This window comes from Coregonus clupeaformis, chromosome 24 (genome assembly GCF_020615455.1).
Source record: "Coregonus clupeaformis isolate EN_2021a chromosome 24, ASM2061545v1, whole genome shotgun sequence".
NCBI lineage: Eukaryota > Metazoa > Chordata > Actinopteri > Salmoniformes > Salmonidae > Coregonus > Coregonus clupeaformis.
The window spans coordinates 10,932,815-11,076,993 of record NC_059215.1 but is presented as its reverse complement, the minus strand read 5'-3'; the positions used below and the strand labels follow the sequence as shown (position 1 = coordinate 11,076,993).

General features: G+C 42.3%; 7 protein-coding genes and 1 long non-coding RNA gene across 12 annotated transcripts; 7 read left to right on the top strand and 1 right to left on the bottom strand.

Moving 5' to 3' along the window:
- Positions 1-18,158: 18,158 nt before the first annotated feature.
- LOC121537434 (CCAAT/enhancer-binding protein beta) lies at positions 18,159-19,773 on the top strand. Its single transcript, XM_041845068.2, has one exon. It carries the CDS (start codon positions 18,394-18,396, stop codon positions 19,279-19,281), a length of 888 nt encoding a protein of 295 aa, XP_041701002.1. The 5' UTR covers positions 18,159-18,393; the 3' UTR covers positions 19,282-19,773.
- Positions 19,774-49,457: 29,684 nt separating this feature from the next.
- Positions 49,458-63,294, bottom strand: LOC121538053 (tyrosine-protein phosphatase non-receptor type 1). Of its 2 annotated transcripts, XR_005995172.2 has the most exons (10): positions 62,863-63,294; positions 61,812-61,902; positions 58,652-58,752; positions 56,831-56,929; positions 56,449-56,586; positions 52,698-52,907; positions 52,345-52,506; positions 51,828-51,988; positions 50,097-51,720; positions 49,458-49,955 (listed from the first exon to the last, which is right to left on the bottom strand). XR_005995172.2 is itself a non-coding variant. In XM_041845799.2 (9 exons), exons 1-9 carry the CDS (start codon positions 62,917-62,919, stop codon positions 51,399-51,401), a joined length of 1,341 nt encoding a protein of 446 aa, XP_041701733.1. In that variant the 5' UTR covers positions 62,920-63,294; the 3' UTR covers positions 49,458-51,398. The 2 variants fall into 2 exon arrangements, 1 of the variants encoding a protein (XP_041701733.1); XM_041845799.2 differs by having other exon boundaries at positions 49,458-51,720.
- An 894-nt stretch (positions 63,295-64,188) lies between these two features.
- LOC121538054 (kelch-like protein 12) lies at positions 64,189-73,390 on the top strand. Of its 3 annotated transcripts, none has more exons than XM_041845803.2 (13): positions 64,189-64,534; positions 65,147-65,387; positions 65,875-65,892; positions 66,088-66,241; positions 66,776-66,993; positions 68,684-68,833; positions 69,097-69,211; positions 69,338-69,444; positions 69,520-69,715; positions 69,897-70,055; positions 71,391-71,489; positions 71,611-71,797; positions 71,898-72,265. In XM_041845803.2, the coding sequence occupies exons 2-13, from the start codon at positions 65,205-65,207 to the stop codon at positions 71,926-71,928; spliced, it is 1,617 nt and encodes a 538-aa protein (XP_041701737.1). In that variant the 5' UTR covers positions 64,189-64,534; positions 65,147-65,204; the 3' UTR covers positions 71,929-72,265. The 3 variants fall into 3 exon arrangements, with proteins under 3 accessions (XP_041701737.1, XP_041701734.1, XP_041701736.1); XM_041845800.2 differs by lacking the exon at positions 71,898-72,265 and adding an exon at positions 72,273-73,390 and having other exon boundaries at positions 64,193-64,534; XM_041845802.2 differs by lacking the exons at positions 65,875-65,892; positions 71,898-72,265 and adding an exon at positions 72,273-73,390 and having other exon boundaries at positions 64,195-64,534.
- A 553-nt stretch (positions 73,391-73,943) lies between these two features.
- Positions 73,944-79,485, top strand: LOC121538055 (tubulin alpha-8 chain-like). The gene is made up of 5 exons (XM_041845804.2): positions 73,944-74,117; positions 75,761-75,986; positions 77,563-77,711; positions 77,858-78,538; positions 78,933-79,485. The coding sequence occupies exons 1-5, from the start codon at positions 74,115-74,117 to the stop codon at positions 79,230-79,232; spliced, it is 1,359 nt and encodes a 452-aa protein (XP_041701738.1). The 5' UTR covers positions 73,944-74,114; the 3' UTR covers positions 79,233-79,485.
- A 4,080-nt stretch (positions 79,486-83,565) lies between these two features.
- On the top strand, positions 83,566-108,726 carry LOC121538056 (lysine-specific demethylase 5B-B-like). Its single transcript, XM_041845805.1, is given in 29 exon segments — positions 83,566-83,889; positions 85,977-86,054; positions 86,460-86,582; positions 86,688-86,858; positions 87,148-87,204; positions 87,506-87,646; positions 87,920-88,016; positions 88,276-88,388; positions 88,710-88,868; positions 89,063-89,182; positions 89,543-89,701; positions 89,885-90,066; positions 90,279-90,441; positions 90,550-90,669; positions 90,837-91,031; positions 91,216-91,397; positions 98,139-98,263; positions 98,448-98,598; positions 98,795-98,909; positions 99,093-99,448; positions 104,734-104,872; positions 105,029-105,208; positions 105,330-105,488; positions 105,687-105,945; positions 105,948-106,135; positions 106,262-106,346; positions 106,559-106,767; positions 106,924-107,199; positions 107,483-108,726. Coding segments are annotated over 29 exon segments (4,584 nt in total). The 5' UTR covers positions 83,566-83,736; the 3' UTR covers positions 107,612-108,726.
- A 372-nt stretch (positions 108,727-109,098) lies between these two features.
- Positions 109,099-116,291, top strand: LOC121538057 (leiomodin-1-like). Its single transcript, XM_041845806.2, has 3 exons — positions 109,099-109,559; positions 112,218-114,149; positions 114,390-116,291. The coding sequence occupies exons 1-3, from the start codon at positions 109,290-109,292 to the stop codon at positions 114,414-114,416; spliced, it is 2,229 nt and encodes a 742-aa protein (XP_041701740.2). The 5' UTR covers positions 109,099-109,289; the 3' UTR covers positions 114,417-116,291.
- Positions 116,292-118,704: 2,413 nt separating this feature from the next.
- LOC121537435 lies at positions 118,705-119,487 on the top strand. Its single transcript, XR_005995068.1, has 3 exons — positions 118,705-118,793; positions 118,900-118,943; positions 119,109-119,487. It is a non-coding gene; the product is annotated as an uncharacterized LOC121537435 (long non-coding RNA).
- A 1,542-nt stretch (positions 119,488-121,029) lies between these two features.
- LOC121538058 (ras-related protein Rap-1A) lies at positions 121,030-136,737 on the top strand. 2 transcript variants are annotated; one of them, XM_041845807.2, is made up of 9 exons: positions 121,033-121,161; positions 129,846-129,970; positions 131,632-131,720; positions 131,849-131,917; positions 132,004-132,060; positions 132,456-132,596; positions 134,548-134,691; positions 134,873-134,991; positions 135,983-136,737. In XM_041845807.2, the coding sequence occupies exons 3-8, from the start codon at positions 131,664-131,666 to the stop codon at positions 134,960-134,962; spliced, it is 558 nt and encodes a 185-aa protein (XP_041701741.1). In that variant the 5' UTR covers positions 121,033-121,161; positions 129,846-129,970; positions 131,632-131,663; the 3' UTR covers positions 134,963-134,991; positions 135,983-136,737. The 2 variants fall into 2 exon arrangements, with proteins under 2 accessions (XP_041701742.1, XP_041701741.1); XM_041845808.2 differs by lacking the exon at positions 129,846-129,970 and having other exon boundaries at positions 121,030-121,161.
- Positions 136,738-144,179: the final 7,442 nt, after the last annotated feature.

The window sequence follows — 144,179 nt, the reverse complement described above, 5'->3', positions numbered from 1 at the left end:
CATTACAATGTAGAAAAACGCATCAGCTATCTTTCAATAGTTCTCCGTATTACTGGAGCTTCATCTTATTATTTGTAACTACTTATATGGCCGATTTGTTTGCCGCAATTTATGGAAGATGCCAAGACTTTGGAGATAGCAATAGATGGCGAAGTCAAAGATAGGCCAGTGGTTTCCATCTGTAGCTAGATAAGGTTAGCAAGACAGCTAGATAAGGTTAGCATGCTCGCTAGTTACACTGACAGCCGTCAGTGCCCTGTTTGTTGATGTTTATCAACTCCACTTGGAAATTCCCACAGCCAATTTGTGAATATGTATAAGTAGCCTTCGTCATTCTTCGGAGGTGGAACCTAAACGTGCATTTCCTATCTTGGACAGGAAATTACGTCGTTTAAGAGGTTACAATTTCACCAATATTAAAAGCTATTTCAGTTGATCCTTTCAAACTTCTTCCCCTCAACTGAATTATTTAATAAACTAATGAAGCCGTAGTCATAATTACAGATTGATCCACTTACTATTATCCTGCTCCTACTACTATACAATAATTATTAAATATCCTCGTAATAAGCTCTGATGCTTACAAGCTACACAGGAGTCGTTAGAATGTAAGGGGTTCTTCTACATAGAAAATCATAGGAAATCCAAGGGCATAGTGTCTATAATACTGTAATAAGCTCACACCGTTGCGGTCACAAACTCCACAGTTGTCACTGACTAGTTGGATATTAATTTCCCACTGAGCAAACAATCTGTACTTACAGCATTCATATAAATTAATCATCAGGTTTTTGCTTTGGCTGGCCTTTTTCCTTTTTTTTGACATTTGTCAATACAACTCATGAATGCAACCATTTGTCAAATTGTTTAGAAAATAAAATGGTAACACTTAATTGTGAGGCCAAATATAACATGCAGGTATTACATGAAGATAAATGAAAGTCAGATAAACAAAAATACGATTTTTGCTGGGGTCTGATGGGGTTAATTGGCAGCTAAGCGCCAATCATGTCACTAGCATACAAATAAAGACCCTCGATATTTATTGAAAAGGCGCATCACCATGTCTTTTCACCACCCTGTGAAGTTCATGATAACTTATTTAATCTGTAGCCTAATAAACTATGCATGCTTTTTCAAGTTGTAGTGGGAGGAACACACAACATAGCGTCGCATGACTGCAAATGTCTGTCGACATTTCTGAAATTACAGACTTCCTGTTTCCATCAAAGCGGTCGTGATTTTTAGATGACTTTACTCCCATAAAAACTGTGGATGGAAACATGCTTACAGGACCAGAGGTTTCACTTTCCCAGCTTTTACAATATCCTACTTATTGTAATGACCTGACTAGATCATAAAAGAACAACTGTCCAGACAGAGGATTGAGTTTACGAATGGACGGTTTATTAAACCAACTTTACACAGGCTACTGTTTGGCCGTAGCCCACGCCAAATAAATGAAAGATAACCCACAAGCCAATCGTGACCTTCTCTTGTGAAGCCCAGACGTAAAAAGAGAGAGAACAAAGGCTAAACCTGGTCTTAACTTCCAATGCTCCATCCCCCTGCCCAACCCCCCTCCACGCCACTCCGCCAACCGCCAGGATGCCCGGCATCAGAACATTCCAGGCATTCCCGTGATTGGCAGATAGCAGGTTGATTGACATGTCGGACCCCGCGAACACTGGGTACTGGTAGGTACAACACAACCATCTACTAGCCTAACACATAACACACAGCTGTCTGTGCGGGTCGCTACACAGCCCCCCACCACAAAGTCCCTCGTCCCCGAGGGAACAAACAAAGTCTCTGAAGCGACCCGGAGGTCTCCTTTGCCTGCGTGGCTGTGATGGCCGCAGAGTGCCCCTCTGGGAACCAGGGGATGAAGGCAAGGACATGGGGGACAAGGAAGCGGGACAGGGTAGTACAGTCCGTGGCTCTGGGGAACCACGCGGTGACACAGGGGGAGTGGGCTGTCTGGAGCCTTGTCTGCGGCACCTGGGGGGTGGGTGCCTGGAGAATGTCATTGCCAGAGAGGGGAATTGTGGGGGTTCCTGGGGTTTGGGGGAGAAGAGGCCCCTCTATATGGGGCTAACCTGTCCCGGTGCAGTGTCACCTTTCTCCCCCTGGGAGGAAGCCGCACCCGGTAAACAACCTCCCCTACCCTCTCCAGGACACTGCAGGGTCCCACCCAGTGACTGTCCAACTTGGGGCATCTGCCTTTTTTCCTTAGCGGGCTGTAGACCCAGACCAGCTCCCCAGCCACAAAGTGCCTTCCCCGGGTGTGCACGTCATAGTTCCTCTTCTGCCTCACACCTGCATTCAGCAGCTGCTCTCTGGCGAAGGTGTGGGCTGTCTCCAGGCAGTCCTGGAGTCTCCGGGCATACTCCGGCCCCGGGAAACATGAGGGCTATCCAGGGGCCGACCAAACGCCATCTCCGCAGGGGGTACGGATCTCTCTCCCCAGCATGAGGAGGGCAGGCGTGCAGGAGGTGGAGTCTTGGACAGCGGAGCGGCATGCCATGAGGACCATAGGCAGGTGCTTGTCCCAGTCACGCTGGTGTTTGGAAGAGACGATGGCCAGCTGCTGTCCAAGCGTTTTGTTGAAGCGCTCCACAAGGCCATCACTTTGAGGATGGAGAGGAGTAGTGCGGGTCTTGTGCATACCCAGCCTCTCACACATGGTGGCGAACACACGGGACTCAAAGTGTCTGCCTTGGTCGCTGTGGATGGACTCTGCAGCTCCAAACCTGCTGAACATCCCCGCTGTCAGGGCGTCGACGATGGTCTCTGCCTCCTGGTCAGGCAGAGCATAGGCCTCGGGCCATTTTGTGAAATAGTCCATGGCCGTGAGCACCCAGCGGTTTCCACTGTCTGTGGTGGGGAACGGCCCAACTACATCCACTCCCACCCTCTCCATGGGAGCCCCCACTGGGAACTGTTGGAGCTGAGCATGAGAGTGGCCTGGGGGGCCCTTTCTCGCTGTGCAGTTGTCACAGCGGCGGCAAAAGTCTTCCACATCCCTCTTGTGCTGCCCCCAGTAAAAGCCCTGACGGAGGCGGCGCAGTGTTTTTGTGACCCCAAAGTGTCCAGTCCCCACCCCCCCATGAGTACTCTGGAGCACAGCCTCCCGCAATGCTTTTGGGACCACCACCTGCCACCTCTCCTCCCCCGTAGCTGACTCCTTCCATGCCCGCTGTAACACGCCATCAGCCAGCCGCAGTCGCTCAAACTTTGACCACAACCCTTTGGTCGTGAGTGAGAGCGCTGTCACCTCTTCCCATGGTGGCCTCACCTGCGCCTCTACCCACTGTAGCACTGGCTGTAGGTCTGTGTACCGTCCCTGCTGCTGCCCCCATTCAGCCACGTCAACAGTCTGCAGCTCACAGCAGACAGGCCCGCTCGCCCGACACACTGTGGCACAGACCCCCTCCTCTGCACACAGCTCTCTCTCCCGTCCCTCTCTCCGTTCACAGTGGCGGCAGCCGTCTGCAGTACAGGGCCGACGGGACATGGCGTCGGCGTTGGAGTGGCGTGCCCCTGCCCTGTGCACCACCGTGAAGTCATACGGCTGAAGCTCCTCCAACCAGCGTGCCACCTGCCCCTCTGGCTCTCTGAAAGACATTAGCCACTGGAGAGCAGAGTGGTCAGTCCTTACAGTAAAGGGCAGACCACCCAGGTAGTACTTGAAGTGTTTGACGGAAGCCACAACAGCCAAGAGCTCCCGCCGGGTGACACAGTAGCGGCGCTCATGTTTGTCAAATGTTTTGCTGAAGTACGCCACCGCTCTCTCCCCCTCTGGCCCCACCTGGGCCAGCACCCCACCCATGCCCACATTGCTCGCGTCTGTGTCCAGGATAAAGGGCAATGTGAGGTCAGGGGGCGAGCACGGGGGCCTCGATCAGTGCACGTTTGAGGGTGTTGAACGCCTCCTCACACTCCACTGTCCAAGTGAAAGCCTTGTCCTTCGGCAGCAGGCGGTTCAGTGGAGCAGCAACGCTTGAGAAGCCCCGTACAAACCTCCTGTAGTACGAGGCCAGGCCCAGGAAGCTCTTCAGCTGACGCTGGTCGGTGGGGGTGGGCCAGTCTCTGACAGCCGCTACCTTGTCCTCCATGGTGCTGATCCCCTCCTTCCCCACTCGGTGGCCCAAGAAGGACACCTCTCTCCTCATGAAGTGGCACTTCTCGGGGTGGAGCTTCAGACCTGCGGCAGCCACCCTCTCCAGCACACACCGTAGCGCCCCCAGGGCTGACTGGAAGGAGCTGCCATGGGCCAGGATGTCATCGAGGTATACCAGACACTGCTGTCGGGGGATGCCATCCAGCACCCTGTCCATCAAACGCTCAAAAGTAGCTGGAGCGTTGCACAGGCCAAAGCACAGGACCTTGAACTGCCAGTGTCCTCTGTTAGTGGAGAACGCAGTTTTGGCTCTGGCCTCTGGGGAGAGGGGGCACCTGCCAGTAGCCACTGCGGAGGTCTAGTGAGGAGAACCAGGAGGACCCCCCTAACCAGGTCCAGCGACTCATCGATACGTGGTATGGGGTATGAGTCCTTCCTGGTTACCTCATTCAGCCGCCTGTAGTCCGCACAGAACCTCAGCTTGCCCCCTTCTTCGGAACCATGACGACTGGCGCCGCCCAGGGGCTGTCTAAGGGCTCAATGAAGTCTGCCCGCTGCATCTCCAACACAGCCTTGTCTGCCGCCTCCTGGCGTGCCAGCGGGATACGGCGGGGACGCATCTTGATAGGTCGAGCATCACCTGTGTCGATCTCATGCTGCACCAGATGAGTCTGACCCACCTCTTCCTCACTCAGCGCAAAGCTGTCTCTGAATTCAAACAGCAACTGCCTCAACCGTTCCTGCTGCTCGGGGTCAAGACCAACACAGTTCCTCCCCCATATCTCCCTCACTGCAGACAGTGTCCTCTCCCCTCCCATCTGGGGTAGCTGGGCTGGGGGGGGCGCGGCCCGGGCTCACAGAGGACTGTGTCGTGGAGGTAGCTCGGGGAATGTAATGCAACGCCGTAGGTGACAGGGGGGCTGGGGAAAAGTCACACCCAGATGTGGGGGAGGGGGGGGCAGCCATGAGTCTCTGCTGCTTTAACTGTTGGAGTAAAGGGTTTGTTGGGTTGAGTGAATGTGACATTAGGGGCCATGGTGACCTCCGGCCCTCCCTGGAAGCTCAGTGTGCCCCTATTTAGGTCTAACTGGCAGCCTGTGCTCCTAAGAAAGTCCAACCCCAGGATACAAGGGTCCTGCACAGCCGCCACCCACACAGGATGACGCACAGTCCTGCCCCCTACTGTCAGAGTCATTATTCCCTTACCTTTCATGGGTGCCAGCTCACCTGTGACTGTGCGGAGCTGCACAGTTGTAGGCTCACACTGAGTCCAACCTGGCACAATATCTGGCCTCACCAGGGTTACTGTGGACCCAGTGTCCACCAGGGCGGAGCAGGGCACCCCCTCCACAGTGACAGGGACATGACAAAAGTCCCCAACACAGGTCCGGCCCACCACAACAACAGGCTCCATCCGCTTGCCCTCGTCTGCTTCTGGGGGAAGTGGAGCCTTGCTTCCCCGTCTGTGCCGGTGGGCTCCTCCTGAAGAAGATGGTGGTTGGGATAGAAAGCCAGGGGTCCGCACTACCCGGTCTATGCGGACCCCGAGCCGTTTCCCTGAGCTCTGGGGGACATGGGGCAATCTCGGCGCAGATGGCCTGGCTGGCCACAACCCCAGCAGACCCTGGGACCAGGGCGTGCGTTTCGTGCCGCCTGTAGCGACACAGCACGAATGAGTTCTGTCATTTCAGCCACCCATGCAGGCTTTTCCGGCTCCGGGCTGCTCTGCCCCCCAGCTCGTACAGAGGGTCTGTCTCCCTGCACCCCCACCAAAGCCCCAGCTGAAGCCCCAGCCCACACCAGCTCCCTCTCCAAAGCCATCTCCAAGGCTACCTGCAATGACTCAGGATGAGCCAGCTGGGTCTGTATGCGCAGCTCCGTAGGAGAGAGCGCCTGTATGAACTGGTCCCGTGCTAGCTCGCTCTGCACGGAGGGGGGCATGTGAGCATATGCCCGCCGAGAGAGGCTCTCAATGTCATTAGCTAGCACCCGTAGAGGCTCTCCAGGCTGCCTGCGTCTATTACTCAGTTCGGAGCGCAGTAGCCCGGGCTGTACACACTGTCTATAGCGCCTCCTCAGTGCTCCCACTAAAGCACCATAATCACGTCTGTCCTCGGGGCTAATCAATATCAAACAGGCCAGAGCTTCATCCGTGAGGCATAAAGCCAACTGCAGTGCCCTATCTTCATCCGACCACCCCCTAAAATGAGCTAACAGTTCAAACTGAGCATGAAAAGCTTCCCAATCCGCCTTACCGGAATACTTCGGGGTCTTAACGGATACGGTCGCAGCCGGGAACTGGGCGCCGCCATGTTTGTTTACATCCTGAGCCCCAGATTCCTCGTCCCGCCGCGTCGACGTCACCCCTTCGGTCCGCCCACCAGAATCCACGCGAAACACAGTCGACGAAGCACTCATGCCCGCTTCAGCCGCCATCACTCTAACGTCCTCCCTCAAGCGGCTTCTGGGCTCCGATGCCCTGGCGATCTCCTCAGCCAGAACCCCCGACGTCCATGCACACGCACCTCCTTGGCCATAATCGTCCCCTACCTCCACCTTCACTTTCGGATTCCCTCGAAGCATCTTCAACCCCCGTTCTCACCTACGGTAGCTAGCCACAGAAGTCAGCTAGCTAGCTGGCTGGCTAACTTTTATCAACGTTTTTACTTCTGACACCAATGTAATGACCTGACTAGATCATAAAAGAACAACTGTCCAGACAGAGGATTGAGTTTACGAATGGACGGTTTATTAAACCAACTTTACACAGGCTACTGTTTGGCCGTAGCCCACGCCAAATAAATGAAAGATAACCCACAAGCCAATCGTGACCTTCTCTTGTGAAGCCCAGACGTAAAAAGAGAGAGAACAAAGGCTAAACCTGGTCTTAACTTCCAATGCTCCATCCCCCTGCCCAACCCCCCTCCACGCCACTCCGCCAGGATGCCCGGCATCAGAACATTCCAGGCATTCCCGTGATTGGCAGATAGCAGGTTGATTGACATGTCGGACCCCGCGAACACTGGGTACTGGTAGGTACAACACAACCATCTACTAGCCTAACACAACACACAGCTGTCTGTGCGGGTTGCTACATTATATTCATAAACGTTTAACTCTGCAGTCATTTCTGCTGACCTACAACTGAAAAATGTATGAACAGTCAGAAGAATAAGTACATTTGTTAATTTTCAGGTATAAAAGTGCTTTTGGCTTCCGAATAAAACAATATAAATCTCAGCTAGTTTAAGTTTGATACACATTTTCAAACTTCATAACTCTGAACCTTGACAATCCCACATTACAGTAAGGCCATCCAATGCTGGCCAACCTAATATTACAGCACTTAAAGTAATTATTGCGAGAACTTTAGTTGTTCAAATCAAGGACCAACTGAAAAACTACATTGAACAATAGCACAACTGCCCCAAAAGTCAAGTGTTCAATTACAGCAGGTTGATTTCATTCCACTATCAAGTAATTAATTAGTTAAATGAAAATAGTACGGAAAGCTGGTTATCCATCATATTGCTTGCATAAGCCAACCTATTGTGTGCATGCATGGATTCTTACAGTATATAAGTCAGTTTAAGTGACATTTAAAAAGGGAAATTTGAGCGCAGTGGGTAATTAGCATGTTTTAGCATGCATTTTTAACTATGTTCTTGTGCACAGCCTTTATTCTTCCCAAGTGGAACTATTTGCAAATACAGTATATGGGGAAATAATTTCTATATGGTGAATAACATGCACACCACCACTCTCTTGTTTGTGATGAATAAAAGCCCCAGAGTTCAATTCATTATGAAAAACAACTCCCACACACATTACGTTTCTGTTGGTGACCTTTTTGAAGACAATGATACATGCAGAGGGGGATAAACGTGTGTTTATAATGAAATAAATGTCTAAGTTAGGGGAATTTTCAGAACAGACATAGCATTTCTAGCCAATCAGGCAATCTTTCAAGGTTGTTATAACATAAGCCTCAGGTTAACTATCAGTCAGACAGCATAGGTATCTGCTGTACAGTTAATTTACAACCATGGTTACTAGAGAATACACAAAGCACTTTTTCATTTTTCAGGTATTTTGCTAATTATGATGATTCATCTCTTCTGATAACTCTTCTACTGCACTCAAATAATTATTAGGCCATCATCACAGTAGCCTTAGTAACCCTTCAAATCTTGCTTGGCATGGTGGTTACACTGCAGATATCGGCAATACCACTGAAGGGTAATATTGTGTTTGACCACGTCTATGTAAACTTGGTATACAACTTCTGGGTAAAAAAAAAAAAAAAGGAATGCTTTGTGTAGAAAAGATTGGCAAATTATTTGAGAATGAGTTTGTGGATATTAGCAAATTTAAGACAGAAAAAAAGTTCACAGAAGCATTACAAAAATAGGTTCTGCAAATTGAGAAGTGAAATGAAAGGCAAGACAGTACTGCATCTGTGATTGTTAAGGCTGTTTGAAAAAAACTGCACGTGACTGCTATGTCCATCCAAACAAGACAACTTGATGTAGACAAAATACAAGCCAGCACTAAGGTAAAGCAAAATTAAGAAAATATTTCAGGTAGGCGAGTGAGTTTTAACAGGCATCAACTATATGAATGGCAAATTAAGGTAATAGGCAGTCTTTGACAGGTGAAGGACACAACATACTGGGTCCAAGCCCAGTGAGATAAGTCTTTTTGTCACATTGTTTTTGAGAGGGGGGGGGACTAAGTGCTGCAAAAAAGCAAACTGTTTCCTTCAAGTATTTTTGCTTGGGATATTTAGAGTTTTCTATGAAAAGGTAGTTTCTCATTTTCAGTCTTTGTAAAGTGGATGACAATTAAATGTTTGACTGTCCCTTTTGGGTACAATGGCTTCAGTGTTACACCTCAAGAAAGGTTTTGTCAAGTTAAACGTACGAGATCAGAAATATAGAGCTAGATGAGGAGTTGAGAAAGTATTGCAATGTAGTAGTGCTTTCAAATAGCAATTCCCGCTCAGATTTCCACAGTGAGTTAAGAAAACACCCCTTGACAAAACACTCCACTAATAGAACCAGACAAAATGTGCAAGGTTTAAAGCTACACTGTGTGCACAATTATTAGGCAAGTTGTATGTTTGAGGATTCATTTTATTATTGAACTACTACAGTGCTCTCGGTCAATCCAAAATGTTAATAAACTTCAAACCTGAATATTTAAGAAAGTAAAAGTGAGGTTTTGGCTTTCTTTGGAGAATATCTATGTTGCACAATTGGGCAACTATTAGTGTGCAGAATTATTATGCAACTAAATGAAAAACGAAAAGTTCCCCATCTCACTTGTTTATTTTCATCTGTTAAAGTGAGAATAATAAACAAACAAATTTACAAATAAACATTTCAACAAAAAAAAAAAATCTGTGACCAATATAGCCACCCTTCTTTTCAATAACAGTCATAAGCCTTCCATCCATGGAGTGTCAGTTTATTGATCTGTTGACAATCAACTTTTTGTGCAGCAGCAACCACAGCCTCCCAGACACTGGTCAGAGAGGGGTACTGTTTTCCTTCACCGTAAATCGACAGTTTAATAAGGGACCACAAGTTCTCAATAGGGTTTAGGTCAGGTGAGGAAGGGGGCCATGTCATTATTCTTTCATCTTTAAGGCCTTTACTGGCTAGCCACGCAGTGGAGTACTTCGATGCATGCGATGGATCATTGTCCTGCATAAAAATCATGGTCTTCTTGAAAGATGCAGACTTTTTCCTGTACCACTGCTTGAAGAAAGTCTTTAAAAATTGGCAGTAGGTTTGGGAGTTGAGTTCGAGTCCATCGTCAACCCGAAAAGGTCCAACTAGCTCATCTTTAATAATACCAGCCCATACCAATACCCCACCTCCACCTTGCTGGCGTCTGAGTCGAAGTGGAGCTCCGTGCCCGTTACTGATCCAGCCATGGGCCCATCCATCTGGTCCGTCAAGAGTCACTCTCATCTCATCAGTCCGTAAAACCTTTGAAAAATCTGCCTTCAGATATTTCTTGGCCCAGTCTTGACGTTTCAACTTATGTGTCTTGTTCAGTGGTGGTTGGGTTTCAGCCTTCCTTACCTTGGCCATGTCTGAGCACTGAACACCTTGTTCTTCTGGGCACTCCAGGTAGGTTGCAGTTCTGGAATATGACAGCACTGGAGGATAATGGGTTCCTGGTAGCTTCACATTTGATTCTTCTCAAATCTTTGGCAGTTAACTTGCATATTTTTTTCTCAACACGGTTCTTGCGACCCTGTTGACTATTTGCAACAAAAAACTTTTGATGGTTCTGCGATCACGCCCCAATATCTTCACAATTTCGAGAGTGATGCATCCCTCTGAAATACTTTTTAAAATTTTTGACTTTTCAGAGTCAGTGAAATCTATTTTTTGGCCCATTTTGCCTGAGGAAAATAAGTTGTCTAATAATTATACACAACTTGATATAGGGTGTTGATCTCCTTAGGCCACACCCTCCCTCATTACACAAATCGAACCCACAACCCTGGCGCTTGCAGGGGACCAGTATGAAAAAAAATAAAATAATGTATGCACTCACTAACTGTAAGTCACTCTGGATAAGAGCGTCTGATAAATGACTATAATGTAAATACACATCACCTGATATGCTTAAATCCAATAAGCATTCCAGTTTATACAGCTTGGAGTTGGGAAATATGCATAATAATGATATGGTCAAAATACTGACTTGCCTAATAATTGTGCACACAGTGTATATGGCATCTCTTAAACCAAACCCTTGGTAAGGTTTGTGTCTCCTATCGATTACAGCTGGAGTTAGGCGAGGAGACTGATTACTCCTTTTGAGGTAGGGGTGCAACCAGTCTGCATGGTTACTTGGTTTTGTGGGCCCATTTCTGGTCATCAGACCTGGGCTTCTCCCCAGTCACACTCTGGATCAGATCCTCAAGCTTAGACCAGAACCCCACGTTCTCCAGGGGATAGTTCAGCCAGCCTGGGGAGAAAAAAACCATAATGTCAACTCAACATAGTCTTATGAACTCGTTATCTCACATTTGATCTGTATAGATTTTACAGCAAATACCATTTTCTCTTGTGACGGATATCAGTAAAGCCTCGGACACATAGGGAAAAAGATGGTTGGCCGCTGATACACATACTGTAATACACACAAAGCCCATACCCAGAAGCACTGACCTGTGGTGATGCAGAAATATGTCTCGTGGGGGGAAACGTGATGGATGCAATGGTGTTTGCGGGGCAGGATGATGTGGCAGTTCTGTAGAAAGACCACCCAGCCTGGCAGCCCAAAGTATGTGTGTAAGCAAGAATCTTGTCAATCAATGCACATGAGATGTAAGCCTATTCTAAATGACACTTCACAGAGAACAGATAGGCCACTGGGACGGCCAGGGACAAGTGGGGACAGAGGAAGAGTCAGAATAGATAGGCCAATGCATCAGCGGTGCTTACCAATGCCCAAAAGGATGTACCACATATGACCCAGGTGGAAGTTAGCAAGGAGGTAACATAAGTTGACATCTTTCCTGACATCTTTTTCCTGTGGAGACCAACAAAGACAAATTCCATGGTTAAAGAACTTTCAAGCTAATAGGATAGGGCTGCATCTTCAACTTAGTTAGACAATATTATGTCCAGTGATATAACCTTCCTCAATCAAAGAAAAGATTGGATACCTGCACCCTTGAATGTTGCTGCCATTTTACTGCGCAACGTTTCGACCCAAAGGTCTTCAACAGTATGCGTGGATCTCCTTTCATTACATGTTGTACCCTGTAAGTTACTGGATATGCAGTCACTACTTCTAAACTGATAGATAACCTTAGATGGCTTTCATACACTACATGCTTTGTGGTTGTGGCTATTGATCTGAATGAAAAGTAGCTGGGGCCAGAAATAAAATGTCAGATTCTTACAGCTACAGACAGTTAAAGGCCAAGCAGCTTTATGGCTCAACATCCCAGGCAGGCGAACGCTGCAAAGTTGGTTAGTTAGTCTCTTTACTCCAGGGCGGAGGAGGCTCAGCCCCACATAAACACGCTGGACCAGAGCTAATGAGGAGCTTGCCTGATAAATCAGACTTTTATACCAATACTTAATATACAGTCTGAAACATAGCAATGCAAAATCGTTACGTTTTTCCTACAAGCCAGAATGTTTAATAAAATTACATTTGAACTTACTCTAATGGTTGTCTGTGCGGTTGGTCCTTCAGCCGCTCAAAATTTGAGACAGAATATCCACAGGAAAGTTCTGTTTACCTAACTTTTTAGAGCGACGGTACTGCCATTGAAATTAATGTCACCTGGCATATGCGCAAAACCATGTAAACACCTGCAGACTTCGATTACGTACTTCCGTCTTATGCACGTGCCTTTGGTCACGAGCAAACAAATCTTGATTACCACACACAGAGACCAGCGTTTTTGAAGTCGGGTTAATAATACCGGATATTGTCTCATATTTCGACCAAATGAAGGACCAACACCATTGACAACCAGCAGAGTACATTCAAATTAAGTTTATTCAACATTCTGACTTGTAAAGGGACTGCTTGAAATTTTCTAAATGTAAATGTGTGTGGTGTTGCCTACATAATTTGAAGGCATCACCACGTTTCGTGCCTAGTGACCACCTCCCCTCCAGGTGAAGTTCAAATCAATCCGACATAGCAGCAGCATTCTGGTCATACAGTGAGGGAAAAAAGTATTTGATCCCCTGCTGATTTTGTACGTTTGCCCACTGACAAAGACATGATCAGTCTATAATTTTAATGGTAGGTTTATTTGAACAGTGAGAGACAGAATAACAAACAAATCCAGAAAAACGCATGTCAAAAATGTTCTAAATTTAATTGCATTTTAATGAGGGAAATAAGTATTTGACCCCCTCTCAAATCAGAAAGATTTCTGGCTCCCAGGTGTCTTTTATACAGGTAACGAGCTGAGATCAGGAGCACACTCTTAAAGGGAGTGCTCCTTATCTCAGTTTGTTACCTGTATAAAAGTCACCTGTCCACAGAAGCAATCAATCAGATTCCAAACTCTCCACCATGGCCAAGACCAAAGAGCTCTCCAAGGATGTCAGGGACAAGATTGTAGACCTACACAACGCTGGAATGGGCTATAAGACCATCGCCAAGCACCTTGGTGAGAAGGTGACAACAGTTGGTGCAATTATTCGCAAATGGAAGAAACACAAAAGAACTGTCAATCTCCCTCAGCCTGGGGGTCCATGCAAGATCTCACCTCGTGGAGTTGCAATGATCATGAGAACGGTGAGGAGTCAGCCCAGAACTACACGGGAGGATCTTGTCAGTGATCTCAAGGCAGCTGGGACCATAGTCACCAAGAAAACAATTGGTAACACACTACGCCGTGAAGGACTGAAATCCTGCAGCGCCCGCAAGGTCCCCCTGCTCAAGAAAGCACATATACAGGGCCGTCTGAAGTTTGCCAATGAACATCTGAATGATTCAGAGGAGAACTGGGTGAAAGTGTTGTGGTCAGATGAAACCAAAATCGAGCTCTTTGGCATCAACTCAACTCGCCGTGTTTGGAGGAGGAGGAATGCTGCCTATGACCCCAAGAACACCATCCCCACCGTCAAACATGGAGGTGGAAACATTATGCTTTGGGGGTGTTTTTCTGCTAAGGGGACAGGACAACTTCACCGCATCAAAGGGACGATGGACAGGGCCATGTACCGTCAAATCTTGGGTGAGAACCTCCTTCCCTCAGCCAGGGCATTGAAAATGGGTCGTGGATGGGTATTCCAGTATGACAATGACCCAAAACACACAGCAAGGCAACAAAGGAGTGGCTCAAGAAGAAGCACATTAAGGTCCTGGAGTGGCCTAGCCAGTCTCCAGACCTTAATCCCATAGAAAATCTGTGGAGGGAGCTGAAGGTTCGAGTTGCCAAACGTCAGCCTCGAAACCTTAATGACTTGGAGAAGATCTGCAAAGAGGAGTGGAACAAAATCCCTCCTGAGATGTGTGCAAACCTGGTGGCCAACTACAAGAAACGTCTGACCTCTGTGATTGCCAACAAGGGTTTTGCCACCAAGTACTAAGTCATGTTTTGCAGAGGGGTCAAATACTTACTTCACTCATTAAAATGCAAATCAATTTATAACATTTTTGACATGCATTTTTCTGGATTTTTTTGTTGTTATTCTGTCTCTCACTGTTCAAATAAACCTACCATTAAAATTATAGACTGATCATGTATTTGTCAGTGGGCAAACGTACAAAATCAGCAGGGGATCAAATACTTCTTTCCCTCACTGTATGTGGAATGTTAGAGCCAGGACACAGCAGCATTCTGGTCATATGTTGAATGTTAGAGACAGGACACAGCAGCACCTTTGCATTCAGTGTCTTTCAATAAGAGTCAAGCAAAAAAAGAAAAACCTGTCAAAAGCATCAAGTACAAAAGGCAACATGCAAATTAGCCTGCAACAGATTTAAAGGATGACATGCTCAAATGGTACAGTAATTTGTCATAGGCTAGTTGTCGTGAATCCTTTTGAAATACTTTGTGTAGCCAGATCAACTCTAGTCACTGTTAACGCACCACTAACTTATGATGACTGAGCTTTGGTCCACTTGAGTCCATTCCTGACACCATGGCCTTTTCTCAATTGCATAGTCCTCTCTCCTCGTCTCCTTCTCAAAACCAATTGGGTGAGAAAGCCAGAGGTCCCTCCCCTCTGACCTTTCCCTAATGGGTTTTGAGAATGAGGCGAGGAGAGAGGACTATGCAATTGAGAAAAGGCCCATGCACTTAGTAATTAGGGCATATTGCTTTGAAAGGTCAACAAGCCCCTCCCAGTGTGCGTTTGGCGCTTTGTGTGTAGGCCTATGGCTTTTACAGCATAGTTTGTTGAAATGTAATTTCTGTATTCCGAAATTATCCCTGTACAGAAAATACTAGTAGGCCTATTCATATGCCTAACTTATTTCTCGTGATCCTAAAGCTTAAATTGGCTAATCGATATGTAAGAGGAAGCATAGTAAATGTAGTAGGCTACGACATTCCCGAGTGGCGTTGACAATAGAGAACTGTTACCTCACCTGTTGGGACCCCACCGCGCCGTACCCCGAGCCGGTCCATTTGGCTCTGTAAATCTTGTCCACACGCGTTTTCGTTTACCATTCTCGCCATGTTCCACTCTTGGTTCAACCGCTTTCCACAGTCAGGAAACCAACAAATGCACAAACTACTCAGCACAAGAAACTCGTCTTTACGAAAGATAGGGCGCGCTCTTTTTGCAAGCCTCGTGCTTCTGGCAAAGGTGTACGCCGCGGTGCTCATGAATTTGAGATCTAGCTCGGCCTGCTCTGGTAAGAATCGGGCTATTCCGTGGTGCAAATCATGCGCGCTTTTTATTCTGCCATAAAACGACATTGCTTTTCTAACCCTATCACATTGCGCTTGCAATCTAAAGCAGCCAATTGTTGAGTCGTACATAGTTCCATAACCACACGAATAACCAATTAGGTAGTGAGGAGAACGAATGCATTTCCTGACCCCACCTATGAGTGGCCAATCAGAGCATTTGGGTTTGACCGTTTAGGAACGTCGGACAGTTTTTGTTCCATGTTCTATCTACCTGGTAATGGTAGGCAAACATTACGCTCAATTAGAAGAGATAGGCCTTTAATTTAAAGGCATGTCACAGATGTTGAAATTACGATTATGGTTAGGGAAAAACACTATGGTTGTATACTTTTTACAATTTCATTATTTCATGTAATTCTCACTGAACTGTGTTAGGCCTATTTGAGATCATAAATGAAACCATTATCACAATAGATAATTTTGGGGGAAACTACTGGGGTGAGTGACCAAAAAAATTAATAAATCACAAGCAACGTAAGCTTTACAAACCCTAGTAGGCGGAGATCAAGTGAAGTTTAGTCATGAGTGAATTGTTGTTTACAATACCCATAGATGGCAGTGTAGACTAATTATCATTTTACACTCTGCCCTAAATGTGTGATTTCATAAAATCATAAAATCGTTTCTACAAATTGTTTCAAATCTACAGTTGCAAAAACTTTATCTGTGAGTAAGGCCATATGTGGCCTATTCCTAAATGCAGACAGCCATATACATTTTTAGATGCACATGGTCAATTACAAGAGCTTGTCACTTTAAATAAGTTTAAAGCTAAGTTAAACACTATGACCTGGGGGGCTGTCAAGGTTTTGACCCCTAGTTTCAACACACATTCACAATGTGTAAATTTATGTTTTTTAAACTGTAGTGCTATGTTGTAAATGTGTCTGCAACTTTGTGTGCTGCTATTTTGGCCAGGTCTCAATGAGACTAACCTGGTAACATAAAGGTAAAATAAAAATAGGTACTACATCTTCCTTGTCATGGAGAGCATTGTGGAATTAAATGTAATTAAAACTTTCTATGACAGATCCTCACATCCCTCCTCTGATCCTGTTACCCATGTAGGCCACAATGTAGTGTCTTTAGAATATAATAGAATGCCCTCAATGCCTTTACAGTTTATATAATAGAATGCACTCAATGCCATTACATATTATAATTAGGCTATTACTACAGCAGACCTGGGTTCAAATACTATTCAGGGTATTTCAATTACTTTCAAAGACATTTCGAAGTATACTGAACAAAAATATAAACTCAACATGCAACAATTTCAATGATTTTACTGAGTTGCAGTTCATATAAGGAAATCAGTCAATTGAAATAAATTCATTAGGCCCTAATCTATGGATTTCACATGACTGGGCAGGGGTGCAGTCATGGGTGGGCCTGGGAGGTCATAGGCCCACCCACTTGGGAGCCAGGCTCACCACTGGAGAGCCAGGCCCAGCCAATCAGACCGAGTTTTTCCCCACAAAAGGGCTTTATTACAGATAGAAATACTCCTCATTTTCATCAGCTGTCAGGGTTGCTGGTCTCAGACGATCCCGCAGGTGAAGAAGCCGGATGTGGAGGTCCTGGGCTGGCGTGGTTACACGTGGTCTGCGGTTGTGAGGCCAGTTGGACGTACTGCCAAATTCTCTAAAATGATGTTGGAGGAGGCTTATGGTAGAGAAATGAACATTAAATTCTCTGGCAACCGCTCTGGTGGACATTTTAGGAAAATAGTTTCAAAAAGTAGGCTTTTTATAGGAAATTATTTGATTCGGCCACATTTTTTGAAAAATACTAAAATACACAGCAAATAAATATTTCAAATACAAATACTCAAATATACATATATTTGAACCGAGCTCTGTAGGCTATTACTTTAGGCCTATTCTACTAGTATAGGCTAGTTGTGAACTTCTGCCTTTCAAAGGTCCACCTCTTAAAATTAAAATTCAGAGCATAGAGGGCTTGGCCAAAAGTGGCCAAAGGTGTGCTTCCTTATGATACTGAATGGTCAGGTAGCGCAGCCTGGTCACATAGACTAAACGTAACATAGTAAACGTAAATCCGGAACACTCAAATTAGTACGGTATGTTACATTTGTTATGGTTACATAAAACAGAAGGTTACTTAAGGGGGGGTGCTGGAAAAAAAGGTTTTGCCCGTGATGGAAATGGCTAGATCAGTCTGCTAATATGTGAAAAACATTTTGGTATTAATATTTGTTTTCTTCCGATTCTTCAGTGGGTGCTGCAGCACGCTCAGCACCTCTACTTCCCGCTGCCATGATCATGTCTATGCTAATATGGAAATAATTTGTTAGCTAGCCTAGCAAACCAACATCTGTAACTATGTATTTGAGAGACAAGTGCTCATTGTGCAAATGTACTTATGTTTTCAATAAACATTTGGAGACAAAATATAGTTTACATGTTGTCAACAGTCTACTCCAACCTCCTCTGTTTTGCCCCATAGTTGTGGAGACATCAGTTTTGTTGCTAAACAACCAACCAGTCTACGAAATCAAGTGGGAACAGGTTATGGGTAGATAGAGCAGGACTTATCACACTAGCTCCACCCATTCGGGTTTCACAGTATCCTATATATAAACCGTTCCTAGACTCTCACTGCTGCAATACACATCAACTTTACTCGTCACGGAGGTGACATTTACAACGACTTGCTGCTGAGTTCAAGTTTCTTGTTTTCTTCAATAACTGAATATTGTCACATTGACATTTAGTCGTGTGCCAAGATACTTGAGTGTTTTCAGCCAGCATTACGCGCGTAGCCAATACCTCGGGCGTCTGCCCCAGATTTCAATGTTCCCGCAATTCGGCGGGTGTTAAGATCCATGGAAGTGGCCGGCTTCTACGACGGGGATTGCTTTGCTTTCCAGAGTAGAAACAGCATTATCAGTCCCATTTGCGACAACAGCACTTGCAAGCAGCGCATTGACGGCTCAATGACGGAGCTTGGCATAGCCGAGCACGAGAAAGCGATTGATTTCAGCGACTACTTGGATCCAGCTGCTGCGCACTGTCAACAACTGGCAACACATAACGAAACTCAGCAGAGAGGGGGAGGCGTATTCGCTAGTTTCCTTGCCGAGGAAAGCAGGATAAAGAGACTTTCATCATTACAGCAAAACTACAGAAACTACATCTCTCTCAACGAGCGTGAGACGAGTGCGCACGCCAACCCAAGGGAGCCATACGTCCTGGGTTATCCTGAACTGCAGGAGACCCGTGTGGACACCGTGTTCAGCCCCGAGTTTCTTGGGAACCACTTTAAAACCGGTGAAAGAGACGAGCTTCAAGAGGACCGAAAAATGGACAACAACGGTTCATCTGGCTATGACATGAGGTATCTTCATTACCAGTCGACTCCAAGTGGCAGCCTTGGTAACATTTCCACTGCGTCCTCTTCTTCCTCAAGTCCACCGGCCACACCTGCCACGCCAGGTAAAGGCAGGTCGCCTTTGCAGGGCGAGAAAATGTCATCTGGTGGCAAGGGGAAGAAGCGACTGGAAAAGGACAGTGAGGAATATAGGCAGCGGCGGGAGAGAAACAACCTTGCGGTTAGAAAGAGCAGGGATAAAGCCAAAATGCGCAATACGGAGACGCAACACAAAGTGCTGGAACTGGCCGCAGAGAATGACCGTTTACAAAAACGCGTGGAGCAGCTGTCAAGAGAGCTTGCCACCCTGCGTAACTTGCTCTCTGCCACCGGTCAGTGTTAGCCACAGAGTGCCCACACACCTCTCACTGGAAAACGGTACTTGATCAGGCACGGACTTAAAAACCCATTTATCGCGGTGGCATACATGTGAAAAAGTTATTCCAAGATGTTACGTTTGTGTACAGTATCTATAGATGGAAAATCCACCAACAGTTTACAAGTTGTGATTGAGTACAGAAGGTGCAATGAATGTGCAACTAATCATGATTCTTGACATGTCGCCTTCATTCTGTCTTTACAATTTTGTGTATGCAGTATTTCTGTAGGGTTTTGCATTTTATATTGAATATGGGTAAATATTCTGTTATTTAAAAATGTCCTTTCCTTATCTGGAGCAATGGTTGTCAAGAGAAGAGTTGTAGCCCACTGCAGAGGTATGATGCAACTCTTTGCAACAGTATTGGCAATGAATGAAGTAATCTCTTAATATGATGAAAATGTACAAATGGTACTTGATATTTTATTGAATTAAACAATTTATACTTTGATATTATTCATTTGTATGTTGTTTATTTGTGAGATGGTAAAAAGGGGGTAGATCACCTGACTGGTTTATTCCTCTCTCTCTTTCACACACAGAATGAAATAGAACATGTATGTATCTCTTCACTCACGTATATGTGTAAGAATTCAAGGTATAAATAACTAAAGAAATACAATTATCATAGGTGTACATAAGCTCAAACTTAAAGGTCCAATGGAGTTTATGTCAATATCAAATCATTTCTGGGTAACAGTTAAGTACCATACTGTGATCGTTTTCAATTAAAATGGTCAAAAAGAAACAAAAATAGCTTCTTAGCAAATGGCAATTTCTCAAGCAAGAATTTTACTACAACTGTCTGGGAGTGGTCAGAGTGGGGAGGGGAAAACGAAAAACTAGCTGTTATTTGCAGAGTGGTTTGGAACTCTCTTATTGGTCTATTAACTAATTTATAGCCTGGTGATGTCACCAGGCAGGCCAAAACTCCATCCCACCACTATTTCCCAGTATTATTTTAACCTCATAGTGTGGAAATATATATAAAACACAGGAAAATCAGGTTACATTTAGGCCTATCTCTTATTTTAGACCCATGGGCAACTGATTTGGAATATGATGACTAATTTGCATTTAATGATAGTTATTAAAAATGATAAGTTATGATATTGTGTGATTTGGAATATGATTTGAAATATGATTATGATTTGGAATATGATGACACATTTTCATCTAATGATAGTTATTCAAAATGATAAGTTATAATATTGAGAACCTAAAATACCAGTATTACTACATTTTTTACATTTTAGTCATTTAGCAGACGCTCTTATCCAGAGCGACTTACAGGAGCAATTAGGGTTAAGTGCCTTGCTTAAGGGCACATCGACAGATTTTTCACCTAGTCGGCTCGGGGATTAGAACCAGCGACCTTTCAGTTACTGGCACAACGCTCTTACCCACTAAGCTACCTGCCGCCCTGAATCACACTACAGTGTGATTCAGTAAAACAAATAATATTTCAACAGCAGTGTATTGGTGAAAGAAGACATACTAACTGAGCCTTTTTTACCCAACTAGCAAATGTCACCATTATCTTAAGCACACACCTCAGTCAATAGTCTGGTGGGTCCACTGACCCACAGAGGGGTTCAAGGCCTCACAGGCCAAGATTAATCAGCAACTAACCTTTTGCCCAAACACACCACCACAGTCCTGCAAACAGTTTTTGTTTTTTAAACGTGTATAACCTGCCAGCCTCAAATATGAAGTGGCATACTTTAGTATTTAGCCTATGAGATGTGCTGAAGAGAAGAGTGATTTTGGATGTGGAACAGATTCTCTTTGATTACCTATCATCCAATGAAGGTCCAGTTTGTTCAGTAAGTTTGACAAAATAGCTTCCAACACTCAACTCAGCAAATTGGATCTAGTCTATCACAGTGCCATCGGTTTTGTCACCAAAGCCCCATATACTACCCACCATTGTGACCTGTACGCTCTCGTTGGCTGGCCCTCACTACATATTCGTCGCCAAACCCACTGGCTCCAGGTCATCTATAAATCACTTCTAGGCAAATCCCTGCCTTATCTTAGCTCATTGGTCACTATAGCAACACCCACCCGTAGTATGCGCTCCAGCAGGTATATCTCACTGGTCATCCCCAAAGCCAACACCTCCTTTGGCCGCCATTCCTTCCAGTTCTCTGCTGCAAATTACTGGAACGAACTACAAAAATCTCTGAAGCTGGAGACACTTAACTCCCTCATTAACTTTAAGCATCAGTTGTCAGAGCAGCTTACCGATCACTGTACCTGTACACAGCCCATCTGTAATTAGCCCACCCAGCTACCTCATCCCCATATTGTTATTTACATTGTTATTTATTTTGCTAATTTGCACCCTAGTATCTCTATTTGCACATCATCTTCTGCACATCTATCACTCCAGTGTTAATACTAAATTGTAATTATTTTGCACTATGGCCTATTTATTGCCTTACCTCCATAAAATTACTACATTTGCACACACTGTATATAGATTCTATTTTCTATTGTGTTATTGACTGTACGTTTTGTTTATTCCATATGTAACTCTGTGGGTTTTTTTTTATCGCACTGCTTTGCTTTATCTTGGCCAGGTCGCAGTTGTAAATGAGAACTTGTTCTCAACTGGCTTACCTGGTTAAATAAAGGTAACTGGTCAAGTATACCAAGTTGCTACCATTTCTACACATGAATGCAAGGCAGTGGAAATGACTGAATATACTATTAAACTTGCCCATCAAGAGTTACCCTGATAATAGGACAGGAGAGAACCAGCACCCAATAGCTCCAAGTACATTTTGACAATGTTATCCTTTCTTGTAACACATAAAAGATACAAGAAAGGATGAAAAATACAATGTTTTGAACATAGTGAATTTCACAACACAACTTCCCATAATGGAAACAGAGTATATTGCTCAACGACATCTTCCTGTTCCATCCGTGAATTCAAATGTCACACCCAATAAAAACAATGCTCTACGCACTTACAAGACAAATCTAGCAATAGGTTGAAATAGGGATAGTTCACCCAAATTATATTGTACAAATCAAATCTTCTTTGCCACATGCGCCGAATACAACAGGTGAATACCTTACAGTGAAATGCTTACTTACAAGCCCTTAACCAACAATGCAGTTTCTAAGAAAAAAAAAAAAAGTGTTAAGTAAAAAATAGATAAGTAAAAAATAAAAATAGCAAATAATTAAAGTGCAAATAGTCCGTGTAGCCATGATTAGCTGTTCAGGAGTCTTATGGCTTGGGGGTAAAGGCTGTTAAGAAGCCTTTTGGACCTAGACTTGGCGCTCCGGTACCGTTTGCTGAGCGGTAGCAGAGAGAACAGTCTATGACTAGGGTGGCTGGAGTCTTTGACAATTTTTAGGGCCTTCCTCTGACACCGCCTGGTATAGAGGTCCTAGATGGCAGGAAGCTTGGCCCCAGTGATGTACTGGGCCGTACGCACTACCCTCTGTAGTGCCTTGCGGTCGGAGGCTGAGCAGTTGCCATACCAGGCGGTGATGCAACCAGTCAGGATGCTCTCTATTTGATTGTTTCCTAAAAAGTAGTGTATACTGTATTATCTTGGTTGTGTTTGTTAATAATGAGAGTAGTGCTGGACCTCTGTTGGCATGCTCTGTATAACAGACCAAAATCACAAACAAGCTGTTTCAAATCAAGCTGTGTAGCAGCATGATACACTTCCCAGTATACACTGTGATGTTGTTTTTGTTTTTGTTGTTATTGATGTTTTGTTGTTTTTTATGTTGTTGTTGGAAATGGTGAGAGTTTTACCGTCAGTGTAAATGAACCTCTGTTCTTTATGCTCCACATTCAACAGTAAAAACCTTAAATGTAAGCTGAACTTTCTCTTTAGGAACAATACTTTTTTTTCATTTCAGGCTAGAAAATACCTTGTTGAAGCCAAATACTATCAAACTTGCCCATCAAGAGTTACCCTGATAATAGGACAGGAGAGAACCCATTTTTTTGCCTTTATTGGACTATGGTGATATTCTGTACATGAATGCCCCGGGGTCTTACCTGCACACACTAGACCAGTTGTTCCCAAACTGTGGCATAAGGGGTCGGCAGGTAGGGTGCAGAGAGGTAGGAGGAGAACTCAGTTGGGGTTTCAACTTATTCTTGAAAGTTGTAATAGTAGAATGCACAAGGTGCAATTTCGAAGTTGGTAGTGCATTAGCAGTTTTCCTCTTGTCATGTCAGTCAATGCAGACCTTGGAGAGCTATTTATGTCCAGTTGATCAACTAGCCCATGTCAGCCAACCTTTTTGTTAGCCAATTGATTTTGTTTTAATGTTTGAGTCACTCAGATATCACATGAACACACATAAGACATGGCAAAATGTGTAGAATTGCTGGAAATTAGCTTTAAAATGGCAAAGTGTTCTCTCCACCCCGTGGCAAAATGTGTAGAATCGTAGGAAATAAGCTTTAAAACCGGAAAGAAAATATCCACCCCATGGCAAAATGTGTAGAATCGCAGGAAATAAGGTTTAAAACAGCAAAAAAAAATCTCCCTTATTTTATTATTATTATCATGTTTTGCACTGACTCTCTTGCACAGGATCGACGTACACTCACTGGACTCTAACCACACACTCACACATACTACACTGACACTCCAACACACACACACACACATACACACACACAAACACTCACACACACACATACAGTTGAAGTCGGAAGTTTACATACACCTTAGCCAAATACATTTAAACTCAGTTTTTCACAATTCCTGACATTTAATCCTAGTAAAAATTCCCTGTCTTAGGTCAGTTAGGATCACCACTTTATTTTAAGAATGTGAAATGTCAGAATAGTAGTAGAGAGAATGATTTATTTCAGCTTTTATTTCTTTCATCACATTCCCAGTGGGTCAGAAGTTTACATACACTCAATTAGTATTTGGTAGCATTGCCTTTAAATTGTTTAACTTGGGTCAAACGTTTCAGGTAGCCTTCCACAAGCTTCCCACAATAAGTTGGGAGAATTTTGGCCCATTCCTCCTGACAGAGCTGGTGTAACTGAGTCAGGTTTGTAGGCCTCCTTGCTCACACACGCTGTTTCAGTTCTGCCCACACATCTTCTATTGGATTGAGGTCAGGGCTTTGTTATGGCCACTCCAATACCTTGACTTTGTTGTCCTTAAGCCATTTTGCCACAACTTTGGAAGTATGCTTGGGGTCATTGTCCATTTGGAAGACCCATTTACGACCAAGCTTTAACTTCCTGACTGATGCCTTGAGATGTTGCTTCAATATATTCACATAATTTTCCTTCCTCATAATGCCATCTATTTTGTGAAGTGCACCAGTCCCTCCTGCAGCAAAGCACCTCCACAGCATGATGCTGCCACCCCCGTGCTTCATGGTTGGGATGGTGTTCTTCGGCTTGCAAGCCTTCCCCTTTTTCCTCCAAACATAACGATGGTCATTATGGATAAACAGCAGTGGCTTCTTCCTTGCTGAGCGGCTTTTCAGGTTATGTCGATATAGGACTCGTTTTACTGTGGATATAGATACTTTTGTACCTGTTTCCTCCAGCATCTTCACAAGGTCCTTTGCTGTTGTTCTGGGATTGATTTGCACTTTTCACACCAAAGTACGTTCATCTCTAGGAGACAGAACGCGTCTCCTTCCTGAGCGGTATGATGGCTGCGTGGTCCCATGGTGTTTATACTTGTGTACTATTTTTTGTACAGATGAACATGGTACCTTCAGGCGTTTGGAAATTGCTCCCAAGGATGAACGAGACTTGTGGAGGTCTACAAAAACATTTCGGAGGTCTTGGCTGATTTATTTAGATTTTCCCATTATGTCAAGCAAAGAGGCACTGAGTTTGAAGGTAGGCCTTGAAATACATCCACAGGTACACCTCCAATTGACTCAAATTATGTCAATTAGCCTATCAGAAGCTTCTAAAGCATTTTCTGGAATTTTCCAAGCTGTTTTAAGGCACAGTCAACTTAGTGTATGTAAACTTCTGACCCACTGGAATTGTGATACAGTGAATTATAAAAGAAATAATCTGTCTGTAAACAATTGTTGGAAAAATTACTTGTGTCATGCACAAAGTAGATGTCCTAACCAACTTGCCAAAACTATAGTTTGTTAATTTGTGGAGTGGTTGAAAAACAAGTTTGAATGACTCCAACCTAAGTGTATGTAAACTTCTGACTTCAACTGTACATTCATTTTCATTCACACTCTTCACATACGCTGCTGCTGCTCTGTGTTTATTATCTATGCATAGTCACTTTACCCCTACCTACATGTACATATTACCTCAATTACCTTGACTAATCCGTACCCCTGCACATTGACTCGGTACCGGTACCCCTTGTATATAGCCTCATTATTTAGCTTATTTAGCAAATTTTTCTTACTTACTTTTTTAAAACTCTGCATTGTTTGTTAAGGGCTCGTAAGTAAGCATTTCACCGTAAGGTTGTATTCGGCGCATGTGAGAAATAGGATTTGATTTGATGTTTGTCTACACTGAGTGTACAACACATTAAGAACACCTGCTCTTTCCATGACATAGACTGACCAGGTGAATCAAGGTGAAAGCTATGATCCCTTATTGATGTCACTTAAATCCACGTCAATCAGTGTAGATGAAGGGGAGTAGATAAAGAAGGATTTTTAAGCCTTGAGACAATTGAGACGTGGCTTTGAACGGGGTATGGTAGTAGGTGCCAGGAGCACCGGTTTGTGTCAAGAACTGCAATGCTGCTGGGTTTTTCACGCTCAACAGTTTCCCATGTGTGTCAAGAATGGTCCACCACCCAAAGGATATCCAGCCAACTTGACACAACTGTAGGAAGCATTGGAGTCAACATGGGTCAGCATCCCTGTGGAACGCTTTTGACACTTGTAGAGAGTCAATGCCGCGACGAATTGAGGCTGTTCTGAGGGCAAAAGGAGGGGGGGGGGTGCTGCTCAATATTAGAAAGGTGTTCCTAATGTTTGATATATTCGGTGTATATTTGGTACACAGTCTTGTACAACTAACCTTGTGGGTCCCATTCAAAATCCTATTTTCCCTAACCCTTAACCCTAAGATCTTACCCTAACCCTAACCTTAAGCCTAACCCTAACCTTAACCCCAAAACCCCAAAACCTAACCTTAACACTAACCCTAAACCTAACCCTAGCTCCTAACCCTAAAACAAACCCTAGCTCCTAACCCTAACCCTAAACCTAATTCTAACCCTGACACTAATTCTAACCTTAACCCTAAACCCTCTAGAAATAGCATTTGACCTTGTGTCCCCAGTTGGTCAAATTTTTGTTAGTTTACTATTCTTGTGGGGATTTCTGGTCCCCACAAGTATAGTTAAACACGTCCACACACACACTCGCGCAGACGCGTGCGCACACATGCACGCACACACGCACACACACACACACAAACGCAGTGGTCAAACTTTATACTTGGGGTGACCTTGTAGTCCCAACCCTTGCAGCTCCTGGAGCCTCCCCTGATCCTGCCTAGCGCCTGACTCAGACAGAGGAGAGGGAATTTCCCACAGAGGATCACATTCTGTTCTCGAAAGCAGAGCCCAGCCCCCTTTATCACATTTTACCGTCAATGAGCAGTAGCTGTCCGTAAACTCCACATTGCATCATAACTCCTGCAGACCAATAGTCCTCCTAAAAACTCCTCTGGTAGAGCAATACAAATATAGCACAACCCCGTTTTGCTTGACTTTAAACAGGACATTATGTCCACTGTGTTCGAAATGGTAGGTAAGATATCTCCTCAGATCTATGAATCACTTGTGTTGTTTACTTTGAGGGAGATCTACATATGTAGGATCTTAATTTGATCACTCTTTTGTAGCTGAGAATTTTCCTGTGCCGTAGGAAATGCAGATGAGCTTCCTAATTTACATAAATTCAGTAAAAACCCGCACTAACACACGGTTATATTAACATTACTGTACTTTTCATGTAGCCTACTTTTGTCCAGCTAATAGTCTAACCACCGATCAAGCAACATTATGGACTAATCATTCAAATCCTGTTGCTACAGGATTATTTTGCTATGACAATACTGGTCAAATTAAGATCCTACAGCTGTAATTTGAGAAATTATAGCCATTCTTCTTTGTGGTCAACATGAGACTTCCCTCAAAAGACTCTTCCCTGAAGACACTTGAAACAGTGATATTTCAACATATATGAGATTTCTTGTACACCATAGCATTTCAATATATCAATATAGAACAAAGTAGTGTGGGGAGGAAATTGAACATTGACCAGGAAATTTACCAAGCTCACTTTCCTTGTGTGTACCGGTATATACTTTTTGGGAAGGGAAATTAAATTGCTCTTTCAACACAGTTGCACTATACAAATGTAATAACACATTTATATACATTTGGTGTTACTGGTCTTTATAAACATGCTTCCAGTATGTACAATAGAGTGTGTGTTAAAAGGGTCAGCTCTTATTTAGCAGTTTCATCACCCCTAATCTAGTAGTTACCGGTCCATGCAATGATGTACAGTACCAGTCAAAAGTTTGGACACACCTACTCCAGGGTCTTTCTTTATTTTTACTATTTTCTACATTGTAGAATAATGGTGAAGACATCAAAACTATGAATTAACACATATGGACTCATGTGTTAACCAAAAAGGTGTTAAACAAATAGAAATCTATTTTATATTTCAGATTCTTCAAATAGCCACCCTTTGCCTTGATGACAGCTTTGCACACTCTTGGCATTCTCTCAACCAGCTTCATGAGGTAGTCACCTGGAATGCATTTCAATTAACAGGTGTGCCTTCTTAAAAGTTAATTTGTGGAATTTCTTCCCTTCTTAATGCGTTTGAGCCAATCAGTTGTGTTGTGAAGATATACAGAAGATAGCCCTGTTTGGTAAAAGACCAAGTCCATATTATGGCAAGAACAGCTCAAATAAGCAAAGAGAAACGACAGTCCATCATTACTTTAAGACATGAAGGTCAGTCAATACGGAAAATATTAAGAACTTTGAAAGGTTCTTCAAGTGCAGTCACAAAAACCATCAAGCGCTATGATGAAACTGGCTCTCATGAGGACCGCCACAGGAATGGAAGACCCAGAGTTACCTCTGCTGCAGAGGATAAGTTCATTAGAGTTACCAGCCTCAGAAATTGCAGCCCAAATAAATGCTTCACAGAGTTCAAGTAACAGACACATCTCAACATCAACTGTTCAGAGGAGACTGCGTGAATCAGGCCTTCATAATAATATAATAATATGCCATTTAGCAGACGCTTTTATCCAAAGCGACTTAGAGTCATGTGTGCATACATTTCTACGTATGGGTGGTCCCGGGGATCGAACCCACTACCCTGGCATTACAAGCGCCATGCTCTACCAATTGCTGTAAAGAAACCACTACTAAAGGACACCAATAAGAAGAAGAGACCTGCTTGGGCCAAGAAACACGAGCAATGGATATTAGACCAGTGGAAATGTATGCTTTGGTCTGGAGTCCAAATTTGAGATTTTTGGTTCCAACCGCCGTGTCTTTGTGAGACGCGGTGTGGGTGAACGTATGATCTCTGCATGTGTATTTCCCACTGTAAAGCATGGAGGAGGAGGTGTTATGGTGTGGGGGTGCTTTGCTGGTGACACTGTCTGTGATTTATTTAGAATTCAAGGCACACTTAACCAGCATGGCTACCACAGCATTCTACAGCGATACACCATCCCATGTGGTTTGGGCTTAGTGGGACTATAATTTGTTTTTCAACAGGACAATGACCCAACCAGTGGCGGCTCCTGAAAAAATTCTCAGGGGGGGCAATTTTTCTGATGATTTAGGTGACCTACACACATTTTAAAAAAGATATGTCCAGCAACAACATGAAGACAGGGGCAGCATATAAGTCAATACCAGAAGCATTTATTGACTGATCTCAAAAGTGTTGGCTTACCAGGGTTGGTGGAGCCCTCAGTTTCATCTTTGCCTCGCAAAGCTAACTCAAACACTCCGCAAAACTTCACACACTGGATTAGCCGGCTGAGGATGTGGCGGTTCTTGCTAATGTCGTAGTAAATATATTTGTTATAGTGAATATGGAATATGATATGTTGAGTAAAATGTTGTGCTAAGATCTATTTAGGTCAGGAGCTGGTTATAAGTTCTGTTCCTATCCAATAACAATGGACAAAAGGGTCCTATCTTGTCAGCCTTGTCAGTTTCAGTTCTCCAGTAAACTTGTGATTATCAACACTAACCTCATCGTTGTGGCGGCGGACAGCTAGCCTGTATCCCTCATCCAGTTGAGTGGGAATGTTCACTCTCCCCAAAGCAGACAATCTCAAACAGCTATCCATGTGGGTCTTTGACAGCTCATGTTTCTTAATCTTTCCTGAAAGATGGTGCATGTCCGTTACACACCAGTCGCTGTCCAAGCGGTGCTGTCTGCCGTGCCGCCTTCAGGGTGAAAGAGTAAGCAGGGGGTAGCAGAAGACTGCATTAGCTACATCGCAGCCTGCTAGCCAGGTTTTTCGTTCGTACCAATTTTTGGAAAATCCTCGGGTGTAGGACTTCCCCCCTTTAGTAGAAACCTGTTGAATTATTAAATTTGGTCTGGGAGGTCCTAATTGTTTCGTTGCCAATTTATCTTCATTTGTTCGCCGACAAAAAGGAACTTCTTTCAAAGACACAATCGAGTTGCACTGAAGCCTAGCCATTTTGATAGTAGTAGTGAATTGATTGACGAGGCTACCCGCTCTTTTCTTAGTTACGTTCATGGTTATGTTACGTATGACGAAAGCGCGTAAGTGCAAGCCCTCAGAAACCCATAGAGATTGTATTGAAAGCTCTGATATTTGAAAAAAAATAGATTTTACATGGGAGTCTATGACAGACTTCTGGGCGATTTTCAACCTGACTGAAATCGCCCCAAAAGGGGGGGGGGCCATTTGAAGCACGACTTTAGCCTGATTGGACATTTAGTGGCACTGTGGCAGATCAGACGTCTAGATTACAACACTGATAACTACTGTTGCCGTGATATAATTGATTAGAAAAAAAATCCCTTCCTTTTCCCGTTTGGCAGTGCGTCGCCCATATCGCCCTATTGAACACACCGCCCCTGGACCCAACACACCTCCAGGCTGTGTAAGGGCTATTTTACCAAGAAGGAGAGTGATGGAGTGCTGCATCAGATGACCTGGCCTCCACAATCCCCCGACCTCAACCCAATTGAGATGGTTTTGGATGTCAGACCGCAGAGTGAAGGAAAAACAGCCAACAAGTGCTCAGCATATGTGGGAACTCCTTCAAGACTGTTGGAAAAGCATTCCAGGTGAAGCTGGTTGAGAGAATGCCAAGAGTGTGCAAAGCTGTCATCAAGGTGGCTATTTGAAGAGTCTCAAATATAAAATATACTTTGATTTGTTTAACACTTTTTTGTTTACTACATGATTCCATATGTGTTATTTCATAGTTTTGATGTCTTCACTATTATTCTACAATGTAAAAAATAGTAAAAAGAAAGAAAAACCCTTGAATGAGTAGGTGTGTCCAAACTTTTGACTGGTAGTGTATATAAACCCTGGATTGCTAATGCTATGTATTGGCCAATTAGAGGCATTGAGGTCAACGGTCGGCCATATTGGCACTCCCAAGAAGAAGCAGTCCTCCATAGGAATGAATGTAATTCTACAGTATTTAAATTAAATGTTTCAAGGGAAAAAATGAAATGTATTTAAGCATTTTTGTTGTTGTAGTGGGGACAGTAACATATAACTTTTAAAATATTATACTTTAAGGATTTTTTGGATTTTTTTATGTTTAGCTCACATACTATAACTTAAAGTTATGCATTAAGGTGTCTGTAATAGAATAAACATGTCAAAAACAAATGTAGACATTAATAAATGCATTTCTATAGCTTCCAAAATATTTTTTTCATTGCTGGGGGAGTGCCAAGATGGAGGCGCGGTGTCTTCAAACCAGCACCCCCTTCAGTGATCTAGTGTATATATAAATCATTGGGTACTTTCCCAGCACCCCCTTATTTTCTCATTAGTGGTACCTACAAGTCACCCCACTTGTATCAGCCAATCATTGTTCCCCATTCCCCTGAAACCCACTCCTGCCTTCAGAGAGTGATCGCGGTCAGAAGAGAATGGACTCATTGGACTGTTTATCTCTATCTGACCTGTGTTTAATGCATGCATCTAAGTGTAAGTACTGTACATGTCATTGCTTCTTTAGGTCATTGCTTCATTGGGTGTTGCTAAGGCAGTCGAGTCATTACCATGTTTGTACGGTTTATAGAGCCTTTTCTATGTGAATCGTGCCACTTCTAGCTTGCTTTCCAAGATGTTAGGCCTTTATGTTGCCTCATGCTACCGTGTACTGTATGTAGTCCTAGCTGTAGCATGTAGCCTCATTTAGGATGTCACCATAACAGTGCTGTAAAGTACTTAAGTAGTTTTTTGGGGTATCTGTACTTTATTTTACTATTGATATTTTGTATTACTTTTACTTTCCTCCACTACATTCCTAAAGAAAATATGTACTTTTTACTCCCATACATTTTCCCTGACACAAAAAAGTATATACAGTATACTTATAATGGTGTGTAAAGACAGTATGGGCAGTATATGAATAGAAAAGGTGTGTGCAATCTTTCCATATCCCAGTCTGTTGTTCCCACTTGCTTCAAGATGTCCACCATTGTTCCTGTACCCAAGAAAGCGTTCTCTAGAATGTAGAGAAAAACGGGGCAATTCAAGAGGGTGCTATGAAATTAATGTAAAAACATAGTTTTCTTTGCCCTATGTTATTATAAATCATATATAATTAATCATTAGATTTTTTTCTACAATATTATAACCTTAATATACTTGTACTTGACAGTGTTGATAAAATAAGAACGTTAATTTGCTGTGACCGTTGTATCTCTTCCATATTTGGCGTTGGGAGTTGGTATCATTTGAAGGTGTTTAGGTGGATTGGAACAATCAAAATCAAGGTAATACCCTAGTCATATTCATCTCCCGATCCTTGGCTTTCATTGGCTACAGTATATTGGCGATCAATTTACATGAGAGGGGACGTTTCTATGGTGATTTAAAGGGAAAGACTCAGAAATACACAATGAAAACATCGCGGAGGGAGGATATTCAAATTCAGTCTGTTAGCTTTGTTAATAAATATATACTTAGTCCCTATTTTGTTTAGTATTCAGCGGATTTCATTTAGAAAAAGCCCATGTTTTCACTCACAAACCTGCAGCCACTAGCTTGTCAGTTGACGTTTCAAGTTGGGAGTTAGCGCCGTTCTGCGCCACAGAGTTCTATTGAAGAGTGACCACTTTTTGATCATGCCCATAATGACATTCCATTGACTTTAAACATGCTAAATTCTCAGAGTAAATAATCTGTAACTTTTGAAGCATATATGGTAGAGACATGGGATTGAACTATTGTTTTTCTGACTCAACTCTCTATTGAATGGACATATTCAATACCTTGAATATATTAATCAGTTAATAGTGAACAATTACTCATATAAAAACTGAATGATTCTGACCACTCCAAGGTCCCAACTCCTAACTTCAGCAGACAAGTAACAAATTCTCGCTGAAGTTTCTAGCCACGAGCATAAACTAGCTAGCTGTGAAGGGTTCATCAGGACAACTGACTGAACCGAATCCGTTCATCTCAACTCGACTGGTAGAGCACGGCGCTTATAACGCCAAGGTAGTGGGTTCGATCCCCGGGACCACCCATACACAAAAAAAAAAAAAATTATGCACGCATGACTGTAAGTCGCTTTGGATAAAAAGCGTCTGCTAAATGGCATATTATATTATATTTATTTATTATATTTATATTATTATTATTATTATTTATATTCATATTATATTTACTCTCAGCTGCGCGACATACGTCATCAATTTGGGCAAGGCTTGTCCATATAGCCTCTCCCTAGTTACATCACAGAGTTTCTTAACCCAGAGGCACAACATCACAAAACTTCTGGGAACGCTTGAGAAACAGACCAAACAGATCAGGCCAGGGTTTGAGGATTGAGAAGTCCGTATCCACTGGCACCTATAGCACTAGTAGAGCCCGTTATTTATGATCCTCCTGGATCAGCCTTTAGTATTTTTCAGTGTGTGTGTGTGTGTGTGTGTGTGTGTGTGTACATGAGGGTGTATGTACAGTATGTCAATGTTTAAACTACTAATTCAGAGGTGGAAGGTTCAAACAGTTCTACACAGTGCAAGGTCATGCAGGATATTCACTTAGATTGAGGCAGATTGTCACTGTATCTGATAAGATAATTTTTGCCAACAAACTGTTGACAACTACAGACCAAATAACTAATTTCTATTTTACACATGCCAATCAGTTACAAACATGGGTAGGCCTTAAACAAAATAAAAATTACAGTAATGTGAAAGACGTGATCCCTGGATATCCGGAGCATGAGGCTTACTAGGGGAATTCAGACCTGCTAAAATACCGTAAGAGGCCGGAGGATGATCTGGCTTGGAGTGAACCCAGATTTCAACATCTTTACTTCTCCTATTTTATTGTGGACGACTGCAGAGGCACCACTGACGTGCAGTAGCAAGGATTTGTGGTCACTGCAGAGCAAATGTTAAGGGTGAAATGTGAAGGTCTTGTGAAACAGTAGGCCATCCTGCTCTTGCACAAGGAAACACTGGCCGGTAACAAAGCAACCATGTGTAGGTGTCAATTAGTTTACTTATGGTTACAGTGTCCTACTGTAATTTGTATGTAGAGGTCAGAGATGCTTGGCAAGCCATGCCCCTATACCACCCAGAATACAATTACAAGTACAATTAAATTAAATGTATCACTTATTCAAACAGTGATGTTATATATACAGTATTACAGTTCATAGGTCTGTGTGCAAACAAATAGAAACAACTGAACAATGAGATTGGTGTTGCAAGTGAACCTGACATTGGCAATATGCAGGCAAGCAGGGGCAGAAAAAACTGCCACCACCTCACGTGATGGAAATCAACCGCTCCTGTGGCGTCAGACTCACAATGAGCCCACATGCAGCAAGATATGGCATCTTTTCCTTCCTGAACAGATAGAGAACACGTTAAAAAGACTGGGCCTCTTATCAGTACTTATATTGTCATAGGTGAATGAATGTGTGCCTTAAATATACAGAAAATTATATTTGATCTGTGAATTGAGTTTCTATTTCACAAATCACATTTTATCAGTCAAAGAAAAGCTTAGGGTCTTGAACACATGTCTGTAACTCGTTAGTGAAAATATTGAGCATGTTTTTTGTTATGTTAAATCCTTAATTATGTTGTTGAACTAGAAAGTTGAAGCATCTATCAAGTCATTGCTCTGTTCCTCAATATACTCCTTGAAAACTTCCTAGATTACCAAGTACTAAAGGGAAGGTCCTGTTTCCTTTTGACATGATCTTCAAGTTCTTAATATACAGTCGAGTCTGAAATTGTTGACAACCTTGATCAAGATAAGCAATAATGACTGTATAAAATAAATAATTCAAATACTGAGCCATATTGTATGGTCAGAAAAATTGGGAAATTATATTTTTTATACTAATACAATTAATACGATTTGGTTTAATAAATAATATTTTGGAGTCACTTTTATTGTAAATAAGAATATAATTTGTTTCTAAACACTTCTACATTAATGTGGATTCTACCATGATTACAGATAATCCTGAATGAATCGTGAATAATGATGAGTGAGAAAGTTACAGAGGGTTAATGATCATACCCCCCCAAGACATGCTAACCTACCCTGTTATTGGTAATGGTGAGAGGTCAGCATGTCTTGGGGGAATGTTTTATTTTTAAATCATTTTTATTATGTTTTCATTTCATTTTTTCTTTTTCTTATTATATGTTTATTTTTATTTTTTTTAGACATTTAGCTGACGCTCTTATCCAGAGCGACTTACAGGAGCAATTAGGGTTAAGTGCCTTGCTCAAGGGCACATCGACAGATTTTTCACCTAGTCGGCTCGGGGATTAGAACCAGCGACCTTTCGGTTACTGGCACAACGCTCTTAACCACTAAGCTACCTGCCGCCCATCTTTGACCCTGATCTTTCTCACTCATCAATATTCACAATTCATTCAGGATTATCTGTAATCATGGTAGCATCCACAATAATGTAAAAGTGTTTAAAAACATATTATATTCATATTTATAATAAAAGTGACTACAAAATAACCCAATACATTATTTACCATTAACTTCTATTGGGCACAAAATAATCTGAAACACAACCAAAACGAACTGCAAATGCATCCAACAAGTTTGTAGAGTCACAAGCTTGATGTAGTCATTGCGTGCTAGGAATACGGGACAAAATACTAAACTTTGAACTACTTTATTTATTAGAATCTTTAGGGGTGTCAATAATTTTGACCCCTATCTTTTTGAGAAAAAAAGCATGACTTGCTAAACAAAATCTCTTTGTCTGAGCAATTGTATTAGTATAAAATAATATCATTTCCCCATTGTTTGAGCATACTATATAGCTTAGTATTTGAATGAATTATTTTATACAGTCATTTTTGATTATCTTTATCAAGGGTGTCAATAATTTCGGACCCCACTGTATAACAGAAGCGAAAGATCTAATAAATGCAAGTCTTATCGTCACAGTCTTCTTGACACTTTTGCTTTGCAGTCAGGAAAAAAACAAGTGTTGAAGATTAGGAGGTTTGTATTTTTAGCAATTGGCAATGATCAACAGGTTTCTAACTATTTTCCATCATTGTTGCCTACTGCGCCAGATGAGTTGTGGATAGTTACGCAATAAGATCCTATTCGTGTCACCTACACAATGTCTGACGCTCATCCACATACAGGTGAGCTGGCACACGCAGGCTACCCAACAGGAAATGGGGTGTGTTGACACATTGTTTGAATGGATGAACACTCCACCCACATCAACCGAAATGTGACAAACCTCACGTTTGTTTTAACCTTTCACCTTATTTCCATGATTAGGTGTAGCCACAACCATTTATTTACTTAAGTGATAATGCCCAAGAAGACGGTGTTTGGAGGATATACAGTACCAGTCAAAAGTTTGGACATACCTACTCATTCAAGGGTTTTTCTTCTCTCTACATTGTAGAATAATAGTGAAGACATCAAAACTATGAAATAACACATATGGAATCATGTAGTAACCAAAAAAGTGTTAAACAAATCAAAATATATTTTATATCTGAGGTTCTTCAAATAGCCACCCTTTGCCTTGATGACAGCTTTGCACACTCTTGGCATTCTCTCAACCAGCTTCACCTGGAATGCTTTTCCAACAGTCTTGAAGGAGTTCCCACATATGCTGAGCACTTGTTGGCTACTTTTCCTTCACTCTGCCGTCCGACTCATCCCAAACCATCTCAATTGGGTTGAGGTCAGGGGATTGTGGAGGTCAGGTCATCTGATGCAGCACTCCATCACTCTCCTTCTTGGTAAAATAGCCCTTACACAGCCTGGAGATGTGTTGGGTCATTGTCCTGTTGAAAAACAAATGATAGTCCCACTAAGCCCAAACCACATGGGCTGGAGTATCGCTGCAGAATGCTGTGGTAGCCATGCTGGTTAAGTGTGCCTTGAATTCTAAATACATCACAGACAGTGTCACCAGCAAAGCACACCCACACCATAACACCTCCTCCTCCATGCTTTACGGTGGGAAATACACATGCAGAGATCATCCGTTCACCCACACTGCATCTCACAAAGACACGGCGGTTGGAACCAAAAATCTCCAATTTGGACTCCAGACCAAAGGACAGATTTCCACCTGTCTAATGTCCATTGCTCGTGTTTCTTGGCCCAAGCAGGTCTCTTCTTATTATTGGTGTCCTTTAGTAGTGGTTTCTTTGCAGTAATTGATTCACACAGTCTCCTCTGAACAGTTGATGTTGAGATGTGTCTGTTACTTGAACTCTGTGAAGCATTTATTTGGGCTGCAATTTCTGAGGCTGGTAACTCTAATGAACTTATCCTCTGCAGCAGAGGTAACTCTGGGTCTTCCATTCCTGTGGCGGTCCTCATGAGAGCCAGTTTCATCATAGCGCTTGATGGTTTTTGCGACTGCACTTGAAGAACCTTTCAAAGTTCTTGATATTTTCCGTATTGACTGACCTTCATGTCTTAAAGTAATGATGGACTGTCGTTTCTCTTTGCTTATTTGAGCTGTTCTTGCCATAATATGGACTTGGTCTTTTACCAAACAGGGCTATCTTCTGTATATCTTCACAACACAACTGATTGGCTCAAACACATTAAGAAGGAAATAAATTCCACAAATTAACTTTTAAGAAGGCACACGTGTTAATTGAAATGCATTGCAGGTGACTACCTCATGAAGCTGGTTGAGAGAATGCCAAGAGTGTGCAAAGCTGTCATCAAGGCAAATTTTAACACTTTTTTGGTTACTACATGATTCCATATGTGTTATTATTGGCAAACCGTCCCAATATATCCTCCAAACACTAGCTTTGAGGGTATTATCACTTTTATACAACGGGTTACCAACATATTCAAATATTGATTGACATATTTTAATTAAAAATGTTATTTTGATGAATTTATTCATACTATTTCATCCTTTCACAATATATAATCCCAACACAAATCTAGGGTTGCTACCCAAGTCGGCTGGTCATTCGTCTATCGGTTTGGTTGCTAGAGATGTGACCCAGTCGTTCAGTCTTTTTGTTCTGTATCTGTGGACACGACCCAGTTCATTCGTTCTAAATGTTCGTTCTAAATGTTCCATTGCCATACTGACTGGCAACGTTCTTATCCCTTGCTTGCTAGCAAGCCAACTACGGCAATTTACAGCCAGAATAACAGCAAAATAGCTGCATTTGAGGTGCGATTTCGTCTGGCATAGAATATGTGCTCACTCGTCAGGACACTGTTGTTCAGAGGAGCTAGCCAACAACACAGCTAACACAATCACTTCAAATTGAAGCTGGAAAGCAGCAAACTAGCTGCACTTCGTTTAGTTTGACCTTTTCTCAATTGACATTTCTTTGTATACAGTATATCCATTAAAATGATGCCAGCTGATTCATGATTTCAACTGGCTGAGAAACGCTGCCTGCCTGTCTGTCTCGTCCCGACTCCCGACACGTTCATTCCTATGGGACAACTGGAGATCGAATTTGAATACTGAAACAATGTTGCAAATGTCAGAGACAGGTTTATACAAATCTCCCCTGTTGAAAACTAAATGTTAGTCTAAAAGAAATGTGAGATAATGTCTAGATGCTTTTTATAGTGGAGATCAAGTTTATAAAGTGCCTGGCTGGGCTGATGAGACAGTGGATTGCGCAGTCAGATGGAACAGAGTAAATAGGCATTTTAACGTCATATATTTAAGATTTAGCCTGTGGTAACTTGTGGAATAGACACTGGCTGGAATGCGGTTCAGCATTCAGGATTAGACCCACCCGTTGTATAATTAAGCAATAAGGCCTGATGGGGTGTGGTATATGGCCATATACCTGAGGGGGTGTGGTATATGGCCATACAGTGAGGGAAAAAAGTATTTGATCCCCTGCTGATTTTGTACGTTTGCCCACTGACAAAGAAATGATCAGTCTATAATTTTAATGGTAGGTTTATTTGAACAGTGAGAGACAGAATAACAACAACAAAATCCAGAAAAACGCATGTTAAAAATGTTATAAATTGATTTGCATTTTAATGAGGGAAATAAGTATTTGACCCCCTCTCAATCAGAAAGATTTCTGGCTCCCAGGTGTCTTTTATACAGGTAACGAGCTGAGATTAGGAGCACACTCTTAAAGGGAGTGCTCCTAATCTCAGATTGTTACCTGTATAAAAGACACCTGTCCACAGAAGTAATCAATCAATCAGATTCCAAACTCTCCACCATGGCAAAGACCAAAGTGCTCTCCAAGGATGTCAGGGACAAGATTGTAGACCTACACAAGGCTGGAATGGGCTACAAGACCATCGCCAAGCAGCTTGGTGAGAAGGTGACAACAGTTGGTGCAATTATTCGCAAATGGAAGAAACACAAAAGAACTGTCAATCTCCCTCTGCCTGGGGGTCCATGCAAGATCTCACCTCGTGGAGTTGCAATGATCATGAGAACGGTGAGGAATCAGCCCAGAACTACACAGATAATCTTGTCAATGATCTCAAGGCAGCTGGGACCATAGTCACCAAGAAAACAATTGGTAACACACTACGCCGTGAAGGACTGAAATCCTGCAGCGCCCGCAAGGTCCCCCTGCTCAAGAAAGCACATATACAGGGCCGTCTGAAGTTTGCCAATGAACATCTGAATGATTCAGAGGAGAACTGGGTGAAAGTGTTGTGGTCAGATGAGACCAAAATCGAGCTCTTTGGCATCAACTCAACTCGCCGTGTTTGGAGGAGGAGGAATGCTGCCTATGACCCCAAGAACACCATCCCCACCGTCAAACATGGAGGTGGAAACATTATGCTTTGGGGGTGTTTTTCTGCTAAGGGGACAGGACAACTTCACCGCATCAAAGGGACAATGGACGGGGCCATGTACCGTTAAATCTTGGGTGAGAACCTCCTTCCCTCAGCCAGGGCATTGAAAATGGGTCGTGGATGGGTATTCCAGCATGACAATGACCCAAAACACACGGCCAAGGCAACAAAGGAGTGGCTCAAGAAGAAGCACATTAAGGTCCTGGAGTGGCCTAGCCAGTCTCCAGACCTTAATCCCATAGAAAATCTGTGGAGGGAGCTGAAGGTTCGAGTTGCCAAACGTCAGCCTCGAAACCTTAATGACTTGGAGAAGATCTGCAAAGAGGAGTGGAACAAAATCCCTCCTGAGATGTGTGCAAACCTGGTGGCCAACTACAAGAAACGTCTGACCTCTGTGATTGCCAACAAGGGTTTTGCCACCAAGTACTAAGTCATGTTTTGCAGAGGGGTCAAATACTTATTTCCTTCATAAAAATGCAAATCAATTTATAACATTTTTTACATGCATTTTTCTGGATTTTTTTGTTGTTATTCTGTCTCTCACTGTTCAAATAACCCTACCATTAAAATTATAGACTGATCATTTCTTTGTCAGTGGGCAAACGTACAAAATCAGCAGGGGATCAAATACTTTTTCCCTCACTGTATATATGGCTGTGCCTGGACACAGCCCTTAGCCGTGGTATATTGGCCATATATCACAAACCCCCGAGGTGCCTTATTGCTATTATAAACTGGTTACCAACGTAATTAGAGCAGTAAAAATAACTGCTTTGTCATACCCGTGGTATATGGTCTGATATACCACATCTGTCAGCCAATCAGCATTCAGGGCACGAACCACCCATTTTATACATTTCAACATTATATGGCAGCCATGTTAGCTCCCCATTAACATTACATGGGGAATATTTAAAAAATAATTTAAAACGGAATGTCTAGAATGAGCATTATGATGCACTTACATGACACTACAACATTCTATGGCAGCAATATTAGCACCCCATTAACATTACATGGGCAATATTTAAACAATGCTATGTAACTGAATGTCTAGAATTATAACAATATAAAAAATTCTCAAAGTTGACTTAACTCTCTAAATACACTGAGTTTACAAAACATTAAGAACACCTTTCTAATATTGAGTTGCACCCCCCTCTCCTTTTGCCCTCAGAACAGCCTCAATTCGTCGGGGCATGGACTCCTACAAGGTGTTAAAAGCGTTCCACAGGGATGCTGGCCTATGTTGACTCCAATTCTTCCCACAGCTGTGTCAAATTGGCTGGATGTCATTTGGATAGTGGACCATTCTTGATACACACGGGACACTTTTGAGCATGAAAAACACAGCAGCGTTGCAGTTCTTGACACCAACCGGTGCGCCTGGCACCTACTACCATACCCTGTTCAAAGGCACTTAAATATTTTGTCTTGCCCATTCACCCTCTGAATAGCACACATACACAATCCATGTCCCAATTGTCTCAAGTCTCATGGAAAGAGCAGGTTTTCTTAATGTTTTTTTTTTACACTCAGTGTATATGGCTCTGGGTGTAGCTAATGATGATATATGTAAAAATTTATCATAGCTAAAAAACTGTCCATTTGTATCAGTAAATATAGTATTTAATGTATTGGGCAAATAACTGGGGAAATCTTTAAAAAACCATTGCAGAACCACTGACAAATTGACAATTTCTTCTGCCCCTACCAAAGTATGTACAACTTTGCATATAATGATAACATGCACCAATATGAAAAACAATACAGTAGTGTCTAATGTTGTGGTGGAGGATGCCCATTGAGTTCAGCTCAGTGATGTTTGTTTACATTATCACCCTGTTGTCAACGTCATCAGTTGTTGCCATGTTCGATGAGCACTGGGCCACAGGAAGGAAGCAGGAGAGGCAGAGCGTGTTTTGGGGGGGGAACACCAGCTCCAACGACTCAGGAGGACGTGTGCTTATATGCAGAGCAAGCTGCTGTGACCTACATGCCTGAACTGAGCCTCTTTACACCAAGCCAGACCGCATGTGACATCTCAGCCTTAGCAGGCCTGAGAGTGACGGTGTGTCCACGCCATCAACATCCAGGGACAGGAACTAGTACTAATGCTCATGGGTTAGTGTCATAACAACCGTCACCAAAGAGATCAACTTCAGAAAATATGTTGTGGTGGTCGGGATAGCAATTAGCCAATAACACTATTATAGTAAAACATCCACTTTCTGAGGATCTGTCACACTTCCACGTTTAGTAATGAAAAATTCCAAGGACATAATGTTCTCAGATGGATAGATAATGAAAGTGAATTGATCATTAATTCAGTGAAAAACATCTGATGGAGGTATTATGTGACATGCAAGCTGCATGACCTGCATGCATGACCACCAGATACTACTGTGTAAGTACGTGACAAGACAAATGTGTCTGTTCTGATGACTCAAGCTCCCACAAGTCACATTTCTCAGATGGGTTTGGTTTCTGGAATTTTCAGAACCCCACTTGGCTTCGAGAAAGTAATCCACAGTATAAGAAAGATCCTCCTTTTTTATTCTCTCAGGGCCGGCTGGCTATTGGGAAGTTCCAGGTTAATGACTAAACCCAGGACACACATTGGAAGAGCCTGTAGGGCAGGGTTGACTCCCTTTCCGATAAGTACTGATAGTGGAGTCACAGGTTCAGCAGAAGAGGCTAAGTGAAGAACCAATAGCTAGGCCTATAAATGTCAATTAAATGAACAATGTAATTAATCCCTTTCATCCTATTTTGTCACAGAAAGTCTGTATTATGAAGATTATGCCTACATTGACCAATCAAATGACCTAATAAATACTAAACATTCAGCAACATTTGTTCACAGCAATCACAGACCATGAATATATGCAAAAACTAGAAAACTTTATTTATTAATTATTAGGTAGACAATCATAGGATCAGAATGATATACTATCGCATAAACTGTGCTTCTTTTATCATCATCATTCTCAACAGCATCATCAGTAGCACCATAAAACCTCACTCTCCGAGGGTGTCTCAGGGGGAGTTTTGATATGTAAAAATACATGTCCAGTTCACATGAGTGTAAACTTTTTGCAGAGTACAGTTTGTTCTGAATAGAGCAGCTATGCCTTTAAGACCACTTCCTGTCTCTGGCCTCACCTTGGCAGTACTTTTTCCAATGCAGATCGGTGCAGCCTGTTCCATCCTGTCCCTTGACGTCAGCAGAGCTGTGTGGTTTGGGAGTGCTACTATTACTCATTGTTTAGTTGTATTCCTGTGAAGCATGTATTACTCCCCTGATACAACAGAACTGAAGCATTTACAGATATTATACCTCCGCTCTCACTGTCCCTAATGATAAACCACAACAGTTGTGTATAACCATGAAGAACCCCAATCCATGGTTTGCATTTTAGATGGACTACAGAAGGCCGCACAAGCCTTTATCCATAGCCTTTATTAGCTTGAATGTTTGCTCCATTTGGAGGTTGCACAAGCTGAACAATAGTGGCAAATAACTATAAAATAAACCTGTACAATCACAGATTCAACACTTAAAGAGGCAGTCTCGCTCCTTCCAGTCTCCTATGCCTCTGTACAACATTTATATAACCAAGGACTGAACTGATGGTTAAATGGAATAACAGACAGTGAGCTGAGTACTTATCAATCTGATCATTGTTCACACTGCTTCACTTAACTAGAAGACATAAATAACACTCCTGAATATCTCCTTTCAATTTGAGAGTTGTTTTCAGACAAAAGATGACTTACAGGAAATGATATGGCATAAGGTGAATGGTTGTGGTACAGTGTGGCAATGTTACTGCTGTCATGATAATGTGTATAATGTTACTTTACATGCGTACGCAGTACCGTTTTTTTTTGTATTAGGGTACTCTGGACCTAATACAATATCGAAGCAGGGATTACCATTACATTTATTTCTGCGAATACTTTTAAAGTATTCCCCTCAGGAGGCTGAAAAGATTTGTCATGGGCCCTCAGATCCTCAAAACGTTTTACAGCTGCATCACCGCTTGGTATGGCAACTGCTTGGCATCCGACCGCAATGCATTACAGAGGGTAGTGCGTACGGCTCAGTACATCACTGCGGCTAAGCTCCATGCCATCGAGGACCTCTATACCAGGTGTCAGAGGAAGGCCCTAAAAATTTTCTAAGACTCCAGCCACTCAAGTCATAGACTGTTCTCTATGCTACCGCATGGTAAGCGGTACTGATGCACCAAGTCTGGAACCAACAGGACCCTGAACAGGACCCCAAACAGCTACCCAGAATATCTGTAGTGATTCTATTTGCACAAACCTTTTTGTGACATCACATTCACTGCTGCTACTGTTTATTATCTATCCTGTTGCCTAGTCACTTTATTCATAGTTATATGTACAGTGGGGGAAAAAAAGTATTTAGTCAGCCACCAATTGTGCAAGTTCTCCCACTTAAAAAGATGAGAGAGGCCTGTAATTTTCATCATAGGTACACGTCAACTATGACAGACAAAATGAGGAAAAAAAATCCAGAAAATCACATTGTAGGATTTTTAATGAATTTATTTGCAAATTATGGTGGAAAATAAGTATTTGGTCAATAACAAAAGTTTCTCAATACTTTGTTATATACCCTTTGTTGGCAATGACATAGGTCAAACGTTTTCTGTAAGTCTTCACAAGGTTTTCACACACTGTTGCTGGTATATTGGCCCATTCCTCCATGCAGATCTCCTCTAGAGCAGTGATGTTTTGGGGCTGTCGCTGGGCAACATGGACTTTCAATTCCCTCCAAAGATTTTCTATGGGGTTGAGATCTGGAGACTGGCTAGGCCACTCCAGGACCTTGAAATGCTTCTTACGAAGCCACTCCTTCGTTGCCCGTGCGGTGTGTTTGGGATCATTGTCATGCTGAAAGACCCAGCCACGTTTCATCTTCAATGCCCTTGCTGATGGAAGGAGGTTTTCACTCAAAATCTCACGATACATGGCCCCATTCATTCTTTCCTTTACACGGATCAGTCGTCCTGGTCCCTTTGCAGAAAAACAGCCCCAAAGCATGATGTTTCCACCCCCATGCTTCACAGTAGGTATGGTGTTCTTTGGATGAAACTCAGCATTCTTTGTCCTCCAAACACGACGAGTTGAGTTTTTACCAAAAAGTTATATTTTGGTTTCATCTGACCATATGACATTCTCCCAATCCTCTTCTGGATCATCCAAATGCACTCTATAGCAAACTTCAGACGGGCCTGGACATGTACTGGCTTAAGCAGGGGGACACGTCTGGCACTGCAGGATTTGAGTCCCTGGCGGCGTAGTGTGTTACTGATGGTAGGCTTTGTTACTTTGGTCCCAGCTCTCTGCAGGTCATTCACTAGGTCCCCCCGTGTGGTTCTGGGATTTTTGCTCACCGTTCTTGTGATCATTTTGACCCCACGGGGTGAGATCTTGCGTGGAGCCCCAGATCGAGGGAGATTATCAGTGGTCTTGTATGTCTTCCATTTCCTAATAATTGCTCCCACAGTTGATTTCTTCAAACCAAGCTGCTTACCCATTGCAGATTCAGTCTTCCCAGCCTGGTGCAGGTCTACAATTTAGTTTCTGGTGCCCTTTGAAAGCTCTTTGGTCTTGGCCATAGTAGAGTTTAAAGTGTGACTGTTTGAGGTTGTGGACAGGTGTCTTTTATACTGATAACAAGTTCAAACAGGTGCCATTAATACAGGTAACGAGTGGAGGACAGAGGAGCCTCTTAAAGAAGAAGTTACAGGTCTGTGAGAGCCAGAAATCTTGCTTGTTTGTAGGTGACCAAATACTTATTTTCCACCATAATTTGCAAATAAATTCATTAAAAATCCTACAATGTGATTTTCTGGATTTTTTTTCTAAATTTGTCTGTCATAGTTGACGTGTACCTATGATGAAAATTACAGGCCTCTCTCATCTTTTTAAGTGGGAGAACTTGCACAATTGGTGGCTGACTAAATACTTTTTTTCCCCACTGTACACACAGTTGGGAGAACAAGTATTTGATACACTGCCGATTTTGCAGGTTTTCCTAGTTACAAAGCATGTAGAGGTCTGTAATTTTTATCATAGGTACACTTCAACTGTGAGAGACGGAATCTAAAACAAAAATCCAGAAAATCACATTGTATGATTTTAAAGTAATTAATTTGCATTTTATTGCATGACATAAGTATTTGATCACCTACCAAACAGTAAGAATTCCGGCTCTCACAGCCCTGTTAGTTTTTCTTTAAGAAGCCCTCCTGTTCTCCACTCATTACCTGTATTAACTGCACCTGTTTGAACTCATTACCTGTATAAAAGACACCTGTCCACACACTCAATCAAACAGAGTCCAACCTCTCCACACTGGCCAAGACCAGAGAGCTGTGTAAGGACATCAGGGATAAAATTGTAGACCTGCACATGGCTGGGATGGGCTACAGGGCAATAGGCAAGCAGCTTGGTGAGAAGGCAACAACTGTTGGCGCAATTATTAGAAAATGGAAGAAGTTCAAGATGACGGTCAATCACCCTAGGTCTGGGGCTCCATGCAAGGTCACACTTCGTGGGGCATCAATGATCATGAGGAAGTGAAGGATCAGCCCAGAACTACACGGCAGGACCTGGTCAATGACCTGAAGAGAGCTGGGACCACAGTCTCAAAGAAAACCATTAGTAACACATTACGCCGTCATGGATTAAAATCCTGCAGCCCACGCAAGGTCCCCCTGCTCAAGCCAGCGCATGTCCAGGCCCGTCTGAAGTTTGCCAATGACCATCTGGATGATCCAGAAGAGGAATGGGAGAAGGTCATGTGGTCTGATGAGACAAAAATAGAGATTTTTGGTCTAAACTCAACTCGCCATGTTTGGAGGAAGAAGAAGGATGAGTACAACCCCAAGAACACCATCCCAACCGTGAAGCATGGAGGTGGAAAATCATTCTTTGGGGATGTTTTTCTGCAAAGGGGACAGGACGACTGCACCGTGTTGAGGGGAGGATGGATGGGCCATGTATCGCGAGATCTTGGCCAACAACCTCCTTCCCTCAGTAAGAGCATTGAAGATGGGTCGTGGCTGGGTCTTCCAGCATGACAACGACCCGAAACACACAGCCAGGGCAACTCAGGAGTGGCTCCGTAAGAAGCATCTCAAGGTCCTGGAGTGGCCTAGCCAGTCTCCAGACCTGAACCCAATAGAAAATCTTTGGAGGGAGCTGAAAGTTCGTATTTCCCAGCGACAGCCCCGAAACCTGAAGGATCTGGAGAAGGTCTGTATGGAGGAGTGGGCCAAAATCCCTGCTGCAGTGTGTGCAAACCTGGTCAAGACCTACAGGAAACGTATGATCTCTGTAATTGCAAACAAAGGTTTCTGTACCAAATATTAAGTTCTGCTTTTCTGATGTATCAAATACTTATGTCATGCAATAAAATGCAAATTAATTACTTAAAAATCATACAATGTGATTTTCTGGATTTTTGTTTTAGATTCCGTCTCTCACAGTGGAAGTGTACCTATGATAACATTTACAGACCTCTACATGCTTTGTAAGTAGGAAAACCTGCAAAATCGGCAGTGTATCAAATACTTGTTCTCCCCACTGTATCTAAATGACCTCATACCCCTGCACATCGACTCTGTACTTGTGCACCATGTATATAGCCAAGTTATCTTTACTCTCTGTGTACTTTTCTATTATTTCTCTATTTTCTTTCTCTCTGCATTGTTGGTAAGGGCCCGCAAGTAAGCATTTCACTGTTAGTCTTCGCCTGTTGTTTAAGAAGCATGTGACGAATAACATTTGATTTGAAAAGCCAATTTAATGCAATCTAATAACTGTAGATGTATCCTTGTACAAATAAAAATGCTTTGCCAATATGTATCCTAATGGAGAAAGGGGAAAATACAGAAACACTAATTGTTGACACAATAAATGTATTATCTGTTCAGAGCTCAGCCTGAGAATAAGATTCTGAACATGAGTCAGATCCATAACAGTGGTTTAAAAAAAAGGATACATATATGGAGACAGATCATTATTGATGAGTACAATTACGGAAAACAGCAAAGTGTGGGTTATACTGTACACTATGTGCCCAGGTATGTGAGTCATAAGCTTGTATGATGACACAAGGAAACCGTTGAAACCTGAGCTGTTTGTGTGTTCTAAAGAGCCCCCTTGTGGCAACTTCAAAACACTGGTCTTGCACAGTATGGTTAATAGACACATAGCCTACCAAGTTCATCACAGTGAATAATAGATATAAAATGAAAACATTTATTTGTCAATGAAAATGGAATCTATTTTGTCAGGTCAGCTTTACCGGTCAATGGTCAAGTTATCTTTATCTGTAACTCAGTATTGCTGGAAAATGACCTATAAGTAAGCGTTTCACTGTTAAAGCCAACTTATGCTTGATCCGAAATGTAATCAGAGGCTTTGTATCTCGGGTGTGACGCAATCGCGGAGCCTCCAAAGGCATGCAGAGGCCAACTCAAGCTCCATTCCGCATTGCTGTGCGCCGCTCAAATTTTGTAACAATGCCGAGGGCGCCATATAGCTCCGCATTGACATGATTGGTTGACAGTATGTGAGGGCGGGGTCCTGTATAAAAAACAAACTCACTTCCTTGACAACAGCTCTGCTCCACGAAGCGCAAAAAGTATGTTTGCTCTAATTTCTATAGAGGCCACACCGCAGTAAATGCTCTATGGCCACTGCAAACATCATATTGACCATGTAGCGCCTTTTAGTCTACAGCTGTTCCTTACGAAGCATGTTACAAATACATTTGAGGAGTCCCCTGTAGCTCAGTTGGTAGAGCATGGCGCTTGCAAAGCCAGGGTTGTGGGTTCGTTTCCCACGGGGGGCCAGTATGAAAAATGTATGCACTAACTAAGTCGCTCTGGATAAGAGCGTCTGCTAAGTGACTAAAATGTAATGAGTCGTTTAAATCGAATTAGTACACAAATGTCATGCAATAGGTCGTTTAGCTGTATGCTGGACACTTTATATCCTACAGATTCAGCTGCTTAATGTCTGAGGGACAGAGAGGGTTAGCTCACCCTATCAAGGCTATTGGTACATCGTGGTCTTCGTGGGAGAAGCAGCAGCTCAGAGATGTAACATCTTCTGTGCATCAGTCCACTCCCTTTGTATGACTGAGCATAGCTTCAATTACCATTCTGAGGTAGGATATTTGCCACGTTCAAACCAACTGGGAACTCGGAATAAAACAGCTCCGAATGGGAAAAATCGTTTTGAACGGTAATCCAACTCTGAATTCTAGCTCCGACCTGAAGAATACCGACGTCATAATTTAACCTCGTATTTTTCCGATTTCAGTTGTCTTGAAACCAACTCTTGTAATGTCCTTTTCAAATTAGTGACAAATATGATCATCATTCAATCTCATACAAAATATTGATGGTGCGTTCAAGACAACTGGGAACTCGGAAAAATTAGGTCAAATGACGTCAGTGATCTTCAGGTCGGAAAAAAAACAGCCTTTGTTCAGAATTCTGTCTGATACAATAAAATATTAAACATGACTCAGATTAAAAACCATAACAAATCAGCAGTATATTTGTTTTTATTAAAAAAGGACTACAATGGATGTAAATAAAATACAAAATGGTGAGCATAAGTACAGAAAAACGGACGTCTGGGCAAACAAAGCTGCCCAGGTAGGTACTGTGAGTTCATCATTACTTGCAAATGCATAAAAAAAGTCAGCACAATGAAACCTGATCTGAAAAAAGTATCAAGAGGGCACGTCCGTGGGTAGGACTTCATACATTCTAGAGAAAAGTTACAGCCGTTTGACTCAGGATATACATAGTTCTTTGAGTCACTAAGGTAAACTGAATGCTAGCAGCTGAACTAATCTCATGAAAAACTTGTTTATTCACAACTGCAGGACGTCTATGTGGAAGAAGTTAACTAAAACTGACAGCCCAGGCCATAGCTGATCATCATTACAGCATTTTAATCCCTGTGCTGGTGTTTGTTAATTGGTTTGAGATCCCAGGCTCCCTGTCCAGACAGGCAGGATGGGTTTATCGTTCAGAGGCTGGGAAAATAAAGGCAGATGAGGGTTAGCTGCTGCCTGTGTCTCCATACAGTAGGCTGAGCTGGCATTTGTGTGCGTTAATGCAGCCTCCTGTGTTCAGATGCCTGCTCTAGACACATTTAATAACTATGCAATGCTCACCTGATGCATTTCTCCCAGTTTGTTTCTTTAGCATGAAAAGCCTCTGCATTGTTCATCCAATGTGGGGACCGCAAGAAGTCACTATCCCTGAATGATACTGTATATCTAATAGGTTAAACAAATTGTTGCAAAATCATTGGAGACTTCTTTATAGAAGACTTTAGCCAGAAGATAGATAAATATGACATTTGTACACTTTTTGAAACAGGCTAAATATGAACGCAACACCTCAAACTAGGCAACAAAAAAAAACAGCTTGATACATGCGTGCGGCACTTCCATTCAAAGCACATTATCAACTAGACACTCCTGTTTAAATGTAAAGTTAGAAATTAATACGTGGTGGGGGTCAGGGTCAAGAACCAGGAAACAATCTAGAATATATTTCAAATATAACTTATTTGCTTGTGACATTTCCCACTAAGACAGCAGATAGAAATCATGCATCAGTAGAAAGCTCAGATAACACTTAACACACGTACAGTGTGCCTCCTGTAGCTTTAGCCAAAAAGCCCTAAACAGGGCAGTGGTAGGGAGCTCTCCTATGGCCTGTAAATATCCCACTGCATGCATCCCTCATCCAGTGGAAGGAGTGGAGTGCAGTGTCCCCCTTGGATGGTGGCCACCCCCTAGCCTCAGCTTACTCCTGGGTATAATACTGCCCCATCATCTCAGGTTTGGTTGTTTTTTCACTAACGTCTCTGCTGCAATTCATTATGTTGGCACTGCAGGGTTGCCACAAACCAAGCACTAACTCCTCCTGAACAGCTGTAAAGGACTATTTGGGAGAGAAAGGTGAATAGCCAACTGATTTTTTTTGCAAAGGCTGAAATGGAAGAACACATTTGCGTGTTATTTGGTAACTGACTAGAGGGTGCATGTGTCTAGGTAGGGTGGACCACTAGTACTCACGGAACACAGGAACAAACGCACACCTTCCTTTACTGACGGTCAGAAACATGTGTTTACTCATTTGTTTTGACAATCAACACCTGTATTTGGGATGGGATACCTGAAAATTGAGGCCCTGAGCGTCCAAACTGACAGTTCATACGAGAGCTACGGTAGGTGACAAGGGAAGGGGGCAGTCCCTTCCTCCCACACTCACATACCCCTGTCTGCATTTATAAAGAAAACAAGCGAGTCTGAATCAAATCGATTTTCTGAAGTCCAAACTATCCACTTGCCCAGCCAGCAGAGTAAAACCATAGGCAGAGAGAGCCGGCTGGCCAGCCTAATTCACCCTGCAAAAAAACAGACAAGAGAAAGGGAGGAGCAAGAGAGGGAGGAGGGTAGAGGAGATCAGTGGAAACAGGCCCGGTAACAGACATAAGCACCCAGGGCCAGGGCCGTGCAGAGGCATACATTGGCCAGCAGGGGGGTCCAGGCCCCCAGAGCCTCAGGGCTAACGTCTCCCGCTGCCTGCTCTGCTGCCTGGTCCTGGTTCAACCCCTGTTGTGTTTCTGTCTCATACAGCCGGTGGGGTTTCGTAGAAGCTTTGGGAGCTGGTTCTTTGCTTCCCGCCTGGCCATCAGGTTGATCAGCGGATACAGTGGGAGACGGAGACTGGGCGGTAGCGCCTTCACTACCTCCCCTCCATCGCAGTGCAGTCTCTGATGGGGCACTGCAATGGGAGAGATATTCCAGGGGGAGAAGAATGAAGAGTGATATTAAATATTGCATGTAGGAAGTCTAGACTGCTAGAAATCTAATTGAGCTGGCCTTATTTACCTGCGAGTGTGGGAATCATTCTGTGCAACAACAATCTCAGGAAAGAATGAGATGGGTTCAACCGTGCCGTTGACAGATGGACCTGGAGGACGGGGACGGGGCGGGGGAGGGGTGAACTCTGGAGGAACGTCCTCTTCGTTGGAGAGCTCTTTCCACGACTCCTTAACGTAAACATTTATGGATTGATGTGGGTATTATTTAAACATTAATAGGCTTTTACAGAGAAGAGAATATATATATGACCTTTCTCCATACATTATGAGGAGACATCTGCATCTAGTTAGAGCTTCGCAAATCCAAACCTTTCAAATAAAACAGTTGACCCAATTGGCCTACTTTAAATTATTCATTAGAGGACAAGTATAAAAAGTGGCCAACGAGTTCTTCCTGAAAAAAATAAATAAACCTACACAAGGCAAAGACATTTTAGAGACACCAGAGACCCAATTTGTATGTGCGTGCATGACCTACTACAGCACTTTGGTTCATGGCAGAAACTAAAAGAGATTCAACTTACCTGCAATGATGCATCTCCCATGATGCACCTGGCACCTTCAATAACAGCGAGGTAGGAAAATCTGAGTTGGTCAGCTGTTTGAATCAGGCCCATCCGATAGCGTCGCATCTCCAGCAGCACGTCACGAATGTGCACAGACGACGGGTCCTTGCGCATGGACATCTGCAAAAAGATATTTCACAGCAAGTTTCAATGGGTAGGCTGACAATCACTTAACATGAAGTCATGATTCTTCATAAAGCCATTGGAAATGTGTCTGCACAACTCATGCTCAATACCACATTTGCACAATTCCCCCTTGTGGGAGGAATAAAGTTTTACATTTCGAATGGGATTCCCAATGCAGTACTGACCAGTAAGAGGCAGGTGTCAACGAGACAGAAGGTTCCTGATCGTCCGATGCCTGCGCTGCAGTGCACCACCACAGGCCCCTGGTCAGAGTTGAGGCACCCAGACTCCCGCACCTTGAACAGGAAGTTAAGGAAGGAAGCTGGAGACTCGGGCACCCCAAAGTCAGGCCAGGTGGTGTAGTGAAAATGTAGGATCTCTCTAGTTTCCAGAGTCTGTAGAAATGGGGACAAAAAGAACAGACTACGCATAAAATAGAGTAGAGATATCGATTACTGTATTGCCCCCACCACCACTAGTATGAACAGAAGTCAATAACAACTTTAAGAATCTCAGACAAGCTTCTAGGAATCATGTTATAAATGACTTTGGAACATGATAGGCCTGAGTTCAGTTGCTTGTAGAAGGACGTCAAACCCACCGAAGCTGCTTCAAAGCAGTGTAGAGGATTTCTAGGAATAGCCTGGATCTCTGCTGATAGTAATGATAATAAATAACTACAGTGCACTCCTCTTATAATGAATATGGGTATTTATACAAATGGGTGGGAATAATCCTGGATGCTTACTGGTTAAAACTGCCGGTGTCTATTTCGCAAGTTAACACCGGCTAAGGTTATGACTTTGAAATGCCTAGTCACTGTTCCATCTCAATGTGCAATCCACGGTCTCATCAGCCCTGCCAGGCAATTTATGAACTTGATCTCTATTGTAAAAAGCGTCTAAACATTATCTCCCATTTATTTAAGAAAATCATTTGGTTTTCAACAGCAGAAATGTGTATAAACCTGGCTGTCTGTCTGACATTTGCAACATTAAAATTTGATCTCCAGCTGTCCCTTAGTAATGAACGTGTCAGGAGTCGGGACGAGACAGGCAGGCAGCTTTTCGCAGCCAGTCAAAATCATGAATCAGCATTTTTATGAATATACAAAATAAAATGTCAATAGAAAAACCAGTCAAACTAAACAAAATGCAGTCTTTCCAGCTTCAGTTTGTGATTGTGTTAGCTGCGTAGTTGGCTAGCTCCTCTGAACAGTATCCTAGTGAGAGCAAAAGTTATGCCAGGCGAAGTTCCCAGACATTTCTGGGGGGAATGGCCCTACCCAGCACCCGCCGATCCAACAGGTCCCAGACGTGCTCAATGGGATTGAGATCCAGGCTCGTCGCTGGCCATGGCAGAACACTGACATTTCGGTCTTGCAGGAAATCGCACACAGAACGAGCAGTATGGCTAGCGGCATTGTCATGCTGGAGGGTCATGTCAGGATGAGCCTGCAGGAAGGGTACCACATGAGGTGGGAGGATGTCTTCCCTGTAACGCACAGCGTTGAGATTGCCTGCAATGACAAGCTCAGTCCGATGATGCTGTGACACTGTCCCAGACCATGACGGACCCTCCACCTTCAAATCGATCCCGCTCCAGAGTACAGGCCTCGGTGTAACGCTCATTCCCTTGACGATAAACGTGAATCCGACCATCACCCCGGTGAGACAAAACCGCGACTCGTCAGTGAAGAGCACTGTTTGCCAGTCCTGTCTGGTCCAGCGACGGTGGGTTTGTGCCCATAGGCGACATTGTTGCCGGTGATGTCTGGTGAGAACCTGCCTTACAACAGGCCTACAAGCACTCAGTCCAGCCTATTGTGGACAGTCTGAGCACTGATGGAGGGATTATTTATTTATTATATTGTGCGTTCCTGGTGTAACTCGGCCAGGTGTTATTGCCATCCTGTACCTGTCACACAGGTGTGATGTTCGGATGTACCGATCCTGTGCAGGTGTTGTTACACGTGGTCTGCCACTGCGAGGACAATCAGCTGTCCGTCCTGTCTCCCTGTAGCACTGTCTTAGGCATCTCACAGTATGGACATTGCAATTTATTGCCCTGGCCACATCTGCAGTCCTCATGCCTCCTTGCAGCATGCCTAAGGCACGTTCACGCAGATGAGCAGGGACCCTGGGTATCTTTCTTTTGGTGTTTTTCCAGAGTCAGTAGAAAGGCCTCTTTAGTGTCCTAAGTAACTGTGACCTTAATTGCCTACCATCTGTAAGCGGTTAGTGTATTTAAGACCGTTCCACAGGTGCATGTTCATTAATTGTTTATGGTTCATTGAACAAGCATGGGAAAGTGTCTAAAGCCTTTACAATGAAGATCTGCTAAGTTATTTTAGATTTTTACAAATTATCTTTGAAAGACAGGGTCCTGAAAAAGGGACGTTTATTTTTTTGCTGAGTTTCTCTCTTGTGGAAGAATGAAATAGTATGAATAAATTAATCAAAATAATATTAATGAAAATCATTCTGAATATGTTGGTAACCCGTATCCGGTGTTGAGGATATATTGGCACGGTTTGCCGGCCCGAGACGAACATCGATGCCAATATATCCTCCAAACACCGGCTTCTCTGGCATTTTAAAACTTAAATATACACATGACCAAAAGTATGTGGACACCTGCGCATCGAACATCTCAGTCCAAAATCATGGGCATTAATATGGAGTTGGTCCCCCTTTGCGGCTATAAACAGCCTCCACTCTTCTGGGAAGGCTTTCCACTAGATGTTGGAACATTGCTGCAGGGACTTGCTTCCTTTCAGCCACAAGAGTATTAGAGCAAGGTCGGGCACGGATGTTGGGTGATTAGGCCCGCAGTTGGCGTTCTAATTCATCCCAAAGGTGTTCGATGGGGTTGAGGTCAGGGCTCTGTGCAGGCCAGTCAAGTTCTTCCACACCGATCTGGACAAAATATTTATGTATGGACCTCGCTTTGTGCACGGGGGCATTGTCATGCTGAAACAGGGAAGGTATTTCCCCAAACTGTTGCCACAAAGTTGGAAGCACAGAATCGTCTAGAATGTCATTGTATGCTGTAGCATTAAGATTTCCCTTCACTGGAACTAAGGGGCCTAGATCGAACCATGAAAAACAGCCCCAGACCATTATTCCTCCCCCAGACTTTACAGTTGGCACTATGCATTGGGGCAGGTAGCGTACTGACATCTGCCAAACCCAGATTCATCGGTCAGACTGCCTGCCAGATGGTGAAGCGTGATTCTTCACTACAGAGAACGCGTTTCCACTTCTCCAGAGTCCAATGGCGACAAGCTTAACACCACTCCAGCTGACACTTGGCATTGTGATCATAGGCTTTTGTGCGGCTGCTCAGCCATGGAAAACCATTTCATGAAGCTCCCGCCGAACAGTTATTGCACTGACGTTGCTTCCAGAGGCAGTTTGGAACTCGGTAGTGAGTGTTAACTGGAGGACAGACGATTTTCCTCGCTGCACGCTTCAGCGGTCCCATTCCGTGAGCTTGTGGCCTACCACTTCGCGGCTGAGCCGCTGTTGCTCCTAAACCGTAACACTTCAAAATAACAGCACATACAGTTGACCGGGGTAGCTCTAGCAGGGCAGAAATTTGACGAACTGACTTGTTGGAAAGGTGGCATCCTATGACGGTGCCACGTTGAAAGTCAATGAGCGCTTCAGTAAGGCCATTCTACTGCCAATGTTTGTCTATGGAGATTGCATGGCCTTGTGCTCAGCAACGGGTGTGGCTGAAATAGCCGAATCTACTAATTTGAAGGGGTGTCCACATACTTCTGTATATAGTGTAGATCAGTGAAAAGGGCACTGTAACAGGAAGTGTAACCATTTGTTCAAGGTTTGATTTTATGCCTTAGTATCTAATTTAAGATTATAATAGGATCTTGTGAGAACAGAAGATTGCACAACGAAGGAAGACTAATCTTACCGACAGATTTTCTAGCTCCAGCTGACGGACAGTGTAGTAGGATTTGATGTCTTCTGAAACAAGTGTTAGCTTGAAATGTGTGTCTTCAAAGACCGCCTCCCTCGCCTCTCTAGGCGGCCAGTACTGGGCACACTTCACCTGAAAATTGTCAGAAGTTTCAGGAGTGCATACATTTGACTGGGATGTTTACACTGAATAAGTATAATGTTTATATTTTGAAATAGGATGAGGAAAGGCCCTTATGTGAACAAGCTATAAAGCCACTGTCCAGGGCCCCTATGTTGCACCGGAAACAGAGCAGTACTCTGCAACTGGAGGTCCATAGTGGTTTGAGGGGGGCTCGTATTTTTAAAAAAAACTAAATAAAAAAGGTAATCCTCACAGATCCTTTCTCTATGACACGGTTCAGCATCACCACTCCCATTGTCCTCTGCTCCCACACCATCTCCCAGAAGTGACCACATGTGTTTGGAAGGGGCCCCTTTGGAGGAAAGAAGAGTGAGAGGTATTGTTAAACAGCTCTTTTCCTGGAGGGTTTTATGTCTCAGGCACAGTTAAAAACACACCCACTGTAATATATGCGACAGGCTACACTAGTCGTAGGAGCATGTCAGTGAAGAATCAAATTAAGTGTTACCAACTTCTGATATACAGTGCATTCGGAAAGTATTCAGACCCCTTGACTTTTTCCCCTTTGTTACATTACAGCCTTATTCTAAAACGAATTAAATTGCACCCCCCACCCAAAAAAAAAAAATCGACACACACAACACCCCATATTTACAAAGCAAAAACAGGCTTAGACAGTATTCAGACACTTTACTCCCTACTTTGTTGAAGCACCTTTGGCAGCGATTACAGCCTCGAGTCTTCTTGGGTATGACGCTACAAACTTTAGCACACCTGTATTTGGGGAGTTTCTCCCATTCTTCTCTGCAGATCCTCTCAAGCTCTGTCAGGTTGGATGGGGAGAGTCTCTCCAGAGATGTTCGATCAGGTTCAAGTCCGGGCTCTGGCTGGGCCACTCAAGGACATTGAGACTTGTCCCGAAGCCACTCCTGCGTTGTCTTGGCTGTGTGCTTAGGGTCGTTGTCCTGTTGGAAGGTGAACCTTTGCCCCAGTCTGAGGTCCTGAGCAGGTTTTCATCAAGGATCTCTGTACTTTGCTCCGTTCAGCTTTCTCTTGATCCTGACTAGTCTCCCAGTCCCTGCCATTGAAAAACATCCCCACAGCAGGATGCTGCCACCACGCTTCACTGTAGGGATGGTGCCAGGTTTCCTCCAGACGTGACGCTTGGCATTCAGGCCAAAGAGTTCAATCTTGGTTTCATCAGACCAGAGAATCTTGTTTCTCATGGTCAGAGAGTCCTTTAGGTGCCTTTTGGCAAACTCCAAGCGGGCTGTCATGTTCCTTTTACTGAAGAGTGGCTCCATCTGGCCACTCTTCCATAAAGGCCTGATTAATGGAGTGCTGCAGAGATGGTTGTCCTTCTGGAAGGTTCTCCCATCTCCACAGAGGAACTCTGTCAGAGTGACCATCGGGTTCTTGGTCACCTTCCTGACCAAGGCCCTTCTCCCCTGATTGCTCAGTTTGGCCGAGCGGCCAGCTCTAGGAAGAGTCTTCGTGGCACCCACCTTTCCAAATCATGTCCAATCAATTGAATTTACCACAGGTGGACTCCAATCAAGTTGTAGAAGCATCTCAAGGATTATCAATGGAAACAGGATGATTTCAAGTCTCATAGCAAAAGGTCTGAATACTTATGTAAATAAGCTCAGTTTTTGTAAATAAATTTCTAAAAACCTGTTTTCGCTTTGTCGTTATGGGATATTGTGTGTAGATTGCCGGGGGAAAAATAATGTAATCAATTTTAGAATAAGTCTGTAACGTAACAAAATGTGGAAAAAGTTGAGGGTTCTGAACACTTTCTGAATGCACTGTAGATTTCATTAAATGGCACTCAAGTCAGGTACCACTTCTTCACTAGCCTAAAATGAAACCTCAGTGGGTGTGTATCTTCAAACAGAATCAATGTGATAATGTAATAAAACATTTCTTCCAGGGTAGCATGACAAATCTGAGAGATGCCCTTGCGCAACTCTGACATTCTGAACCAAGTAAAATCGCTGTAATCACTTGACATCTAGACAATTTATTCTCAGAAATCCCTTATAAACCAGAGTACAAAAACCAGATTACAAACCTGAGTAAGAATGTAGCTTCTCTGTGCCTCTTCTACAGAAATCAGGCTTGCGTTAATGTAGTCGTTCGTACCCAGTTGCAGGCGGATTCTGCTGTGGTCAACTGCAGAGAATGAAAGAAGGCTGATGAAAAGAAAACACTTCCAACTTTGCAATTTTGTGGTATCCCAAGGGACTTGTGTTTAGAGATGAAATTCCCAAGAGACCTTTGGTGCAGCTGTACAGTGCATCCAATAGATCCATCTGTGACTGAAAGACAGCAGTGTTTATTTCTTCTCTTATATTATAATCCACTCAACTAAACAGGAAATACTATCTAGGCCATTTCTCCTCAACTAAATCAAAAGAGTTGGAATGGTACTAAAGTAAATACTTCAAGTATTTTGAATGGCTGCTGTTCACTTTACATCAAATCAGGAAACAAGAACATATTGACACCCTGGTTGACATGTGACCGATCTGTCCCATAGGGTTTAGGTTCACTTTTTGCATCTTTGTGTAAAGAGGAAACCACAACAGCTTTGCTCTGTCTAGTTACCATGACGGAAGACTAAAAAAAGACATGACAACTGTAAAAGCTTGATCTGTTGAACTACTTGTGAGGCATCAGTCCTTGAAAGATACATCCATTACCATACATGTTTCATAGACTACAGTTTAACACAGGTTCAGTCACAGTATATAGCACCCAAATACAAGAACAGTGATTATTTCGCAAATTGCACTGGTATCAAAAGCTATCCTGCATGATGCATCAACTATACCCAATGTTTGAGCCTGTTATTGTAATTTTGTCACCTTATGTTATGCTTCTGTCTACCTAGACCGAGGAATCGCAGCAGCTCAGTACTCTAACTAGATCGCCGTGTCCCCCCTTTTGTAGGCCTGTGGATCAAGTCAGTCAGGGTCTCAACTTACTGTTGAGAATAGTAGAATAAACTAAGGGCAATTTTCAAATTTGGTTGTGCATCAGCAGCTAACATTTATTCATTCATTTGTAAATTAGTCTAGCGGACAGCTTTCTAAATTTGTAGTAATCATGGTGGAATTACCGACCGGGTGGCACCTATTGATTTTGTTAATCACGCCCACTCAGATCTCTTATTCATACCTTCAGAAAGTATTCATACCTTAACTTTTACCACATTTTTTTGTGTTACAAAGTGGGATTAAAATTGATTTGTCATTTTTGTCAACAATCTACACAAAATACTCTAATGTCAAAGTGGAAGAAAGATTCTAACATTTGTTTAAAGAAATAACACTAATATATTTTGTTTAGATAAGTATTCAACCCCCTGAGTCAATACATGTTAGAATCACCTTTGGCAGCGATTACAGCTGAGTCTTTCTGGTTAAGTCGAAGAGATTGTACAATCTAGGTGTGCAAAGATTTGCTCAATTCTTTTTTAAATTCTTCAAGCTCTGAAGTTGGTTGTTGATCATGGCTAGACAGCCAACTTCAAGTCCTCAGATTTTCAAGCCGATACAAGTCGAAACTGACTAGGCCACTCCGGAACATTCAAATGTTGTCTTGGTAAGCAACTAGTGTACACAATACATTAAGAACACCTGCTCTTTCCATGACAGACAGACCCGATCCCTTAATGATGTCACTTGTTAAATCCACTTCAAGTCAGTGTAGATGAAGGGGAGGAGACAGGTTAAAGAAGGATTTTTAAGCCTTGAGACATTGAAACACTGATTGTGTGTGTCCCATTCAGAGGGTGAATGAGAAAGACAACAAATGTAAGTGCCTTTGAATAGGGTATGGTAATAGGTGCCAGGCGCACCAGTTTGTGTCAAGAACTGCAACGCTGCTGGGTTCTTCACACTCAGCCGTTTCCTTTGTGTATCAAGAATGGTCCACCAACCAAAGGACATCCAGCCCACTTGACACAACTGTGGGAAGCATTGGAGTCAACATGGGTCAGCATCCCTGTGGAACACTTTTGACACCTTGTAGAGAGTCAATGCCGAATTGAGGCTATTCTGAGGGCAAAAGGAGGGGGGTGCTACTCAATAATAGTCAGTGTATATCTGGCCTTGTGTTTTAGGTTATTGTACTGCTGAAAGGTGAATTTGTCTCCCAGGGTCTGTTGGAAAGCAGACAACCAGGTTTTCCTCTAGGATTTTGCCTCCCTAGTCCTTGCCGAAGACAAGCATACCCATAACATGATGCAGCCATCACCATTCTTGAAAATATGAAGTGGTACTCAGTGATGTGTTGGCTTTGCCCCAAACATAAGGTTTGCATTCAGGACATAGTTACATTTCTTTGCTATATTTTTTGCAGTTTTACTTTAGTGCCTTATTGAAAACAGGATTCATGTTTTGGAATATTTGTATTCTGTACAGTCTTCCTTTTCACTGTCAATTAGGTTAGTATTGTGGAGTAATATAATGTTGTTGATCCATCCTCAGTTCTATCACAGCCATTTAACTCTTAACCGTTTAAAATTAAATCGCCATTGGCCTCATGGTTAAATCCCTGAACGATTTCCTTCCATTCAGGCAACTGAGTTAGGAAGGACGCCTGTATCTTTGTAGTGACTGGGTGTATTGATACACCATCCAAAGTGTAATGTATCACTTCACCATGCTCAAATGGGTAAAAAAATTTTAAAAAAGCAAACATTGAATATCCATCTACCGATAGGTGCCCTACTTTGCGAGGCGTTGGAAAACCTCCCTGGAATTTCTGGTTGAATCTGTTTGAAATTCACTGCTCGACCTCACAGATAATTGTATGTGTGGGATACAGAGATGAGGTAGTCATTCAAAAATCATGTTAAACACTTATTGCACAGTGCGAGTCCATGCAACTTAAGCACATTCTTACTCCTGAACTTATTTAGGCTTGCCATAACAAAGGGGATGAATACTTAGACATTTTAGCTTTTCATTTTTAACATAATTCCACTTTGACATGGGGTATTGTGTGTAGGCCAGTGACAATAAATACCAGTTTAAAGTCAAGGGGTGTCAATACTTTCCGAAGGCACTATAAAAACGGAAAGCATTTCTCTCCAGCCTATGGCAAACTGTATAGAATTGCAGGAAATAACATGTAAAACTGCTAAATCTTCTCTTTTTTGTGGCCCCCACCCCATCAAAGTTGCCCATTCTTGAACTAGATGGCATCAAGAGAACAAAACTTACATGGGCTGACATCTCTGTAGCGATTCCGAGTTTTGTTTTCAGGTAATTTAGCAAGTTTGCAGGGCAGCTCACTTGATTGCTGACGGATTTCCTGTGAGCAAAAAAAATTTAATAAACGTACTAACATTTCTTACCTTGTGAGTTATATTTGTTTTGGGAGGCAAATGGTTGTTCCTATGGTTGCTTTCTCACTAGTATTCTCCCAATAGTGCTCAGTCTATTACAACCAGTTTCAACCCTAGCTGAGTCTTAATGAGAATGTACTATGGTGCAGACTTATGTTGTGTTTATCCATTGTGACTGGATGTTTCTGGAGGTGAACATACAATTTCCTAAAGCTAGGGTCATGCTTTACAACACAATAACAGGAGACTTGGGATAGCTACAGTAAATATGCGATCTAAAGGATATTTTCCTAAACCACATGTCTGCAGTTTGACAAATTAGGCTGACACTAATAAATAATTGTCCCCATCGCCTCACTCAGATATGACACATATGGCCACAGCCACCTTTAGGGCTTGTCTGTAATCCAGAGTATTCTAAGAGGTTAATAGATGCGTTAGATAGATAGTTAAATGTGATTGCAATTGTAGTTTTCCCCTTTTTCGAATAACATGCATGATCATGTCTGAATTGTGGCATGGAGTAAGTAGGGTGGAATCTGTCCACATTCAGCTATCAATGACACTCAATGTGACACTAATCTGCTACAATGCATCTACCACGTGCAGGTAAACGTTACAAATGTAACAGTCGCTATAGCCTACTCGATGTTACAAATGTATCTTTCGAAACAGTGGGGTTTTGTAGAAGGCTTCACATCGGACAGCGCCGTGGAAGTTGGTAATTACAACAAAATCAGAACAGGGTAGCCTAGCTAGCTATTTCATAATTGTTACCCAATAAACCAGAAAGAATACTTTGTAACCACGAGACACGTGTAATAAAAGTAGTTGTAGGCCCATAAAAGGTTACATCTAGCCTACTCACCAAACAGAACTCGAAACTTCAAATCCACCTTGATTTTTCAAGACGAACCTAACATTACCTGGTAAATGGCGTTCCAACTCCCGGGTTCATCGATTCCCCGAAACTCGGCTTCCATTGCCGTGCTACAGCCGCCCCTTTTCCCGACGACCAGTTGTATTCTATTTGTAAAGGTTTAGCAAATTTGAGACGTTGTCCAACAAAGTCGACAACTCTTTCTATAATGTTCTTTATTTTTCAGTAGCTAGCTACATAGAGTACTATTACTGTCGTCTCTCTCGGCCTGGTCTTACCGGATACACGCCGTTACAACCCCGGTTACGCTCCTCTTTATCAAGACTGTCCTTGAGGGGATTCGATGATCTGGCCCGAGTTACCCCGGAGGAAGCACCGGGTGAAAAGTGATTGCATTCGTTTTAGAATCCGGGCGTGAACCAGATGCCCCGTTCAAAGCCCATGGCAAAATCGCCTCAAAACAAAAGTGACGTAGCCTAGGCTATATTAAGCACATGTAGTAATCAGTAGGATTCTGTGTTTTCACAGTGATTGCTGCTTCCCGATGAAAACTAGTTTGAAAATTCGCCCATATACACTATATATACAAAAGTATGTGGACACCCCTCAAATTAGTGGATTCGGCCGGTGTACCGCTGCTCAGGTTAATAGAACTTCCTCCTTGGGTGGCTCTAATCCCCGCCCTCATTTCTTGACGTTGGCCTATCTAGTAACATAGATTACGGAACTGTCAGGAATGAGGCTAACAAATCCAGTCCAATAACGGGGGTGAGGCCTAAAAGGCCTATGCAATGAGCCGATCCGCCCAATATTCACAAACATACACATTTTACATTTCAGTCATTTAGCAGACGCTCTTATCCAGAGCGACGTACAGTTAGTGAGTGCATACATTTTCTAACACCTTGGTTTCTGAATAAAATATATAACAGGATTCACAAACGTGTATTACATTTTGTAAATGGTTGTTTACTGTGTCAAATGGATAAGCAAACGTGCATGGCTCAATCTGCCAATATGTCAGAAATGTAGATCCACAATTGCATTTACAAATATTTTTACCACAATCAAACTGTCCATTTCCCTTGGACAACATGTCCCTGAGACAAAATATACTCATGATGTGTTAAAATAATTAAAAATAATAATAAAAGGAGGTACACGATGTTGCACTTTTGGCACCATTCATAAAGGTCGAAACGCCACCTATCCTGCGTCGGTAGTCTAAATCGAGTGCACCTATTTCAAGCAGGCTGTCGCAACAGTAAAACAAAAAGCCCTTAGTTTAATTTGTGAATAAGGAAAAACGTTTTTCTATTTGTTTTGATTCTGAGTTTTTGTGGGTTTGTTTGCATTGGTTCAGAATTTACTTTCAACAGTAAAACATGCACATTCACATTCGAGGTGTGCGCACGTATGTGACGTGACGTATTGTGTTTTTGTCAAAAGCTACACTGACTGCGGATAGCTGGCTAGCTAGATACAGTTGTTGCGGCATTTTGAAATTAAAATGTTGTTTCCGCTAGCTGACGTTAGTAATTAGAAAAACGAATGAGCAATAGCCCACACTATTGCAGGAAAACATACGCTACCATGGACCACATTTGGCATCCTCCAATGTGACTGGGAAGTCTGGACTAGTCTTGTGCGGTTGGAGTTAGCTAGCAAACAAAAAAGCTAGCTAGCTGGTCAGCTTGCTAATGCTATCTAGCTAGGTGGTGGGTAGTTATTTTTTATTGATTGAAACTGTGTGTGCCATTCGTGTTGCTCATTTGGTAGTTTGCTTGTCACATTCATTCAAACCCTTTACCCATATTTTGTGAATATTTGAAATGTAGCTAGCCATCTAGCTAACATAACTCGTAGTTAGCTAGTTAGTTAGTTCGCTACGGTTAGCCGCGGCTAGTTGTCCATTTCATAACCAACTGATAGTTAGATATTTGGAGTTGGCTATGTCAATGTCATAAGGTGACATCTTGTTTAAAGTCGTTGGCTAAAGTAAAGCTAATTCAACTCAAGTTGGACAGATGCCAGTTTAGCCAAAGAAGTGGAAAGTTCGCTAGCTGCATGAATCCAGGTCACGGCATCAATGTGACCAACTGGATTTGAACCCAGGTCATCTGTGTGGGACAGGGCAGTTATTTCTAGATTTCTAATAGGTCTAGTTATTTTGTTGTTGTTCACTGTAATACATGTACAGTCATGTATTTTGCCTGCACAGTGAGCAGCTGTGAACCTCAGTGGTTGAGGTCCCATATCATTTATCATAACTTTGACATCTTTGCACTTTGCCTCCAAACTATGTTCACGCTTTTCTGTCTTTTTGCCAGATATTGCAGCACGTTGAGATTCTTGAAACTTGAGGCACTCTTTGTAAAGTACAGTACCATGGCTCCCAAAGACATCATGACCAACTCCCATGCCAAATCCATCCTCAATGCCATGAACGCACTTCGTAAGAACAACACACTCTGTGACATCACTTTGAGAGTGGAGAATACTGACTTTCCTGCACACCGCATTGTCCTGGCAGCCTGCAGTGACTACTTCTGTGCCATGTTCACCAGCGAGGTAACTGTAAGCACAAGACTGGAGATAATTTAGGCCTAGATAGACACATATGAGAGAGCACTTCCACAAACGACCAATGATGACTGATCATCAGTGTCATCAGCGATAATAACTTTATAAATACTTTTTGCTGGTGGTTCTCTCTGTATGCAGAAAGAGACAGGTAATAGTTGTTTGACTAGTTCAGAGGTTGACAATGCCCAAAATAGTGTCTACATATCCCTTGTGCTTAGAACCCAGCTAAGATTTTTGTAGGCTAAAATTAAACTGATATTCATTTCCTTGAGCAATATGTCTTGCAGTGTATCTGACTGCCATCTGGTTATTTATAGCTTAATAAAAATGCTTTAAAATATAGGCCTACCTCAAATATTAGGCTATTCTCAAACAAGAAAAAGCAATGAAAGTGCATAGCAGAACTAGTCCAATGCTAATTATTTATCTGTAGCTCGGTTGACCTAGTTTCTCTTTCCTTTAACATTTTTAGCTCTCTAAGAATCCCCAGGTGAGCATTGCTCTTTTACTAACAAAGCTGACTATAATCCACAGCTGCCTACACAAGTATGACAAATAGTAAACACAAGAAATCAGGAGGCCTATGTTTTTTGCAATGACTGGGGAGCGCTCTGTGTCTGGCAAGAGCGACTACTAACCAGTAATTTAAGCTGATGTGTCTGTCTTTGCTGTTGTGCTTTTGCAGTTGTCAGAGAAAGGGAAATCCTTCGTAGACATCCAGGGGTTGACTGCGTCCACCATGGAGATCCTGCTCGACTTTGTTTACACAGAGACGGTCTTGGTCACAGTGGAGAATGTCCAGGAACTGCTTCCTGCAGCCTGTCTGCTGCAACTCAAAGGTAAGTTGAGAAATCAAAAAATAATGAGAACCATTGGACAGGGTGTACTATATGCACTTTACTGTACATCCACTGTATTTACTCTGTGGAATAAACTACCAGTATGTCAGTTAAATCTAAATCTGCTCCTTTGTAAAAGGAAATGCACACCCATCAGCTTCCCTTATCAGGTTTGTGCAATATCACTGGCGAGATTGTATTGCTAATTTGCTAATATAGTGGAAACATTGTTCATTTATGTCAAGAAGTTTTTACTTGAGACAGACTAGCAAATTAAATACTTCAACATTATTTCACACAAATTAACGTACTGCACTCACTTATAATAATAATATAATAATAATAATATGCCATTTAGCAGACGCTTTTATCCAAAGCGACTTACAGTCATGCGTGCATACATTTTTGTGTATGGGTGGTCCCGGGGATCGAACCCACTACCTTGGCGTTACAAGCGCCGTGCTCTACCAGCTGAGCTACAGAGGACCACATATACACACTTAATATGTGTATATGTTTCTTTGTATTCCACAGGAGTAAAAAGAGCTTGTTGTGACTTTCTGGATAGTCAGCTTGATCCCACAAACTGCCTGGGCATTCGGGACTTTGCTGAGACCCACAATTGCCTTGACCTGATGCAGGCCGCTGAACTCTTCTCCCAGAAGCACTTCCCTGAGGTGGTTCAACATGAGGAGTTTATGCTGCTTAGCCAGAACGAGGTTGAAAAACTAGTTAAATGCGATGAAATCCAGGTAAGCAAAGTGGATTTGTTGAGATATTATTAAATCAATCCAATTTATTTATAAAGCCCTTTTTATATCAGCAGATGTAAAAAGGGCAGATGTAAAAAGGACACTTTTTTTGATTTGCGATGTCACAAAGTGCTATACAGAAACCCAGCCTAAAACCCCAAACAGCAAGCAATGCAGATGTAGAAGCACGGTGGCTAGGAAAAACTCCCTAGAAAGGCAGAAACCTAGGAAGAAACCTAGAGAGGAACCAGGCTCTGAAGGGTGGCCAGTCCCCTTCTGGCTGTGCCAGGTGGAGATTATAACGGTACATGGCCATTAAGGCCAGATTTTTCTCCAAGATGTTCAAACGCTCATAGATGACCAGCAGGGTCAAATAAAATCACAGTGGTTGTAGAGGTTGCAACAGGTCAGTACATCAGGAGTAAATGTCACTTGGCTTTTCATAGCCGGGCATTTAGAGGTTGAAATAGCAGGTGCGGTAGAGAGAGAGAGTTGAAAACAGCAGGTCTGGGACAAGGTAGCACGTCCAGTGAACAGGTCAGGGTTCCATAGCCGTAGGCAGAAGAGTGGAAACTGGAGCAGCAGCACGACTTGTGTCGTAACGCTCTAATTACGATAGTAATAATCGTTGTTGTTACATCGTAGGCCTACATTAGGTAGCCTTTGTAATTGCATATTAATGGAGTTGTGTTTTTGTAATTACAACTCAATTTCTATGCAATTAAACTACAATTACTTAAGTAGCCTCGCTACTGTTACTTTACTGCTGCTCTTTAATTATTTTTTATTTTAATTTTTTACTTAACACTTATTTTTCTTAAAACTGCATTGTTGGTTAAGGCCTTGTAAGTAAGCATTTCACTGTAAGGTCTACACACCTGTTGTATTCGGCGCATGTGACAAATAAGATTTGATTTGATACTAAGTAACATGTTAATACAATGTTACTAGTGTAATTATGGTGGTACTACACAGGTATAAGAGCAACTTGATGTAAAGTGTTACCAAAGTCGAATAGTGTACTGAATTTGTTTGTGAATTAAGAGAGCACACAGTCATGCTGCCTCAGGTGCATGTCTGATCTCTATTCGGGGTCATCTTTGAATGCTCAGGGGGATACTTTTCACAAGTCTCAAATTGTCCTTCAAAAACCTGAAGTTGAAAGAAAAGGTGCAAGTGTAGACCTGCAGTAATCTCCATTAATGGGGCCCCCATTGCGGATCTGGCTCTGAAATTATGGAGAAGAGAATCTGATTTAAGTATGCCTTTGTGCTCTGGAAATTCCTGTGTTTAACCGCACAGCGCATATCTTGCTGTATAAAAACATAATTGTAACCATGGGACTTGATTTATAGTTTACCAATTAATTCAAAGGATTTTTGCTTGTCACGATTTTCGTGATCAAAATGTGTGTAATACAAAGTTAGTTAAGTCAGAGACACAATTTTCAGTTATTTTTGTAACCATCTGCCCTAGTTGACTGTATATACATCATTAATTAAAACTGTCACTTTGACTTGTTCCTCTTGAAGTGAAGTTGATCTCAGTCATTTGGAGTAATCAGTGTGATTGAGTGAATGCATGTTTGGCCTTGAGTAGTTATACTTTGGGATTACCATTATTACAACAAGCATGTTTTGTTTTGTTGTCAAGGTGTGTGGTTGTGAATACATGTTGTCTCTGTTTGCAGGTGGACTCAGAGGAGCCTGTATTCGAGGCAGTGTTGAATTGGGTTAAACACAATAGGAAAGAGAGGGAGCCGTATTTATCAGAGATGCTGGAGCATGTGCGGATGCCTTTGCTCACTCCGCGCTATATCACAGATGTCATCGACTCAGAGGTGAGGCAGCTAGACCACACACTGTCACATGATGTAAGCAGTTTTCTTGTCTTAGGCCTCCCTATAATGGGTTTGTGTTAATACATCAACAGCCAGTTTCCCGGACATAAATTAAGCATAGTCCTGGGCTGAAATCCACTTTCAATGGAAATTCTTCATTGAGAATGATTTATAGTGTGCTTCTGGGAAACAGGCCTCAAGTGTTGAGCAGAGGTGTTATTACTGTCTTGATAAAGTACTGTATATGTTGTGACGTGTTCCAGCCCCTCATTCGATGCAGTCTTCCCTGTCGAGACCTTGTGGATGAGGCCAAGAAATTCCACCTTAGACCAGAGCTGAGGAGTGAGATGCAGGGTCCACGCACCCAAGCCAGATTAGGTACAGTACTGTCCTCCCTTTTATGGAGTGCTTTTCTTGTCCTAATAATAGGGATACAAGACAAGCTTAGTGGAAGTTTCTACCTTATTCATGTGGAAAAAGTGATTTCCATGTTGCTCTTTCAAGGTGCCAAGGAGGTCCTGCTGGTTATTGGAGGATTCGGCAGTCAACAATCCCCTATAGATATCGTTGAGAAGTATGATCCTAAAACTCAGGAGTGGAGCTTTTTACCTGTAAGTATCATTTTTTTAAAGGACATATTTTGGCTCTCTGATCATGGTTAACTTATCCCAAGCATGTTTTTACAGAACATTGCTCGGAAAAGGCGTTACGTGGCTACCGTGTCCCTCAATGACCGCGTGTATGTGATTGGCGGATACGATGGTCGATCGCGGCTTAGCTCGGTGGAGTGCTTGGACTACACGGCAGACGAGGATGGTGTCTGGTACACCGTCGCCACTATGAATGTACGGCGTGGCCTTGCCGGGGCGACAACACTCGGAGGTAGAGGATCTTCTCTGATTGACAGCCCTCATTGTCATGGGGTTTACAAAAACAAATAGCACTGAAGTGAGTTTGACTGTCCTCAGGTGTAACAAAACCCTGTAAGTGTTTTCTAATGCAGACTTTCAAAAAGTTGTTGGAACATTTCCTAACATTTATTTTCTCACTTTTCTGCCCACAGATATGATCTATGTTGCTGGAGGCTTTGACGGTAGCCGCCGTCACACCAGCATGGAACGATATGACCCCAATATTGACCAGTGGAGCATGCTGGGGGACATGCAGACAGCCAGGGAAGGGGCTGGCCTGGTGGTGGCTAGTGGACTTATATACTGTCTAGGTGGGTATTAAATATGTTTGATTTAAGTTTGTAATGGTGTTGGTGTATAAATATTTAAAATAACTCTGTTTTTTCCCCCCACTGACCTTAGTAAGGATCTACACTGTATGTGGACACCCCTTCAAATTAGTGGATTCAGCTATTTCAGCCACACCTGTTGCTGACAGGTGTATAAAATCAAGCACACAGCCATGCAATCTCCATAGACAAACATTGGCAGTAGAATGGCCTTACTGAAGAGCTCTGTGACTTTCAACGTGGCACCGTCCTAGGATGCCACCTTTCTAACAAGTCAGTTTATCACATTTCTGCGCTGATAGAGCTGCCCCGGTCAACTGTAAGTGCTGTTATTGTGAGGTGGAAACATCTAGGAGCAACAACGGCTCAGCCGTGAAGTGGTAGGCCACACAAGCTCACAGAACGGGACCACCGAGTGCTGAAGCGCGCAGTGCAGAAAAATCGTCGGTCCTCAGTTAAAACACTCACTACCGAGTTCCAAAATGCCTCTGGAAGCAACGTCAGCACAATAACTGTTCGTCGGGAGCTTCATGAAATGGGTTTCCATGGCCGAGCAGCCGCACACAAGCCTAAGATCACCAATGCGAAATGCCAAGTGTCGGCTGGAGTGTGTAAAGCTCGCCGCCATTGGACTCTGGACCAGTGGAAACACGTTCTTTGGAATGATGAATCACGCTTCACCATCTGGCAGTCTGACAGACAAATCTGGGTTTGGCGGATGCCAGGAGAACGCTACCTGCCTGAATGCATAGTGCCAACTGTAAAGTTTGATGGAGGAGGAATCATGGTCTGGGGCTGTTTTTCATGGTTCAGGCTAGGCCCCTTAGTTCCAGTGAAGGGAAATCTTAAAGCTACAGCATACAATGACATTCTAGACAATTCTGTGCTTCCAACTTTGTGGCAACAGTTTGGGGAAGGCCCTTTCCTGTTTCAGCATGACAATGCCCCCGTGCACAAAGAGAGGTCCATACAGAAATGGTTTGTTGAGATCGGTGTGGAAGAACTTGACTAGCCTGCACAGAGCCCTGACCTCAACCCCATCGAACACCTTTGGGATGAATTGGAACACCGACTGCGAGCCAGGCCTAATCACCCAACATCAGTGCCCGACCTCACTAATGCTCTTGTGGCTGAATGGAAGCAAGTCCCCACAGCAATGTTCCAACATCTAGTGGAAAGCCTTCCCAGAAGAGTGGAGGCTATTATAGCAGCAAAGGGGGACCACCTCCATATTAATGCCCATGATTTTGGAATGAGATGTTTGACGAACAGGTGTCCACACACTTTTGGTCATGTAGTGTATGTCATTTGTTGCAGGTGGGTACGACGGATTGAATATCCTCAATTCAGTGGAGCGGTATGACCCTCACACAGGACACTGGACGAATGTTACCCCCATGGCCACCAAACGCTCAGGTCAGTACTCCAGAGTATGACAATAGAATGGTATCAGGGCTGTATAGATGATATACAGTATGGCTCTCTCTACATATGGCTATGGTTAGTATGTCTGAAGGGCCTATAATCTTTGTTGCAGGGGCTGGTGTAGCCTTGCTCAACGACCACATCTATGTGGTGGGAGGCTTCGATGGAACAGCGCACCTCGACTCAGTGGAGGTTTACAACATTAGGACAGACTATTGGACCACGGTAGCCAGTATGACCACTCCCCGCTGCTACGTAGGAGCTACCGTCCTCCGGGGACGACTCTACGCCATAGCTGGGTAAGCCTGAACATCCCAACCCGGCTTTGTTTATTTTTTACTTTTTTAAGGAGAGTGTAAATTCACTTTCCTTTCGTATGTTTATTGCTTTTAATGACAGACAGATGAGAAACAATGAGGGAGACAGGTGAAGAGGAGATACAGAGTGAAGGGAGGACACAGGGATTGAACCCCAGTCTCCAGCTAAGAGTTGTACATAGAGCCAGGAGTGATATCACTCAACCACGGCTCTGCACCCGACTTCAGTATTAGGAGATATAAATGAATTTTGGTTGGGATCATTAATATACATAATGTATGACTCTTGATTGATTTATATTATTCTTGCTTAGATAACATTGTAATATATCTGAATCATGAATGCATTCTCCCCTTATGGTCCAGTTTTCGATTATAAGGATGCGATTTATGTCATTGAACACAGCCATATGATGTATTGTTCATCCTCCCCTGTACTCTTTTGCCCTCTCTCCAGGTATGATGGAAACTCCCTTCTGAGCAGTATCGAGTGTTACGACCCAGTTATTGACAGCTGGGAGGTGGTCACCTCCATGGCCACACAGCGCTGCGATGCAGGAGTGTGTGTCCTCCGAGAGAAGTGAGATTTACCTCCGAACAACCTCAGAAAGGTCGGGTGAAGCAGAGGAGGGCAGGCAGCTAGTCCTGAATCTGATATTTACGTGCCACTACTATGGAGCGACAGAGGGATCATTCACTTGGAGGCTAGTGTGCTATATGTCCTCCCGGAAGTCTCTTGACTCTCTTCATCAGACTTTCTCATCTGAGCTTAGTTACTTTTGTGTGATAACCCTTCGGCATTCTATGGATAAGGGACAAGGGGTGTACAACAGTGATTAGAGTTGTTTCAGTGTCCTCATTAACAGTTGTTGCTTCCAAGAAGACATCCATCCCAACCCACTCGATCGCATGACACACTTTGAGTGGTACCTGTTGCCGTGGTTACCTGTGAGATACATTTTTGACTCATCTTTTAAAGTGCAATATATTTCTCTACTTCTGTTATGAACCGTGGAGCAGAAGAAACACAAGAGGCTCCAGTTTTCTGCTGCTATATGCCTTATGCCCTTGTGGCCCACATTTAACTGAACATCCATGATGCCTCATTAGGACTGTGATTGTTGTCATGCCATCAAGTATGACGATTATTTAGCATTTGCCAGGTTTTCAATCAGTCAGGCAGTAAACCCTTTGTAGATTTTGTAATTCTGTATAAAGTGCTTTTAGAAACAAATCACTTATTGAAGAATTGTTATATTTACCTGACAGTCATTATTTGCAATGTATCAAAGATATTCAAATTAATTTAATTTTAGGGAAAGCGCCATAATTGTATTGTGGACTGCAGATGATTCCTTGTTCTTTTGCTGTTTCTGTCATCTTGTCAAAATCTCTTTGGCCCCTGCAACTGACTGCTGAGGATGTGGGTATGGTGCATGCATTTGTCGATAGTGGATTTGTTTCGACAAGCAAAATGACTTGACTTCTACTCTCCAGGGGAAGTACAAAATCCTGAGGAGTCTTTTGTTGTTACTTGAAAAAGTGAATAAACATTGTGATAATGTATCACTTTTATATTTGTATTCAGTTATTATTGTAATGCAATGCGGAATTCGATGTTGAAGTGTACTGTGTTGACCTCTAGTAAAAGCTTAGTGATTTTGTCAAGGGTTTCAGACATTTTGGTGTAATGGCTAAGGCGTTGGACTGACAGTCGCGCTCGCAGGGACCTGGGTTTGAGTCCTGGTTGGGCTAATCCCCAAACTAGCTGCATTGATGTCAGAAGTGGAATGACACTACTGTGGGACTATCAGAGGTGTGGGCTGATGTTCGGAGGGGCAGGGATGCGTTCTCAAGTGATCCTTGATAAGTGCTTTATGACGGACTGCCCCAAGGCGCTAGTTCAGTTCAAACCCGGCTACCCCCCAAATGTACAATAATATCTAAATGTAGATGGAGTATGAACCAAATCACATATATTAAAATAATGTTGAGTGTTCACGAACATAACATTTTTTGAAATGTCATAACTATATCGTCACCACTGGGATCCAATGACAATTCGACTAGAGTGCTCAGGTATTTCAGTAGTGTGGGCGGTGTGCAGCACAGACCAAGGCTATAAAATCACCCGTCGCATTCAAAGGGTGCCTGACATTGCTGTGTTGGCGGAGACACGTAACTCGTCTTTGTCGACGGAGCTGGAGCAAAAACTTTTTGCGCCTTTACTGTATATTGAGAATAATTTTTTTCAACCGTTTTTACGCGTCTTCAATCATCTGAATCTTGACGGGGGGAAATGGTATGTGCGCAATTTACATAACTTTTTGCATTGAAATCCTAAATGCGGGAAGTACATTTTTCCCATTTCGGTGTTATTGTTAATATTTGCCAGCCTCATTGGCAAATGTAATGTTTACGCAGTCTGAAAATTTAGACCAACATTTACTCAACGGTTTGAGATGTTTCCTTTGAAAAAATGAAAAACATTCAGCTTTTTATTGCCTTATGCCCATAACCTCAGTCATGCGTAGGGCCCTACTCTATCCATTCCGTTTGAATGTATCCGTTAGTAGTAAAGTTGATCGTTTGTTACTACGTTCTTATAACAATGTAATACAGTATGTGCGGGAATGCATACTGTGGCTGCAAGTGAGGAATCCTAGGAATCTGTTGAGCCTTGGTGAGGAAGCAGATAGGTAGGTGGTATGGGGCAGTTGGTTGGGTCACATGCTTGACAAACTTTCATGAAGTTTTTAACCTTCAAATGGCAAATTATTTTCTTAAAACATTAGCCTACTTTACCTATATTTAGGCAAGAGTCTAGGAAAGTAATGTGATACACTATCTTCCTATACCAATTGTGTACATAAAGGAAAATGTAGGCTAGTGTACAGCCTATGGGCCTATGCATGATTACCACTGAGAGGCCATTTGCTTTCTCAACAATCAGGCATTCAAAAGTATAGCAAGCATGCCAAGCCCCTTTCGTGTCATCCTCATACAATAATTTACTTTTGTATTCACGATTTAGGAGTTCTATTTTTCTTTGTGACACTGTGCTATTACACAGCATTTTAGTGTTACATTTTACAGATGCCACTTACTTTTTAAAAATAATATAATATACCATTTAGCAGACGCTTTTATCCAAAGCGACTTACAGTCATGTGTGCATACATTTTTACGTATGGGTGGTCCCGGGGATCGAACCCACTACCCTGGCGTTACAAGCGCCATGCTCTACCAATTGAGCTACAGAGGACCATGTCAGTTGATTACCACCTTGTGAGAACCTAGAATTTCCTCCCCCTGGGATCCAGAGCCAAGACTACAAATCTGGACATGCTGAAACATGTGTATGACAGATATTCTTTAAATACTTTGGTACAGTTTCCCAGAGACAGATTAAGCCTAGTACTGGACTAAAAAAGCACCCTGATTTTAGCCCAGGACTAGGATCAATCTGTGTCTGGGAAACTTGACCATCAAAGGAATAAATCCGTTCTTTGACCTGATTTGAGTTCAGGATCAATGTTTAGAGTGACACTGTTACTTTACATTTGGAGCTACTGTATTGCTCTCTACTTTTGGCATCACCTTTAATGACTTGAACCATGTGGTAATGGACACATCTAGATTTTTCCCTGGATTTATCTATTTCTGGTTTGCCCTTTTCTATCAACATTTAATTCAGTCCTCTTCAGTTATGACTGTGCTTACTGAGGTGTAACAACCAGCCAAAGGAGAAAAAATAACATACAGGAATGTTGTTATGAATAAATCCTACATGTCAGCATACTTGAATTCCTTGTACCTTTGTGTGTTGATATAGTCAGATTTACAGTATCTGTGTAAAAGGGGCTTTGCTGTTTGTGTATTTTCCACTTCAGACAGACTGTTTGAGGAACAGGAAGTAGTCATACTGTTGTTTTTGGCCAACAGAGAGAGTGTATCTCCATCCACGTGGGCCAGGCAGGCGTTCAGACGGGCAATGCATGCTGGGAACTCTTCTGCTTGGAACACGGTGTGGGGCCTGACGGGGTGTTCAATGAAGAGGACCAGGGGCCTAATTCCCGGACGGACCCCTTCAACACCTTTTTCCACACCGGAAGTTCTGGCCGCCATGTTCCCAGGGCCATATTTGTGGACCTGGAGCCAACGGTGGTCGGTAAGCAAAGTCATTTGTAATGTTTTGTTTTATTCTCCGCCATCCATGTTTCGTGTGTGTGATTACACATGTGTAGTATAAATGCATATCCATCCTCATGGGCCAGACAGGCGTGCTAATTGGGAATGAATGCATGTGGGCAGGGACCTGTGCTGGATGGAGCATGGTATCCAAACGACAAGACCATTGGTGGTGGCGGTGATGACCCCTTTTACACTTTCTTCAGTGAGCATGGCTCAGGAAAGCTTGTAGAAAGGGTTGTGTTTGTAGACCTAGCCAGCTGTAATTGGTGTATAATATTGATACAAAGATGAAGAGAAAGTTCAAGTTAAAGCTGCAATATGTAACTTTTTGGGTGACCCAACAAAATTCATATAGAAATGTGGGTTATAGATCTGTCATTCTCATTGAACGCAAGTCTAAGAAGCGGTAGATCTGTTATATGTGCGGTATTTCTATGCTTCCCGTTTTTTAAGTTTAGTTTTTGCGTCTTTTACTTTCGGTTTTGTACACCAGTTTCAAACAGCTGAAAATACAATATTTTTGGTTATGGAAAATATAATTCACAGCGGTTTAGATGGTACAATGATTCTCTACACTATACTTGCTTGTTTTGTCACATAATCTGAAATTAGGCAAACAATTAGAATTTTAGCAACCAGGAAATGGCGGAACGATTTCTGCATAGTGCATCTTTAAATGTTGTATAAATTAAGTGTTTGTTAATGATACACACCCCAAACTTTCACAACAATAACAACTGGGCCATCAACAAATAAAATGAACGAATAAAGAAAGCCCATACACAGCATATGCTGCTCCAAAGTACAGACAAGTTGGCTGCAGTAGCCCTTGCCAAGTAATAAATAATGAAATTCATGTTACATAACATGGTGGGGCTGCTGATAAGCTACAGTATAAGGTAAGTAGTGTGCATTAATCAAAACACGAACTCTACTCTAGCACGTCTACAAGTGTTACTACTGCACATTAATAAATACTAGAAATCATGATTGTTAATATTGTCAGTGGTGGAAAAAGTACACAATTGTCATACTTTTCTTGTTTCTTTTAAATAACGGACTGCCAGAGGCACACTCCAACACGCAGACATAATTTACAAACGTGTTAAATTGATTTAGTGAGTCCGCCAGATCAGAGGCAGTAGGGATGAGAATGCGTTATATTGATAGGTGCGTGAATTGGACCATATTGTTGTCCTGCCTGAGCATTCGAAATGTAATTAGTATTTTTAGGTGTCAAGGAAAATGTATCAGGAGTAAAAAGTACATATTTCTTTAAGGATGTAGTGGAGTAAAAGTTGTCAAAAATATAAATAACAAGGTAAAGTACAGATACCCAAAAAAACTACTTCAAAGTATTTTTACATAGTTACTTTACGCCACTGAAAATGGTGCATCTACATTACACTACGGGAAGATGCAAGTACAGCTTTATAGGCTACAAAAAAATCTGAGCACAGGACTGGGAAATCAACAATTGTGGTAATTCAGGTGACATTTCCAGTTGATGTTGATGTCCTATATTTGTTGAAGAGTGATTGTTTTCCCCCCAGATGAGGTCAGGACTGGGCTGTACAGGCAGCTCTACCATCCTGAGCAGCTCATCTCTGGAAAGGAGGATGCAGCCAATAACTACGCCCGTGGACACTACACCGTGGGGAAGGAGATCATTGACGGGGTCCTGGAGCGTATCCGTAAAATGGTAAGTATCACATTAAGATCTTGGTCATACAGTCAAAATAAGGATTTGAGTCATAATATATTAATAATATAGGCTAATATAGAATATATTGGCTAAGGCCAATATATTGTGCATCCCAAGTGTTGATCAATAGTTTTTCTCCTTAGACTGACCAGTGCACAGGGCTGCAAGGATTCCTCATCTTCCACAGCTTCGGAGGAGGCACCGGCTCTGGTTTCACCTCTCTGCTGATGGAGCGCCTGTCTGTTGACTACGGCAAGAAGTCCAAGCTGGAATTTGCCATCTACCCAGCTCCCCAAGTGTCCACAGCTGTGGTAGAGCCATATAATTCCATTCTGACCACCCACACCACCCTGGATCACTCCGACTGTGCCTTCATGGTGGACAATGAGGCCATCTATGACATCTGTCGCCGCAACCTGGACGTTGAGCGTCCATCCTACACCAATCTCAACAGATTGATCGGTCAGATTGTTTCCTCCATCACTGCCTCCCTACGCTTTGATGGGGCATTGAATGTTGACCTCACAGAGTTCCAGACCAATTTAGTCCCATTCCCCCGCATTCATTTCCCCCTGGTCACCTACGCGCCCATCATCTCCGCTGAGAAGGCTTACCATGAGCAGCTGACCGTCTCTGAGATCACCACTGCCTGTTTCGAGCCGTCCAATCAGATGGTCAAGTGTGACCCTCGCCATGGCATGTATATGGCCTGCTGTATGCTGTACCGTGGAGATGTGGTGCCCAAAGATGTGAATGCTGCCATTCAAAATATCAAGACCAAACGTTCCATCCAGTTTGTGGAATGGTGCCCTACCGGTTTCAAGGTAAGGAACATGATTGCCTCCCGCATATGGTTTAATTAAGCAATAAGACCAGAGGGGGTGTGGTATATGGCCAATATACCACGGCTAAGGGTTGTTCTTAGACACAACGCATCTCAGAGTGCCTGGACACAGCCCTTAGCCGTGGTTTATTGGCCATATACCACAAACCCCAGAGGTGCCTTATTGCTATTATAAACTGGTTACCGACGTAATTAGAGCAGTAAAAATAAATATTTTGTCATACCCGTGGTATATGGTCTGATATACCACGGCTGTCAGCTAATCAGCATTCAGGGCTCAAACCACCCAGTTTATAAATTGCGATAGATAAATACCATATTTCATTCTCGGTCAAAGGGGTCATTAATTAATTTTTCTTCTTCTATCTAATCAGGTTGGGATCAACTATCAGCCCCCAACTGCCGTACCTGGAGGTGATCTAGCTAAAGTCCAGAGGGCTGTGTGCATGCTGAGCAACACCACTGCCATTGCTGAAGCCTGGGCCCGTTTGGACCACAAGTTTGACCTCATGTATGCCAAACGTGCCTTTGTGCACTGGTATGTAGGTGAGGGCATGGAGGAGGGAGAGTTCTCTGAGGCCAGAGAAGACCTGGCTTGTCTGGAGAAGGATTATGAAGAGCTGGGCAGAACAAGCACAGAATCTGATGATGATGAAGCGGGTGAGGAATATTAAGAACCGAAGAACCATGATGTCCTATCAGTCTATTAAAAATGTATTATTCCGTCTTCTTTGTATACTTTCTATTTGTAACAATTCATTGTTATATCTGCCTGCCCTGAACCAAAACATCTGAAGTTGTAAAAACCATATGGACAGCCAGATGCACTTGTTTAATAACACCCTGTTAATGTGTCAATTCCAAAGTGCCATTTTTTGCAATCGAAATGGCTTTCAGCTTCTGAATAAAGTCTGTCTGTGTACAATATTGCGCAATATATTTTTTCTCTGCATATTTCATTGAAATTCATGATAATGAACATGTTACAGCTGGGCCAGGCTCAACCCAGAGTAGACGGTATAACCTCGCCCACATTCTGGTGTCATGTTCTGTTTTAGTAATAATTTATTAAGGGATTATATTTAGTTTACTAACAGTATATTATGAGTTTATAGATTTTTAGATAGTTTGTAAATCTGTAATAAACAGTAGTAACCCATTGCTGGTTGCATTCAGTGAGCTGATGACTGTTGCTACTGGGCTATGGATCATTACTGTGGAGCGCATTGGCTACTGAAGATCGCTATAATTTGTCACAAGCCTCAAACTGTGTTACAATGTATCATGCATGATTACAAACCCCTCAGTGCTCGCCCACTCAGCGGCCACATCCAATCAAAATACTCCATCGGGGCTATTTAAAGAACAAGTTCCGGCAGTGGTGGAATCACCTGAAAATATCCATCCGCGGTAGTAAACAATGGGAAGATCTCAATTGACTCCTCCTGCCGTCCTCCCCTCTCTCCTTGTCTCCTTCTCAAAACCCATTGGAGAAGGAGACGAGGAGAGAGGACGCGAGGAATGCAATTTAGATTTTCCCAGTGTATCCAGTGAGGCTAATATACAATGGAGATTTTCCCAGTGTAGCCAGTGAGGATACTATAGATGGGTTAGCTGACAACGTCACGAAAACCGTGTGCACGCTTTTTTATTTATTTTTATTTAACCTTTATTTAACCAGGTAAGCCAGTTGAGAACAAGTTCTCATTTACAACTGCGACCTGGCCAAGATAAAGCAAAGCAGTGCGATAAAAACAACAACACAGAGTTACATATGGGGTAAAAAAACATAAAGTCAGAAAATACAACAGAAAATATATATACAGTGTGTGCAAATGTAGCAAGTTATGGAGGTAAGGCAATAAATAGGCTATAGTGCAAAATAATTACAATTAGTATTAACACTGGAATGCTAGATGTGCAAGAGATTATGTGCAAATAGAGATACTGGGGTGCAAAAGAGCAAAATAAATAACAATATAGGGATGAGGTAGTTGGGTGGGCTAATTTCAGATGGGCTGTGTACAGGTGCAGTGATCGGTAAGGTGCTCTGACAACTGATGCTTCAAGTTAGTGAGGGAGATAAGAGTCTCCAGCTTCAGAGATTTTTGCAATTCGTTCCAGTCATTGGCAGCAGAGAACTGGAAGGAATGGTGGCCAAAGGAGGTGTTGGCTTTGGGGATGACCAGTGAGATATACCTGCTGGAGCGCAGACTACGGGTGGGTGCTGCTATGGTGACCAATGAGCTAAGATAAGGCGGGGATTTGCCTAGCAGTGATTTATAGATGGCCTGGAGCCAGTGGGTTTGACGACGAACATGTAGTGAGGACCAGCTAACAAGAGCGTACAGGTCACAGTGGTGGGTAGTGTATGGGGCTTTGGAGACAAAACGGATGGCACTGTGATAGACTACATCCAATTTGATCTGTTTGTTAACTTGGCTTTCAAATACTTTCGAAAGGCAGGGCAGGATGGATATAGGTCTGTAACAGTTTGGATCTAGAGTGTCACCCCCTTTGAAGAGGGGGATGACCACGGCTGCTTTCCAATCACTGGGGATCTCAGACGTTACGAAAGAGAAGTTGAACAGGCTAGTAATAGGGGTTGCGACAATTTCGGCGGCTAGTTTTAGAAAGAAAGGGTCCAGATTGTCTATCCCAGCTGATTTGTAGGGGTCCAGATTTTGCAGCTCTTACAGAACATCAGCTGTCTGAATTTGTGTGAAGGAGAAGCGGGGGGGGCATGGGCAAGTTGCAGCGGAGGGTGCAGAGTTGGTGGCCGGGGTAGTGGTAGCCAGGTGGAAAGCATGGCCAGCCGTAGCAAAATGCTTGTTGAAATTCTCGATTATTGTAGATTTATCAGTGGTGATAGTGTTTCCTAGCCTCAGTGCAGTGGGCAGCTGGGAGGAAGTGCTCTTATTCTCCATGGACTTTACAGTGTCCCAAAACTTTTTGGAGTTAGTGCTACAGGATGCTTTGATGTGGCAGAAGTCCAGAAACTGCCATGTGGGGAATTGTAAGTGTCTCGTTTCAGCTACACTGAACAAAAATATAAACGCAACATGCAACAATTTCAAAGATTTTACTGAGTTACAGTTCATTTAAGGAAATCAGTCAATTGAAATATATTCATTAGGCCCTAATCTATGGATTTCACATGACTGGGAATACAGATATGCATCTGTTGGTCACAGATACCTTCAAAAAAAGGTAAGTGCATGGATCAGAAAACCAGTCAGTATCTGTTGTGACCACCATTTGCCTCATGCAGCGCGACACATCTCCTTCACATAGAGTTGATTGTGGCCTGTGGAATGTAGTCCCATTTTAGGGGTCTGAGGGAAGAAAGTAGTTATTGATCATTATTTCTCTAAGCAGAATGATTCATGATAAGAAACAAAGTACACTACATGACCAAAAGTATGTGGACACCTGCTCGTCGAACATCTCATTCCAAAATCATGGGCTTTAATATAGAGTTGGTCCCCACTTTGCTGCTATAACAGCCTCCACTCTTCTGGGAAGGCTTTCCACTAGATGTTGGAACATTGTTGCGGGGACTTGCTTCCATTCAGCCACAAGAGCATTAGTGAGGTCGGGCACTGATGTTGGGTGATTAGGCCTGGCTCGCAGTCGGCGTTCCAATTCATCCCAAAGCTGTTCAATGGGGTTGAGCTCTGTGCAGGTCAATCAAATTCTTCCACACCGATCTCAACAAACTATTTCTGTATGGACCTCACTTTGTGCATGGGGTGATTGTCATGCTGAAACAGGAAAAGGCCTTCCCAAACTGTTGCCACAAAGTTGGAAGCACAGAATCATCTAGAATGTCAGTGTATGCTGTAGCGTTAAGATTTCCCTTCACTGGAATTAAGGGGCCTAGCCCAAACCATGAAAAACAGCCCCAGACCAAACTTTACAGTTGGTACTATGCATTGGGGCAGGTAGCGTTCTCCTGGCATCCGCCAAACCCAGATTCGTCCATCGGACTGCCAGATGGTGAAGCGTGATTCATCACACCAGAGAACGCGTTTCCACTGCACCAGAGTCCAATGGTAGTGAGCTTTACACCACTCCAGCCAACGCTTGGCATTTCGCATGGTGATCTTAGGCTTGTGTGCGGCTGCTCGGCCATGGAAACCCATTTCATGAAGCTCCCGACAAACAGTTATTGTGCTAACGTTGCTTCCAGAGGCAGTTTGGAACTCGGTAGTGAGTGTTTTAACTGAGGACCGACAATTTGTCTGCGCTGCGCGCTTCAGCTCTCAGCGGTCCCATTCTGTGAACTTGTGTGGCCTACCACTTCGTGGCTAAACGTTTCCACTTCACAATATCAGCACTTACAGTTGACCGGGGCAGCTCTCTGATTCAGAGGGGTTGGGTTAAATGCGGAAGAAACATTTCAGTTGAATGCATTCAGTTGTACAACTGACTAGGTATCCCCCTTTCCCTAGCAGGGCAGAAATGTGAGGAACTGACTTGTTGGAAAGGTGCCATCCTATGATGGTGCTACATTGAAAGTGACTAAGCTCTTCAGTAAGGCCATTCTACTACCAATGTTTGTCTATGGTGATTGCATGGCTGTGTGCTTGATTTTATATACCTGTCAGCAACGGGTGTGGCTGAAATAGCCAAATTCACTAATTTGAAGAGGTGTCCACATACCTTTGTATGTCCTCCATCATTTTCAACATTACATAATTCTGTGTAAATTATATACAAAATTCAACACAATGGTGTGTCAAAACAAACGTTGATTTGCATATTTATATATTCATGTGTGTATGAAATATCGGAATATATTTAGGAAAATTTGTAGAACTATAACTTCACAATCACAATCCATGTAATAAAATCCTTTAATTTATATGGATTCAAAATGTCTAACATTCATTAGATTTGATTTCTAAGGTCATAGAATGAGTTTGCAAACAAATAGAGGTTTTAGAAAAACTATATGGTATCTACTTTTTTAGGCGGACGTAGTCACTGCCTTAGAACATTCGTTTCGCTGTGCATGTGTTTGACTAAACTGCCTCGTATGTTGATCCCGATTGACTTTTAGAGAACCTGACATTGGAATATTAGAAGGATAGACCTCCCGACAGATCATAAAAAGGTGACACTGTTGTGATCAGGCTACCTGTATTGTCTGAGCCTATAGATTGGACCACGAAGATGACCCAGCCTCGGCCGGACGAGTTCAAGCCGCCTCCGGAGTGCCCAGTCTTCGAACCAAGCTGGGAGGAATTTGCCGATCCTTTTGCTTTTATAAATAAGATCCGTCCAATTGCGGAAAAAACGGGTATTTGCAAAGTCCGCCCGCCTCCGGTAAGTGTGGTCGAGCTGCTGAATGGTTCAACATAATCTTTAATACCATTTTAACAACAAGAAGACTGACATCAACCACACACTGGGGGGTTTTAAAGGGACATTTTCAACATGGCGGATTAAGGCTTTTTTCTTTTGTGTATCATTAAAATGTTTATTTAGCTAGCTACATAATCTATCTAGTTTCAATAACATTAGATAGCTACCTGACCAGCGGAGTGTCTTTGTGTAGCAGCAGGAAACGTTAGTGAAAATGTATATTTGTGCTTAACTGAAAACGAAACCGGCTAGCTAGCTAACTGACTTGAACGAGTCGTGAGATTATCTTTCGCTAGCGACTGATGTCAAACAAGCTATCTAGCTATATCTGGCACAATGACCGACAGCGAAGTCTGCCAGTTAAGTGTAAAAATACAAGCTAGCCATCGTTAATACTACCTAAAACAAACAACGTTTCAATAAATAAAATGTCAATTTACGTAACGTTAGCTAGCTACAGCCGGACATGGTTAATTAACGTTACAGTAGCTAACGTTAGCTAAGTAAGCAGCTAGCTAACTAGACTGGCAGGTGAGAAATCATTTGTCTAGCTAGCTTGCTAAATTGGCTAGTTGTGTCAGGCAAGAAAACAATACACATTTTTAATAACAGGAAAACTTTTGACATTTTTTTGACGATATGCGTCACTGGAAATGCCAGAGGCAGACAGGCGTACGGTTAGTGTTACAGATGCTGTTTATATTGTTGAATGTTGTTTTTGATGACGTCATTCAGACAAACTTCTATCTTCCCACAACTAAGGATCACATGTTTAATTAGTCTTGTTTGGTGTATCCTAAATTTAAATGATTTCTCAAAATATTTTTAGCTGTGTTGACCTTTTTGGGAATAAAAACATTAATAACCAAAAGAAAATAAGTAATCCATAAGTTAATAATAGACATAAATCATATAACGTATACATTATTGGTTATAACTACCAGTCAATATCGGATAAAATGAGTGTTAATAGCTAAGTAATTGGATAGATTGATGGAGATATCCTGGTGCAATGGGATGTTCACTCAGTAGGCCGACAGTTTTTGGGTGTTGTCCTCCATGTTGGCTTTGTGGTAAACCGGAGCTGTTGAGTTCCATCTGGCCATTTTGTTGGTGATGTTAGTTAGGCTAGTGCGTTTTAAGATAAGAAATCAATCGTGCTGTATGCTCTACAATGCTCATATTGTAACCCTAAATAACTAATTATATTGAGGAAAAAAGTACTTTGACCTATTTATGTGAAATTAAAATAATCCTACATGTCTGCAATACCCCCTTTCAAAGAGACTCCATCTACCCTACTTAAAGCCAAATGACTTAGGTCCTGCCGATGTCCAATGTAAAACGTTTTTGTTGATTTTGATGTAACTCAATTACGACAGGAGACCCATAGACAGACTCACAGACTTATAGGCTAAACATCTGTTACTGACCGGTGTTCCAAATGGGACAATGACTGGTTTATTGTAAGATGTCCCCATACTTTGTATAATTTTGTGAACTACTTGTATTTCAGCTAGTAATTTAACTACATGTTGCAGTAGCTTGGTGCTAGTTGAACTACATTTAAATATTGGTACTGTTTTTAGTAGTTAATCACTTTTTGCCATGTAGCCAACTACTGGAACTACACACTACTTTTTTTGCTCAAATAAAATATGGGTGAAGTAGGCAATAATTCACTTTTTCAGCATCAGACCTGCCCAATTCTCACTTGAAAGATCGTTAAACATTCTGTTAACATCTGACTCCAGAGTGATATGTTCTTGCAATTTGTAGTCTGACGTTTCAAATTGAGATATGATAATTTATCACTAAGTAGTTTGGATGTAGTGAGCTACTTTTTCAAAGTAACTTTAGTTAAGTAAACTATATTTTTCTAAGGGTAGATTCAGTGTAGCTTAATTTCTTCCAGTGTGAAGTAATTGGAAGCTTGGTAAACTATATTTTCAGAGTAGCTTTCCCAACACTGACAACAGGCCTATTTTATTATGTGTCCTATGGAAGGCACATTTTAATAATTCTATTTTGTTGTTGTATGTTCATAGGGCTGGCAGCCCCCATTTGCATGTAATGTTGACAGACTGCACTTCACTCCTCGGATACAGAGGCTCAATGAACTAGAGGTAAGTAGGTCACTTTGCATTATGTGTAACCTAGGTCTTAGTTTCCATAAACAATACCCTTGATGATATGCACCATATGCAGTATGCACCCCTTTGAAACCCAGGCCTATAGAGGGGAATTTAACTGATTGGTCAGGGTCTCGGTCAATGCAATTGTCTTGTTGACGAAGCACTGAAGGTTCTGTTGTGCCTACCATTATTAATCACCCCCTTCAGAAGCTTTGGTGAAAGGAAGGTCAAAGGTTGCTTGTGCAGGAGTTGGTCAGCAGAAATATTGTATTTTCAGTTCACCAATATTTGTTTATTGCATCACATTGATGAGTCAGGAGACTGATTATTATCACCTACATTTCAATTCCTACAGTGACTGTTAGATATCACCTAGTGTATGTTCCCCTTGCCTAGGCACAGACCAGAGTCAAGCTTAACTTCTTGGACAAGATCGCAAAGTTCTGGGAGTTGCAGGGGTGTTCTCTGAAAATTCCTCACGTGGAAAGGAAGATATTGGACCTGTATCAACTCAACAAGGTTGGGTGTTTAGTATTGTTTCAAACTACTATGCATTTATTCCATCTGAAATAGCATTGAACAGCATCCACTGACTATAATTAACTTAGACACATTTTATTTCAGAATGTTGCAGATGAGGGCGGATTTGATATTGTGTGTCGCGACAGACGGTGGACGGCGATTGCACTTAAGATGGGCTTTGCTCCTGGCAAGGCTGTGGGCTCTCACCTACGGTCACACTATGAGAGAATCCTCTACCCCTACAACCTCTTCCAGAGTGGAGCCAACCTCCTGGTAAATTGGACAGATGCCCTAACACCCATGGTTAATCTGTCTGTGTCTGTTCACATTGCACTCAGCGCTTTATGCACTAGCTAATGCTGTGTTAAGCGCTTGGTTGGCTCATCTGTAGGCAAGTTGGGCACTGTTCAACCATAGTTATACTGCTGTTATTGTGGAAGTACTATATGTTTGTCTAATGTGAGGATCATTTTCAATATTGAATAAATGGATTGAAAACTGCAGAGTGAATATAGATTGGGGCTTTGTTGTTGTTAACTTTCCAAGCTCTCTCTTGCTTTAGGCACCAGAGCTTGCTTCCAAGCTGATGTGTTTAGTGTCTGCCCCTGAACTTGACACGGTATGGCTGCCTCATGGTTATTATCTAAGGATGAACAAATAGCACATGTCTATGGTGGTTATGGCATAGTTTGGAGTTTTTGCTTACACAGAAATGTTACAGACCATTCTATGTTTAAAATTGTCTCATTGTGCTTTGTCTGTGCGCCACTGTCCTTGCTGCCATAGACATGTGTGCCATGTCTTTTGTTTTGCTTGTATGTTAATTCTACATTTGTAATGCATTAACTGTATGTATTGTGTAACATTACATTGTATATGATATCACTAATGTTCCTATCCTATGGTGCCTATGCCTGCAGTTTGTCCAGAAGCCAACCCTGCCAGTTGACACGAGTGACAAGGAGTACAAACCCCATGACCTGGCCGAGAGGCAGCAGTTTGTCCAGCCAGCCGAGTCCTGCTGCAACAGCGCCCGCAGAGCAAAGCGGATGAGAGTTGAGGTAGATGCTCTTGTCAAACAGAGCCTCACACACTTGTCAGAAGAACTCCTCATAAAACCAGTAATTCAGATTGCAGAAACTACCCTGTAACCATCTACTCTCCTTTAAATCCTTAAGTCACAAAATGAAGTGTAATTAGCTTAAAGCCTTATGTGTGTTATCTTAATTATTCATGAATGCATTGGCACATCACTGCTCTCTGTTGCATATAAACTTTGTAACATCATTAGTGGTAGTTACAATAGTTAACTTGAACTCTATTTCCACCGACAGTCCGGTTGTGTGAAGACTGAACCAGGAACTGAACCCTGTGAGAACAGACCAAATCTGAGGAGGAGGATGGGCTCCTTTGTTGCCAAGCCCGAGCCAGGTCAGTACCAACAAGGCTTTACTTCAACCACAGAAGAGTTAAGACAATATTTGTGATCAGTGCCAATATCCATGAATTTGTATACAATTTAGAATCAAGCCATGTATTGGGCAATGTATTTTAATATGTAAGCTAGTGTGAATTTTGGAACATAGTGTATGATATTCAGGCTAGGGAGTAAGATGCACCATGGGTAATTCATGAGTTAAATCATCTGATGTTCCTCATTATGCTCATCATATGTAATTTTTCTTTGCAGAAAAAGAAATTCCCATTCTAGTGAAACAAGAACCCATCGGGCCAGTGAGCGAGGCAGACGAAAACAAGTCTCGATATAAGAAAAAACCCAGTCTTGATGTCCCACCTCCTGCAGTGAGTGTAGTAAGTGTGGATTTATTTGATCCATTCTTTGGATGAGAGAGAATACTCTAAATGGATTATCAACATTATTGTGTCTTTACACTAGAACACGTTTTATACATCTTTGTGCAGCATATAGGTTTTAACAAATGTGAACAAAAGTTGAATTGTAGTCCCTTTGGTTATTCCACTTCAAGAATGTGTCATGTAGTTTATAGATGGTTCTGTTGTTTAGTTATTATATAGTTCATTAGTTGTGTATTAACAGGGGTGAAGAAATAGCTTCTGTCAGGAACAACTGGAACAAAGCCCTTTCTTCCCTCTGTTCGGTAGGTGGACCTGTATATGTGTCTGGTGTGTGGCAGCGGGAGTGACGAGGATCGTCTTCTGCTGTGTGATGGCTGTGACGACAGTTACCACACCTTCTGTCTCATACCCCCTCTACACGACGTCCCCAAAGGAGATTGGAGGTGCCCCAAGTGCCTGGCTCAAGTGAGTAGTGATGTCTATTCACCTCATCACACCAATAACCACATTTACATTTCACAGACAATCTGTACTGGCTCCTGTGAGTGTATGATATGAATGTGTTCAGCTCTGTTACATATACAGAGTACCTTTGTGTTTGTCTGTGAATTTAAAACATATTGAGGTGTGCTTTCTACCTCTTTGTTTATTTTGAATAGGAATGCAGCAAACCTCAGGAGGCATTTGGCTTTGAGCAGGCATACAGGGACTACTCTTTGCGGGCTTTTGGTGAAATGGCAGACTCCTTCAAATCTGATTACTTCAACATGCCAGTTCATGTAAGTAGAAAATGTCTAATCATCAAGGAAGTTCTAAGATTTTTGAAGTGTTGTAATTTATTCACAACTGTCATCAATGGAATATGAAATAGCATTTTTAACATTTCATCGGGGCGGACTGGCCATCTGGCATTTTGGGCAAATGCCAGATGGGCTGGTCCATTTTTAGCCCAGTGGGCCTGTCCCACTTCAGTTTTTTTTCTCGCAAAAATTATCATTACTTGGCTAATAATGGGGGCCTCGAAGAAAAAAAATGGCCTCAATGGGGGGGGGGGGGGGGGGAATGGGCAGGTGTGTTAGAAATGCCAGGGCCGATTTCTGGTCCTAGTCCGCCCCTGCATTTCATTGTGTTTGTTTCAGATGGTTCCCACAGAGTTGGTGGAAAAAGAGTTCTGGCGCTTGGTGAGCACCATCGAGGAGGACGTCACAGTGGAGTACGGAGCAGATATAGCTTCCAAGGAGTTTGGGAGCGGATTCCCCATCAGAAATGGAAGATTTAAGGTTTCAGAAAAGGATGAGGTAGGCAGCTGTATTCAAATGAATGGCTAACCAAACCAGTACAGTATATCACACAGTAGACTCATGATAAAATGGCTAAACTTTTCTTTCAATGTCATGTCTTGTCAATGTACCATTGTATCAGAATAAAAATATATTATTTAAAAAAATGCTCAACTCTTTCTTTACCATGATCTCTTTCAGAAGTACCTGAAGTGTGGCTGGAACCTGAACAACATGGCGATGATGGACCCGTCAGTGTTGACTCATGTCACAGCAGACATCTGTGGAATGACTCTACCATGGCTCTATGTAGGCATGTGCTTTTCCTCCTTCTGCTGGCACATCGAGGACCACTGGAGCTACTCCATCAACTACCTGCACTGGTACTGATGTTTATTTAGGGATGTTGAAATTAAATAATAAATGAAGTAGTAACATACAATCATAACACAAAGTGCCATTTTGCTTATGATCATTGCTATTTCGTTTTCCACATTTTCTGTATGGAGTCCAGACAATATTTTCAAGTTTAGAATTTCACTTAAAATGCTTTGTTTGCATGATGTTCCTGACTCAAGCTCTGTGTTTGTGAAAGGGGGGAGCCGAAGACATGGTATGGAGCACCTGGCTTTGCTGCAGAACAGCTTGAGGCGGTGATGAAGAAGCTGGCCCCAGAGCTGTTTCAGATTCAGCCTGACCTCCTCCACCAGCTGGTCACCATCATGAACCCCAACACCCTCATGTCTCACGGGGTCCCTGTAAGTTTCTCAATGTAACTAGACTTACAACCATGTATTTCCATAGAATAGTATATAATTTTAGTAACGGATGAATTAATCTGAAATCAATATTTTCTGTGTCCCCAGATTTACAGAACAAATCAGTGTGCCGGTGAGTTCGTCATCACCTTCCCCAGAGCTTATCACAGTGGTTTCAACCAAGGCTTCAACTTCGCTGAGGCTGTCAACTTCTGCACTGTGGACTGGGTAACATACTCATTGGCTTCAAGCATCCTTTCATTGTTTTACAGAGAAGGATAGAGCTGAGCATGTTCTCTTCCTTTACCTAAGTGCCTCATTGACATTATCTTGGAAGGGGTAGTTTATGTGGAGTGGACTGTTTACTAATATAGTCTCTCTTTGGTTAATCTCAGATGGCATTAGGCCGACAGTGCGTTGACCACTACAGACTGCTGCATCGGTACTGTGTTTTCTCCCACGACGAGATGATCTGCCAGATGGCCTCCAAGGCCAACAGTCTGGACGTGGTCCTGGCGTCGGCTGTCCAGAAGGATATGAAGGATATGATCAGAGAGGAGCAGGACCTACGAAATAAAGTCCGCAAGATGGTAAGGAGCCCCCACAACAGACAGAATGATATGTCAAAATGACTTTTCTCTTTTCAAGGAATATCAAACACTAATGAGACATTGTTCACTCCAATTAAGGAGAACTGTCTGTAAATGCAAATCAAAACGGTCTCTCTCGGGTCTCCATTTATAACATAGTTGTGTTTTTGTATTTCTCCACAAGGGGGTGTTGCATTGCCAGCAGGCGGAATACAATCTCCTGCAGGACGACGAGCGGCAGTGTGCCAAGTGTAGGACCACTTGTTACCTGTCTGCCATCACCTGCCCCTGCAGCCCTGGTCAGCTGGTCTGTCTCCACCACATCCAAAACCTCTGCTCCTGCCCCCTCACCAACTACACACTGAAGTGAGTCATGTCCTCAGTCCTGTCCTCCGATTTACCGTCTATGCCATCTACAGATGTCAGCTCTTAACCTGATCACGCTTTTGTTGCGGAGAATTTTCCTGATGCATTGGGAAATTCAAATTAGCCTTGTGATTGGCAAAGAATTAGCAGTTCTCGTTCTCTTCATGCGGGGGCAGTCAAGTCATTGGGATCAGGGCTTGCTGTCTTAAAATAATGTTCTCGCTCGCTCGCTTAAACGCTATAGTCCTAAGTCCTATTACTGCAACATTCAAATGTACAAACATTTATCTGAAATACAGCCATACACATCAACAACCATAGTTTTATATATCTTAATAACACAAGATAGATATTGGTCTCCACTAGGCTACGACATACAAGTGTCTAGTGTATCCTAAGGTTACGAATGAACTGTCAAAATGTAGTTCAATTCCGGCCCAAGCCTTTCTGGCACAAAAAACACAATCTCCCGATTGACTTGATGTAGTAACACATTTAAAATATGGACATTCCAGTATTATTTTACCCTCTGTCTTGATAAGAAATTACCATACCAGACACTTTTGGATAACATAAATAGTAAACAATTAAAATAATAATAGTACAGCAACATTAGTTTCCATTCATACAAATGTCGGATAAATTGCCACAGATTAGCCATGGTAAACAAGGAAATACTTTTTATTTCTATCGTACAGAATGCGTGTCAAATAGATACAGTAAATCTCCCTTAGTCTGTTCAAAAAGGACTACGTTGTTCCCATGACAATACCAACCAGAGGACGAACATATCTTGAAAGACTTTGGTTGCAAGCAGGACTAAGTCCGAGAGGAAGAGGTGACGCGAGAGGGCTCACTCTCACCAAAATAAGTCCAGAACAAGCCCAATGCGTTTCTATGGGCTTAATATGCAGACCAAAGCTTGTTGCCTGCCTTTGGGATGACTACCATTGTTAGGGTGGAGACATGAGCATCTCATCATTATTTACCGATCTGACTAAGGTAACACTGACAACTTTTAGGGAGTGGTAATGATGTGTTCAATAATGTTTGCAATTGAGATCAGCTGTGCGGGTGAATTTAGCGCATATTGATGGTTTAATGAGATATCAGTTGGCGATAATCTAGTTCTATCGATTGGTTGCAATAGGCCCCTTGTTATTTGATTATGTTCTAATAGGCTACATTTTGTAGGCAACCATTAGCCTATCAATAGTCACATAATGAAAGGTGTGAAAACCGATAATCTACGGTTTGTGTTTCCCTGGCTAAATTGATGAGCTGACTTGGGCCATCAGTTGATTGACAGATGTAGGCCTACTGTAGAACGATAAACTTTCCTCCAGTGTGGATGGTCGCCCATGTTTTATAGTTAGGCAATGTATAATTTGCAGAGGTAGAGTACTGAAAATCTGTACTTAAGTAAAAGTACTGTTACTTTTACTAAGTAAAATTAGCCTTCTCAAAAAAGTAAAAAAAAGTATCCAGTCAGAAAACCACTTAAGTACCAGTTACAAATTTAGTTTTACAGCTTATGGTAAACTGTGACTGCAAACAAAAAGGACAAAAATGTATTTGACATTCACTTATTAGAGCCTGCCAGCACCATCTTGCAGAAGTTCCCCAGCACAGGTATGTCAGTGGTCAATGAAGACTGACATCAAACAAAGTCCGTAGGCTGTACAGTTTCAATGATGGTCATTCAATGTTGACTTAATATCTATCAATGTGCACAATTTCTTAAAAAGGTATATGGTACTCGAGACATTAGAATCATTTTACAATTTCAATAGCGTTAATGAAAATGTACAGACAAAACCGGATTTACCGTCCTTCTCTTCCGAACCTCTTCTCCCCCTCAGTTGGGCTGCTACAAGCTGTAAATGAAAATACATTTTTCTAGTATATGGCACAAAAAGCTTAATGAGATGATACACTGACTGTATGACAGGTGCTTATAGACCTTGTCATAAAAACAGAATGACATTTAGATACGCACACACACACGGAGTGGGAGAGAGCAATGCGTGGGAGGATGCTGCAGTGGACTGACCTGTTGATATAGATAACGTTAGCTAGCTACATGGTTGACACTGCAGCTAGTTTAACCAGTTTATCTAGTGGCAACGGAATGTGAAAGCTAGTTAGCTATTGCCCACACACATCTGATTAATCTGTTCACTCTATGCCAATGACAAGGTGGCTAGTTAGCCAACAAGCAGAGATTATATGGGGAGATAAAAAACTAACTTTTTCAGTCATTCTGTGTTAGCCAAAACTAGCTAACTATTTAGCTACCTAGCCATTTGATTTGCACTTGTCCTCAAAACACAATTTCAACAGTAGAATTATATCTTAGAAATACTTATCTTACACACCCTCTCTTGCGCCCTTAACTTCACCTGCTTTCAAATGAGTTACAACTCGGTCCACACGCCCTGGTGCCACACTCTTGGCTCCCCTCTTCCTGCCACTGTAGCCATATCACAAAGTGAATGCACAAACTGCATATTTTGAATGCCTTCAGGGACCAGGGCCTGTGGTTTCTGGGAAGGGGCCTTTGCAGGGTCCCCCACACAATGTACGTATTTATGATGGCAATGTTGAGCATCCCCCAAAACACATACTTTCACAATTTTCTGCCTGTGCGTCCAACATTGCTCCTCAGTTGGTCAAGATGGTCAACCCCGCCCATATTCTTGTTGTAATCCATTACAAGCACTGGAACAGATATAAGTTCCTACCACTTTTAAAAACCACTCCAAAACCCCTGCCACTGTCACTTTAGGCCCAGGCTGTGGGGTACAAGGGTGAATGGTTGGACTTCTGGATTTTTGTTTTAGATTCCGTCTCTCACAGTTGAAGTGTACCTATGATAAAAAATTACAGACCTCTACATGCTTTGTAAGTAGGAAAACCTGCAAAATCGGCAGTGTATCAAATACTTGTTCTCCCCACTGTATCTGCTGTTTACTTATTTCACTCACCTCGCCATCATCGCCTTTCAAAGTGAAATGATGTGTGCAAATCCCTATCACCAACCAATATAAAGATAAAGCCTCTTTCACAGTGAAAAGTTGTCTGCTTCGGTGCTTTCATTTTGAGTAATGAAGTAAAACAAAAACGTTAAAGTCAAATGACAGCATCCACACGAATACGACAACAGGTTGTTAGCGAGTTAATTTTGCGATATTGACACAGATAATATTGTTAGAAAAGAAAGGCCGTCGTCGGCCGCTATGGGTTCTTTAACCTGTCTCCTCCCCTTCATCTACACCACATCAAACTCATTCCACGGAGGGCCGAGTGTCTGCGGGTTTTCGCTCCTCCCTTGTACTTGATTGATTAATTAAGTTCACTAATTAGTAAGGAACTCCCCTCACTTGGTTGTGTAAGTCTTAATTGAAAGGAAAAAACTAAAACCCCAGACACTCGGTCCTCCATGGAATGAGTTTGACACCCCTGAGCTACACCCATTTTAAGTGGATTTAACAAGTGACATCAATAAGGGATCATATCTTTCACCTGGTCAGTCTGTCATGGAAAGGGCTGGTGTCCTTAATGTTTTGTACACTGTATAATATTACAAATGCAGAAGGTAATTAAAGTGCAACTTACAAAAAAATAATCAGGAGTGAAGTGTGCTTCACTTCAAGAGCTTGGTGGAGATAACTGGGTTTGACAGACAACTTTGAGCCAATGGACATAAGCGTTTTGATGACAAGCTATTTTGAATACATTTCATTGGGCAATGGGGTAGGGCTGTTGCAGTGACCGTATTAGCGGGAGTCATGACCGCAGTAAATTTCCACGTGATCGTTGAGTCACAGTAATCTCCTCTTATACACTGGACATTGTCACGATCGTTGAGAGACGGGTCAGACCAAGGTGCAGCGTGCGATGTGAACATGTTTATTTATTATAAACACAAACCAACGTAACGTGAAGTCCAAGGCTATACACAATACAAGCCTAACACAGGAACAAGATCCCACAAACATAGTAGGCAAACAGGCTACTTAAGTATGATCCCCAATCAGAGACAACGAGCGACAGCTGCCTCTGATTGGGAATCACACCCGGCCAAACATAGAAAAACAAATCTAGATCCTACACATAGAAAACATCACATAGATTCCCACACCCTGACTAAACCAACAAGAGTTCCATACATCAGGGCGTGACAGACATGCATTGGTAGTACCCAACTCGCTAATGATCATCAGGTCACTAATGGCCTGCAAGGGCTCTATTGTCCCTCTAACCACTCTGACATCAATGCAAATGCAATCGAAAATCACATCAAACACTTCTCATCAAAACAGTATCTTGCTTTTAAAACTCACCTCACTTTGATTGATCAATTTGAAAAAGAAGTTCAACAACAGGTTGAAACTATGTGGAAAACATGGTAGTTGTGGATGTTTCAAAGCCTAAAAAAACGAAATGGACAGCACTTTCTAGGGTGATTGATTAATTCAAAACACCCATATGCAGGGTTCGCACAAGATGCTTGAGGTGCTTAAAGTACTTGAATTTGGCACTCTGAAATTTAAGGACTGGAATACCTTAATAATCAAACATTTTCTTGTTGGTACTTGAAAAGTACTTGAATTAAAATGAGAGGAGAACAGAAAATGATAAATGTTAATATGAAAAATATTAGAAATATTTATTGATCTTATTAATTTCCAGGCAGACTGCCGAGTTTAATTTTCTCACGTGTTTCGCACTCTGGTTGCCAGGCGAGCTCGCTCATTCCACCCACACTGCCACTCAGCCAGGCAGGTACAGAACTGACTGATTAGGCGCCGCCAAACGTCACATCGATAGCTAAAATATCAGGCAAATATAGATTCAAGCCTGCCTTTTGTGCGTATGGAACATTCCTGGGATATTTTATTTCAGCTCATGAAACATGGGACCAGCACTTTACATGTTGCGTTTTATATTTTTGTTCAGTATAGTTTACCCAATTAATTTTTTACCACTACATCACTGGACCCAACCAAACCACACTGTGTAAGGTGCAAAAAATGTGTCAGACTTTGACATTGCGAGCATGAATCAGCCCTGAAGGGGGAAAGACACAACGATGCATCCTGCGCTGGCGCCAGTTCTACATTGTGACTTTTTCTCTCCAGAGCTTTTTGCCTCATTCAAGGGGCGCCTGCGATATTCCGCTTGATCAAGCCGCAGCTGTGGTCCTGCCATTCTGGTGGCCGTTCACATACCGTTTTCCTCACACAGCCACTCGCCCCTCTCCCAACCGACATTAAAGCTGCCAGTCGGAAGCAAGGCGCTTTTTCGTAGCTATTTAGTAGATTGCTAAATGCCCACTAAAAATACAATGCAGTCATTAAGCGGGAATTGTGTAGTAATGTGAATAGAAAATGTGTGTTCACTAGTAGGCATGTCTCAAAACTCATCACTACTCAAATTACAACATCATCAGTACTGACTTACCACTCATGTATGTAGTAAATAAGTAGTGAAAGTTATTATTATGTAGAACTTGTAAGGGAGTGATGGTGATATACTGCCATCTGGTGGCGACTATAAACAATTGTATAATAGGAACTATTACATATTGATGGTCCTTGAAAATAAATATTTGTGCTTGAAAAAGTATTTGAAAGTCCTTGAATTTGACTTGCCACTGTCTGTATGAACCCTGCATATGCATATTAGCACTTATTCCTATGCATATAAATAATGGATTTATTGTGATGGTGTATATTTAAATTGATTTATTAGACTTTTTAAAATGTAGATGTTCCAAAGGCACGCATCAGCGGCTTGAATGCGGCTTGTATGCGTGGAGGCCTGGAGATGCTAAATGTGTGTGTGTGTGTTAATTAACGGTCAATTACTGTGACACCGGCAACCTTTTGCATGACAATAACCGGCGGACAACCTTTTTGGTTAGGTTGCTCATCCGACAGCGACGATATAATAATATACATCTATGTAACTTTAGTGATTTGGTCAAATGCAAAGGAGTAAAAATTAAGTTACTTCCATCAGAAATTACTTGAGTAAGAGTACAAGTACAGCCCACAGACAGTAACTAGAGAAGTACTAGTTTCTCCAAAAATTCTAAGGTCAGTAGTGGGCCAGATTCGAACTCATGCCTACTCTGACATGTGTGCCATTGTCAGCAGCTGTACCCACTGGACCACACAGGTGCTGAAATAAACATTTTAAGTTATTTTGTCTAATTCTTGCCTAGAACATATAAAACAAATTATCAAAAAACACATCAACACCAACAAATATTGTCAATTTATTATAGTCCACATAAGAATTCACACGAGACACGCTGTAGCCTGCATGTAGCTTACATAGGCTACTTGAACTGACGCACAGTGGACCTGCAGTCTAAATTATTGTATAGCATACAAACACTGCTTCCAGCTTCCCCCTGGCGGTGATTCTAAATATTAAATATCCTTTCAAATCCTCCTGCTGCAGGATTATTTCCATCCTGCAACGAAATGGCTCATATTAAGATCCGACATCTGTATACTGTTCTGTTGTCCACAACAACTACACACTGAAGTCCAGGGGGAACATTCAGATGGAGATATATTATGAAAACATGTAGAATAAGGAATCACGCATGCAGGACATTTATGTGGTTCTGGTTTCATCGGATGCCTCAAATATACAGTGTTCTCTTGTTCACACCGATATGGCTTCAATCTCCACATATATTTATTTTCCTTTCTCTGCTTGCAGTTATAGATTTACACTGGATGAGCTGTACCCCATGATGAACGCGGTGAAGCAGCGAGCTGAGTTCTATGACGAGTGGGCCTCCCACGTGACAGAGACTTTGGAGGCTAAACTGGACAAGAAAAAAAGTGAGAGATGAATTCACCTTGTCTATGTACATTAGCAGTGCTTTTTAGGGAAGTATTAGGCTTAATATGGGTCCTGGAAACTGGCCCATAGAGACTGCAATTAGTTGTGAATGAGGCCTCACACCCTTCTCATTTATAAAGCACTTTGCCTGTGTAATTAATTATTGTGACCGTCTCTCCTCAGGCTTGTCAGTCTTCCGCTCCCTCATCAATAAATCAGAGTCGAAGATGTTCCCTGACAACGACCTCCTGCGTCAGCTTCGTTTAGTCACACAGGACGCAGAGAAATGCTCCTCAGTTGCCCAGCAGCTACTCAACGGCAAAAGGCAGACCAGGTAACTTCCACAGTCCAGTAAAAGAGGACCACTGGTTCATTTTCCTCCCTCGCCGCAAACATGATCCACTATGCCTGTGTCTTTTAATATTGTATTCCTCAATCAACAGTGTTATTCTAATTTGCTCACCAATGATGTATAAAGACATGTGCGTATTTGAATATGATTCAAGGTTTGTCATGATTGCCTCTCCCAGGTATCGCTGTGGTGGGGGGAAGACACAGAGCCAGCTGACTGTGGAGGAGCTGAGGTCATTTGTCAGGCAACTGTACAACCTCCCCTGCAGCCTCCCCCAAGCCCCCAAATTAAAGGTATTGTAAACCAATGTCTCAATGCCATCATGATATTGAAGCCATTAGAAAACTGAATTGATAACAATAATCAAGAGGCCTCTGTTTGAAGCAATTGATCAGAGAATATTGGAAAAAAACAAATCTCAATAGTTATTTTGATCATAACTGATATCTGAATTCTGTATTTTTTTTTCATCTTAGGAGCTCTTGAATTGCATTGAAGACTTCCAGCAACACAGTGAGAAGCTCCTGGCAGACGAGACCACCGGCACAGCAGAGATCCAGAGTCTTCTAGACATTAGCTTTGACTTTGACGTGGAGCTCCCTGAACTTCCATTACTACGGGAGAGACTGGCGCAAGCCCGCTGGCTAGAGGGGGTGCAGCAGGCCAGCACCCAGCGCTCCACCCTGACCCTGGAGACCATGCGGAGGCTGATAGACCAGGGCGTGGGTCTGACCCCTCACCGCTCTGTGGAGAAGGCCATGGCTCGCCTGCAGGAATTGCTCACGGTGTCTGAACACTGGGAGGACAAGACCAGCAGCCTCCTCAAGGCCAGGTGAGGGCCGCACACAGAGGGTTTCTCTTTTTAAATCTGTAATCTGTAAACCAGGGATTCCATTTTTTTTTTTTTTTGGAATCTGATTTGAAAGAAGACCGACCTAAATGTAGTTAAAGGTGCTACACAGGATTTAAAAAGATTATTGCATTGTAATTTCAGAAAATCTCCATAATATATCTGGCGCTAATAGTGGAATGATAGTGTTTCACAGTATTAATTACCCACCAGTGTTGTGATTGGCTGTGATATTCGCATATTGATTTCTCCTGCCGGAGAATTTTAGCAACCAGGGAAATAGCTATTTCCACTAGATAACACAGCCACAAAGTCTGAACAGCTTTCATTTTACATTTACATTTTAGTCATTTAGCAGACACTCTTATCCAGAGCGACTTACAGTTAGTGAGTTTGACAACAGATGCCGCTCCAGCGGGATAAATAAATAGGCGAATATCACTGCCAATCACAACACTGGCGGGTAAGTAATACTGTGAAACACTGTCATTCCACTAATAGCGACAGATACTGTGGGGAGAACAAGTATTTGATACACTGCCGATTTTGCAGGTTTTCCTACTTACAAAGCATGTAGAGGTCTGTAATTTTTATCATAGGTACACTTCAACCGTGAGAGACGGAATCTCACGGTTGAAGTGTAAAAATCCAGAAAATCACATTGTATGATTTTTAAGTAATTAATTTGCATTTTATTGCATGACATAAGTATTTGATACATCAGAAAAGCAGAACTTAATATTTGGTACAGAAACCTTTGTTTGCAATTACAGAGATCATACGTTTCCTGTAGGTCTTGACCAGGTTTGCACACACTGCAGCAGGGATTTTGGCCCACTCCTCCATACAGACCTTCTCCAGATCCTTCAGGTTTCGGGGCTGTCGCTGGGCAATACGGACTTTCAGCTCCCTCCAAAGATTTTCTATTGGGTTCAGGTCTGGAGACTGGCTAGGCCACTCCAGGACCTTGAGATGCTTCTTACGGAGCCACTCCTTAGTTGCCCTGGCTGTGTGTTTCGGTCGTTGTCATGCTGGAAGACCCAGCCACGACCCATCTTCAATGCTCTTACTGAGGGAAGGAGGTTGTTGGCCAAGATCTCGCGATACATGGCCCCATCCATCCTCCCCTCAATACGGTGCAGTCGTCCTGTCCCCTTTGCAGAAAAGCATCCCCAAAGAATGATGTTTCCACCTCCATGCTTCACGGTTGGGATGGTGTTCTTGGGGTTGTACTCATCCTTCTTCTTCCTCCAAACACGGCGAGTGGAGTTTAGACCAAAAAGCTATATTTTTGTCTCATCAGACCACATGACCTTCTCCCATTCCTCCTCTGGATCATCCAGATGGTCATTGGCAAACTTCAGACGGGCCTGGACATGCGCTGGCTTGAGCAGGGGGACCTTGCGTGCGCTGCAGGATTTTAATCCATGACGGCGTAGTGTGTTTCTAATGGTTTTCTTTGAGACTGTGGTCCCAGCTCTCTTCAGGTCATTGACCAGGTCCTGCTGTGTAGTTCTGGGCTGATCCCTCACCTTCCTCATGATCATTGATGCCCCACGAGGTGAGATATTGCATGGAGCCCCAGACCAAGGGTGATTGACCGTCATCTTGAACTTCTTCCATTTTCTAATAATTGCGCCAACAGTTGTTGCCTTCTCACCAAGCTGCTTGCCTATTTTCCTGTAGCCCATCCCAGCCTTGTGCAGGTCTACAATTTTATCCCTGATGTCCTTACACAGCTCTCTGGTCTTGGCCATTGTGGAGAGGTTGGAGTCTGTTTGATTTAGTGTGTGGACAGGTGTCTTTTATACAGGTAACGAGTTCAAACAGATGCAGTTAATACAGGTAATGAGTGGAGAACAGGAGGGATTCTTAAAGAAAAACTAACAGGTCTGTGAGAGCCAGAATTCTTACTGGTTGGTAGGTGATCAAATACTTATGTCATGCAATAAAATGCAAATGAATTACTTAAAAATCATACAATGTGATTTTCTGGATTTTGTTTTAGATTCCGTCTCTCACAGTTGAAGTGTACCTATGATAAAAATTACAGACCTCTACATGCTTTGTAAGTAGGAAAACCTGCAAAGTCGGCAGTGTATCAAATACTTGTTCTCCCCACTGTATACTATGGACATTTTCTGAAATTACAATGCAGAAATTCTAAAGAAATCCTGTGTGTAGCACCTTTTTTAAAGTGAACAGATTTAAATGGTTTAAGGTCGTCTTCTGGTTTTTGTTATTCTGGATAATTTAGACCTGAATTGACAAAAATGGTCCTCACAAAGCGATTCAACTCTGGGTGTTGAATTTGACTGAACTTTCTCTACAAAATGAGCCATGTGGTTCTATCACTTGCATTAAAGCTAGTGAGGTTTTGCTTTAACTAATGTACAAACATTAGCATTGGTGACTAGATTACTGATTTGTACATTAGCAGAACTATGTCAGTGTCCCTGATTTTGCTTCATTTTAATTCCAGCTAGTGCAAAATGCTGCTGCTAGAATATTCAACAAGATCTACAAAAAGTGAGCATGCATATCTAGTTCTGCTTCATCCCATTGGTACCAGTGCTATTTAATAACCACTGTCACCAGCGTTTTCAAACAGCTTTTTAATGGCATGGCTCTCCAAGGAATGTGCATCTATTCTGTGCGCTCCACATATCCACGGTTTACCTTCGAGTCTTTTTCAATCCAGTTTTAAAGGGATAGTTCACCCAAATTACAAAAGGACATTGATTTCCTTACTCTGTAAGCAGTCTATGGACGGCTTTGGTTTAGTTTCCAGTGTTCTCCCCAGGATTTCTTTACAAGATGGTGCTGCTCGGTACGGCCAAGGGGAGACCTGGAGATTTAGTCTTAGTTGTAGTCTTAAAATGCCTTTTTAGTCTTAGTCACATTTTGAGTCATTTCATCCTTCATTAGTTTATTATTTGTTGTCTAAAACTCTGGACAATTTTAGTCTAGTTTTAGTCAGACATTTTTGTCACATTAATAGTCAGTGCATTTTTTTCTATTAAATTATGAATATTTAGGCTACCTCTAACTTCCATCTTGTGCACATTCAGATAGCCTTGGCCAAGTAGGCCTGCTAACCCCTCCTATACCTTAGCTGGCAACATTGATATTGTGTCAGATTATAACCAATGCCAGCCATAATTAACCATATAGGCTATAAAGCCTTGGCTACAGGTTAAACAATTTACAGCTCTGATTTCCTCCCCATCAGAACTGTCAAGGGGGTAAATAACTGTGGTTTCCTCCCCATCAGAACTGTCAAGGGGGTAAATAACTGGTTTCCTCCCCATCAGAACTGTCAAGGGGGTAAATAACTGTGATTTCCTTGAAAAGGGGAGAATGAGCTTTACTAAAATGCCTGAAGTATTACTGTACTATGCTGTAGCATTACTGTACTATGCTGTAGTATTACTGTACTATGCTGTAGTATTACTGTACTATACTGTAGTATTACTGTACTATACTGTAGTATTACTATACTCATAATATTCAACAAATAGCATTCCTTTTTCACATTGGAAAAAGGCAACCGCAACTCGCATTTGCGGACTGCGGCACAAGAACGGCAACATGGATGAATGAATAACAGCGTACATTTCTGATGTGATCAAAGCAAAAATAGCCTATGTGAATATAAGCGAGAGTAAACATTGTTTCTAGTCGAGGTTAGTTACAAGTCAAGCCTTCGCATCAGTTCAAAAGATTGACGAGTGACTGAAGTGACCGCCTGGGAGCTGTGTGGGAGAGCTGGGCAGATCAATCAGACTGCACAACTGAAAGATTCTGCCAATGAGAGGATTGCAGGAAATATACTCCATGCATGCTTAGGATTGGACAAAACAGATGAAAAGGAGCTTTGTCAAATTAAATGACCATTAGTCTCACATGGAATTATTGTCTCGTCGTCACATTTTCATAAACTAAAATGAAAAGTAATTTGTAATAGTTCATTTTTTTCCAGGACATCTCATCTCGTTATCGTCAGTTTTAGTCAGGGAAAAATAGGTCATTGACAAGTATTTTTTGTGATTGTTGATGAAATTAACACTGTTGCTGTCATACCTTATCCATAGACTTCTTACAGGTTAAGGAAATCAATGTGTTATTTTGAAATTTGGGTGAACTATCTCATAAAAAATGTATTTGTCATTTTAGAGCTTAATAGGGTGAGAAGTACTGTTCTCTCTATCTCATCAAGGATGGCTGGATAGTTTTGTTTCTTTATTATTTTATTATCAGTATGTTCAACATTTTCTTTATTATAGAATTGAGCAAAGCCCATATCACGGTAACTGTATATGTAGCCTATGCAATGGTTTCAAAGTGTATCATGGTTGCAAGGGGACAGTATAGATAACTACAGGTAGGCTAACTGCCAAAATAAAGGAAAGACCAACAGAAAGTGTCTTAATAGGGTGTTGAGCCGCCAGAACCGCTTCAATGCGCCTTGCCAGAGATTCTACAAGTATCTGGAACTCTATTGGAGGGTTGCGACACCATTCTTCCATGAGATATTCCATCATTTGTTTTTTTGTTGATGGGGGTGAAAAATGTTGTCTCAGGCGCCGCTCCAGTGTTCGATTGGGTCTGGTGACTGAGACACACACACACACACACACACACACACACGCGCCCTTTAGACCCCCTATGCTCCTTTGAGACCCCTCTTTCAAAGTCACTGATGTATCTTCTAGCCATGGTAGCCAAAATAATAATAATAATAATGGGCAACTGGGCATAATATACATGACCCTAAGCATGATGCTTAATTAACTCAGGAACCACACCTGTGTGGAAACATCTGCTTTCAATATACTTTGTAACCCTCATTTACTCATGTGTTTCCATTATTTTGTCAGTTGCCTGTATGTGAAGCTACTTCGACTAAATGATCCATCAGTGGTCAGAGGTAAACGTTGCATGCTTCACAACCATCACAGCAGTTATGTCTGCTTACATCAGAAATATCAAAGGTTTGAAGCTTGAATTTACCTTTGTAAAAGAGTGAGTAGAAACATATTGTCCAACAAGTGAAGTGAAAAGTGTCTTAGGAATTGTCCAAAAAAATTATAATGATAGTACATGCATACATTTATTATTAATACACACCTGAGAAAAGCTCTCCATAGTCCATACAGATTGATGAATAGGATTTTTAGGCTTCCTGGCAGCCGGATAACTGGGCCCCCTTATGCTGGTGACTGACCAGTCTTCTGACCTAACTGTTGTGTTTTCTACTCCACCAGGCCCCCCCTCTCTATAGAAGCTCTCTCTGAAACCGCTGAGAAGGTGGCGGGGATCCCTGCTTACCTCCCCAACTGTCTGATGCTGAAGGTCTCCATCAGTAGGGCCAGAGAGTGGCTTCAGGAAGCTGAGGCACTTCAGGTACGGAAGAATAAAACACGTTTTCACACAGATGTCATGTCAGTTGAATAATATTATTTTTATACATGATTTTCATAGAAACAATGCTTCTACTTTGACATGTTATAATGTGTCAACTTTATGTATAGAAAACTTGAATTCTGTGTACTCTTTCAGGATGAAGATTCCATTCCATTGTTTTACAACCTCTCTGATATGGTTCTTCGAGGACAAGACATCCCAGTCCAGCTTGGCCCTCTAAAGCAGCTGGAGTCACTGGTGGCAGAGGTGCAGGCCTGGAAAGAGTCTGCAGCTAAAACTTTCCTCATGAAAAACTCTCACTTCACTCTGCTTGAGGTAATGTTCTAATGGTTGTAATGCACCACTCTCTGAAAGTGCCATGAGTGATGTACAGTATACAGCAGTTTATTTCCCAGAAATGCAGTCACCAGAATTCATAATTTGTTCTTGTCCACAGGTTCTGTGTCCAAGATGTGAAGTTGGAGCAGGTTCTCCGAAAAGGAAGTCCAAAAAAGCTAAAGACATCACTCAGCACAGCAAGAAGAAGATGGTGAAGCTAGACTGTCTCAGTGATGTGGAAAAAGCCCTCTCAGAGACCAAGGACTCTGCCTCTGCTGTAAGTCCACCTACACTGGCCATTTCTCAACTGAATACATTTTATTTTATTTTTACTCAATTTAAAGAGTACAGACCTTCTCTTTCTCTACTTCTTTCTAGTACTATAGTACTGGATATGTACTGTACCTCAATGCATGTTGGACATGAACTTGCATTAAATTATATTAATTTAAACATTTTTACATTTCTTTACTAGCTGGCAACACTTGGGGAGGTGAGGTTACGGGAGATGGGGGCCCTCTCCTCCCTCCGGGCAGCTAACGAGTCCAAGCTCCTCCCCACGGCAGACTGCATGGACCTGAAGGTGTGTGTGTGTCAGAATCCCCCCATGGGAGCCATGTTACAGTGTGAGCTCTGCCGGGACGCCTTCCACAGCGTGTGTGTGAGGGCTCCCTCAGACTCCCGTTCAGCCCAGGCCTGGCTGTGCCCGCACTGCCGACGCTCGGAGAAGCCCCCCTGGACAAGGTCCTGCCCTTGCTGGCTTCGCTGCAGCGTATCCAGGTGCGTCTGCCGGAAGGCGATGCGCTTCACTATTTGGTTGAGAGAACAGTCAGCTGGCAACAGCGTGCGCGACAGGTCTCTTCCTCCTGTGGTCTACCAGACCTGGAGGAGAGCTTTGCAACTCCACCATCTCCGAATGGAAAGGTCAGTCGGTCATACACCTCTTCTGAATTGTAGAGTTATCTATCAATTTTAAAGTGATATAATTCAGAATTAAGAGACAATTATAATGCTAAATGACCAGATTAGTATTTTTATTTTTTTATACAGCCAACATGTTTATCTCCAGAGTGGAACAGGACAACTCATGATCAGATGGTCTTCTACACCGAGCAAAGATGCATTCCTCTGCAGGGTCAGTTCTGCGGTATAAAGCATTGTTGTAGAATCATTTGCAATTCTTATCACCAACTGGACTTCTTGATAACATTATTTTATTGATTAGCTAATTCATTTAGTATTTGAAATGCACTCTACTGATGACTACTGATGTTATTTAAGCAGCTACAGTAGGTTGAACCCATTCTCTTTTACACTAACAACCTGGCATGTGCTGTGCTGCTGCAGATCTTAGTGTGGAGCTGGAGGAGCTGATGGTGGAAGGGCTCCTGCTGCAGGTGTCTCTTCCAGAGATCACACAGCTCTACCATGTGTTACTGAACGGGCTGAGAACGCATCACACCAACGGACGCACGTCACCGCAAGATGACGACCTCTCAGACTGTGACAAACTCAAGCAGTGCAACTCTCAGGGAAGAAGCTCTCCACAAAAGGAGGTTTGTGAGCATGCTAGCTATCAAATACATTTAATTCAATTATTTGTATGATTGACCCATAAAAGCATTGGTTTATTACTGTTACGGTATCACGACTGTTGAAAATAAGAAATACAGTTTACTTAGTTTAAGATGTTATGTTTTCAATCTCTTCAGGATGGGCTGAAAAAGGAAGTAGTGAACGGAGCAGAGAAGGCCAAGCGACGCCTGGAGAGAGAGGCTGTAGAGCCAGAGCGCAGGGACAAGGCCAAGAAGTTCCGGGACAAGGCCAAGAAGTTCCAGAACAAGAGACAGAAAATGAACAAAGAGAAGAGCCTGGAACGCAAGGCGGCATCGACCTCCTCGTCTCCTCGCTCCGACTTCTCCCAGTCAGACGACTCTGAAGAGGAGATGTGTCCAGCAGAGGGATGCCAGCAACCTGAAGGAGATGAGGTCAGTATCACTTTTTTGATAAATCACTCACTGACAACATAACATAATAAGAAAATATAAAATAAGATAAGCAATACTTTATTAACTGACAACCTTATTGACTGACTGGTAGAGTGTTGGAGTTTAAATAAAAGAGAGGGAAAGAATTCTTAGCAGTTTGTTTGTAGAAGAGATTGTAAAATGTACTGAATGTTCAGGTCCTTGTCTGGCTTATGTCAATTGGGTTAGATTTTATTCTAGATTTATTTGGCATTTATTTATTTGGCCTTTTGATTTATTTCAGGTGGACTGGGTCCAGTGTGATGGCAGCTGTAACCAGTGGTTCCACCAGGTCTGTGTGGGTGTGACAGCCGAGCTGGCTGAGAAAGACGACTATGTGTGTGACAAATGTACAATAAGCGATGGCCGCTGAGGAAGTGAGGAGAGACTGGATGGAGAGTTTTGGATGGAAAGCTGGAAGTCTGCCAGTTTTCGGCTTACTCCGTTAGCAAGTCAGTCACACAAGTCAGGATGTGTCACAGACCCTGCCCTCATACCCCCCCAACCCAGCCCTCCTTGTCCTCATCCCCTTTGTAACAACGGTGCTATCTGCTCTTTATTGAGTTGTTGTCCAGAACTATACTGTTTGGTTACTTTTTTGTATTTTTACATATTTTTCTTTCCTCCTTTGATCTGTTTGTGGTTGTTACAGAATGTGGAGTCAGTGTGCTGCATGGGTTTCCATTGCATTGGTTGGTGTAAAAGGAGTCAAACAATAAGTTACCCTGTAAAAATCAAAGGGGGTGTGGTATATGGCCAATATACAATGGCTAAGGGCTGTTCTTAAGCATGACGCAACGTGGAGTGCCTGTATACAGCTCTTAGCCATGGTATTACCACAAACCCCCGAGGTGTCTTATTGCTATTATAAACTGGTTACCAACGTAATTAGCTAGAACAGAAAACAAGTAATTTTGTGTCATACCAGTGGTATATTGTCTGATATACCAGTGGTATATTGTCTGATATACCACGGCTCTCAGCCAATCAGCATCCAGGACCCAAACTTCCCAATTTATAATACAGTATATTGTACATGGAACTTCCTTGCATGCAAAACCAGAGATGCAGAGGATGTGGGTTAAGGTCCCCTCCTCCCCATTCCCCCTTAAAAAAATACGAATAATGTAGTAGATAACTTTTTTTCAGGAAACCCAGTGCTTAGTACATGCATCTGAATAATATAATTAATCATACATTTTTGGTAGACTGTTTTATTTATCTGAGGAATAATGTTTGTCTGAATTGATTTCAATGGCTTGATCTCCTCTGAACTATGTGTTGGTGCTTTTAGCAATGGTTTGATGTACAGAAACAAAGTGTATATGCTGTGAGGTAAGTTACAGTTGTGGACTAGCAATGTAGCAGACAGAAGGAACTGTATCGACTGCCACATATGTGCTTGGGTGGGTTACTTTGGGAAGGAAGGGAGAGGGGTAGTTTGACATTGCAGTTTTTATTGTGGAATAAAAACATTTTGTTCTAATAGCAAAGGGACGGTTTTCATATTTTCATTTGGTCCACTAGATGTCCTCATATCAACACTATAGTGTGTAGTACAACTCCTATAAACAGGCTTATTACATGATGAATGCATGAGGGTACTTGGTGTTAGTCAATCTGATTAAAGAATCTGAATTAAATTTGCATGGACATAATAGGCTACAAAAGTATAATTCTCTCTTGATGACATCATGTACAATAATTCTTATAATAGCACCATACAGAATAGAGATGATTAATAGCTGTCAATTTTCATTTTTCCTTGTCATATGGCTCCAGTCCAGCTCCAGTGCTCTGATCTCAAATTGGGCATTGAGCTAAACAGTTCTTCTGAGAGGCGGTCCAGGCAGTCTGATAGGCCAGTACCCTCTCTTGGTCCAAACTATTTCAATTGCACTAGAAGCCCATTTCAAATAGATACTGGTGAGGTCAATGAACCTGAACTTGGTGTACCAATATAATACAACTATTATTGTCAACGGTATTTTGGAGACCAGCAGTGCCAATTACTAATCGATTTGCGCAACAGGACATTTTCGTGGGAAATAATGTCTAGGAGGAAAGTGCGGAATCAACGCCCCGCCGAGAGCGAGGAGGACTCCGATATTGACAACCTGTTAGCCGCTCTGACACCCGCCGAGGTGGAAGAGCTGAAGAGCGAACTGACCGTTATTGACCCGGATCCAACTGTGCCAGTCGGGCTCCGGCAGAAGAACCAGACAGACAAGCAGCCGTCAATAAAATACAATAGGGGGGCGATGCTTGACTACTGTGAGCGCGAAACCAAGAAACTAATTCAAAGGGAGCTGTCCTTTGAGGTATGATGACACTGTTTCTGCCAATGTCATTGTTAACTGTGCATAAAGGGCAGTTTCTAACCAAGAAAAAAATGCGGTAGGAGTTTCTTGCTGGTTGAACCCTGAAGTGGTGTTATTACAGTAGGAATAGTGTAGCCTAGATGTAGCTGTCAATCGAGTACTTCAAGTGCCAATTTGACCGTTTATTCAAGTGCCCAGACATGGTGCAGTGATTTCAGGATTCAACACCAGGGATGATGGGGGTTATCAGGCAGATGAATATACTATTGTGGGCAATGTTTCACCCAATAACTTAAAATATAACTGCTGTCTCTTCTGGAAATAAATAAATAGTCATTGTATGGAGTTTGACAGAAAGTGGGGATACAGACAGATGTATGATCATGTACAAGCTGTAATGATCAGGGTGTTAACCTATATAGGTTGTTCTTTCATGAAAGTAAATATGAGTTGATATCACACAGGGCTCAGATCTTGACTATGACAATACCACTATTTCATAGAGTTTATTTGTTCAGATGCCACAGTGATATATCCTAATGATAATAAAGAGAAGCTTAGACACTGAGTTTATCTGTTAATGTATGTTGGCACTCAGCTGTTGGGATATAGGCTCCAACAGCTGGCAAGTAAGGAAACATGAGCCATGTTGAAACAGCCGTGTATAGAGACTCTAATGAGATGTCTTGTTGTTTGAAACGGATCCAGAGCAGAGGTACGGAAGACCCCGTTTGAACAGGCAAGATCATCACTGAAGAGTTGCTAAGCAGTGCCATTTTTATTATAAACAAATGAGCCCCTGGAGCCCTGAATAAAAAAGGCACTACATCATCTTGAGAATAGTTTTTCAATACACAAACAAGACTAGGAGAAGTGTTATCATTACTTGGCAACAAGTAATGTGATGCAGGTGTTATGTGATAAATGAATAACATACCATGGTTGGATTTTGAGTCAGAGTGTGTATTTGAGGGAATACAATTATGTTGAGTGCATGTAATTGATTTTACATTGAATCTAAATGCATTTCATTGACAAATATATTGACCACTATACCATACCATGTATAAATAGCAGGATATGTGATTCTAACTGTATTCAAATGTTAACTAGACTAGTACATAATTGGTTATCAATACTAAATGATCCTTCCTGCAAAGCTGTACATGGCCATCTGTTGGGTGTTTGGTGTAGACATTCTGTATGTTGTTTTCACAAAGCCCCTTGAGATCTGGTTTTGGTGAAAAGGGTAAGAGACAGGCTCATAGAATAATGAGTCTTGCTAATGCTGGCATGCTGGTTCCAGTTCTAAGACAAATGAAATTCCAGAGCAGAACGCTCCTCTCGCTCTGACCCATACTGCCTTTTAAGGAAACATCTGCCAGAGTTACTTACACAGTGGCTTGCAGATCCCTACAGACGCTTCAGCCTGTAAGGGATGCAAAAACCCTGATTGCTATATGCAAGATATACAATTTTACCAAACAAACAGAGGGTGCTCGTAGAGGCAATGTTCCATCGGTTTTACGTAGGCTGTAACAGACATAAACATTCCAGATGCATTCTGAAAATATTTCCAAACTGACAAAAACATACATACAGTACATGTTACATTGTTTATTAAATAATTAATCTAATACTGCACTTCATACTCCCACATGAAAAAATACTACAGTTTACTATAGAATACTACAGCACTGTAGTAAACTGTAGTATACTGTAGAATACTAGACTACACACTAGTGATTCAGAGGGGTTGGGTTAAATGCGGAAGACACATTTCAGTTGAATGCATTCAGTTGTACAACTGACTAGGTATCCCCCTTTCCCTTTCCTTCCCTCGATTGTGAATTTTTTACTATAACATTTGTAGTATACTACAGAATACTATACTACACACTGTAGTATCCCTCGATCATTTGTAGTGCGTACAATAGAATGTTGTAAATACTACAGTATTATCCGCAAAAAAACACTGTACTCAATACTACAGTAATGTCCACAAAAACACTACACTTTTTAAACTATAGTAAATACTTCAGTATTTAATTAGCATATACCCATTCCCCTCCCCCATATTGCAATTTGTTCCACCCATATGTGGCAAAATCTATATGCCAAGTATAGACTATAAATTGTGTCCCTACAGGTTATAGAAAAGAGCAGAAGCTCTAACTATCTGTTCAGACCCCAGTCCTACCTACAGATTATGGAAAAGTATTTATCCAGTAGGTCTCCTGAAGTACAAAGCTTCCACTTCTATGTCAAAGATAATAAAACAAAAACACTATAGTAAATACTACAGTAATGTCCACAAAAAACACTACAGTAAATACTACAGTATAGTACAGTCTGCAAAACACTACAGTAAATGCTACTGTGTACTACAATCCACAAAAACGCTACATTAATTACTATAGTATATACTACAGTTATTTTACAACAGTATTTATACTAAAGTTAACTGTAAATACTACAGTAAATACTACAGTATTCAAAAGTGTTTTTGCAGGCTTAAGTCTGTGAATACTACAGTAAAGTCTGCAAAAACACTACAGTGAATACTATACTATTTATACCATAGTATACTATAGTATTTTTTCATGTGGGCTTGTATGATAAATGCAACTATCTTTTCTTATGTTCCTCATACTGAAGGAGCCAACAACTGACAGAGTGAAACGGGAACGCCTGAAGAAGATGGGGAAGAGCTGTGATAGTTTCTTCTACTTCAAGTCAGATGACCAGGATGACCAGGATGTCATGGACCTAAACTTCTCTGCTGTGGAGACCCCTAAGGAGGACATATCCAAGGACAAAGAGGAAAAACCTCAGAGCAAAAACTTGAAGGGTGAGGGAGGGAGTGGAGAGGGTAATGAGGAAAGACCACATAGTAGGTCAGGAGGAGATGAGGACAAAGACCATGAAAAAAAGGAAGATACGATTGTTGAAAAAAGCAGTGAAGTACAGGTTGAAGAAAAGGAGAAAAAGGAGGAGTGCATAAAAAAAGAGAAGGGTAGCAACAAAACACTTGACCTTATCTCAAAATTGCAAACAAAAAAAGAGGATACAAAAGAAAAGGAGAAAAAAGATATCAGAAAAAAGACAGACTCTAAAACCAAGGGTCTGATTTCAAAGCTTCAAGGGCAAGCTGAGAAAGACGATACTAAGGAGAAAGAGAAGAAAGAGAAACCTCCACAAATGAAGGATAGCAAGATAAGAGGAATGTTCTCTAAAGTAGAGGAAAAACAGAAAGAACTCAGAGGTACTGAGATTAAGGAAAAGAGGAATAATGAGAAGGACAAAGAGAGCGAAAACACCAAATCACACAGGAAACCAAGTAGAGTCCAGGATGAGACACAGAGAGACAGTCAAAAGAAGACAGAAAGGACTCCTAATAAATACAGTAAAGCCAGCAATGTAAACCTAGAGAACAGTAGTAGGGAAGAACGCTCGGCTGGTGAAGTCATGGAGGGAGACGAGGAGGACGAGGAGGCCAGCATGTTTGATGAGCTCCTTGAGCATGTCAGAAAAGACGACCCTTTAATGACTGAGCTCAATGTCAACAACTCAGACGTCATCAAGAACCACACCCTCATCCAGTTTGCAGAGGCACTACAACACAACACACATGTCAAGACGTTTGCTTTAGCCAACACCCGAGCTGACGACCACGTGGCTTATGCCATTGCTGGCACTCTGCGGAACAACACGTCTCTGACTAACGTCATCCTTGACTCCAACCACCTCACTGGCAAGGGAATTTTGGCCGTGGTACACGCCTTAGATAAAAATTTTACAGTCACTGAACTGCGCTTCCACAACCAGCGACACATCTGTGGAGGCAAGACAGAGATGGAAATGGCCAATGCATTGAGAAACAACACCAGGTTGCTGAAGCTGGGCTACGTCTTTGAGCTGGCCGGCCCAAGAATGACCATGACCAACATCCTGAGTCGGAACATGGACCTGCAGCGGCAACGTCGACTGGAGGAGAAGAAACAGGCACAGCAGCAAGCCCAGCCATCCCAGCAGCCTCAGCCATTCCAGCCATCACGTCAGACACCACAACCACAGACCAACACAAAAAAGAACACATTGCCTTTGGGGAAGTTTTCTCGTGAACCTTCAACTCAACCCCAACCCAAGTCTGTTGGTGAGACTAACAGGACAGGAAACCTCCTGAAAACATCCCCCTTTTTGTCCCCCCCTAAACCCTCACCTGAACCGTTCCACAATGTGAGCCCCAAAGCTGGGGACAAAGCGAGCCCCAAGGCTGTGGGTAAGCTAAACCCTAAGGCTTGGGGTGGTAGGTCTGGACCAGGGTCTACAACACCTCCACCTAAGGCTGGGGATGGTGTATCTGGTCCTGGGTCTACACCACCTCCACCTCAGGCTCTTAAGGCTGGCCGATCTGGACCAGCACCACCACCTCCTCCCCCTGCCCCAGTGTTAGAAGGCCTAAGGAAAGCCCTCATGCCTGCCTCACAGAGGAAACTCAACAGGCAGACTTCACGCCATGGAGAGAGGAACACTAGGGACCAGTTGCTGGACTCCATTCGCAACAGCACAATGAAAGCTCTAAAAAAGGTTAGAACAGGAGAGGAGTAGAAGTTGTTTGTGAAAGCAGCATGCTAATAATATCAATACAATGTGATTAATGTGGTGAGCATCTAATAGTATGAGGAATGACAGGAATTTTGATTACATCTGTAGACTGTAAATTACTGTAACATCTATATAAAGCCAGCATTTCCCTTGAAATGACAGTCAGGAAGAATATAGCGTATTGGTAAATAAATCGAATCTAAATCTTTTACTCTCTGGCAGGTTGATGTTCCAAAGCTGCTTCAGTAACGGGCGGGGATGACAGCAAGAAGAGGTTGGACTTGATACAGAAACAGAACAGCATTTGTTTTACAGTAGTAGACCGGGGTGAAGCCCTGCCTCTGTTGTTGCTGCTGAGATATGGAGAGATATCTGATCCAGTTTGTACTTCGAGCCAGAAGGTGGTTATGGTGGTTTGTAATCATACAAGTGAAGCCACCTTAGGCTACATTGCCTGCTGACTTCAGTCTCCCTCAGTTGAATCTCTCCCTCCTGTTCTCCTGAGATGCCCATATTTGGTCATTGCATTGAAGATACAGTATGACGTAAGAATAACTCCTCTGTTCTTTTTAATTACTGGATGATGGCCAGTTGGATGTCCTGCTCTTTCATGTGAGGCTTTGTCTGGCTAAGGGGTGGGGAGAATGGGGGAGGTGCACGGCGGAATGAGAAAAGTAAGAAGGGGAAGAACAACTGGAAGGAAATGCTTACACATTGCAAGTTGCCGTATTTTCTTATTTTCGACGGTTATGTGGCCATAAGCGCAATGAACAAGGGCATTTGTTTGATGTTTATTTAAAGACAATTTTCCAGTGTCACTGTCAAATTATGTAATTAAACATTTAACCAAACACATACTGTAGCTAGTATTGAACACACAACTCGTATATGAAGTGCGTGTGGGTTCATAATCTGGTCAATGTCTAATATAACAGCAGTCAATCTCTGTTAGTTGTCCATAGGGATACCAGCTGCTTACAACATGCATGTATGAGGCACTTCCCTAGAGCTGGCAGGTGACCCCTTGAACTTTGCAAGCATTTCACTGTGATGGATTGTGTCCTGAGAGGGAAGGGAATATATTTTGAGAATGGTTAGTGCTATCTGGGATCCTTGGGACATCCCGTCCCTACCCTAAATCCTAACTCTAACCTTAACCTTTACCCTTATCCTAACCCTAACCTTAACCCTTACCTTAAGCATTTTAAATTTCAACTTCAATGGGGTAACGTCAAAGTTGGAATAGCAAAGCTCCCGGATAGCAAGGACCTTTTGAGAAGGTTTTGAGAATGTTGTGTTTAGAATTCACTCATGAGGTGTACATACTGTACCATACAGATGTTTTATGTCATGAAAATATACCAATACAATTCTGAAATGTATTTACAGAACCAAGCAAAATATATTAATATGTCTGGTTTCAAGAATGCATCCGATAGCTAATAACCAGGTAATTTAATTCCTCCAGATGAACAATTGGGGAATATTCCGTCTGTTTTAGATATCTACATCCGCCTCATAAAGGCTTTTGATTCAACAAAAGTAGCACCTGTCTGTAGCACTTCCTTCCTGAAATGTTGCAATCAGTTTATATTTTTCACATCCTGTAGTAAGACAAAAACAGCTCTGAGCCACTGCAAATGATGCTGGTCAATGGAGACTGATATGGTGACAGTCAGAGCATTCGGGAGAAAAGGGGGTCTGTCCTCACGTGGTGAAATTATTTTACAAATCAAAACATGAAAATCTATCTGAGGTTTCTCCTTTACTTGCCAGGTGAGTTTTTAACACTCTGATACAATTGCAGACACTTTGTGTTGTTGTTGATTTGTTGTTGTTGTTGATTACAATTGCAGAAATATTTTGTTGTTGTTGATTATTTTATTTGTGAAAGAGAACACTGCATACTGCAAATTTTATAGAATAAACCCCTGCCAAACTATTTTACGTTTTAATTGTTTATTTCATGTTTCAACTATTTGTTTTTATAACGATAAAAAATAACATTGTTTTTCTATTTCTTCAAGTTTTATGCTGTGATGCAAAAATGAGCAAAATTGGAGCACATGGATATGAAGGTGGAGCTTTAGACATTGAGTGTTCATATCCAGATGGATATCAATATAAAACCAAATACTTGTGTCGCCATCCCTGTTCCAACAGTGACATTCTCATCAGAAGTGTGAAGCGTGACACATTTGTCCCAGTAGGAAGATTTTCAGTGTATGACAATGTCCATGGATGTACTTTCATTGTCACCATCCAAAACCTGGAATTACAGGACTCTGGACATTATTATTGTGGACTTGATAAGTGGGGAAGAGATGTTTTAACAAAAGTAGAGGTCTCTGTGAGTAAAGGTATGCATATTATTTTGCTTTGATCTCCCTTTTGATTGTCTTTGAATGCACAAAAATCTTACCTGGTCTACCATCTACTATGTGTACCCACAGCTCCATTGGTCACTTCACTGTCTACACCTGCCCCTGTGATTGACAGGATGGACACCACTGAAACTAACAGATATGTTTCCTCAGAGGTCCCCACCTTTACACAGGTTGATATAACTTTGACTAGCTTAAAAAAATAAGCTCCTAAGAAGCTCCTATTGTAAAATAATTTTTTGAATATTCGAATAAATCTTCTATATACAGTGGCTTGCGAAAGTATTCACCCCCCTTGGCATTTTTCCTATTTTGTTGCCTTACAACCTGGAATTAAAATGGATTTTTGGGGGGTTTGTATCATTTGATTTACACAACATGCCTACCACTTTGAAGATGCAAAATATTTTTTGATGTGAAACAAACAAGAAATAACACAAAAAAACTGAAAACTTGAGCGTGCATAACTATTCACCCCCATAAAGACAATACTTTGTAGAGCCACCTATTGCAGCAATTACAGCTGCAAGTCTCTTGGAGTATGTCTCTATAAGCTTGGCACATCTAGCCACTGGGATTTTTGCCCATTCTTCAAGGCAGAACTGCTCCAGCTCCTTCAAGTTGGATGGGTTCCGCTGGTGTACAGCAATCTTTAAGTCATACCACAGATTCTCAATTGGATTGAGGTCTGGGCTTTGACTAGACCATTCCAAGACATTTCAATGTTTCCCCTTAAACCACTCGAGTGTTGCTTTAGCAGTATGCTTAGGGTCATTGTCCTGCTGGAAGGTGAACCTCTGTCTCAGTCTCAAATCTCTGGAAGACTGAAACAGGTTTCCCTCAAGAATTTCCCTGTATTTAGCGCCCTCCATCATTCCTTCAATTCTGACCAGTTTCCCAGTCCTTGATGATGAAAAACATCCCCAGAGCATGATGCTGCCACCACCATGCTTCACTGTAGGGATGGTGTTCTCGGGGTGATGAGAGGTGTTGGGTTTGCGCCAGACATAGCGTTTTCCTTGATGGCCAAAAAGCTCAATTTTAGTCTCATCTGACCAGAGTACCTTCTTCCATATGTTTGGGGAGTCTCCCACATGCTTTTTGGCGAACACCAAACGTGTTTGCTTATTTTTTTCTTTAAGCAATGGCTTTTTTCTGGCCACTCTTCCGTAAAGCCCAGCTCTGTGGAGTGTACGGCTTAAAGTGGTCCTATGGACAAATACTCCAATCTCCGCTGTGGAGCTTTGCAGCTCCTTCAGGGTTATCCTTGGTCTCTTTGTTGCCTCTCTGATTAATGCTCTCCTTGCCTGGTTTGTTGTGGCGGCCCTCTCTTGGCAGGTTTGTTGTGGTGCCATATTCTTTCAAAAAAATGTATAATGGATTTAATGGTGCTCTGTGGGATGTTGAACATTTCGGATATTTTTTTATAACCCAACCCTGATCTGTACTTCTCCACAACTTTGTCCCTGACCTGTTTGGAGAGCTCCTTGGTCTTCATGGTGCCGCTTGCTTGGTGGTGCCCCTTGCTTAGTGGTGTTGCAGACTCTGGGGCCTTTCAGAACAGGTGCATATATACTGAGATCATGTGACAGATCATGTGACACTTAGATTGCACACAATATATCTTAAATGCAATGACTTCTGAAGGTAATTGGTTGCACCAGATCTTAATTAGGGGCTTCATAGCAAAGGGGGTGAATACAGATGCATGCTCCACTTTTCCGTTATTAACTTTTTATAAAGTAATTTTTTTCATTTCACTTCACCAATTTGGACTATTTTGTGTATGTCCATTACATGAAATCACTTTTAATTACAGGTTGTAATGCAACAAAATAGGAAAAATGCCAAGGGGGATGAATACTTTTGCAAGGCACTGTATTTTCTGTATACTTTTGTTTTGCTCATGTTAAAGGTGCCATACAAAAAGTTACCTGTTGCAGATTGGGATGTCACACCTCCAACAACCTCAACGATTCGGATTGGTAGCCCAGGTAATTTAACATTCGGAGTGGCTGTGGATCCGACTTCTCTGGACCCCTCTTCCTGAACTTTAGGCTACTCTGTTTTGTTCCAAACACACTGGAAAACATGGGTTTGATTTTGTTGAATTATTCTCACTGTAATTTAGGTTTTGTACGTGTCCACGTTGTTGTGGGAGCTGTCCTTGGACCATTGATGTGTTGCACTGTGGTTGCACTTGGTCTACTCCTCAGAAAACAATCAATGTCACGCTCACTGAGTAAGACCAAATCCTCTCTCTTTGATAGCCTACCTACATATCATACTGTAGTTATGAAAATAGTATTATTTTGTTTATGTTTATGTTTATAATTTGTGTCCCTTAGCATTTCCATCATCTGAAGTATCAGATCCTGTAGACATTGCACAGGTGAATTGGATAATTGTTGATGCTTATAGTTTGAATAAGATTTTGCATGCCGTAATTAGACAGCAGTATTTAGGCTATATGCACCAACTCACTCAACAAATAAACTCTACCCAATGCCCCACCCCTCTCTCTCTCTCTCTCTCTCTCTCTCTCTCTCGCTTTCAGGATGAAGAGGACACTTGTCATGTGTATGATGAGATAATTATGTACAGCTCCAACATTCTCCCCCAGGAAGACAGTGACTTGTACTGCACCATTAGGTTTTGTGAAACCCCACCGGAAATAGATGACAATGCTCTCTACTCCCTCCTGACACTAAATTAACAAAGACCTCAGTGAGGGTCACAAGTCTTTAATCAGTATGAAAATGTATGCACTCACTAACTGTAAGTCTCTCGGGATAAGAGCGTCTGCTAAATGACTAAAATGTAAATGTAAATGATAGAGGGCATTCTCACAACACTGCCAACACATTGATGGTGTATGTACAGTACAGTATGACCAGTGTTTAGAAGCTTTGGATTGGCGACCATTATTGCTATTGTGTGTGTGTGTGTGTGTGTGGTATACAGTTGAAGATCGTCAGATATTTCCCACTGTTTCCCTGCATCTGTTTCCTCTGATACAGTGCCTAGTGAAAATAAAAAGTATAGAACATTTTCCAAAATATTGTATAATTTTTTTTTAAACGATGTCTTGATTGCGTATGTCTTCACACCATTACAGCTGTGAAACATTTTGAATGAGATTCTACCATGAAGGAATTGTCCATAGAGCTCCGAGACAGGATTGTGTCAAGGCCATAGATCTGGGGAGGGTACCAAAAAATTTCTGCAGCATTGAAGGTCCTCAAGAACACAGTGGCCTCCATCATTCTTAAATGGAAGAAGTTTGGAACCACCAAGACTCTTCCTAGAGCTGACCGCCCGGCCAAACTGAGCAATCGGGGGAGAAGGGCCATGGTCAGGGAGGTGACCAAGAACCCGATGGTCACTCTGACAGAGCTCCAGAGTTCCTCTGTGGAGATAGGACAACCATCTCTGCAGCACTCCACCAATCAGGCCTTTATGGTAGAGTGGCCAGACGATTTTTTAAGTATTGTGGTGGCAGCATCATGTTATAGGAATGCTTGTCACCGGAAGGGACTGGGGAGTTTGTCAGGATAAAACAAAAATATGAAAGGAGCAAAGCCCAGGTAAAAAGTTACAGCAAAATCCGCTTCAGTCTTCTGAAAACCTAACCCTGGGATAGAGTTTTATTTTTCAGAGGGACAATTACACAATTTCTTATGTCAAAGACACACCAGAATGGCTTTCCAAGAGGTGTTGAGTGTTCCTGAGTGGTCCAGCCTTAGTCAGAGACAAGGTTTGAATATTGCTCTCTATCAATGACTCCCACCCAAATCTACTGAGCTTGAGCAATTTTATAGTGCGCAATCAAGTCATCTTTGTTTTTTTAGTTATTTTGTTTATTAATTTTCAATATTTTATATAATTTTTCTTTAACTTTGAAAATGTGGAGTAGGTTGTGTAGATCGGTAGGAAAATTATCCAATGTATTCCCTTTTGAGATTTCATTTTAAGGTAGCAAAATGTGAAGTTCAGGTGGGCCTTTGCGCTTCAGCAAACAAAGGAAAGGAGGGGTGCTGTGCAAGGGGTGTGTAGACTTTTACTAGTGACTGAATGTCTGTTTCCTCTGATATGTTTGAACAAGTAGAGATGGCTAATTTCTGAAAACTCCAGTGGGAAAGTATGCTATCTAATTGCACACTACAGCATTCTGCATGCCCACATTATCCAAACACATTTTGTATGGCAGTAGGCCTACTTGATAATTATAGGCTATTTATTATTTTGTTGTATAGTTTTTGTCACACTGCTCCGTTTATAATGTGAAGACCATGGCAACAAACTTGTCATCTCTTATTTAATCATATTTGCACTCAGTGTGTGCATGGTTGCCAAAATACTCAGATGATCCATATGGTTTTATGCCTGGACTACAACATTGTTAATACCCAGGCTGCCTTGAAACTACGGTAGTCTGCACCGTCCGTTGCCATTTATGGTTTGAGAGGTTAGATAGGGAGTGACGTTTGTTAGGGAGTGACGTTTGCAGTGCCGAACGAGGTTCATTGAAGTCTAGGTTGAAGTATATCTGCGACCTAGATTCATTGAAGTCTGCTACTCCAGTGAGGCGGCGGGGAGACCAAAACACGGTGAGTAAAGATTATATCTGGTCATAACAACCGTTTTGTGCTAATCAATACTCCAATATAGATGTAGGTCGGTGGTAATGTTAGAAATGTGTCAGATGTCAAAGTAGGACAGCTAACTATGGTAGTTGCTCGCTAGTTACAGCGAAAGTCTAGGCCGGATGGAAGGGAGGCTAACGTTAGCGAGCTAAAACAGCTAGCTAAAGCAACTAGCATAACAAGCCGAAGGGAGTTGGCTGTAGCTAGTTCGCAACTAACTAGCTAATTTTGGCTAGTTGGCAATTGATGGATTTACCATTAACAAGTTAGCCACTACCCGGTTGGCTCACCTAGATGGTGTACTGGTAGCTAACTATAACTTTGAATCGGTCCAGGATGGCAAATGTGGATTAGCTTAACTAAATAGGTAGGTAGCCAACTTCGCCAGCTAACTAGCTAAAGTTAGCTAGCTGGCTAACTAAATGGTAACTTGGCTGGCTAAATTAGCTAGCCACCTCTCATCCCCACCCCTAGCTACAGATTGTTACACCATATAATGTGATTTAACCAAAGGTTTTTGGTATCTATTACTGGGAGTAACAGGTTACGTACTGTTTGGTGTGATACATATAATTTTCGACCAAGTAAAGGAATAATCCACCCCAGAAATAAAATCAATTTGATGAAAGCCTATCTATCAGTGGGTAAAAACAATGTTTTAAGTGGTCTGTCTGAAATCGTGGAAGAACTTGTCATCGATATACTGAACAAAAATATAAATGCAACATGTAAAGTGTTGGTTCCATGGTTCTTGAGCTGAAATAAAATATCCCAGAAATTTTCTATATGCACAAAAAGCTTATTTTTCTCAAATGTTGTGCATACATTTGTTTACATCCCTGTTAGTGAGCATTTCTCTGTTGCCAAGATAATTCATCCACCTGACAGGTGTGGCATATCAAGAAGCTGATCAAACAGCATGATCATTACACAGTTGCACCTTGTGCTGGGGACAATAAAAGGCCACTAAAATGTGCAGTTTTGTCACACAACACAATGCCAACGATGTCTCAAGTTTTGAGGGAGCTTGCAATTGGCATGCTGACTGCAGGAATGTCCACCAGAGCTGTTGCCAGAGAATTGAATGTTCATTTCTCTACCATAAGCCGCCTCCAATGTCATTTTAGAGAATTTGGCAGTACAACCAACCCGGCGTCACAACTGCAGACCATGTGTAACCAAGCCAGCCCAGGACCTCCACATCCGGCTTCTTCACCTGCGGGATCGTCTTGAGACCGGACAGCTGATGAAACTGAGGAGTATTTCTGTCTGTAATAAAGGCCATTTTGTAGGGAAAAACTCATTCTTATTGGCTGGGCCTGGCTCCCCAGTAGGTCGGCCTGGCTCCCAAGTGGGTTGGCCTATGCCCTCCCAGGCCCACCCATGGCTGCGCCCCTGCCCAGTCATGTGAAATCCATAGATTAGGATCTAATGAATTCATTTCAATTGACTGATTTCCTTATATAAACTGTAACTCAGTAAATTAATGGTGATAAGGTGGAAAAAAACAGGGAAAATGTGTGCTTTCTTTATGAAACACCATTTTCCACCACCATGCTAAAGTGGCTAATGCCTAAGAATGCTAGTCCTGGGTATTGCGTTCAGCCAATCAGGTTGCAGCAGTCTGTTTACCCCTGGCTGAATGCAGGGTGCAACATCAGGAAGTAGCATTAGCCACTAGCATGGCGGTGGAAAATTGTGTTTCATAAAGAAAGCATATTTTCCAATTTTTTCCCCGCTCCTTCTCACCATTAAATCTAGTTATGGGCGAAATTGACGCCTTTGCAGCCTGAATGGAGAATGTTTTTAGGTACGAACCATCAATATTGCTATCTGCTGGCCTTTAGGCTAGTTCTCGTCACTGGAGATAGTGTTATTCCCTATCACATTTTAATAACGCTTTTAAAACAATTACCTGCTCTCCAGATCACCAAATCAGCAAATAAATGGTATGGGCATACTTGTCTAGAACACATCCATTCGCTTATATCGTCATGTGCTCTATCTAAACAGTGTACCAAATTATTCAACTCAGTTTCTCCTTCAAGTACCATCTCGCAATGCGCCCTGTGTCATGCAGCGCGACACATCTCCTTCGCATAGAGTTGATCAGGCTGTTGATTGTGGCCTGTGGAATGTTAACCCACTCCTCTTCAATGGCTGTGCAAAGTTGCTGGATATTGGCGGGACAGGAACACGTTGTCGATCCAGAGCATCCCAAACATGCTCAATGGGTGACATGTCTGGTTAGTATGCAGGCCATAGAAGAACTGGGACATTATGAAACATGAGGTGAGCCTCAGGATCTCATCACGGTATCTCTGTGCATTCAAACTGTCATTGATAAAATGCAATCGTGTTCGTTGCCCGTAGCTTATGCCAGCCCGTACCACAACCCCACCGCCACCATGGGGCACTCTGTTCACAACATTGACATCAGCCAACCGCTCGCCCACACAACGCCATACTGTCATCTGCCCGCTATAGTTGAAACCAGGATTCATCCGTGAAGAGCACACTTCTCCAGCATGCCAGTGGCCATCAACGGTGAGCATTTGCCCACTGAAGTCGGTTACGATGCCGAACTGCAGTCAGGTCAAGACCCTGGTGAGGACGACGAGCACGCAGATGAGCTTCCCTGAGACGTTTGACAGTTTGTGCAGAAATTCTTTGGTTGTGCAAACTCAGTTTCATCAGCTGTCCGGATGGCTGGTCTCAGACCATCCTGCAGGTGAAGAAGCCGGATGTTGAGGTCCTGGGCTGGCGTGGTTACACGTCGTCTGCGGTTGTGAGGCCGGTTGGACGTACTGCCAGGTTCTCTAAAATGACGGAGGTGGCTTTATGGTAGAGAAATAAACATTCAATTATTTGGCAACCGCTCTGGTGGACATTCCTGCAGTCAGCAGGCCAATTGCACGCTCCCTCAACTTGAGACATCTGTGGCATTGTGTTGTGTGACAACTGCACATTTTAGTGGCCTTTTATTGTCCCCAGCACAAGATGCACGTGTGTAATGATCATTTTTAATTATCTTCTTGATATTCCACACTTGTCAGGTGGATGGATTATCTTGGCAAAGGATAAATACTCACTAACAGGGATGTAAACAAATTTGTGCAAAAAATGAGAGAAATAAGCTTTTTGAGCATATGGAACATTTTATATTTGATTTCAGCTCATGAAACATGGGATCAACACTTTACATGTTGCGTTTTATATTTTTGTTCAGTATACAATAAATAATTGTTTTGCTCCTTGTGTATGTCCTGTGTAGCTCAGTTGGTAGAGCATGGCTTTTGCAACACCAGGGTTGTGGGTTTGATTCCCACGGGGGGCCAGTATGAAAATGTATGCACTCACTAACTGTAAGTCGCTCTGAATAAGAGCGTCTGCTAAATGACTAAAATGTAAGTAATCCAACAATGTGTATGCCACCATCTTGTCTATTTCAAATCTTCTCTCATTGATCATAACCTAACGTAGCAGGCATAGAAGGATGCCTGAGTGGAGTCCCTACTTCTGTTTTTTTAGGGGAAACTGAAGTTGGGTTAAAAATACTGTATCCCTGAGAACAAGAAACATCCGGTTTCTTCCGATTCCGTGGAGAGTGCATTGATTGAGACAAGTGAGTGTCATCATGACATGCGCCACTTTGGGGTGGAACCACCTGTCTCAATCAATGAGGAAAAAAATGTGAAATGGACAAGATGGCGGCGTACAAGTTGTTTGATTACTTAATGGAGCAAAAAATGTATTTATTTGAATAAAGCATTTTCTAAATTAAAACGCACCACCTGCAACTGGACACTGACATTTTAGAAGATGCATGTTTGGCAGAATCGCTAGTATCGGCAAGTTAAGGTTGGTAAAAATCCTGTGCTACACTAAACAATACCTAACCTGTAACTCACAGTAATGGATAGGGCTGTTACGATGAGCGTATTACTGCCACACCGGCGGTCACGAGTAATGATGGCAGTCAAATTCCACGTGTCCATTTAGTCACGGTAATTAGGCTTCTCCAAACTCTGATGCTGCTGATGGTCATTAGTAGCCTACCAAACTTGCTAACTGCCAGCACTCTATTGTCCCTCTAATCACTCTGACATCAATGCAAATGTGATCGAAAATCTAATCAAACACTTAATGAGACCTCATGTTGCGCAACATTTCTATAGGCTATGCAATTTTGTGAGAAGACAGAGTGATGGCCTGTATTAAAAAGAGGAGGATCCCATCAGCTTTCTATAGGCTAGACCTACTATATTTATTTCTTAACTCAAATCAAATTGTATTTGTCACATGCGCCGAATACAACCGGTGTAGACCTTACAGTGAAATGCTTACTTACAAGCCCTTAACCAACAATGCAGTTTTAAGAAAAGGGGGAAAAAAAGTGTTAAGTAAAAAATAGATAACAAAAAAAGATATATATAAATAATTAAAGAGCAGCAGTAAAATAACAGTAGTAATTGAGGTAATATGTACATGTGGGTAGAGTTAAAGTGACTATGCATAGATAATAAACAGAGTAGCAGCAGCAGCGTAAAAGAGGGGTTGGGGTGGCAATGCAAATAGTCCGTGTAGCCATGATTAGTTGTTCAGGAGTCTTATGGCTTGGGGGTAGAAGATGTTTAGAAGCCTTTTGGACCTAGACTTGGCGCTCCGGTAACGCTAGCCGTGCGGTAGCAGAGAGAACAGTCTATGACTAGGGTGGCTGGAGTCTTTGACACATTTTAGGGCCTTCCTCTGACACTGCCTGGTATAGAGGTCCTGGATGGCAGAGAGCTTGGCCCCAGTGATGTACTGGGCCGTACGCACTACCCTCTGTAATGCCTTGCGGTCGGAGGCCGAGCAGTTGCCATACCAGGCGGTGACGCAACCAGTCAGGATGCTCTCGATGGTGCAGCTGTAGAATTTTTTGAGGATCTGAGGACCCATGCCTAATCTTTTCAGCCTCCTGAGGGGAATAGGCTTTGTCGTGCCCTCTTCACAAATGTTTTGGTGTGTTTGGACCATGATAGTTTGTTGATGTGGACACCAAGGAACTTGGACTACGCTGAGCTGTAGTCAATGAATAGCTTTCTCATGTAGGTGTTCCTCTTGTCCAGGTGGAAAAGGCCAGTGTGGCGTGTAATAGAGATTGCATCATCTGTGGATCTGTTGGAGCGGTATGCAAATTGGAGTGGGTCTAGGGTTTCTGGGATAATGGTGTTGATGTGAGCCATGACCAGCATTTCAAAGCACTTCATGGCTACAGACGTGAGTGCTATGGGTAGGTAGTCATTTAGGCAGGTTATCTTAGTCTTCTTGGGCACAGGGACTATGTTGGTCTGCTTGAAACATGTTGGTATTACAGACTCAGTCAGGGACATGTTGAAAATGTCAGTGAAGAAAGACACTTGCCAGTTGATCAGCGCATGCTCGGAGTACACGTCCTGGTAATCCGTCTGGCCCTGCAACCTTGTGAATGTTGACCTGCTTAAAAGTCTTACTCACATCGTCTACGGAGAGCGTGATCACATAGTAATCCGGAACAGCTGATGCTCTCATGCATGCTTCAGTGTTGCTTGCCTCGAAGTGAGCATAGATGTGATTTAGCTCGTCTGGTAGGCTTGTGTCACTGGGCAGCTCGCAGCTGTGCTTCCCTTTGTAGTCTGTAATAGTGTTCAAGCCCTGCCACATCTGACGAGCGTCGGAGCCGGTGTAGTACGATTCAATCTTAGTCCTGTATTGACTCTTTGCCTGTTTGATGGTTCGTCGAAGGGCATAGCGGGATTTCTTATAAGCGTCTGGGTTAGAGTCCCACTCCTTGAAAGCCGCAGCTCTACCCTTTAGCTCAGTGCGGATGTTGCCTGTAATCCATGGCTTCTGGTTAGGGTGGGGACGACGTCATCGATGCACTTATTGATGAAGCCAGTGACTGATGTGGTGTACTCCTCAATGCTATCGGAAGAATCCCGGAACATATTCCAGTCTGTGCTAGCAAAACAGTCCTTTTAGCTTAGCATCTGCGTCATCTGACCACTTCCTTATTAACCGAGTCACTGGTGCTGTACACTGGACAACTCAGAGTATGCTATTCTGTTCTTCTGAAATAGACTACATTTTCTTCATATCATGTTTCTTTAGACCTTTCTCAAATAAATGTTGGATTTATTGTGATGGTGTTTGCTATATTACATGGATTTATTGTGGTGGTGTTGGCTATATTACATGGATTTATTGTGATGGTGTTGGCTATATTACATGGATTTATTGTGATGGTGTTGGCTATATTACATGGATTTATTGTGGTGGTGTTGGCTATATTACATGGATTTATTGTGATGGTGTTGGCTATATTACATGGATTTATTATAATTTTTCAAATGTAGATGTTCCAAAGGTCTGCATCTGTGGCTTGTAGGCTATGCATGGAAGCCAGGAGATGCTAAATGTTAATGTTAATTAACAGTCAGTTACCGTGAGATCGGCAGTTATTTGCTTGACAATCACCAGCTGACACATTTTCATGACTGCCACAGCTCTAGCAATGGATAACAAATATTTCGTTAAATCACATTGTCTGATGTAACAATCTGTAGCTACCCCACCTCTTAGCTAGGGCCGGGACGATACCAGTATTGCGATACTCGTTAGTATCGTGGCAAAGAAACAAAACACAAAGCGGATTTAACTTCTTTGGGAAAACAGCCCTAATGTTGGAAACAAACATAATCTAAGCTATAGTACACTATTTTACATACAGCAGGTTTTTATATTATATTATATTTTTAAAGGACCGAATAGTTTGATCTGCTTCGTCTTTTCATTTTTGCCATGGAAAAAGTATTGCGATACTGGTATTGTCACAGCCCTACGCTTAAGTAGTTCTAACTTTACACTGGAACCGTCTTGCTTTTATCAAAGTGATGAGCTACACCATTTCCTATTAGCTATAGCTAGTTAGCTTGCTAGTTAACTAGCTAGATTGAGATTCACACATTTATGTTGCATTTGCAGCTAGCTAGCTACACTACATGGCCACAAGTATGTGGACACCCTTAATTAGTGGATTCGGCTATTTCAGCTACACCCGTTGCTGACAGGTGTATAAAATCGAGCACACAGCCATGCAATCTCCATAGACAAACATTGGCAGTAGAATGGCCCGTACTGAAGAGCTCAGTGACTTTCAACGTGGCACCGTCAGAGGATGCCACCTTTCCAACAAGTCAGTTCGTCATATTTCTGCCCTGCTAGAGCTGCCCCGGTCAACTGTATGTGCTGTTATTGTCAAGTGGAAAGATCACTATGCGCAATGCCAAGCGTCGGCTGGAGTGGTGTAAAGCTCGCCGCCATTGGACTCTGGAGCAGTGGAAACGTGTTCTCTGGAGTGATGAATCACGATTCACCATCTGGCAGTCAGACGGACAAATCTGGGTTTGGCGGCTGACAGGAGAACGCTACCTGCCCCAATGCCTAGTGCCAACTTAAAGTTTGGTGGAGGAGGAATAATGGTCTGGGGCTGTTTTTCATGGTTCGGGCTAGGCCCCTTAGTTCCAGTGAAGGGAAATCTTAACCCTACAGCATACAATGACATTCTAGACGATTCTGTGCTTCCAACTTTGTGGCAACAGTTTGGGGAAGGCTCTTTCCTGTTTCAGTATGACAATGCCCCTGTGCACAAAGGGAGGTCCATACAGAAATGGTTTGTCGACATCTGTGTGGAAGAACTTGACAGGCCTGCACAGAGCCCTGACCTCAACCCCATCGAACACCTTTGGGATGAATTGGAACACCGACTACGAGCCAGGCCTAATCGCCCAACATCAGTGCCCAACCTCACTAATGCTCTTGTGGCTGAATGGAAGCAAGTCCACGCAGCAATATTCCAACATCTAGTGGAAAGCCTTCCCAGAAGAGTGGAGGCTGTTATAGCAGCAAAGGGGTTACCATGATTTTGGAATGAGATGTTCGACGAGCAGGTGTCCACATACTTTTGTAAATAGCAAGGGTGGCTATTATTGTCTTTTGAGAATTATGATTTGATGCATGAAATGCCATTCAGGAGAACTCCCATGTGCAATAAAAGCAATCAATTAACCACATTCCCATCAGGTGTCCCCTTTGTATGCATTTAAGATTGTCAAAAATAATTGTTATCCATAGATAAAATAATTGAAGCTTATGTCTCTCAATTTAGAGAACTCTGACATGTTTAAAGTAGCAAAGGTTTTAAAATCTGACAAACTTTCTCTCACTCAGAAGTCTGAAAGAAGCCAGGAGTGATTTGGCTGTCTGATGACTGATAAGCAAAATCGGCTTTTATGCAGTCAATTGCACCTCAATTTTGAACAGAAATCTGTGTAAACACAGATAACCTTATGTTGCCCTTTCATTGGCACATTCTGAATGGGTTTCTTTTGTAGTCCTAACAATTGTCTGGTTTTCTTATCATTCAGGCCTTTTTCAAGTTTAGTGAGGATTCTGAGACCATGTTGATGGTGATGAGTAGATGATTCGGCCTAATGTACGCCCACTGTTTGACTAAATCTGTCTCACTCCCAACTCCCTCAAAGTGCAGACCTAAGATTATTTACATAAAGTGAACTGCAATTTACATATTGTCTTTTTCCTATCTTTGTGGGGATTCTCTGGAGTAGCCTAACTCCTTTGGCTCCCACCACAGCCTCCACACCTGCCAACAGACGTCAGTGTGTGTCCTGTGAACTGCTAGCCCTCCCTCACCAGATGTATTGGGGAGTTGTCGCTTCCAGCCTTGTACACGGTAGGTTATGACCTTAAAGTGCGTGTTTTTGCTGGAAAATGAGCTTTAGTGCAGATATTAGGCTATATGCTGCCTTGGAATGTTCAACTCACATAGCGTTAGTAATAAGAACGAAAGAAAGTTGCCTAGCTACAGGTTTTCAGTCGAGTTAATTGTTGTCTATTGTGTTATCTGGATCTGAACCCTCAATGACTTGTAAGATATCAACAGGCTAGTGTTCTCACTGCCGGTGTGCAGTGGGCATGGTGGATGTGCCAACATCCTGTCAACATGGAAACACTCTCTATATCAGCTGTGCTTTGCAGGAATTCTAAGATTGGGATTGACCATGTGAAGTTCTAAAGGCATTTATTTGCTTAAGTGCTACTCCAGATGTGTTATCTCTTATCAGTAAGTTAGAGGCTACTAAAGGCTGTGGCCACATCAGATATAAATGAAATGCCTTTTTGAAACGTTTGTGGCAGACTCTTTGTTTACCATTCTTACTGCGTCTGTGGGTTCTAAGTATGCTTCTAGAATGGAGCTGATATCAGAATCAAACACAAGTTGCCTTTCTTGGTCTGGTCATTCTCTTACTCTAATCTCTGTTCTGTTTTCTATATGCACAACATTTTCACAGAGGGGGTGTATTGCAATGGCCTGAGGATTGACCTTTGTAACATCCCTCATACCGCCCATCTTTCCATTGTAGGCTTGTGGTGCTGCTGTCCTTGCATAGTGGGTTTGGATTGTTTCTCTGCACATAAAACACAATGATTTTCTCATGGAGTAGCTTTTGCCATTGCCTGGTGGTTATTCCTATTTGACATAAGACATGTTGATTTATTGGTGGAAAAGATGCATGTTAAACACGTTGTTTCCAACGTGGTCCCCAATGGAATAAGCACAATACAGACAAAAGTAAAATGGGTTTCGTGGGGATAATATTCTGGGGGAGAAGTGTCTCTCCTGGCAGGTGCTTCACATTTCCATGGCTGGCTCCAAGACAGAACAGGAAATGCGAATTGGATAGTTTTGTAATATCAAGTCATAAATACTTGACTGTTTTATGAGTTTCATAATGTTGTGCTAATTTTACAAGCCCTACTTATCTCTGTGCCAAGCTGATGGAGGTGGCGACTCCTCACCCCACACGGCCTGCTCCTAAGCATGCTAATGAGATGAAGCTATTTGTGGCACTGTGGCTATTACCCACCAACTCCATAGAGACTGAGCTGTCTGACAATTACCGTCAGCTCACTGTCACTCACTCAAGTGTTAAAGATGTAGGAACAAATCTCTGGGTTATCTTGGCTCTTCTCTATTTGTTTCCTTCTTTTGAAAAGGGAACATGGCCTCGTCATGTCAGCTGATGTCCCTGGGTAGTGGGTGGGATGGAGAGATTATTATTTTGGTAGAGGGAGAGGAGTTTCAGTTCCTGAAATATGTGTTGTCAAAGGGGATACCACTAGCAGACAGTTATGTTTAGGCTGAGCTATGTATGAGTAGTTAGATAATGGGAAAGCCAAGAGGAATGAACCACTACACAATGTTACGTCTAGATCTGATGAAAGCTGAAAGACATTATTGGGTTCTCATCTGTGGCTGGCAATGTGTTCAATTATATAAATAGTGACGTAAGTAGGCCTAACCAATGCTCTCTCTTGTCTCTCCTCTTGCAGACGTTTGTGCTGTCTAGTGAAGTAACCCCACCATGCGTGAATACAAACTAGTGGTGTTAGGCTCCGGAGGTGTCGGCAAATCGGCACTGGTGAGTAGTGCCTTGCCTAGGTTTCTATTGAGGCATCCTGGGCATAAGTGATTTGAGTGGGCATTTGATTTTGAGAATGTATGTCACTATATATTTATGCTCTTCTCTCCTTGCTTATTCTCTTCCAGACAGTCCAATTTGTACAAGGTATTTTTGTGGAAAAATATGACCCCACAATAGAAGACTCCTACAGAAAGGTATGCTGCCCTAAAGTTACTAAGAGCTCCATTGCCACCACTCAGGTGTCAACATTTTACTAAACGTTACTCCCTCTCTCCCACAGCAAGTTGAAGTGGACGGGCAGCAATGCATGCTTGAAATCCTTGACACAGCTGGAACAGTAAGTAGAACATGTCCACGTTAGCCATGGTAACAGATTGTATGATGGCAGTAAACGTTAGCCATGGTAACAGATTGTATGATGGCAGTAAACGTTAGCCATGGTAACAGATTGTATGATGGCAGTAAACGTTAGCCATGGTAACAGATTGTATGATGGCAGTAAACGTTAGCCATGGTAACAGATTGTATGATGGCAGTAAAGCGTTAGCCATGGTAACAGATTGTATGATGGCAGTAAACGTTAGCCATGGTAACAGATTGTATGATGGCAGTAAACGTTAGCCATGGTAACAGATTGTATGATGGCAGTAAACGTTAGCCATGGTAACAGATTGTATGATGGCAGTAAATATGACCAGTATGTCATGGAGTCTTTCGTCTGCTGTTTTACAGGAGCAGTTCACAGCAATGAGGGACCTGTACATGAAGAACGGTCAAGGCTTCGCTCTTGTATACTCCATCACGGCACAGTCCACGTTTAACGATCTACAGGACCTGAGGGAACAGATCCTGAGAGTAAAGGACACTGAGGATGTGAGTATTGTAGCTATTCAGGGCTCAGTCACTGTTGTTGACACTGATGTGAGTATTGTAGCTATTCAGGGCTCAGTCACTGTTGTTGACACTGAGGATGTGAGTATTGTAGCTATTCAGGGCTCAGTCACTGTTGTTGACACTGATGTGAGTATTGTACCTTATTAGGGCTTTCACTGACACTGAGGATGTGAGTATTGTAGCTATTCAGGGCTCAGTCACTGTTGTTGACACTGATGTGAGTATTGTACCTTATTAGGGCTTTCACTGACACTGAGGATGTGAGTATTGTAGCTATTCAGGGCTCGGTCACTGTTGTTGACACTGATGTGAGTATTGTAGCTATTCAGGGCTCAGTCACTGTTGTTGACACTGATGTGAGTATTGTACCTTATTAGGGCTTTCACTGACACTGAGGATGTGAGTATTGTAGCTATTCAGGGCTCGGTCACTGTTGTTGACACTGATGTGAGTATTGTAGTTATTCAGGGCTCAGTCACTGTTGTTGACACTGATGTGAGTATTGTACCTTATTAGGGCTTTCACTGACACTGAGGATGTGAGTATTGTAGCTAATCAGGGCTCAGTCACTGCTGTTTGACGTGCTTCCATCACTTAGGCCTTGTTTTCAATGCATTTATTACAGCTGTTACGATCACTATGATACGTTTATGATTTGTATGCAGTTATGTTCTACAGTGCCTTCAGAAAGTATTCACACCCCTTGACTTTTTCCCCACATTTTGTTGTTACAGCCTGAATTTAAAATGGATTCAATTGAGATTGTGTCACTGGCCTACACACAATACCCCTTATTGTCAAAGTGGAATTATGTTTTTAGAAATGTTTACAAATTTAATTAAAAATTAAAAAGCTGAAATGTCTTGAGTCAATAAGTATTCAATCCCTTTTTATGAAAAGCCTAAATAAGTTCAGGAGTAAAATGTAGCTTAACAAGTCACACAATAAGTTGCATGGACTCACTGTGTGCAATAAGTGTTTAACATGATTTTTGAATGACTACCCCATCTCTGTACCCCACACAATACAATTATCTGTAAGGTCCCTTAGTCGTGCAGTGAATTTCATACACGGATTCAACCACAAAGACATGGGAGGTTTTCCAATGCCTCGCAAAGAAGGGCACCTATTGGTAGATGGGTACAAATAAAGAAAGCAGACATGGAAATCCCTTTGAGCATGGTGAAGTTATTAATTACACTTTGGATGGTGTATCAATACACCCAGTCACTACAAAGATACAGGCGTCCTTCCTAACTCAGTTGCCGGAGAGGAAGGAAACCGCTCAGGGATTTCACCGAGGTCAATGGTGACTTTAAAACAGTTAGATTTTAATGGCTGAGAGAGGAGAGAACTGAGGATGGATCAACATTGTAGTTACCCCACAATACTAACCTAAATTACATAGTGAAAAGGAAGCCTGTACAGAATAAAAAATATTCCAAAACATGCATCCTGTTGAAATAAGGCACTAAAGTAAAACTGCAAAAAATGTGGCAACGAAAGCGTTATGTTTTGGGCAAATTCAACACATCACTGAGTACCACTCTTCATATTTTCAAGCATGGCGGTGGCTGCATCATGTTATGGGTATGCTTGTCATCAGCAAGGACTAGGGAGTTTTTTAGGATATAAAGAAACGGAATCGAGCTAAGCACAGGCAAAATCCTAGAGGAAAACCTGGTTGTCTGCTTTCCAACAGACATTGGGGGAGCATGGCAGAGAAGATGGTGGCTTTGAGATCGAAATGTCATGGTTGATGTTTGCCAGTTTCAGCCATGCTCTTATTTCTGCCCCATGCAGAGTTTGTGCATGATTGATTGATTGTCACATTATGGAGACTGTAATGTCCTATATTTTTGTTTTGAAAAGAAACTGAGTAAAGAACCATCTCAAAGCCTTCCCTCTATTTCTCCCTATTCTGTATCAGGTCCCCATGATCCTGGTAGGCAACAAGTGTGACCTGGAGGATGAGCGTGTGGTGGGCAAAGAGCAGGGTCAGAACCTGGCCAGACAGTGGAACAACTGTGCCTTTCTAGAGTCCTCAGCTAAATCAAAGATCAACGTTAATGAGGTAAGCCCCACTGCTTTCACTTCCAGTCACCTGAACTGAATTAATGTGTTTTATATCTCGGAGTTGAAAGGAATTGCAACAATAAATAAAATGTTGTCAAGGAAACAAGTGTGATTATCTGGAGGCTATGACAGAGTTAGTTAATGTATCTCTAACTACCGGCTCCTTTGCGCCTCTTTAGATTTTCTATGACCTGGTCAGACAGATCAATAGGAAAACGCCGATAGAAAAGAAGAAAGCAAAGAAGAAGTCAAATTGCACACTGCTCTAAAGTTCTCACTTGCAGCAGCTCTGAGTCAGGTGAGATCCAAGGGGTGATATGGAACCTATGTTTAATGGTTTTTACGGAGTCTAATTTTATCATAATTCCATGAGTATGTACTTGCATTGATATTTTTGCTTTCTATCATAATAACCTGTCTCACATTCTTTACTGTCACGCATTACATGTGCAATTGCTCTCACATGGAATGTACACTCCCCTACGTATTCATTTGGACAGTGAAGCTGAAACCTTTAATTAGTCTCTATACACCAGAATTTTGGATTTGAGGTCAAATGTTTTATTAGGCGACAGTACAGAATGTCACCTTTTTATTTGAGGGTATTTTCATATCTGTTTTGCAGTTAAGAATGTATGTTTCTAGTGCCGCCATTTGAAAGTGTCATAAGTAGTTGTACAAATTCACTTAGTGTATTACATTTAGTAAAACGTATATATGGTCCCATATTCCTAGCACGCAATGACTACATCAAGTTTCTGACTCATGTTTTTGGGGGTTATGATATTTATGCCTATAATTTTCTCTCATTATTCACAATTCATTCATGATTATCCGTAATCATGGTAGCAATGCATCCACATTAATGTATAAGTGTTCAGAAACATTATTCTTATTTACAATAAGTGACTCAAGATGACAATACATTATTTACCATTAATTTCTATTGGGCACAACATAATCTGAAACGCAACCAAAACAAACTGCAAATGCATCCAACAAGTTTGTAAAGTCACAAGCTTGATTTAGTTATTACGTGTTAGGAATATGGGACCAAATACTAAACTTTAGACTACATTTAATACACTATAAGTGAATATCATGACGAAAAACGCTAACCTGCAAATAAAAGGTGACAGTCGCCATATATAAAACATTTTCTCAAATCCAAAATGCTGGAGTATAGAGCCAAAATTCAAAGTTTTAGCTTCACTGTCCAAATAAATATGTACGGGTGTGTAAATAAAAGTACCTCTGGACTACCATGTCCTTGTGTCTCTTATCTGCAGGAAGCTGCAATACAATACTGTTGCCCAGTTGGAACGTGCCAGCATTCCAAGATCTTTCAACAACGTTTGGAGAAGTTTGACAAAGGCAGACAAGTAATTCTCTACTTCACCACTCTAATAATGGAGGATTATTCTTCTTGGATACTCTTCTCTGCTTTTTAATGGTTATAAAATCCAGACCTTTTTCTCTTTTTTTTTTTTTTTCATGGGACAGCCTTGTGATGAAGAGTTTTGCCTTTCCCCTGTTTTGGAAATTACAATTTAAAACAAGAGACCACCATGCGGATTTGGGGAATTAAGTTGTTTTGATTGCAAATATTGTCAGATCTTTGGCACATTTCAAATGACCAAATGTTTGCAAAGTACATCATGGGAAATGTGGGCCCTTTTCATTACCATACCCTTCTGCACTAATTGTGTCTACAGTAATGCATCAATGTCCATATGTTTTCTCCTACTACTTTTAAGGACTTGTATTCATCAAATAACATATTTCCTAAGTGACTTTGTTTTATATGGGAAGCTGTAAGGCTTTCATATTTCCCATAATATATTCTAATTACTGTTTTGCATACTGAAGCTGTGGAAAATGTATATTTTATAGAATGGGGGAAATGAAGAGACGTGATTTGTGTGTCTTGAGGCTGAAAATATATTGTACTAAAAACCAACTCTAATATTGCTTCTTGTGTTAGTTACCCTGTCAAATGATTTTCCAGCTTTTATGAATGATTAAATTTTAGTACATTTTCATTCTTTTGTCAATGCCTTTTTTTTTTATATACATGATAGTAATTAATAGTTGTGAATAAATCAAAAGGTAAATCAGAGATGAACATGCTCTCTCAATAAAAAATACCCACACTGAGGCCTGTTTCACACAACACAATTCCAATTCACACCTGTACAGTTTAAACCAGTGTTTCCTAAACTCAGTCCTGGGGACCCCAAGGGGTGCACATTTTGTTTTTTGCCCTAGCACTACACAGCTGATTCAAATAACTCATTAAGCTTTGATTATTTGAATCAGCCAGCTGTGTAGTGCTAGGGCAAAAACCAAAACGTGCACCCTTTTGGGTCCCCAGGACTGAGTTTGCGAAACACTGGTTTAAACTGTACAGGTGTGAAATGGAATTGTGTTTTTCAGTGTTGTAGACTCCAGTCTCGAGACCATTTTTACTCGGTCTTGGACAATGAGGACTTGTAATTTCTTCAGAGAGCAGACGAGACCCATGGACCTGATTTATAACCATTATAAATATCTGCATGGGTCATTTCTGAAAAGACTGCGCACGCACAAAAAATATTGAGATTCATAAACTTGGCGCAAGCTGTACATACGCATGTTTCCCGTTATAAATCAGACCTGTTATTAAACTGTGCATGAATTAGCATTATAACCACCTGAAAAACACCCATCATTCACCTTTTATGGAGACCAACAGTGGAGGTGTCATAATACCCATAAAACCTAGCATTCAAACGGAAATGGTTCCAATCGTTTTTCCACCATACATTTTTCCCATAGGGGATTTTAGAAACACTTAAAATAAGGGCTGTGTTACGTGATATCTTACCTTGGCGTGACGTTTTGATAACCATGTAAATATCTCGGACAAGGTGACTTTTATCAATATATTTGGCTCTATTTACTCTGATTAGAAAATGTTTATTAGCTTCAACGTGGACATCATGCAAAACTACAGATCCCTGCAAGCTCCTGCACGTCATCTAGCTGACACCTTTGCTAACAGGTATTGTGTCAATTTAAAACGTGCACAAGACAGTTCCAGAATTGTCAATTGAAAGAAATATAGCCAATTTATTAATTACTACATTTAGCTAACATTGGATAGTTAATCCAGAGATTCTTATCTTTGCCACGATTTGGCAGTCTCCTCCAGATCATCATGGCATTTGTAGTTCTTTATGATAGCCACATTAGCAGCTAATTAGCATTTCATTTTGGGTGGGGGTAAATACAGGTGAATGTATTGATAAAAAGGCACCTTGTCCTAGGCACCTTGGTTATCAAAACGTCACGCCAGGGTAGCCTACATGAGAATCAGCCCTTATTTTAAGTGTTTCTAAAATCCCCTATGGGAAAATGAATGATGGAAAAACGATTGGAACCATTTACCTGTTTGACCGCTAGGTTTTACAGGTATTATGACTCATACTGTGGTATATAATGCCCTTTGTTGTATACTTTGGAAGTATTGTAATTAGGCTGAGAAGTCTAAAGGAAATAGTCATGGCAAACTTGATCAAATGTCTTTGGAGGTGGCAGAATGTTTGCTTTTGCAGTAACATTTGCTGTATCTGACTGTGAAACACACAAAAAAAAATCAAATTGTTTTGGACCTGTAAACAGATTTGCATTCCATAATGTTTTGCATTTACTTTTTCCCAAACCTAAATATGCTGCACAGCCCGCGAATTGAATTTTTTTTAACTACTATTTGCAGTGGTAGCCTACACATTTCATTGCAAAATATCAACTGTCTGTTCACCTGTCAATTTCTACTATAGGCCTGTGTTATAAACCGCTCTCCCTTTCGGATGCATAGAGCAAAAACAAATTATAATAGCTTATCTAATAGGCCCAATTAACTGAGATGCGCATTGTAATTTGTTGTATGGCTACTTCGTGAATATGAACTCATCATAGCCAGAAAAGGTGAGGAATTTATTTTGCAATGGTTATGTATATTTATTATGTATTATGTTTAAATTAAATACTGTCTACTCGAGAAATGTGACATTACAGTATTCAGACAGCCTACAAAGTCAATGAAAAAGGTGAACCGTCTGTTCTACCGTTGAACTGCACTTCCGATCGCATTGAGCAAAATACTTGAAATAGCTTATCTATTTACTACTGTGAAGTGGGTCCAATTAAATGAGAGATGGAAGGAATGGTCGCCTATCCTAACTAGTTTTTTAGGCATATAAGCTATTTTGCGAGTATGAAACCATCACAGTCAGAAAAGGGGAGGAATTTCTGCAATGATCATGGAAATGAAATAAATAATAGGAAATAGATGCCTTTTATTTTCACCTTTATTTAACCAGGTAAGCCAGTTGAGAACAGGTTCTCATTTACAACTGCGACCTGGCCAAGATAAAGCAAAGCAGTGCGATAAAAACAACACAGAGTTACATATGGGGTAAAAAAACAAAGTCAAAAATACAACAGAAAATATATATACAGTATGTGCAAATGTAGCAAGTTATGGAGGTAAGGCAATAAATAGGCTATAGTGCAAAATAATTACAATAGTATTAACACTGGAATGCTAGATGTGCAAGAGATTATGTGCAAATAGAGATACTGGGGTGCAAAAGAGCAAAATAAATAACAATATAAGGATGAGGTAGTTGGGTGGGCTAATTTCAGATGGGCTGTGTACAGGTGCAGTGATCGGTAAGGTCCTCTGACAACTGATGCTTAAAGTTAGTGAGGGAGATAAGAGTCTCCATCTTCAGAGATTTTTGCAATTCGTTCCAGTCATTGGCAGCAGAGAACTGGAAGGAATGGCGGCCAAAGGAGGTGTTGGCTTTGGGAATGACCAGTGAGATATACCTGCTGGAGCGCAGACTACGGGTGGGTGCTGCTATGGTGACCAATGAGCTAAGATAAGGCGGGGATTTGCCTAGCAGTGATTTATAGATGGCCTGGAGCCAGTGGGTTTGACGACGAACATGTAGTGAGGACCAGCCAACAAGAGCGTACAGGTCACAGTGGTGGGTAGTGTATGGGGCTTTGGAGACAAAACGGATGGCACTGTGATAGACTACATCCAATTTGCTGAGTAGAGTGTTGGAGGCTATTTTGTAAATGACATCGCCGAAGTCAAGGATCGGTAGGATAGTCAGTTTTACGAGGGCATGTTTGGCAGCATGAGTGAAGGAGGCTTTGTTGCGAAATAGGAAGCCGATTCTAGATTTAACTTTGGATTGGAGATTCTTTATGTGAGTCTGGAAGGAGAGTTTACAGTCTAACCAGACACCTAGGTATTTGTAGTTGTCCACATACTCTAGGTCAGACCCGTCGAGAGTGGTGATTCTAGTCGGGTGGGCGGGTGCCAGCAGCGTTCGATTGAAAAGCATGCATTTAGTTTTACTAGTGTTTAAGAGCAGTTGGAGGCTACTGAAGGAGTGTTGTATGGCATTGAAGCTCGTTTGGAGGTTTGTTAACACAGTGTCCAATGAAGGGCCAGATGTATACAAAATGGTGTCGTCTGCGTAGAGGTGGATCTGAGAGTCACCAGCAGCAAGAGCGACATCATTGATATACACGGAGAAAAGTGTCGGCCCAAGAATTGAACCCTGTGGCACCCCCATAGAGACTGCCATAGGTCCAGACAACAGGCCCTCCGATTTGACACACTGAACTCTATCTGAGAAGTAGTTGGTGAACCAGGCGAGGCAGTCATTTGAGAAACCAAGGCTATTTAGTCTGCCAATAAGAATGCGGTGGTTGACAGAGTCGAAAGCCTTGGCCAGGTCGATGAAGACGGCTGCACAGTACTGTCTATTATCAATCGCGGTTATAATATCGTTTAGGACCTTGAGCGTGGCTGAAGTGCACCCATGACCAGCTCGGAAACCGGATTGCATAGTGGAGAAGGTACGGTGGTATTCGAAATGGTTGGTGATCTGTTTGTTAACTTGGCTTTCAAATACTTTGAAAGGCAGGGCAGGATGGATATAGGTCTGTAGCAGTTTGGATCTAGAGTGTCACCCCCCTTTGAAGAGGGGGATGACCGCGGCAGCTTTCCAATCTCTGGGGATCTCAGACGTTATGAAAGAGAGGTTGAACAGACTAGTAATAGGGGTTGCGACAATTTCTGCGGCTAGTTTTAGAAAGAAAGGGTCCAGATTGTCTAGCCCAGCTGATTTGTAGGGGTCCAGATTTTGCAGCGCTTTCAAAACATCAGCTGTCTGAATTTGTGTGAAGGAGAAGCGGGGGGGGCATGGGCAAGTTGCAGTGGAGGGTGCAGAGTTGGTGGCCGGGGTAGTGGTAGCCAGATGGAAAGCATGGCCAGCTGTAGCAAAATGCTTGTTGAAATTCTCGATTATTGTAGATTTATCGGTGGTGATAGTGTTTCCTAGCCTCAGTGCAGTGGGCAACTGGGAGGAAGTGCTCTTATTCTCCATGGACTTTACAGTGTCCCAAAACTTTTTGGAGTTAGTGCTACAGGATGCAAATTTCTGTTTGAAAAAAGTTAGCCTTTGCTTTCCTGACTGCTTGTGTATATTGGTTCCTAACTTCCCTGAAAAGTTGCATATCGCGGGGGCTATTTGATGCTAATGCAGTACGCCACAGGATGTTTTTGTGCTGGTCAAGGGCAGTCAAGTCTGAGGAGAACCAGGGGCTATATCGGTTCTTAGTTCTGTATTTTTTGAATGGGGCATGTTTATTTAAGATTGAGAGGAAATTTTAAGGAACAACCAGGCATCCTCTACTGACGGAATGAGATCTATTTCCATCCAGGATACCTGGGCCAGGTCAATTAGGAAGGCCTGCTCGCTAAAGTGTTTTAGGGAGCGTTTGACAGTGATGAGGGGTGGTCGTTTGACCGTGGACCCGTTACGGACGCAGGCAATAAGGCAGTGATCGCTGAGATCCTGGTTGAAGACAGCTGAGGTGTATTTAGAGGGTATGTTAGTCAGGATGATATCTATGAGGGTACCCATGTTTACGGATTTAGGGTTGTACCTGGTAGGTTCGTTGATAATTTGCGTGAGGTTGAGGGCATCTAGTTTGGATTGTAGGATGGCCGGGGTATTAAGCATATCCCAATTTAGGTCACCAAGCAGTACGAACTCTGAGGATAAATGGGGGGCAATCAATTCACATATGGTGTCCAGGGCACAGCTGGGGGCTGAGGGGGGTCTGTAGCAAGCGGCAACAGTGAGAGACTTATTTCTGGAAAGGTGGATTTTTAGAAGTAGAAGCTCAAACTGTTTGGGCACAGACCTGGATAGTATGATAGAGCTCTGCAGGCTATCTCTACAGTAGATTGCAACTCCACCCCCTTTGGCAGTTCTATCTAGACGGAAAATGTTATAGTTGGGGATGGAAATTTCAGAATTTTTGGTGGCCTTCCTGAGCCAGGATTCAGACACTGCTAGAACTGTGAGTACACATTTCTAATTATTTTAGAATCCAAAGATAAAATAAATAGGCGTAGATTTTTGCTCTTCTCACCAACAGGAAGTGATTGCATATTGTTATTATATTTAGCTACCTGTTTTTTTGTTATGAATTAGAGTGTTATTATATATTCCCCATTTGCCCAAGGCTACTACTACTAGGCTACTTTTGCCTTCTTGAAATGCAATAGGCCTACTTCAAGAACTAGAAACTGTGAGTACACATGGCCTAAAGATTGCGGGAAGATAAGCACGTTCAAGTTAGGTTCCGTTTTTATAAATGCCAACTTTTGCGTCAACTGACGCACGCATGTTTTTCGGCATAATTTATGGGAATGCAAGGTTAAGAAATGAGGCCCCAGTGGAGTAAATAACACATAATTATCAGCCCCTGTACATTCATCGCATAAAACTGCTTTGCCAGGCCAAAGATCCACACTCCTTTCATGACACATTTATATGTTGCAACACAATCTCACACTCAATTCGTGCAAATATGTACAAAAAGTATTTCAGCAGATTTCGTGCGTTTTTTTGTGGCTAAATTCGTGTGAAAAGACACACATTTTGGTGCGGCTTCATTCATAGGAAAATACATTTTTCGGGGGCAAACTTCGAAACAATCTTTTGAAAGTTATTAGAGCAATGCATCATGTTCTGCACTGCCTTTTTTTATGTCCCATATTTATTTATATATACAGTGAGGGAAAAAAGTATTTGATCCCCTGCTGATTTTGTACGTTTGCCCACTGAAAAAGAAATGATCAGTCTATCATTTTAATGGTAGGTTTATTTGAACAGTGAGAGACAGAATAACAACAAACAAATCCAGAAAAACGCATATCAAAAATGTTATAAATTGATTTGCATTTTAATGAGGGAAATAAGTATTTGACCCCCTCTCAATCAGAAAGATTTCTGGCTCCCAGGTGTCTTTTAAACAGGTAACGAGCTGAGATTAGGAGCACACTCTTAAAGGGAGTGCTCCTAATCTCAGTTTGTTACCTGTATAAAAGACACCTGTCCACAGAAGCAATCAATCAATCAGATTCCAAACTCTCCACCATGCCCAAGACAAAAGAGCTCTCCAAGGATGTCAGGGACAAGATTGTAGACCTACACAAGGCTGGAATGGGCTACAAGACCATCGCCAAGCAGCTTGGTGAGAAGGTGACAACAGTTTGTGGGATTATTCGCAAATGGAAGAAACACAAAATAACTGTCAATCTCCCTCGGCCTGGGGCTCCATGCAAGATCTCACCTCGTGGAGTTGCAATGATCATGAGAACGGTGAGGAATCAGCCCAGAACTACACAGGAGGATCTTGTCAATTATCTCAAGGCAGCTGTGACCATAGTCACCAAGAAAACAATTGGTAACACACTACGCCGTGAAGGACTGAAATCCTGCAGCGCACGCAAGGTCCCCCTGCTCAAGAAAGCTCATATATATGCCCGTCTGAAGTTTGCCAATGAACCTCTGAATGATTCAGAGGAGAACTGGGTGAAAGTGTTGTGGTCAGATGAGACCAAAATCAAGCTCTTTGGCATCAACTCAACTCGCCGTGTTTGGTAGAAGGAGGAATGCTGTCTATGACCCCAAGAACACCATCCCCACCGTCAAACATGGAGGTGGAAACATTATGCTTTTGGGGTGTTTTTCTGCTAAGGGGACAGGACAACTTCACCGCATCAAAGGGATGATGGACGGGGCCATGTACCGTCAAATCTTGGGTGAGAACCTCCTTCCCTCAGCCAGGGCATTGAAAATGGGTCGTGGATGGGTATTACAGCATGACAATGACCCAAAACACACGGCCAAGGCAACAAAGGAGTGGCTCAAGAAGAAGCACATTAAGGTCCTGGAGTGGCCTAGCCATCTCCAGACCTTAATCCCATAGAAAATCTGTGGAGGGAGCTGAAGGTTTGAGTTGCCAAACGTCAGCCTCGAAACCTTAATGACTTGGAGAAGATCTGCAAAGAGGAGTGGGACAAAATCCCTCCTGAGATGTGTGCAAACCTGGTGGCCAACTACA

Excerpts from the sequence above, each read along its gene's own strand:
- LOC121538054 (XM_041845800.2), top strand. The coding sequence starts at position 65,205 with ATGGCTCCCAAAGACATCATGACCAACTCCCATGCCAAATCCATCCTC. Across the intron at positions 68,834-69,096 it reads CAGATGTCATCGACTCAGAG|CCCCTCATTCGATGCAGTCT; the intron begins GTGAGGCAGCTA and ends GACGTGTTCCAG. Across the intron at positions 71,490-71,610 it reads CATGGCCACCAAACGCTCAG|GGGCTGGTGTAGCCTTGCTC; the intron begins GTCAGTACTCCA and ends TCTTTGTTGCAG.
- LOC121538053 (XM_041845799.2), bottom strand. The coding sequence starts at position 62,919 with ATGGAAGCCGAGTTTCGGGGAATCGATGAACCCGGGAGTTGGAACGCC. Across the intron at positions 56,587-56,830 it reads GTGTCATAGAGAAAGGATCT|GTGAAGTGTGCCCAGTACTG; the intron begins GTGAGGATTACC and ends GACAATTTTCAG. Across the intron at positions 52,507-52,697 it reads TTGACACCTGCCTCTTACTG|ATGTCCATGCGCAAGGACCC; the intron begins GTCAGTACTGCA and ends ATCTTTTTGCAG.
- LOC121538057 (XM_041845806.2), top strand. The coding sequence starts at position 109,290 with ATGTCTAGGAGGAAAGTGCGGAATCAACGCCCCGCCGAGAGCGAGGAG. Across the intron at positions 109,560-112,217 it reads AAAGGGAGCTGTCCTTTGAG|GAGCCAACAACTGACAGAGT; the intron begins GTATGATGACAC and ends CTCATACTGAAG. Across the intron at positions 114,150-114,389 it reads CAATGAAAGCTCTAAAAAAG|GTTGATGTTCCAAAGCTGCT; the intron begins GTTAGAACAGGA and ends ACTCTCTGGCAG.
- LOC121538055 (XM_041845804.2), top strand. Across the intron at positions 75,987-77,562 it reads CCTGGAGCCAACGGTGGTCG|ATGAGGTCAGGACTGGGCTG; the intron begins GTAAGCAAAGTC and ends TTTTCCCCCCAG. Across the intron at positions 77,712-77,857 it reads TGGAGCGTATCCGTAAAATG|ACTGACCAGTGCACAGGGCT; the intron begins GTAAGTATCACA and ends TTTTCTCCTTAG.
- LOC121537434 (XM_041845068.2), top strand. The coding sequence starts at position 18,394 with ATGGAAGTGGCCGGCTTCTACGACGGGGATTGCTTTGCTTTCCAGAGT.
- LOC121538058 (XM_041845808.2), top strand. The coding sequence starts at position 131,664 with ATGCGTGAATACAAACTAGTGGTGTTAGGCTCCGGAGGTGTCGGCAAA. Across the intron at positions 131,721-131,848 it reads GTGTCGGCAAATCGGCACTG|ACAGTCCAATTTGTACAAGG; the intron begins GTGAGTAGTGCC and ends ATTCTCTTCCAG. Across the intron at positions 132,597-134,547 it reads GAGTAAAGGACACTGAGGAT|GTCCCCATGATCCTGGTAGG; the intron begins GTGAGTATTGTA and ends ATTCTGTATCAG.